General features: G+C 41.0%; 5 protein-coding genes across 6 annotated transcripts; 4 read left to right on the top strand and 1 right to left on the bottom strand.

Moving 5' to 3' along the window:
- Window positions 1-11,309: 11,309 nt before the first annotated feature.
- pnp6 (purine nucleoside phosphorylase 6) lies at window positions 11,310-29,859 on the top strand. The gene is made up of 6 exons (XM_030731351.1): window positions 11,310-11,458; window positions 14,318-14,487; window positions 14,577-14,680; window positions 24,782-24,957; window positions 25,045-25,235; window positions 27,173-29,859. Exons 1-6 carry the CDS (start codon window positions 11,424-11,426, stop codon window positions 27,370-27,372), a joined length of 876 nt encoding a protein of 291 aa, XP_030587211.1. The 5' UTR covers window positions 11,310-11,423; the 3' UTR covers window positions 27,373-29,859.
- A 3,546-nt stretch (window positions 29,860-33,405) lies between these two features.
- Window positions 33,406-53,139, top strand: calb2a (calbindin 2a). The gene is made up of 11 exons (XM_030731116.1): window positions 33,406-33,600; window positions 37,638-37,714; window positions 37,801-37,890; window positions 39,870-39,950; window positions 42,207-42,263; window positions 45,038-45,115; window positions 46,827-46,882; window positions 47,020-47,059; window positions 47,667-47,720; window positions 50,791-50,862; window positions 52,355-53,139. The coding sequence occupies exons 1-11, from the start codon at window positions 33,507-33,509 to the stop codon at window positions 52,469-52,471; spliced, it is 816 nt and encodes a 271-aa protein (XP_030586976.1). The 5' UTR covers window positions 33,406-33,506; the 3' UTR covers window positions 52,472-53,139.
- Window positions 53,140-64,042: 10,903 nt separating this feature from the next.
- LOC115782368 (C-factor) lies at window positions 64,043-74,760 on the top strand. Its single transcript, XM_030732525.1, has 6 exons — window positions 64,043-64,282; window positions 70,331-70,382; window positions 70,631-70,818; window positions 72,026-72,199; window positions 72,551-72,661; window positions 73,339-74,760. Exons 1-6 carry the CDS (start codon window positions 64,130-64,132, stop codon window positions 73,450-73,452), a joined length of 792 nt encoding a protein of 263 aa, XP_030588385.1. The 5' UTR covers window positions 64,043-64,129; the 3' UTR covers window positions 73,453-74,760.
- Window positions 74,761-76,543: 1,783 nt separating this feature from the next.
- Window positions 76,544-83,371, top strand: syt19 (synaptotagmin XIX). 2 transcript variants are annotated; one of them, XM_030731874.1, is made up of 9 exons: window positions 76,544-76,800; window positions 77,843-78,077; window positions 78,158-78,240; window positions 79,556-79,675; window positions 81,021-81,206; window positions 81,445-81,591; window positions 81,828-81,947; window positions 82,035-82,146; window positions 82,238-83,371. In XM_030731874.1, exons 2-9 carry the CDS (start codon window positions 77,876-77,878, stop codon window positions 82,546-82,548), a joined length of 1,281 nt encoding a protein of 426 aa, XP_030587734.1. In that variant the 5' UTR covers window positions 76,544-76,800; window positions 77,843-77,875; the 3' UTR covers window positions 82,549-83,371. The 2 variants fall into 2 exon arrangements, with proteins under 2 accessions (XP_030587734.1, XP_030587735.1); XM_030731875.1 differs by lacking the exon at window positions 76,544-76,800 and having other exon boundaries at window positions 77,643-78,077.
- Window positions 83,372-84,984: 1,613 nt separating this feature from the next.
- Window positions 84,985-95,836, bottom strand: LOC115781306 (myosin heavy chain, fast skeletal muscle-like). The gene is made up of 41 exons (XM_030730915.1): window positions 95,808-95,836; window positions 95,631-95,671; window positions 95,172-95,393; window positions 94,945-95,088; window positions 94,687-94,843; window positions 94,570-94,597; window positions 94,378-94,489; window positions 94,191-94,283; window positions 94,036-94,099; window positions 93,851-93,949; window positions 93,644-93,747; window positions 93,406-93,544; window positions 93,181-93,299; window positions 92,464-92,613; window positions 92,202-92,372; window positions 91,800-92,100; window positions 91,605-91,672; window positions 91,429-91,516; window positions 91,216-91,333; window positions 91,021-91,144; window positions 90,566-90,702; window positions 90,220-90,475; window positions 89,892-90,134; window positions 89,631-89,807; window positions 89,395-89,540; window positions 89,208-89,298; window positions 88,715-89,104; window positions 88,506-88,632; window positions 88,290-88,408; window positions 87,900-88,096; window positions 87,632-87,815; window positions 87,380-87,545; window positions 87,168-87,292; window positions 86,768-87,076; window positions 86,469-86,672; window positions 86,241-86,366; window positions 85,787-85,957; window positions 85,600-85,704; window positions 85,395-85,490; window positions 85,139-85,270; window positions 84,985-85,005 (listed from the first exon to the last, which is right to left on the bottom strand). Exons 3-41 carry the CDS (start codon window positions 95,376-95,378, stop codon window positions 84,985-84,987), a joined length of 5,808 nt encoding a protein of 1,935 aa, XP_030586775.1. The 5' UTR covers window positions 95,379-95,393; window positions 95,631-95,671; window positions 95,808-95,836.
- Between the last annotated feature and the right edge of the window lie 7,422 nt (window positions 95,837-103,258).

Genomic DNA, 103,258 nt, shown 5'->3' with positions numbered 1-103,258 from the left:
GGCTATTCGATCAAAAGCACTTTCATTAAAAGACATTTAGCATGAATAAGTTGTCAAAATTCACAAATATTTAGGATCTCTATTTACGACCACAATTCCATTTGATGCTTTGATAATGTATCTGTGGGGCCTCGCTACAAAGCATTCAAACTAAAGAAGACAGATCCTTAATGAGAGGACTACTTTTTGGAGGGGAAAAATGCTCTAACAGGAAAGTGGCTACAAGCTGCCACAAGAGGAAAGAACACAGGGGGAGGAATATGTCTACAGCAACAGGGAAGTAGGAACAAGACCAAACACTAGAAATACACATGAAATATAAATAAAATAGATACATAAATCAAAAGGGAATTAAAAAAAAAAGGGACATATCTCTCGGCTGGCCTGGGAACACCTTGGGGTCCCCCCTGGATGAGCTGGTGGAGGTGGCTGGGAAGAGGGAGGTCTGGGCTTCTCTATTAGGCTGCTGCCCCCGCAACCCAGCCCGGGATAAGCGGAAGAGGATGGATGGATGGATGGATGGATGGATGGATGGATGGATGGATGGATGGATGGATGGATGGATGGATGGATGGATGGATATTTCTTTTCCTCATTCAACCTTCAGTTCTTAAGGATGGTCCAAGTGAACCTAGTATTTGTTAACTAGGAGAACTGGTCAATAAACAGACGATCAATCTGCAAATGTGTTTCACAAGATGAGCGATCCTATTAGATTTATGCTCACTGCAGACTGGATAGGAGAGTTTTTAATCCATCTGTGCCCTTGGGTTTAACAAGTGAGAAGAAGTGATTAATTGGGACCTCAAAAAGTTTTATTTCTAAGTACTATAAAAGTTTCACTTGTAGCAAAACTCTCCCAGTGTGACTTATTTAGTTTTTAAACCAAATGATCACAGCCCTGGTGGCAGAAACAAAAAACAAAAACAAACCAGTCTGTGACTAATGTACACTGGTAAATCTATACAGCGACTACCTGTTCCCCACAGTAAAAACACATATTAGAATTCAAGGAGTGCTCGCGTTTGCTTCCAGCGGGCCAATTATCACAGAGATCTCCATCATGTACCCAGAGGCAGAGAGAAGGAGCAGAAAAGTAGCCCGGCACCGGTCCTAAAACAGACCAGTTCTTTTCTTTTACTCTGCTTGAAAGTCTATGAAATGATGTGATATCATCAGACCGAGCATGAACGAGGAAAGAAAAGAGAACACACAAGACGGAGTATGAGTGATGGAAGGAAATGAGGGAGAGAGAAGGGAGAACTGGGAATCTAGAAAGAAAAAGCAATTATCTCCAAGCATCCGGATGCTATGACAACAGCTGACAAGCAGAGAGAGCTGCAGCTTATTGCAAAGCTTTCATCATTACTGTCCACCACCCCCCCGCCCTCCCTTTTCCCCCTTGTTTGCGTTCTCTTCACATAATTTCTCTGTGTACACAGCAGTGGAACTTTACAACCCCCTCAGCTATCTTTGATTACAACACAAACAGCAGATCTGCAGTGTGTGTGTGTGTGTGTGTGTGTGTGCGTGTGCAAGTGTGTGCGTACGCACATGTACTTGAATTTGAGCATATGTGTTTGTTCACGTGCAGGTGTTTGCTCTTTATGTGTGTGCTGCCTTTCTAAAAGGCTGCCGTTCTCAAGTCCCCTCGGTGCTAAAGCGCCGTCAAAGCAGACGCCTCAGCGCTCCCTAAGAGCCGTCCATCTTTTCATTTAAACAGCAAGCAGCGACAAAGGAGAGGGGGTGTGATGGGTAGATGGGGGTGCACTGGGAAAACGAGTCTCCAATGATTTTTAAGTCAGACCAAGTATCGTCTGACACACCATAATGAAACAGCTAAGCTATTTTTCAAATCTGCACTGGCTTTTAAATGACAATAGAAAACGTACCAGCATTAAGTGCTGTGGTGTGATCTACATGCAAATCAACACAAACCACACAGCAATGCACACACTATGTCAGCTAGCCTATGCTGAAACCTCCGTGGCTCCCTCAGCAGAATAAAGCCCTGTGCAGTATGCTGATCTGAAACATACATGAGAGTGATGGAGGCAGGGAAAGGTGCTAAATTAAAAATGATATTCTTTTGATGGGCTGTAAGTGGTGCTCTGGATCGGTTCTGGCCCTCCAACTATAAAAGCTTAATGCTGCTGTTACCCCTCCCGCAACAAACCTGCTGGTTTAGGCAGACACACAGCACCCTTGCAACTTTAAGGTCATGCAAAAACTGAACACACAAAGAGAAAAAAAAACATCCAGAGAGCCATGCTATCTGCCTAAATAAAGAGCTCCAGGGAATAGCAGCACACTAATTAAATGATAACCACAGTCAGAACAGCTTGGCTTTCATCTACCATTATCCAATAAAAAAAAAAGACAGTTTTTCATAACAGAAAAAATATGGACTTTCAGGACTATTACTGATAGCTGAATGATTGTTAGGCCAGCATGCAACTGACTTTTCCCTCAAATTCAACCACACTCACATGCACACGGGGTTAGCACACAAAAAATATCCACCCAGGTGATGCATAGCTAATAAGTATGCAGTCTTTTTTGCATGCCACAAAGCTCTTGTACTGCATTTGTTAAACACCATGGAATTCTTGTACTTAGACAGCCGGATACATGAAGTTGTCTTTAAAGGCGACTTTGATGATGTGGCCAGCTTGGGTCAGGAATAAGTCTGATTTAGTTGTGAGTGAAGCATCCCAGAGATTAATCAACCTAGCTAGTCATTTGTGCAATTGCTATTTTTAGTGTGCAATATTTAGCTGGCAGGCAAAGTGCTCTATTATCATCATAACAAATTACAGAGCAAGACTGTCTGTAGCGCATTGTAAGCTGAGGTTCTGATGAAACTGCACTGAAACCTTTTAAAGTTACCATTAAATCCTGAGACCCCACCAAAGTTATTAAAAACTGCACTACTACTCACTACACTAATATGCGGTGTTTTAAACCCACTAAACTCCAGTTAAATTATCTCTTACATTTTCTGCTGAACAGGATAAAAAGCCATGAACAGTTGTTTCCCAGCAACTTTCTGCATTCACGGTTAATTGATCCCCCCGCGCGTGTACCAGAAGAGTCGAAGGCTTCATCTTTTTGCTTTTGATGTTAAAGAGTCTGCCTAATTGTGTAGGAAACTAAGATTACCCTTAAATCATGTGACCACTGTGCACCGGGCCACAGTGTGGTGTAAGTGCAGCTAAAGCCCAGCAAATCAGTCACACATACTTTTAACAAGATTATCACAAATGAGCAGATTTATCATTACAGAAATCTGAAAAAACACATCAGTCTGGGTCCAAACAACCATTTGTCCAGCAATAGTGTTACATAAACTATACGCTAAATTAATAAACAAAGAGGATGAATGATTCAGTAGTTTACTGCACTGGGATGCCATTGGACTCATTCTTTAAAGGGGGCCTATTAAGCTCATTTTACATATTTTTATTCTGGGACTTTGATGTAGCTTAGCATGAGTAGAGTTCTTAATAAATGTAACTTTATTCTGGCCCTCGTGGCAGCCCGTTTAATTCCCTCCTCACTTAAAGCCAACTTTATTTTCAAAAAGAAAAGGTTTGAGCAGGAGGGTGGTACTGAGCTGCTGATGATACCGTATTAGTCATATCCTCACAATACTGAGCATTTAAAGCAGTCTGTGGATTTCTCTCACATACCCTGTTTTCCACAGACAGGTGTGGGGATAGAAAACACTGATAAGCCTGTAAATGTGACAGAAACACTAAAACACACACACACAAAGTACAGAATAAAAGAAACTATCTTCTCATCTGACTGCAGGGAATGCCTGTAAATGAAATGAAGATATTCATGTAACCAGTGTATTGTGTATTTGTGTGTACCAGCAGTGGTCTCTGCTTCAGCATCACCATCTCTAGAGAAACATAATCTTATTCCAGCATCCACCTTTGTTATCACAGTACACAAATTCAAAATTAACTCTATTTATAGCAAAACTGTCATTTGGCTATAAACTACAGCTATAATAATACTGGCGTGGCACAAAGCCTCTGGAAACATAAGCTCTAGAATACATAATTACCAGGTCAGGTAGATCTTAACAGGGTGCATATGAACCTTAGTGTTTTTATTTACCATATCATTTCAAAAGCAAATGGCTAAGAACCAGGAATAAGAAATGCTAAAATTATAAGAAACAGAAACCTCTGAGAACCCCGTCGCTTTTCTGTGATTGGCATTATTATGTTAAGAGCTAACTCAGCTGAGATCTTTAGTAGATGCACCTCTTCCACGTCGCCTCATTTTGAAGTTATCGTGTTCACAAAGTTGGGTGTCTACGCCACCTGCTACCTCATCAGTCTTTCAGACTGAGGTGTCATATTGGGCTGTGTGGCTGCAGAGGTTAGACCCGAAATGCAGGACTCAGGCAGAGGGTGAACTTAAAGTGATTTATTTGGGCACAGAAAAGAAAGGACAACAATGAACCTAAACTGGGACTGGGCGGGTGCCAGAACTAAACAGAGGAGGACAGCTGGAAACAGGGAGACACACAGCATTGGGAGCAAATGATGACGACACAACAACAGGCACAGAAAACACAGGACTTAAATACACAGGAGGGCTAATGAGGGAAGTGGAAACAGGAGGGAGCACAGGTGAACACAATAACGCTGACGAGACAAGGGGACGCAAAACCAAACCTAAAGCACAAGGACCAAGACACTACCAAAATAAGACAGGAACAAACCAGAACCATACAAAAGGAACATAAAACACTGGGCCACCGTCCCAGGACCATGACACTGAGGGGTAAAAAGTATAACCTTTAGAAGGTTCACAGAAAGCTGATACAATATTGTTATTATTGCACTCCATTTAAAGTAAATTTATTTGTGGCAAAGCATAGTCTAGCAAACAGGACAAAAAAACCCTCAAAATTTGCAACTTCTGTTGAAGAGATTTGGCTCACAGTTCAGTTTTCTCACCTGTGTGGTGGTGCAGCCATAGATCCTGCCTATGGTCCCCTGCATTCACTGCAGGGGACCATAGGCAGCACGGTGACAAGCACGGTCACCTGCATGCCCTCGCTTAAATCAAGAATCCCAGACTCAGGCACCACTGGAAAAGGCCTGGAATCGTAGGTGACTGCTTTAGGAGAGGAAACCAAAATGTTCAAGAGAACTTTTAATTGGATTCAACAATAATTAGACTGTAAAGTCTAATTAAATCCATTATGTAATTCTTGATAAGCTAGTAAGCAAAATGTTTTCTATTCACTTGTGATTCTGGATAACCCCATGGATACATAAAGTGGCTTTTCACTTCAGTTTTTACAAATTGAGCTCCACATCTGACTTTATTTATCAGGTACTGTTTTGACTCTCACCGCTCTGTTTGAAGCTTGAACTTGGCCTTGCCATTTCCTGTGTTGCAAACAAAGTGAGTTTTCTCAGTTGAAGCTTTCACAGGACAAATGGGCAAGTTTGGAATCTCAAACTTTTCCCTCTCTGTCATGCAAATGAGGCTATGGTGGTAGTCCTGTATAGACAGAGTGAAAAGGTTGTTGCAAACACACAAAATCCATACACTTTATTGATGCAGTTGTTGAATAATTTTGAGCTGCCGGCATGTGGAGGTTCGTCCTGGGCACACAAGCACCGACAGTCTCTCTGATGGTTTACTCAATTAGCTGCTCAGCTTCTGTTTTAAGTATTTTCCAATATGAACAACAAACAAAGAAAAAACGGATGCACTGCTGCAGCCTCAAGCGTGAGTCTTCACCCATAAGATTGTGACCCTGAGCCTTTACCAGACATTCATGGATAAAGTATAATTATGAGTATGTGCTACATATAAGTGTGTTTTTATTATTTTCTGCTGTCAAATTAATACCTACACCCCGATTCTTCATAGACAGCTTCAATTATTCATTTTATATCCATCTTATATGACATGATTGTGACACTGCATTTTGTTGACTAAGCCTTCTTAGTTTAACTATTGCATGGCCCAGTCAAATGTGAATGTCTCCTTGTTTTCACGTGGGGTGAAGAGGACCATTCCTGGTGCAGCCTGGACACGCCCACCGTTTGGACTGAGAACACAGAAGTACTCTGAGTCCTGCTGCTCCAGCTTCACTTGCTGTGAAACCTTAGCAAAAAAAACACCCCAAAAAACTAAACTTTAGAAAATTGCAAAAGGCCAGCATAGCAACAAACACAAAGCAAGTGATGATTTATTAATCATTACTTGATAGTGTTTTGTACAGACCTCCTCCAATCAGGCATGACCTTTTCCAATCATTTTCCAATCCACACAACCTGACACACACACACACACACACACACACACACACACACACACACACACACACACACACACACACACACACACACACACACACACACCCATTTAACAAGGTTATGCCAGTGTTGGCTGTTGTTTTGTTTTGATTAAAATATCAATTTGACAGCCATGTAGCTTTAAAAATAATTTCCTATTCATCACTATTATTGATTAACGTACCTTGTCGTGGTTGAGGATGCATAGCGGTAACTTGTAGGTCTGTCAAGGAGTGAAATCCTGGAAGATCAGCTCAGGTGGGTAGGGCTGAAAAAGTGGCTGATCCACATCTACAAAAGAAAACTAGCAGCACACATACACACACACATGCAATGCCTCAGATTTCCTGCTTACAATGCAGGTCAAGCCTTCATGTTACTTTAAAAGATATCACTATAATCATGAGGAGAAAATATGGCATTGTGACGGTCTTACGGAAGGTCAGCAGAATGGCCTGGGGTGCAGTTCCTGGCCTCTCCTATTATTTAAATCCAGGCCTGTCCATTGTTAGGCAGTGTGCAGATCCTTAAAGTTAGTCTTTTTCCTCTATCATTGCATCATTGCAGTTTGAAAGTGATACTTTTCAGGTTTGTTGCTGTCAGAATAACTTAAAAACAACCTGCTGGCTTGTGCTCCCACTTATCACCTGCAGTGGCCCAGACAGGAGGTTAGTCACATTTGCATTTGCATATTTGATGAGTCACCAAAAAATGCATAAAAGGTGAGATGCATAAATTGGTGCTCCTAAATATGATGAGGGGACATTTATTAATTTCAAAGGCAATTCGTGAACTTTTGATGCCATTTCTGCTCCAAGTCTCCTGTTAAATACTGTTTCTAAAAGTACACATTGGTTGTCCTCTGCTGTCAATTAGTGCCTGCTGACTAAGGAGAAGCAGCTTTGGTGTGGTATAAATGCCCTTAGCAGACAGCACATGCTCTGTATTCAGGGAATTAATGATGACATAATGAGAAATTTGGATGCACTATTGTTTTTACTGGTCTCATACCACTCCTCTGTGAATCGCCACCTTATCGTGGTGGAGGGGTTTGTGTCCCAGTAATCCCAAGAGTTATGTTGTCCCCTGGTACAGTCTCCCATGATAAATGTGTCCTGGGTGCGGGTCCAGACAAAGAGTGATTCCAATGACTCCAGTGAAAAACACATCAAGGGAACAGTTTACCCTGCCTGGGATACTGGGGCCCCACCCTGGAGCCAGGCCTGGGGAGAGAGCTTGAGTGTCGGGTGCCGGCCAAGGGTGGAGGCCCTAGTGGGCAGATTACCAGCTATCGAGGCTGGCCATCAGGACCTGTCACCTCTCTGGTGGGGAAGGAGCCTGAGCTAGTGCATGAGGTCAAGAGCTAACTGCTAGATATAGTTGGGCTTGAGAGCTTGGTCCATATTGCTGGCAATAAGTCGGACTTGTTCCCTGTGGGTGTTGGACTCTACCAAGGCTACCCTTTATCACGAATTCTGTTTCTAATTTTTATGGACAGAATTTCTAGGCATAGTCAAGTGGTGGAAGGATTCGGCCTTGGTGGCCTCAGAATCTCATCTCTGCTTTTTGCGAATGATGCACTCCTGTTGGTTTCACTGGGTGGTGGCCTCCAGCTCGCAGTGGAATGGTTCACAGCATAGTGTGATGCAGTGGGCATGAGAATTGTCTGAGGCCATGGTCCTTAGCTGGAAAAGGGTGGAGTGCCCACTCCAGCTCAGGGAGGGGTTGCTGCCCCAGGTGAAGAAGTCTGAGGGTTTTGTTCATGAGTGATGGGAAAAAAGGGAGCGGGAGATTGACAGACGGATTGGGGCTGCGTCTACAGTGATGCGGATGCTGCACTGATCTGTAATAGTGAAGAGGGAGCTGAGCGTGAAAGCGAAGCTGTCAATTTATCCCTACCCTCACCTATGGTCAGGAGAATGAGATCGTGCATACGAGCGGCAGAAATGAGCTTCCTCCGAAGGGTGGCTGGCCTATCCCTTAGAGAAAGGGTGAGGAGTGCAGACACTAGTAGTGCCACTGCTCCTCCACATCAAAAAGAGCCAGTCGAGGTGCTTCAGGCATCTGACGAGGATGCCTCCTGCCTCTTGGGTGAGGTGGGCCAGGCATGTCCTACCAGGAGGAGGCCCCGGGACATACCTAGGACACATTGGAGAGATTATATCTCTCGGCTGGCCTGGGAACACCTCGGTGTCCCCTCTCCAGATGAGCTGGAGGAGGTAGCTGGGGAGAGGGAAGTCTGGGCTTCTCTGCTGAGGCTGCTGTGCCCATGGCCCAGCACCGGATAAGCAGAAGAAAATGGATGGATGGATGGATGGATGGTCTCATACCACATCATTCTGTGTACTAGTTTTTTTTAACACAACCCTGTTAAAAAAACTAGCGTAATATCACAATATTAGCTGGCATTTACTTTGTGATGTGTAGTGGTGCTCATGTCAAGCCTTTCCAGGATTTGAGGCGGGTACACCCTGATTGTGTTATTCAGGAGTTCCTCTGTGGACTGCAACCTCTCCTGGGTGAAGACTGATGTAGTCATCTGCAACCACACAGCAACATAGGCCTATTCACTGTCTCCTAATCAGCAGTAATGAGGGCCTGACCACTAAAAGGTAATAAGCTCGATATCTGCAGGTTTTCAATTTAAAGCCCGACAGCTTATAGATGTAATGCATGAAAAAGACACCAGCATTAGGACCATATATGTGAACTCTGAGCCATCAGCAGCATTTTGTGGTTATATTCTCTACACAACCCTGTGGCACCTCTTTATTACTGCATTTGAAGCAAAGAAACCTCTAACTACACTTGGCCTAATACAAGATTAGGCCAGAAAATGAATTTTGCTTAAAATATAAATGAATAATGTAGCAGCAGGACTTATTGTATATGCAATATTAAACAGCTGGCAGTTAGGTGTGTATTCAAAACACACTCCAATCTTTTATTCTGAGACAACAAAGTTGCCTGAGTAAACATTATTCTTCAAAAAGGGAAGCTGTGAAATGATGCTGCCTATAAATGGTGACTTTTACAAGGTCTTCTTTGGGTCAAGCCCACAGAACTGTTAGCATTGTGCTAAATATAAAAGCTGGACTACTTTATTTTTAGATGTTATTTAATGATATTATATCACTGTATTGTTTTAATGTTTTTAGTTTATAATTACAGTATTGTATCACATTTTGATTTTTTAATGCAGATAAGCAAAAGTTTTGTTGTGTGATTAAATATGAGATATAACCAAACTCCAGCACTTAACTCTAGCTGTAGTACCTTCACTTCTGTGTCACTTGCAAGCTGTGATATCGTAATAACTTTCACAATATAACTGACAGGCAGTGTCAAAATTAGTTCAAAGAAAAAAGCAAATACAGCATGTTACCCTCACCCTTCTTGGTTTGCTCGCCTTCGGATATTTATGACAGTGAAGCAGGGATGCCTTTTTCTTAATGTGAATGGTGCTCATTTTGAATGTGTTTTGTAATAAAATCACCTGCAGGAAAGGAAACAGAAGAGAAGTCACACTTGTGTGCAAGGACTGTGCCGCACAGCTACAAAGGTCATACTAAATCAGATACAGAAGTTTGAACTTCAGAATTTAAACTTGATGAACTTAGTTTCTTTTCAGCCATTTCCAGACTTAAGCTGTATGTTGAATTTGACCTTCAGTTTAATTAAAGCAGCCTATTTTTGCCTGTTTCACGGAGAATGACACATGGTTTCACTGCACAGTCTGAAAATTCAAAAATTCCTGGAAAAAAGAAAGAAATTATGTATCTCTGTAACCCATCATATATACAATCAATATTGAATATGTATTAAACGCACTCTTACACACAGACACACAATCACCCACCACCACATCCATTCAAACCAAACATCAGCCAAGCTCTGTGTTCAGGAGGGTCATTCTACAGGCATGTGAGACAACAAAAGGAATTTGAAAGCCCAGTGAGCATGATTAGAGAGCAGGAAGTTCAAATTAAATCTACAGGTCCACTTTATCCCCCTTGACTGACTACTCATGACATACAGTACATATCTGAACTGATTTCATCCATGAGGCCCTTTTGATCATATATATATATATATATATATATATATATATATATATATATATATATATATGTGTGTGTGTTGTTTATTTTTTCAGTTGCCTCATGTTGGTAAATGAAAAAGCATTTAAACCTGAATTATTTGGGAAAGGTTCATATTTCAGGTCAAATGCTATTTCAAAGCATTCCTCACTTTGCCTGTAAAAAAAAAAAAAAGTTTAAAAATTGCTATAATGATGTTGGCATCATCCCATAAACTAGATGCTTGAATTGTAAATTTTTAAGGTAAAATAATAAAGAAACGAGTTCCTCCAGCCTTAAATTCATTTGATTTGTTGGGAAATATTTGAAGATTTTACCCCATAGGCCTAATTGTGTAATTACATACACTACAGTGGTTTCCTTTTCTTATCCCTTATATTACTGCTCTGTATTTGGGGTTTTGTGTGTGTGTTTTCACTTTCATTCTTTTCTACTGACCCCTGAGTCAGCACTTTGAATTGTTAGTGTGAGAGAGACAGGGAGAGAGATTATTTGTGCAGCATGCTTCGGGCATGTGTGACTTTATCACGTTGGGCTCCCTGTAACTGGAGTTTAATGAAACAGTGATTTGGTGTGTTTCGTTATATTTGAGCAGTGAAAAAACATAACTTTAGTGTGATTTTGTCTTATTATTATTATTATTTCCTCATGGTTCTCTTTACCTTCCCCTCTGTTGCCCTCTCACTGCTTCTCCCTCCGTTCCCGGTCTTGTCTCTTCCAGTGAACGGATCAGTGAGTTGCCCAGCCTGCTAGAAAATTGGATTTTGTATTCTTCAAAGGGACCGGCAGTCTGTGTAGGCCCCGCCCCTATCCCCGCGATGTGCCGTGACGTGAGCGCGTAGCACGACCTCCGACACTCAGTCCCCCCGCCCTCACAGCAGCAGAGTCTCCATCGGCGGCTTCAACCGGCGTATCGTATTCTCCTGACAGGAAGCACCTGTCAAAATAAACAGTGAGCAGCGCCTTATCGTCACCATCGTCAGATATGGACGCGGCATCCCTCTCGAGCAGCCAGTGCAGGTAGGAATGACAAGGCTGGATGTTGGCTTCTGAGGCTCCTCTGTTGCCTAATTGCTGTGTTTATGGGTTAAAGGGAGCCTAAAGAATAATCAGTGAAGTTTACGCGACGCATCTCCTGAGAACCGATTAGAGAAGGCAGAAGTGACAAGACGCTTATTTCTGAGGATTAGAGCAGCCAGTGAGGGTTGTCCTCCCTTTGACGTAGGCTTGTCGTGTCTGTTACAGGTGGAGGCCTTTACTTCCAATGTAAATAAAAGAAGAAGAAAAACCTGCTTTGTAAATATTTTTTTTTAAATGCAAATCTGAATCTGAATGAATGTCGCACCTTGTCAAACGGGTTGCATGTTTGCTCACTTAATAGTCCTGTCTTGTGTTTCTCATTCATAGCCTGGAGGCAGTTGGCAAGACTAGTCGAGCTGGCTTTTGTATTTTCGGGGACTTTGTGTTGCCAGTGCCAGAAATACGTGGCAGGCAGCCTGGAAACGGGGTACGCGTCAGAGCCTGAATACAAAGTCCCCGCAGCACCACGGACAGCTCCGCGCGCGGCGAGAGGGGGTGACTTCACAAGCTCACTTCCTGTTTGCTGTTATATAATTGACTGTAATCACAAAGTGTGCTCAAAGACAAACGTAACCTAAATACAAATTGAGCTTGATTTAAAGCAGAGTAAGTACATCCTTACTGCTTCCACAGGAGTGAAGAGGGGAAGTAGCAGCTAGGTGTTATCAAATGCGCTTCATTTCCTCTATAAAAGCAGAAGCTTTGGCACTATGCACGTGTGTTAACATAATGCCACGATCTTCTCAGGAGTGGACATCCCAGCAAATTCACCCCAAGGTCAGACCGTGCAATGCTCAGAGAAACCGAACCCCTACATCTCAGACTCTGCAGGCCTCAATTAGCATTTTAAATGTTAAAGTTCATGAGAGCACAATTAGACAAAGACTGAATAGGCTTGTTTGGAAGGGTTGTCAGGTGAAACCCTCTTCCCTTTAACAAGAACGTGGCAACACAGTTTTGCAAAGTTGCATCTGAACAAAACACAACTCTATATAGAGTATTCTAGAGGCAAATGTGTGACAATGATCCCAAACACACCAGAAAATCTACAACAGAATGGCTTTAAAAAACGAATCAAGGTGCTGCAATGGCCCAGTCAATGTCCAGACCTCAACCTGAATGAAATGTTGTGGCAGGACCTTAAGAGAGCTGTGCATAAATGAATGCCTGCAAACCTCAATGAACTGAAGCAGCATTGTAAAGAAAAGTGGGCAAAAATCCTCCATAACGACATGACAGTCACACAGAAAATAGTTCAGTCAAATTATTGCTGCTAAATTTGGTTCTGAATCCTGGGCTGTACTTAATTTTCCACAGGACTGCATCAAGTCCTATAAAAACTTTCATTTTTGCATGACTGTAATATGCTAACTCACAGAGAAGAAGCTTACTGAAAAGTTAGCATCCACACCTGGTGTCAGTTTTGTGTAAAGTGTTTTAAACATCAGAAGATTAAAAATACCATCCATAAAAGTTGCAATGGCATTAGAGCGCTTATAATTGTTAGCTTGGTCAGGCTAGTTAGCTGCTCATAATTTCAATAATAAATTCCTCTTGTTTATAGGGACAGTGAACTTCCCCTCAAATAAAAAATTACAGCAGAATTACAGGCATAAGAGATGTCATCATGTTATTGCTGAATAAAAGATGGTTTTATGACTGTGCTACAGATTAAACACCCCTGCTGACGTCTCCATGTTTCAGTTTCTTAGGTTTATAAATCACTAATTTAAAAAAAAAAAAAAAAAAAAAGCATGGTTAAATGACTCGAATTGCTGTCAATCATTCCCCACTTTCTAATCCAGCAGACGTTAGTGAAGTCACGTCTAAATCATCCTGACTGGTGTTCCTGTGCAAAGCTGCCATTACCACCTGAAGAATTAGTCAAAGGGCCATGTCTGCACCTGACAGGCTGGATAATGATTCGGTTACTTTCTGCTTTCTTTTCGTCTGAATAACATTTTGATACATATACCCCTGAGATTTTTGACAGTTGGCCCATTTTCTTACTTAAATGGAAACTTATCACTTTGACTGGACTCTCTAGCCCAGTTGCCAAAGCTCCTGTTGATAAAATACTTCCAGGCTAGATTTAAATGTGGAAAAAAGTGGAATAGGGGAATGATAAGATCAAACATCTAAGGGTAGTCAGTTGTAGTGGTCATTTCTAAAATGGGCTCAGAATCATCGGGCTTTCTCCTGTGTCAGATGGGTCTGGTGAAGCTTTTAGCAGACCCACCTGACACTTCAGGTGGCACCCTTTACTGTAAAGGCTGCAGCCTGAAGTGTCATTGTGTTTTAATAACAAAGCTCGAGGCATTGAGGGAACATTAACAAGGTTATAGCTTTACAACCAGATTTATAACCAGCATCACAGATCGTTTCAGACTTTGTATAATACGGTACCTTGGGGCATTCCCAATCAAATCAGTATCCCTGAATAATAATCTGGCTGTGCACTCAAAATGGGAAACCAAAAACCCTTTAGTGTGCTGCACAATGCATTATTTAATCATATTTGCACATGGTGTTCCTTTTACTGCTGCATTTCCCCTCCAGCAGATGTTTTTACTTGTAATTAGCATGACTGTCACGAAACAATGGATAACACTACCAATGAGACAATGAGCAATAGCTTTGCGTGAGTTTCGGAAACTTTGACATCATGAATGAACAGCCTTCGGTTGAATAGTCAACAGGTCGAGCCAGTTAGGACTGCTAATGTTAAATCTTGTATTGACCCACACAAAATACAAAAGCTTTAGCTGAACAAAACTCACTTATCGCTTCTCTTATCAGATACAGTTATGAAAACTATAAGGAGACAGCAGACTGGCTGCGCAACCACGTGGAGCAGCATCCTAAGGTGGCCATCATCTGTGGTTCAGGCCTGGGCGGCCTGGCTGATCTTCTAGATGACAAGAAAGAGTTCCAGTACAAGGATATTCCACGTTTTCCCACCAGCACTGGTAAGTTGTTTCCTAAAACTCCCTATTACTGTTTGGACAGTGTGCATACGCGTGCTAGGAGTGGCTCATATTGTGCTTGTGCTGTGCAGTGCCGGGCCATGCAGGGCAGCTGGTGTTTGGCAAGCTGAATGGCTGTGAGTGTGTCTGTATGCAGGGGCGATTCCATTTCTACGAGGGCTACAACATACAAACGGTAAGCTGCAGTATGTAGAGATAATGTACTGCTTATGGTCAGAGGTGGGAAGTAACAAAGGACAAATACTTCATTACTGTACTTAAGTAGAATTTTCAGGTATCTGTACTCTGAGTATTTATTTTTCTGACTACTTTTTACTTTTACATTTTCAAAACAGGCTTGTTACTTTAGGTTTAACACGTCTGAGAGAAGTTTTTATTTCCCATCACTGTGCCATCAAACCAACCTGAGACTGAATGGAGGAAAAATTACACGTGGGATAATCATACTGGCATATCCATCCCCGGGGTTTATCGCATACAAAAAACATGAAAGAGGCAAAACCATGTAATTTAATTAGCATCTATAGCACTGTACGACATATTTGGTCCGTAAGTTGTGGTCGTGTTAGTCCAACACCTAGGGAGTAAGGCGTGGCAGGTAATTTCAAATGCAACGTTTCTAAATGCGCAACAAAGATCAGCAAACACACAAACTGCAGTTTGTCACAGAGTGTGTCTGCTAGCTAAAGCCACAGCTGCTGTATTTCCAGGGAGAGAAAATAATGAGCAATTACTTCACGCAGAGATGGAAAAAGATGTAAGGGAGAGGAGAGGAAGAAGAGAGATTAGATTTAAAGGGATAGACTGCTCAGGGACATCTGATAAACTGGAAATTTAAAGCTTACATTTTTAAAATCAGACATTGAATGTGTGTATGATGTGAAGCTATGATTTGTCATGTTGTGAAATGTCCTACAAACAAACTGAAGTAGACTAACTTTGTGTTATTCAAAGGTTGCATGAAAATACTGCAGTTTATTGCAGGATAAACAGGTCAGTGTGCTGTACTGTGTTGAATTTACAGTAAAGCTCTGTGCTGGACTGGTGCACATGGTTGTGGTGTTCACGCTCATTGTTAGGTTAAATCAAATGTAGCAGATATGAGTTTGAATTTAAGCTGATGATGCTGAGATTAATTTACTGAATTTCACCTTTATACCAACTGTATACTGTCACTATAAAGACAGTATAAACAGTAACTGTCAGTGTAGGGGATGGAAATCAGCTCATGAAATACTGGGTTATATCTTGTTGAATTCAACTGTGTAAATCCACAAAGAGCAGCAGCAGCGCAGGTCAGCTGATCACAGCCTGCACACAAAGAAAATCATTGTGAGTTGTGAGTTCAGGAACTTCTTGGTTGCATGGCAATTGTTCCCAGCTGTTGGTGTTGGGTATCACTATGGTATTGTATCACTTCTTGTTCCTGTTTCGGAGCACAGTGGTGTTTTGCTTTCTGTTAGCTGTATACATAATTTGTGTAGTTTGCCGATACTGATATCGATACTGATACTATTATCAATACCATTACCTTTTAATAGTTATGAAGAATTTTCATGAAGTTTAAGTGTTTTGTGATTTTTTTTCCCCCTTTGGATCATTAATTAATTAAAAACCAGGATAGAATTGGGCAAAGTTTATAGGTAAATAGAAAATACTTTATCAAAATTAAAGTTTTTGTTCTCAAACATTAGAACAGTAACAAAACAATTTTCCACATACAATGTGATGTCTGTATTTTTTTCTTAAATAAAGTGTACAAAATGATCACTCAAGAACAAATTAAAACTTTTTTTCCAGGTAGAGTGTTCAGAAAGTATAATACAAAAATGTAATAAAAAGCATCCCTTAATTTACTAATTTGCTGGCTTTTTTCTTAAATAAACAAACTGTACAAAATTATCACTCCACAACATTTTGCTGACTCCTGATAATTGGAGGGGTAAGCAAAAAGTCAAAAAAGTAACATAAAGGGCCAAATTGTCTTATATTTTTGACATCAAATCACAGGCTGTAAGTAGGGGGCGGGGCCGGAAGTGGCCTGCAGGCTGGGCGTTTGAGACCACTGACAAATTCCTTATTTTCCCAAAGTAAAATATGTTACGTGTCACGTGACGGTATAACGTCAAAACATTGCGGGGAGGGGAGTAGCAAAGTGTGCCTACTCAGACAGTCAGCTCGCATCTTTGATGAAACCGCAGCACTGCATACAGGAGATAAACTGAAGCTAAAGTATCGATCTCATTACACTGGTATTGATCAATATCAATACCAACGTTGGTATCGATATTATCAATATTTGAATCAATCTGCCCACCACTAACTTGTATAAGGGTAGTCTCTTTGTAGCTCTGGAGGCCAGGCTTACTGAATTCAGGCCCAGGAACATGTTTAGCTGCATGTTTTCCTTGAATCGCTGGCTGTCTGAGTGATGTAAAACGACGTGGGCTTCATAGATAATTGGGAAATTTTCTGGGGAAAACCTGGTCTTGTTAGGAGAGACGACATCCATCCCACTTTGGATGGAGCAGCTCTCATTTCTAGAAATCTGGCCAAATTTATTAACCCTCCTAAAACCTGACTACCCAGGGTTGAGACCAATTATTTAATAATTGATCAACATATTGATTTATTCTGTCTTACATTTACCTGGTTACAGCAGGATGAATATGTTAGTTTAAATGAATCAACACCCCCGAGTCACACTAACTGTCAGAATGCTCGAAGCACAGGTCGAGGAGGAGGATTAGCAGCAATCTTCAATTCCAGCTTATTAATTAATCAACGACCCAGACAAAGTTTGAATTCTTTTGAAAGCCTGACTAATTGGGAAATTCAAAAACACCCATAGGGATGGGAATCGAGAACCAGTTCTTGTAGAGAACTGGTTCCCGGTAATTCAGTTCCTTGGAATCGTTAGTCTGCTTGCTTAACGTGTCTGCTTATCGATTCCACTGACGTGAGGACGCATTTGCATGATTACATTACATTACACGTTATTTGGTTCGGAATATATCCAACAGCGTCAAGACAGAAGCGTCGAGATAAAAAGCATTACAAAATTACGTTCACAGTGTTTCACCAACAGCAGCAGCTGTTTTACGTGCAGTCTGTGCACATGCAGCAAGCGCAAAAAGGCGGAGCCGTTATCGACAAAGGAAAGGAAACGTTTTTCTAGCGTGAAAAAAAGCAGCACTTTTTCCTGTAACCACCATTTAAACCTTTACTTTGAAACAGGACGAGGACTGCCAGAGTCTGGCTGGCTCAGAGGCTGGTTCTTGCAGTTGTATTTTATGTTAAAATGTTAATAGTATCAATTTTGAAAGAGGAATTCTTATTTTTTTTTTTATATCAGTTTTAATTTTGTTCTACTTTACATTAAAAAGAGTTAATGCAAACCAACCCATTTGTGGTACATTTTATTCACTCACCCAATGAGAATTGAGAAGAGAATCGAGACGGAATCAAATCGATAAGTGATATCGACAAAGGAATTGGAATTGCTAAATTCTTATCAATTCCCATCCCTACCCACCCACCACTTTAATCATATTCTGGATCTTGTCCTGACATATGGCATAGAAACTGAAGACTTAACAGTATTCCCTGAAAGCCCCCTCCTGTCTGATCATTTCTTAGTAACCTTTTCATTTACTTTAATGGATTGCACAGCAGTGGGGACTAAGTTTTATTACAGTAGAAGTCTTTCTGAAAGTGCTGTAACTAAGTTTAAGGATATAATACCATTATTATGCTCTTCAGTGCCAACACAGTGCAGAGCAGCTACCTAAACTCTGCTCCCAGTGAGGTCGATTATCTCGTCAATAGTTTTACATCCTCACTCACGACTTGGGAGACTGTGGCTCCTCTGAAAAGGAAAGCTTCAAATCAGAAGTGCCTGACTCCGTGGTATAATCCACAAATGCACAGCTTAAAGCAGATAACCCGAAAGCTGGAGAGGGAATGGCGTCTCACTAAATTAGAAGATGCTCATTTAGCCTGGAAAAAGAGTTTGTTGCTCTATAAAAAAGCCCTCCGTAAAGCTAGGACATCTTACTATTCATCATTAATTGAAGAAAATAAGAACAACCCCAGGTTTGTTTTCAGCACTGTAGCCAGGCTGACAAAGAGTCAGAGCTCTGTAGAGCCGAGTATTCCTTTCACGTTAACTAGTAGTGACTTCATGGATTTCTTTACAAATAACATTTTAGACATTAGAGTGAAAAATTACTCATAACCATCTCAAAGATTTATCTTCATGTTCGGCTGCTTTCAGCACTGCTGGTATTTGTTTAGACTCTTTTGCTCCAGTTGATCTTTCAGAGTTAACTTCAATAGTTACTTCCTCCAAACCAGCAACATGTTTATTAGATCCCATTCCTACTAGACTGTTCAAAGAAGTCTTTCCAATTATTGATGCTTCAATCTTAAAAATGATCAATCTGTCTTTATTAGTTGGCTATGTACCACAGACCTTCAAGGTGGCTGTAATTAAACCTCTACTTAAAAAGCCATCACTGACCCAGCTGTCTTAGCTAATTATAGGCCAATCTCCAACCTTCCTTTTCTCTCAAAGACTCTTGAAAGAGTAGTTGTAAAACAGCTAACTGATCATCTGCAGAGGAACGGTTTATTTGAAGAGTTTCAATCAGGTTTCAGAATTCATCACAGTACAGAAACAGCATTAGTAAGGGTTACCAATGACCTTCTTACAGCCTCTGACAGTGGACTCATCTCTGTTCTTGTCCTGTTGGACCTCAGTGCAGCTTTTGATACTGTTGACCATAACATTTTATTACAGAGATTAGAGCTTGCTATAGGTATTAAAGGTACTGCACTGCAGTGGTTTGAGTCATATTTATCTAATAGACTCCAATTTGTTCATGTAAATGGGGAGTCTTCTTCACACACTAAGGTTAATTATGGAGTTCCACAGGGTTCTGTGCTAGGACCAATTTTATTTACATTATACATGCTTCCCTTGGACAGTATTATTAGAAAGCATTGCATAAATTGTCATTGTTATGCAGATGATACTCAGCTTTACCTATCGATGAAGCCAGATGACACACATGAATTAGTTAAACTGCAGGAATGTCTTAAAGACATTAAGGCCTGGATGCCCTCTAATTTCCTGCTTCTAAATTCAGATCAAACTGAAGTTCTTGTACTCGGCCCCACAAATCTTAGAAACATGGTGTTGAACCAGATACTCTGGACGGCATTACTTTGGCATCCAGTAACACTGTGAGATATCTTGGAGTCATTTTTGACCAGGATATGTCCTTCAATGCACATATTAAACAAATATGTAGGACTTTCTAGGGACTAGAAAGAGAGCAGATTTCTCCCATATTAGCTTCTCTTCATTGGGTCAGGTTCAAGACCAATGCAGGCTAATGTAGACATCTTCTCCTCAGCAGAAGACATCATGATGCTTATTATATTATTTTCTTCCCCTTATCCAATTCAGGGTCACATGGGGTGCTGGAGCCTATCCCAGCAGTCATAGGGCGAGAGACAGGGTACACCCTATACAGGTCGCCAGCCTGTCACAGGACTAACACAGACAGACAGACAACCATTCACACTCACTTTCACACCTGTGGGCAAGTTAGAATCACTAATTTACCTAACCCCAGTAACTGCATGTCTTTGGACTGTGGGAGGAAACCAGAGTACCCAGAGAAAACCCCCTCAAGGAGAACATGCAAACTCCACACACTTTAAGGCCCGGGCCAAGGTGGATTCGAACTTAGGACCTTCTTGCTCTGAGGCAACAGTGCTGCCCCTCTATAATTATTCCTGAAGAAAAAAATAGATGAAATCAATATTTTAAATTGCCTGGGTTTTAGTTGGTGTGGTGAGACTGCAGTTATAAATAGATGCAATTTTGATAAAATGCCGGTTATACACAAAGGACAGTGGAGTAACAATCTATCCAACAGATGTTAAAGTATTTTGATCTGGAGTAAATACTGACTTGCACTGCCATCAACAATGATGCTAGTATGCACATAACAATGATGCTAGTATGGCTAAAACCACTCATGCCTCTGATCTTGGTATTACATTGTTTGCCCACAGCACTTGCCTCCTCTGCTGTGCAGGGATTACTTTTGATCTAATTATATTTTGAGTGGCCTCCATGTAAATACTGGATGGTGCAGAGATGAAGGCATATTTATTTGTTACTGCTTTGCCTGGTGAGCAGCTTTCTGTCACAATTTCTACCTCAGGTTGCTGCAAAAAAAAAATTGATAATAAAATAAACAAGCTAAATAAAGAGCAGTCATCATTCAGAGGTTTTCATTATAAGGTTATCATATGCATATGGCACCCAACGCCTGGCCCGGCATGCAGACAAAGAGTAGTGTAGTCATTTCACATTTATATGCTGTAGTCATTCCCTCCGCAGAACATTCAGGGGCCTCAAGACTGTATCAATCATGTTTCATAGAATAGTTTCATAACTCATGAGTCAGCATTATTATGCTGAGAATAAACAAGCAACTCTGGAACAAATACAACATTTCCATTACACAACCCAACTCATTTCTGTGTCTTGAGACTTTGCAGATGCAAATGATGTACTGTACTGTATAATTCAACTAAAGCTGGCAGTTTAAACTCTGACTTCGTCAGTCAAACTGAGAAAAACATTCTGTTGGAACTGCCTTTAAAATGTGTTATTGTTCTTTAAATCGATGAGTCAAAATCAGACTTTTTTTCATATAGCATATATCCTGTGAGAGAAAACTGCTCTCTGAGACAATTAAGACTTTCTCCCACCCTTAAATATTATGCTATAATTTTATCATATAAAGAACAGGGTTAGACTGTTGTATAGCTGGAGCTTGAGGTAACAATTTACAAAGTTTATGGAATGATCAGCTGAAGAGCTGAGATGACACTAAGAAAAACCACAGAGCGTGTCACAGGGGATTGCCCTTTGCCCCATGGAGCCTTCATATCCTGGTTTGACTTTTATTACCAGCTTTCGCATGCCATATCCACATAAAATGCTTCACATAGCCCCTCTGAATCATAAAATCCAGTTTTGTACAGTAATAGAAGGCCAGATGCATTATAGCCCTTATATATCCAATCAAAGCTTTAAACAAACAATAGTTTAAATGCCTCTAGATGAATCCTCTGCATAAGTTTTGACTGTTTTATTACTCAGGTTAAGTTTTGACTTATGCAGATGCCAACGTGGGTAAATTTTCTACTACAAACGTGCTTTTCTGGGAGGATGTTCTCGACTTTGCCCTGTGTTACAGTCCTTAATCCCTACTTGGAAAACTAAACACAATCCTAAACTGACAAGCTCGTGGGTGGGAATAAGTTTTTATTAATCACCTAACTGCATGGCAGTGTCACTCTGCTGGTTGTCCACAGCACACATTTAATAATTTAAATCTAAAACTAATCTAATCTAAAACAATTAGCATAGTACACATTGGGGTGGCTGTGGCTCAGGAAGTAGAGCAGGTCATCTACCAATCAGAAGGTTGGTGGTATGATTCCCAGCTTCTCCAGTCTGCGTGTCAAAGTATCCTTGAGCAAGATACTGAACCCCAAGTTGCTGTCCGATGCGACATGGGGAAACAAAAAAAAAAGGACTTTGAAAAAGAAAACAGTCCCATGGTTAGAGCAAATTGGCTAATGTTAACAGCTTAATTTGTAAACTGAGCTTGAATATTTAGTAAGTTGTCAATTAGTAATGCATATCGATGATTGCTATCAGCTAATGGGGTGTGTCACAATTCAGGGTCTGCGTCCTTTGAAGGCTGCATTTTAAGGCTGATTTCAACACAGCCAGGTGATGAAGGCTGTCTCAATTTGAAGGTGCCTCCAAATGCAGCCTTGTTTTCCCCAGATTCGAAGGAGAAATCAGGTTTATATCTGACATGTTCACCATGATTCATTGTGGGCTGAAGGCATTGCAGGAAATTTTCAAATGAAAGAGATAATGGTGGAGGACAGTGGCCAAAAAGTTTGAAATATTTATTTTTCTGTGACACAAAATAAACTTTTCTGATGTTTTTAGGTGTAAACCTCGAATATCTGCTCGATTCATCAAGATATTGCTTAATTGCAAAGGTTCTCTGATGTTTTTAGAGATGTCCATTCCCACTGGTCTAACAGCCAGCTCACTTCACCAGCTGTCAGCTGACTGGCCGGTCAAGGTTCACTATACCCAGAGTGAACCCCAATTGAATTGAATTGAATCATAAACACATTGCCAATGCAATCAAAGTGTACCTAGATAGAAAAATACACTATCAGTCATGGATTGGCCTCCCCAGAGCTTGGACCTCATCATTATTGAAGCAGTGTGGGATCATCTTGACAGAGAATGGAACAAAAGGCAGCAACATCCAAAGAAGAGCTTTGAATGTCCTTCAAGAAGTCTGGAGAACTGTTCCTGAAGAGGCTGTGTTGAAGAATAAAGGTGGTTGTATCGAATATTGACAATTGTTCAAACTGCACTGCATTTATGCTTGCAAGTTTCAATAAATCAATCCACCTATTTCCTATTTTCTAGCAAAATATAAAGAAATTAGGGGTGGCTCAAGAGTTTTGTACTGTTTCAGTATTGTATCTCAACATTTTTTCTAAGTTTCTTAGAAAATTTACTGCATCCTTCCAAGACAACTTGAATCTACACACTGGAAAAATGGGTGGTCACATTTATAGTCCATATCCATTTTGAGTACCAGTTTAATTGGGTAGAGTGTGTCCTATATCTTACAGACACTTCCTCAAACTTGTCATTATTCTTTTAATTTTAGAGGCCCTGCAGTCTTACATATGGGGCTTGTTGTGCTTAAAATTTTGTCCTTGGAACACAGTTCAGTGTGAGCTTATAATATGCAAACCTTCTATCAAACACACCAATGTTCCAAAGTGACAGCACTGACCTTATCAAGAAAGCAGACTACTCGATAACATTTCTGCACTAACTAGCAGAACATTTTCATTGGCAATTCAATCTCTAGAGCAATATGAAATAGAAAAAAAAAAAACAATTTCCAAATGTGACTGCAGTGAAAAGTAGCAACTGTCATTTATGGGTCATCAGTTGCCCTATAAAGGTTAGCACAGAACCACAACTGTTCCACACATGCGCAAGAACCTACAGGAATAAAAATCCTACTGACATCAGTGCAGTGGCGGATCTAGGATTTTTCTGAGTAAGGGGCCATCAAGGGACCACAGTATTCATAGAGGGGCCAAGTATTTGTGGTAGATGTGGTGATATACGGACCAATAAAAATTAAAGCCATTACATTAAAGTTATGGTAAATCTTATCACCATGAGGTGTAAGAATTCAGTTTACTTATGTGCCATTACACTAAATAACAATATCAGACATTTCATACATTACAGCATTAACTGTTGTTGCTCTCCCTAAATGATTTCTGACCTGATGAAAGGGACTGGAGGTGTCCTGCTCCTGACCAGCCTCTGGTCTGCTGTGCTCTCTCCCTCCTCTCACCCTGCTCATTTTCAGCTGGCAGACTCACACTTTCGCTCAAAAACTGCTGAATTCCCACCTGAGACCGACCCTTTCTTTTCATATTCTTCTCTATCACTGCCAGACATTATAGTTAATGTTAACACACAAATGCAAATTACAAAGAAGTACATGAATTCGGGTTACATGAATTAGTGAAATGCTAACGTCCATGTCCAAACACAAGAATGGCCTCAGTTAACATTACTCTTAACTAACTTTGCCTCTTAAATTAATGTTTGTCAGACTTACGCTATGTGACAGCTGTGAGTAAAAAGGGATTTATGACTTATCATTACCAGCAAACTCCTCAATGACTCTGGCATCGATTGTCGGTTAAAAAACTTTCTCCGCGAGATCGTTCAAATCTTCTTTTTCTTCTGTAAGCTTTATTCACATTCCTATTTGGCTCATTAGCACTACTGGTGTTTCAGCATGGAATTGCATCCACCTATAATTTGATCCTTGCTCTCGGACAAAGGACAGATGAGTGACAGGACAGGGGCACATCAGGGTACCAGTCAGATTTCAGATGGGGCCAATGCCCCTGTGGCCCCACCCTTAGAACCGCCCCTGCATCAGTGCATAAAGAAGCTGGCATTTTTAAAATGATGGCTTTATATGATGATTTGTTTCCTTTGCTATTATTCCCAGGTTACCTGTAACTCTCTTTTATAGTATTCTGACAAACACTGAAACCATAAAAGAGTGACAGCTGCTGCCTCTGAAGCATACGATATTTATCTTTCCAGGTGACGTACCCGGTGCGAGTCTTCTATCTGCTGGGGGTGAAAACTTTGATTGTGACAAACGCAGCAGGAGGACTCAATGAGACCTACAGTGTGGGAGACATCATGCTCATTAAAGATCACATCAACATGCCGGGCTTCGCAGGACAGAACCCTCTGTGTGGGCATAATGAGGAGAGGTACAGAAGCACCCGCACAGGGCTATGAAAGGGAAGCCTGTATCACATGCATTGCTCCTGTGTCTCATTCATGTATCGCCCCTTCAGGTTTGGAGTGCGGTTCCCATGCATGTCAGACGCCTATGACCGTGAGCTGAGGGCCCTGGCCAAGAGAACAGCAAAGGAACAGGGCTGCGACAGTTTCCTGAGGGAAGGGGTTTACTGCATGTTGGCTGGACCAACATTTGAGACCATTGCCGAGTGCAGACTCCTGCAGAAGCTGGGGGCTGATGCTGTGGGTTAGTACAGCTCCTTCATGCTCAGTTAAAGGGATACTGCCCTTTAAAGGGACACGTTACGGGGGGGCATCTACCAGAGCCAGTGCACAGATATTTAAACAAATATGGAGAAATGGATATTCTTTGATCCTTAATGCTGTGATATCAAAGCCCAGATTCAAATGTACATAAGATATGCTGGTTTAACTAATTTAGGGACTTTGGTAGGATTTAAAAATCTGTGCATGCAAAATGTTGCTTTGTTTAAAGGATACTTTAATTTTTTTTCATCTGGACCTCCTCCTACTGAGCTGTTATGAGTTTGTATTTATTACTTATTTGTTCAAATTATAGATAGACCAACTTGACACCCAGGCCTCGTGTTATTATTACATAACCTCCAGTTTTTACAAAGTCATACAATATGAATGACTTTGCATTTCTTCACTGCTTCACAGTATTCCCCCCCCCCCCCCCCCCCCCCCACTCACACTATATGTTTGTGTACAGTTACACAGAAGTGTGCCACACGGTGCTTTTCTCTTTTTGAAGGTGAAGTTGGTCCAAATACAAACTGGGCTTTTTTATTTGCATAGTTCAGGTGCATAGTTAAAATATTAATTTATACATGCAGAGGCTGGAAGGCAATAGTAAACAGTTTGGGTGTAGGCCACGTCTTTATGCACTTACTGAATGTTTGCATTAATTACAGTTGCTGTTTACATGCATCCATGATTAAATCCAAAGACAAGAAAATTTAGTGGAGATCAAACTGGGATCCCAGTGCCTCCCAGTTTGGTCCCTCACTCCAAGAGAAATTACTGAGCCAAGACTATAGAAGAGAGCTCATAAGATTCATGGCCACCTCCCCGAATGAATCAAGCACCCCCAACTTTTCAGAATTACACAGATAATCATGCCATTAAATTTTTCTTTCAAATTCAAACTAATGACTCCTCTCCAGCCTTTACTGCTCTGCTTAAGGGGGACAACACAAGACAGGACCGCATCACTAAATCACATGCACCGTTTCCAGGTTCACATCATATACCCGCTTATTCTTTTTTCACTGTAGCAGTTGATGTTTTGTTTTTGTGTTATTATTGTATTATAATGTGATTCAGACTTTTTGTCCTACAGAACAGGAACCTGATATTAACTGCATCACCCCACTTAGCTGTAACATTGTTAATGATACTTTTTCCTGTGTAATAAAAATGGGTGAAACCAGATGATAAATACATTTTGAAATTTGATATAGGGCTTTATTATCTGAATTTGAAATAATACAGTCGATTACTTTTATATATGTCAGCCCACAGCAAAAGTAAAGTGTCAAACTGTGGGAAAATATGCAGTTTTTGACAGAATAATCATTATAGTATAGCCTAATGAAAACAAATGCTCACTTTCACTCCCATAATCCTTTTTTTATTTCAGCAATGCTTCAAATGACTATATGTAAAATTGAAAAGATAATAATTATCACTTGACTCTGCAGTTAATTTTAGTCCAGCAGAGCCTTAGAGGTTTTACAGAACTTTTTTTTCTTCTTCTTCTTCTCGCTTCTCCCAAGAAGCCAAAAATAATTTATTACAGATTTTAACTGGCTCTTTACCCTTATGTTTAAGCCTACTTGTTACTGCGAGTTCTTCATATCCTGTGAAGTGTTGTCCTTGTTTGGGTTGGGAGTTACAAATGTATAAGAGAAAGCCTGCATTACAAAGTGGGGGATTAAAAAACATGGAGGTTAATTAAGCAGGGACAGTCTATAAAAGTTTCTGTCAAGTTGCATTATGGGAAATGATCAACCTGCACCGTAGTGGTGAAGTCAAACCATCTCCTCTTTTTAATGTGCCTCTTACAAGGTTCCTACCTTTGTACAGGTTCAGTACTAAATGAGATTTAAAGGGATGTTTTCATGTACTGTACTCAGTTAAACTCTGCCCTCTGCCTAGGTATGAGCACAGTCCCTGAGGTGGTGGTGGCTCGTCACTGTGGCTTGCGTGTCTTGGGCCTGTCCCTCATCACCAATAAGGTTGTGACGGATTATGAGAGCGATGAAAAAGCGAATCACGAAGAAGTGCTGAGAACCACTCAGCACCGGACCAAGGACTTCCAGAAGCTTGTGAGGCACATCATATCCAAGATCGAGTAACGCTCTCTAAAATCTGTTTGCAGCCTAGCAGTGAAATCACTGGTCAATAATCAGAGCTTTGAACAAATTAAAAGTGGTGTTTCGGGGTGGAGCTGGGTGATACGGGCAAAATGTTATCACAATATTTTTTTTCTGTATGATTTCTGTAATAATATAGATTTATATTAGTATTCTAAGCTAGCATCTATTTTGATACAAATTAGAAGAACAAGTCAACACAAACTAAATACCCATTCTAAACTAAATTCAGTGGATTTAGAGCCTTGTGGCCAGACTCAATTGATGTCAACATCTCACCATGTGGGCACAAGGTTTTGTTTTCAGCTCCCTTTGCGATGGCCTTTTCCTACTGCAGCACTCTCCCCACTATTTTTTGATGGGACCCACAACTTGCAGGTGATTCTGTGATCAGTGAGCTGCTGCAAGATCTCTTTTCTTTTTCCAAGAAAAATAAAAAGGGCTGACCCTTATTTTACCTACACAGCGGTCTCTGTGTAGATAAAACAGTAATATATGAATTTATTAATAATTGACAATTAACCTAGTAGTACTGACAGAAACAACCCAACGTAATAAATTAGAATCACAATTACAAATTAGTGAACACCCATTTCCAATTCTGAAAGTCTTTCAGGCCCCACTAAAACTTTTGTCGCGTGTAATCTTAAATAGATCAGTAAAACAGGGTAATCTGGTCAAAAACCGCTCAGACAAATTAATAAAAACATAACTAAATGAGCTAAATTAAATTAGCTTGGCCTGACTGGAGAAAACTGAACCACATGACCTTTCTTTTGATTCATGGAGTTTTCTACACGGCTTCCGCTCCTCTCCTAACCTCAATTAGGAGCGTTTATAAAGTTTAAGATTTTAAGGTAAATATTGCACTTAAGGGTGCTTGTACTGTAGTAGTTGGAAATATCCATAACTTTTGATGATTGATGAAAACTTATGTGGCTTGTTTGAGATTTAGCACTACCTCAGCAAGACTTTCACAAACCAGGAAACGTAAGCCTGAATCCAGTCCCTGCCTTACTTACTATTTGTTTGGTGTAAATTTCACCACAATTAGCTGTTTAGTCGCAGTGATGACCCTGCAGTACACTTCGCCTTCACCGTGGTAAGATGAAGAGTGAAAAAGGGGGAGAGCAAATCACATGATCTGTAAGGAAACATGGAAAATGCAAAAACTCTTTCAAAACGGCTCATAGCAAGAAATCATGATGCATTGACGTTTGATGTGTGCTTGTTTAAATCTAAATCAAGTGTTATGGAAGCTACAATCATGACACCCAGCACGCATTCCATCGTTTAAAGTTTCCATACTCTCAAATATTCCATATCACAGATCAATAACTGTAATAGGAATACAGTGGCTTCTACTTGTGCAACCACCAGTGTGCATTTCTGTCTGGGCATAAGTGCTGCAGGGCAGTTGGGGTTTTTCCTCTACCGATACTGTAATGATCCATCTTTTGTTACACTTACTTTTGTTACGTGCATGCGTGCTGTATGCTGTATGTCTTATTTGCCTTTAACAAGAGCAATGTATACAGCTACCCCTTATGAATGCATCATCTGCCTGTGTCACACACATCCGGAAAACACTGTTAGCTTATGGACTGGTCTTCTCATCTTAGTTCAGGCCCACAGTCATATGACTGAATTCACAATAGCTGCTACTTAGAAAGAATATAAAGTGGGTTTAGGGACAAACTGACACCTACTGGCTTTTATTTTCACATATTACTTGTTATTCAGAATGCACTATTAATTATTTTACCTGTAAATCAAAGTGGGCATATAATCAAGAGTTTTATATATATATTCTTTAAGTAGGCAGATTACTATCCATTGTATTTATCTTATACTAATGCATAGGTCAAAACTCTAATATCATTACTACTTGTTGCTGGATTTTACTAAGAAAAGGAAATTAATCCATTTGTTAAAAGTCTATCCAATAATGAAGAGCACTTTGTTTTTAGTGATCTCACAGATCAGCAGATTTATATATAGAGAAATGTAATTAATGGCTATAAAAGTAAAATATAATCTGAAAGACGTGCCAGAAGTCAAAAGCTAATCTGGTCGAGCAGTTGCGATTTATGAAGGTTCTGCTTTTATTTGCACACTAAGAGTCCACATCACTGTAACGTCAGAGAGAACTAGAAGTTTTCAGTCTTCTCTGTGCTGATCTGGAACCAGCTCGCCTGCCAGCTCGCCTTGACCATCTCATTCATTAGAGCTGGAAAGGCCGGAGAAATCCAAGATCAGCAGTCCAAATTTGGCACTTTGTTTCAGTCTTCTGTTTTCTGGTCTTCCTTCTGTTTGTCCTACATTGGGTGAATTAAACTTTATATATTGTTTGTTAATCACATTTAATGTATCCAGGTCTCAAGTTAGAATTGAATTCACTTATATAAAAATAAATTATAGCAAAGTAGTTGCCAAGTTTTGCTGCTGTTAAATAAAAATTTGCTGTGACATCTGGGTAACTGTATTTTTTCTCCGTCATGGATGACTCCACGCATAGGTCTTTGGGTGTGTGCTTCATTGCATGCGCACATGTGTGTGTGTGTGTGTGTGTGTGTGTGTGTGTGTGTGTGTGTGTGTGTGTGTGTGTGTGTGTGTGTGTGTGCACTACTACAGGGGTTACAGCTCAAAATCAATCAATATGGAAGTCAGTTTCAAGGAGAAAAGGAGTTTCTTCCAGTTTCAGTGATAATGAGGTTCAGTGAACGGGGAGATAAAGGCAAACACAGACCCGAACAAAGCGCACACCTCACACACATCAACAGCATCTACACACTCTGTCTGCAGCACCACGCTCTTTCAATCTTTTACTTTAAACACACCTCAAACAGATGAGGTCAGAGTCAGATTGAGATAAAGTGGAAATGGTTGTTCCGTCCCCCTCCTGCTCTCTTATATAATTCATCTACATACAGCGTGCAGCCGTCTGTGGAGCTGAAATATTAATACAAATGAGCCAGACAGCCCAACAACATAACACTGAGCTTAATTGTATTTACACACACTCGTGAAAATTAGTCACAACCTAACTGCACGGCAAAACACAAGACATCTTCAAAGATATGTAGGATTCAAATAGCGTTCTCTCTGCTTTGGGATGAGGGGAAGTGGAAACAGGACACAGATAAGGACAGATGATGGGAGTGACTAAAGAGAATAAGAGAGGAGAGGAGAGTGTGTTTGATTCTACAGTCCCCACTGCTGCCGACAGGCTTCATTTGTAATGCATTGTCACTGTGCCAACTGAGCCTAAATCCCACTATTGATAATTATTGAGTGAAAAGAGAAGCTGAGGAAATAGAGTGGGACAGCTCTGCTGAGTTTTCACTCTTAAACACTCTCACACATTTCGCTCACACACACAAATTGCCCTTATATGCTGTCATGTACCTGTGCTCATACTGAGGCAGCAGTGCCCCTCCTGTCCTGTTTCTGAATGTGACTCCTACAAGCCCAAGAAACAGCATTAGCGAGGGAACGTCTGTGCTGACTTTCACACGCTGCCTCCAAATCATGTCAGCTGCCAGCAGTGTGTCAGCACTGTACCAGCGTGCAGGGTGGTGCTGGAAAAATTACTGCCCCACCCACCTCTGTGGAGATGTGATGGGTCAAACTCAACACCGCAGCTTGTGGCGTTATGGTCCATCTTGGTTTATCTGGATTATCTTAATTATTCGCCTGCAGCTTCAGCTTGGATACCAGTCTTGATTTATTGCAACAAAATGTGAACAAACAGCACAGACTGCACAGTCATGTCTTACTAGTCCCACTGTGACAAAACCTTACAGAACTCCACTAATAAAGCTGTCACTCAGAGAGGGAGTATGTGTCTGGAATAAGGTTTGTAGCATCTGGATAAAAATAAACATCGATTCTGGTTCACTGAATGGGATTTTCATATAAAATATACTGTAGCTACAGTATAAGCAATATATCAGCTTTGGTTTGCTCATTTACGCCACAATTTTAGTAGTCATAAATATGATTACAAATGTTATTTAGTGAACTTTATAGGTATGGATTACCACGTTTTGTTTGTTTGTTTTCATCTTAGAGAAAGAATAGCCAGGCTAGCCAATTCCACCTACACTACATGGACTGGGTCACACCTCTTAATCTTTGAATTCAGGTGTTTTTAGTCCCATTGCCACAGGTGTGTAAAATCAAGCACCTAGCCATAAAATCTGCCTTTACGAGCATTTGTGAAAGAGTGGGTCTTTCTGAAGAGCTCACTGAATTTGAGTGTTGTACTGTGATGGGATGCCAGCATTGCAACAAGTCAGTTTGTGAAATTTCTTCCCTCCAAGATATTCCACCATCAACTGTAAGTGGTATTATTGCAAAATTTAGCAACTCAGCTGCATGAAAGTTACACATCTGGGTCTCAGCTCGTAAAAGTCTTCATTGATCTGCTGACTTAATATCTGCAGAGGTCCAGTCCTCCTTTGAGATTAACATCAGACCAAAAACTGTGTGCTGGGAGCTTCATGGCATGACCACTTCCAGGTTTGTACTATGATGGGCCAATGGCTCGCTCCAGCAGCTCCATATCTAAAGCTCATAGCTACATGACAGCTTCTAGCTTCTCAGCTGACTCTTAGAATAGGGGATAAATATAATGCTACTAGCCAGCAAACCTAATGTAGCATTCATGTGCTATGGAGACAAATATTTCCTACAGGAATCAGACCAATGACTCTAGAAAACAATCTTTCATCTAGTCATTGGCAGAGACCAGAGGAGAGCTGAAAGAAGAGTGAATACGGAACAAACCTTCAACATGTGGCCCCAAAATGTGATGCTAGATGAAAACTGTTTTTGTAATGTGTCTATGTCTAAATACTAGATTTAAAACATGATAATATAAACACCTGCCATGTTTGGAGCTATAGCACAACCCTTAAGTGACCAAAAAATGTATGGTGATTGTATTTTTTTTAAGTGATTTGAGAAAGATCCTCATTGCCTCGGCATTTAAAGAAGTTATGGCAGAAAAAGGTGAAGTGCAATTAATTACTTAGCTTGACTGCAGTCTATATAAATTATTCCTGCTCCATAAGTTTTACTGGGATGACTTACTGGGCAACAAAATGAAAGAGACATCATTGATGCTATATTACACTATAGCCTGCATTAAAGTAAAAACAAACAAACTGTAAATTCACTGAAATCACCAAGTAAGGCTTGTAGAGCCACAAGATTTCAAACACAAATCTAACAAAGGGAAAATATTATTTTCTTCATATGTGAAAGCTGTCTTCTCGCAGATGTCATTCAGCAGCATGAACATGCTTCTGGGGATGCTTACCCTCCTGTCCATTATGGTCTAATGAGTTCACTTTGAATATTATCACCTTTTGCAGCAAATAGTTAAAGAAATATATATGAGTATCTCCCCCCCCCCGCCCGCCCCCCGGCCTCATTCTGCTAATAGGATCTGTGGCTCTGCTGCTTTGCACACTAGACTGGTCATTAATGAAAATCCCCCCGTTTTTTTTTCAGAATTTACATTTGTTATGGGGGCTAATCACCGCTGGCTGGAGGCAGTGTGGGAAATGTGATTAGTGTGTGAGTTCTAATTAAGTCTGTGAAGCCTCACGCACTGACAGACAGGAGCTGCACGCTGAGACGCACACTGATGCAGGGACTGGGAAGGAGAACACACGCACATACGCATGCCAGAAATACGGGAACGCAGTGCAACAGATCAAACACGTGCACATATACATGGGATCTGCTGTAAAGAATGATGATGCAACATCAAAACAGTCGATCTGCTGACTATCTGCATCTCTCGCGCGCGCGCGCACACACACACACACGCACTAATCAGTCCACTGCAGTGCCCAAGACATCCTATCACACAGCTACTCCAAGCTTGGAAGCGCATACGCCGGGACGCTGAGTCAGATGTATGCTGTCGGTAGCAGTGCGCCCCCAGTGGCGGTGCAGCGGCGGTGCCGCTCCTGCGCGCAGGTTAAAAAGCGGCGGGCGGCGCGCCGGAGCCACAGTGTGGGGTGTGTTTGAACAAGAGGCAGAAAAGTTAATAGCGGATTGTTTCTCGCGTCTGACCTGCAGCAGCATCCGTCGAGAGCATCATGGCAAACAAAGCTCAGCAGCCTCCTCACCTGCACCTGGCCGAGGTCACCGCGTCCCAGTTTCTCGACATTTGGAAGCATTTCGACGCTGATGGTAGGAGTTTTTTTCCCCCGTCCTTAAAAGTTTACTTTAACTCAGAATTCACGGGATATTAAATAGCAGGCTATTTAGATACAACTGGTTTGTAAAGCTGACGATTTAATCAGTGAGGAAAATGCAAGGGAAAGGTTGAATATGCATCCTATCTTAAGACTTAAGTTTAGAATAACAGACTGATATCAGGTGAAAAAGTTGGATTGTGCAGGTTGAACGACACTTTCAGAGATTAAAAATGTAGGAAATAAATAAATAATATTCTATGAAAATTCCATGAAGTCGTCTTTGCAGTTCATAAAGTGAGATTTTAATAGTATGGGACCGTTTTTTCGTTAAACCCCGAAGCTGTGGTTTGTCTTCATTGTTCAGCTGTTTGATGGATAAAACAGCTCAAAAGAGAAATATTCTGGTTAGATCGTGTTTAAAAGCACAATTTTTATCATCAAGAATGCCCAACGGTTTTTGAATGAATTTTGGATGCAGTTCCTATTAAAGTATTCTATTTATAGTCACATTGCGCACGATTATGTTTCCTTCTATACACCCTAATAATCTAAAACATGTGAAGGTCATTAAAGCGCAATTCGGGTGGATGCTTTAAGTTTTATGAGCGCACAGTGCGCCACCAGAGAAGTCCTGCACACGCCGCGTTGCAGAAATGAAAGCATGCCATTTAAGTGAAATTTTGCACAGTCCATGAGTGCAGTGTGTCGCCTGATGCACTGATGAGATGTGTGATTTTTGAAAACCTCAAAGTGATCCTTGTACTAACAGTCCTCACTGCTGTCTTCTTGTCTCAGTACTCTTTGTGGATGTCTGTATGACAAGTTTCGATTTTCTTCTCCTCTTACAAATTCATCAGCAGTCACCACAGGAGTGAAAGTTTTATAAGCCTGATTAGAGATGCTTTAATTCCATTTGAAGGTCTGCAGACTCCTCTGTGGATTGAAGGCTTTCTGCAAACTGATGGATTATAAAGCGTACTATCATCACTCTGATGAGAAAATTCTCTTACTTATTTGCGGAGTCTTAGATTCACTGTCTGTTTTTGTGTGTCACATAATTGGAATTAACATCACACTGACAATATTATCAACCCTCTTATATTTAGCAGTCAAGCACGCTGTCATCTTATTCACTTTTTGATGAATCTCAGGCTGTGATGTATATGCAATGAGCCTGATTGCAGGCTGCATCTGGTAATTATCAAAAAGCAAGTTATCGCTCCCTTTTGCACTGTCCCCTTCCCCGAGATGTCCAAATCACAGCAGACGAGACGAGTGTGCCGCGCCTATTTGCTTTATATATGTACTCCTGGGAGTTCATTGTCAGCGTGATGTGTTTTGATGCTGGCACACATGCTCACATGCTGAACTGCTTTCCATAGGGAAATTAAGGTGGAGGGACATTTCGGGTGGGGCAGAGAGGTTCCAACAGCTGAGCTCCTCTATCTGAGCCACTGTGAGGAGAAAGTTGTTGTCTCTTATTGTTCATCATGGTTAGAGTGTATGGATATTAGTCCAACCGCCCAGGTACTTAAGTCCTTAATGCTGTGGCATTTTACATATTGTGCGTTGCAGGGAGCCACTTTGCAAATCAAATCCAACCAGTGCGCTTCCACAGATTTGGCTACCGAGTTTGAGTTCTGCTCTCATTACTGGGAGTGTCTTCTGGCTCAGCAGAAAGAAAGAAGAGCTAATTTGTTTGCTCAGATTGAATAAACATCTCTGAGTTGTGGATAAAAATACACAGGAGGCGATGGACCCAAAGATGATGAAACCACATATTCCCCTGGTTGGCCTGGGATCAAATCTCATCTGGATTGCGTCTCTTGCAGCTCCTCGGCTCTGCATCCCTCTCATCTTTTTTTTCTCCTGTCTCTGTCGAGCCTTTTCAATTCAGTCACTTCAAAGCTGAAAAAGGAAACAACTGCAGTTTCTTTCGCTAATTATAGAGCATTTGCTGTCAATTATTTCGTATTGACCTGGATATGAAAAATCTGGAATACTAAGCAGAATCCACCTCCTGAATTGACCTAGCTGTGAGCTCAACACAAAATATTTGAATAGACAGGACTCCACTCTGCTTTGAAAGGCAAATGCACTTTATATAAGCTTTAAATATGCACTTACTTGGCACAACTGCCCCCTCTGAGAGTTTTCCTCGGTTGGGGTTGAATTTTAGAATGAAAACCCCAGAAGCAAAAAGTCTTTACCAGCTTCTCCCAAGGGACTGGCAACGCATAAAGTGTTTGCTAGTGGTGCAAAAAAGTATTTATTTGGGCCTAAAGTGGTTTTTGAAAACCTTTTATCTGGGTGCTTGGTGTGAACTTTAAGTGCTTGTGCAGAAAGACAAAAGCATAAGTTGGTAGGAATGCACTCATTGTGCTGTGTGACGTACGTATTTGACATTTAAACAAAATGATATGGGTGTGAGTTGAAATCAGCCATAAAATGTAGCTGCTGGCAATGATGCACACTCACATGCTGCTTTTGATAGTCAGCGTAAATGTCTATACTGAAATTGGACACTTTAGTGCAACACGGACATGCTGATATTAGGCTGCAGCACACATTTCATAGAAGCGTGCAGTACCTTAAACATACTGTCGTGATTTAACAAAAATTGTTCATCCTGCTTTTGAATAGACAGAGTGCAAAACCACCAGCAGATGGTGGTTTGCACAAATATAATGGCCCTACTGCTGCATTTATTGAGCGTACGAAAGCTTCCCAGAACAATCTTTTCATATATCTGCTTTTATTGCCATTTTATGCCATTCCTGTTGTAGTTTATCACATCACACTTACTCTGGTTAATTACAAAGCAGGCCATTTCTCCCTACAGTGCTAAATGTCAAATAAGAGGCACAGGAGGGAGGGCTCAACAGCAGCAAAGCATTTCACTGTCTCACATTTTCATTGAAACAGCAGAGTTTGTATTCATGAGTCTTGATAGCATCACCGAGGAACACATTTGCACACAGACACACACACCAAATTTCCTCGGATATAACAAAGATGGTGTGTTTGGTTGGATAAAGAGAAGGAGTTAGATCAAAGATGACAGAAGGAGAGAGAGGAAAAGAAGTGGATGGCATAATAATCTTTGTTAGTGTTTAATGAGGCAGCACTGCCTTCCAGGTTTTTATTGAAGCAGCTAGTCACATCGTTTGGAGCCATCTGTCCGGCCATTCAGCAGGAGTGTTGATAGAATTTTGGCACAGGTTCACTTACTACCTGGGTGAGGCGGGCACACTCATTTGTCCTCTGAATAGGTACTGTCAGGGCAACAGAACAACAGCCATAAGAATAAAATAAGATGAGAGGGGAAAAAAAGAGAATAAACTCTGTGGCCCCACAAGATAAATTTGTCATGAAAGAATTAAAAAAAAAAAAAAGTATGATTGACATAATCACAGATTAAGCACCGCCTGACAAAAATGACACTCGTGCCATCAGTCATTTTGGCAGCCTGTCAAAATGACTGGTGCCACACAGTAAACTGAGGTTAAGACATTTTCTAAAGGATTGCAGAAAGCCTCACTGTTCTTGGTCAAATATCATCCCCTTTTGGAGTCCAGCTAATCTTGAAAAGCAAATTTAGGCTACAATTATCTCAAAATTAACCATTTATCATTGGCCAGACTCTCCACTGAATACACCACTGATCACTGTCGAATAACAGAGGCAGCTCGTGCATCATCACCTTGAATATCCAAGAAAAGTTATTTGCCATATATAGCCTCTCCTGGCACGCAATCTTGTGAACACAAAGTCTTTGAAGAGTGATCACTGTGTCAGTCAATAGTGAAATCTTTTAGACGGGGAGGAAGAGAGCTGCTGTTGAAAGGACCTTGTTTGAATCAATAAACCCGGGCCATGATGAGATCTGTTTGACACTGCGACCATCTTGGTGAGGTTTTTGCAGGTCAGCACAACCAGTAAAAAAAAAAAAAAAAAAAAAGGGGGGGGAGGGGGGGGGGGGCATTTGGTGTGTTGCAGTGCCATGCAGTTATGATCTCTGTCCCAAAGGTAATGGCTACATCGAGGGGAAGGAGCTGGAGAACTTCTTCAGGGAGTTGGAGATGGCTCGGAGAGGAGCAGGCGTGGTGAGTTCAGGGACTAGAGTGTAGTCACAGATCTGCACAGTCACCACACAGGTTTCACTTATTCACTCAATGCACATGTTTTCTAGGACCCCTCAAATCCCACATTCAGAGAAAAGATGAAGGAGTTCATGCAGAAGTTTGACAAGAACAAAGATGGACGAATTGAGATGTCAGAGGTAAGGCCTTGGAGGACCTCTTTATGTTTGGAAAGCTGGTATTTTGATTAACAGAACAGTTTGACTCCCTGGGAAATGTGCATTTTGTTTTCTTGTCAAGAGTTAAATGAGAAAATTGATACAAAACCTTTGTATGCAGGTACCTTAGCTTGGCATAAAGATTGAAAACAGCTGGGCTCCACCAAACATGGGTTTGACTTTTTGAAAAATATGCTCCCGTGATCTGGATAAGCAGCAGAAAATGGATGGATGGATGGATGGATGGATGGATGGATGGATGGAGGGATGGATGGATGGATGGATGGATGGATGGATGGATGGATGGATGGATGGATGGATGGATGGATGGATGGATGGATGGGCTTTTCCACATTCTTTACAATAATTCAGATAGAAGATTATTGCTTACATGTCTGTTCTGTTAACGTATAACAGAAAGATTAAGCTTAGTCTAGCTTAAAGACTTAAAACATGAGAACGGTGAAATGTAATATAACTACCAGTAATGCAAAGTGAGCAGGTACCCAGTTAACCTTACAAGAAGGTAACCTACCCAACAAGAATGTTAAATGTCCACTAGTGACCAGCTGTCAGCTATGAAGAGAGGGTGATTCAACATTATGGAAAAATTCTTGATAAAACTCCTTAAATAACAAACTGATCAACCACAATAGTTAAACCGCCTACGTAATATTGTCCAGGTCTTCATTCTGCTGCCAAAACTGTTTTACCCAAAAAACTGCGGCCACAGGATCTCCATGAATGTCCGGTGGTTTCTGGCACTGGATCATATTGATCCTGTGGCTCAGCTAGGTGGGGCTTCTGTGGATCAGCTAGGTGGGGCTTCTGTGGATCAGGGTTGTACCGGGTCATATTGTGGATTTTCGATCAGATTGGGCTCCGGGAATTTTGGAACCGAGTTCCTGAATCATTTCTGTGGTGTGTGGGGCACACTGTTCTGCTGGCAGTGGCTGCTGCTGTCTGGGAGTGTCATATGGGGGCTTGCTTGATCTACAACAATGTTTTGTTGAGTGATGCCTGGTAAAGGAACATCCACGGCATTTCTTAGACCCAGACCCCAAACTTGCCCTGCAGAACTTTGCATTGTAATGCTTCACCTGTCAGTGGTTATTAAGCTTTGACTGATTGCTGTGAATTTCATTAGTTCTGTATGTAAAAAAAAAAAAATCATGAAAAAAACAGTTTGTGGTTTTATGTTTTTTGTGACCATGTGTTGGTCATTTCATATGATTTCTTGAATTCTTAACTGACCCAGGAAACCCATAGTTCAGTCAGGACCTCTATAGACAAAGGAGGATTGTTATTTCCATCTGCAGTAATTTAGATTTGTGGGAATTAGTCTGTTCTGGGACTTCCCTGCCCTTACATGTGCATGCATGGAAAGCTGGAGGCCAGCAGCATGTGGCATGCTCTATATGAGCTTTGTGCATTGGATATCAGACCTAAAACACACTGTTAAAAAAGGGGAAGGTTTTTTGCTCATTGTGAGTGGTGAGAAAAGGTTTTAAAGAAAGCTCAGATAAGCCAAAAATTCAGGCCCCAGAAGTCAGGTCAATACTCAGCTGCCTGCATAAATGCGGCCTTCATCATCTTCTCTATAGAGCATCAGTTTGGGATATTGGTTTCTCTCAATATGACCACTCTCAGAGTGTGATTTGAAAAAGCTGCGAGAAACAGGGCTTCAGTATCAATAATCCAAATAGGTTTGCATTGTGCTCGTTTGTGTGCAAATGCAGTTTAAAGTCTTTGTCTGAACAGCCAAAAAAACCCCATGAATTTTAATAAATATTTCTATCTTAGGCATAGTTGGGCTTCTGAGGTTGTGGCTCTCTATTATTTATGCCAAGTTGCCCATTCGAGGCCTTGCAGACAAAAAGCTCCCCCAGTCTCTCCCAGAATATCAACTGTACCATTTTGTGTTCTCACCACTCCCATTTCCCTGTCATTTCTTTCCCTAGCTGGCCCAGATTCTTCCAACTGAAGAGAACTTCTTGCTCTGCTTCAGACAGTTTGTCAGCTCCAGCGCTGAATTTATGGCGGTAAGAGCGTGTTCTTGAGTACGTTTTTTTCTTCATGTAAAGCTGCTGCTCCTCTTGACCAACTCAACTCAATTTGATGTGTTCCTTAAAGCATTTGGACCTTTTTGCACAGGAGGACTTCATCCAACCATACACTTATAGGCTGGAGTGAGTCAACCTCACAGGCTTGCCTTTTCTCTACCTACCAGCTAATTACATGAATCAATTACTTGTGGATGGTTGAAGGTGTACAAATTAGTTAAGAGGAATCTGGAACACAAACTGCTGCCTTAAAGTACAAATGGCTGCGTGTGTGTGCTAAAGGTTTATAGATGATGGAGAAAAAAAAGAGGAGATGGAGAAAAGGAGGAGTGAATAGTGTGAAATGAGATAACCTGATTATGCTTAATATATTCAAAATTCATGTGAGGCTTGAAACCACTCAGCAGATTTTATGTGAACCATTAGCTTTGTTATTTGATTCTCAGTAACTGCTTGGTGTAAATAACTAAGATGCATTTAAGGGTCCTCGTGCAGAACAGCTGTGGGTTGGCATAAAACATAGCATTAAAAAAAAAAAACCATGGTGGTGACATTCAAAACCGAGCGGGACAAAATATGTTATAACCAAAATATTCATATATATACTAGTTAAAAAAAACCCACTCTGATTAACTCACATGCTGCTTGGAGAATTAAGCTTTCCTCTGAATCATCATTGGTGGAGTGAGAACATTTTCTAAGGCTGCCAGTTCCCCAGCAGCACTGCTGGAAAATATGAAAAGTTTTAGTAACTTTATTGTGAAAACCGCACCCAGCAGAGCGGGAAATAGTCGCCTGAGCTCTGAAGGATAACATTAGCTGTGGATGGTCCACTGCAGACATTTGCAAACAAACATACAGCTTTTGCTTATCTTGCAGAAATACACTAAGACAATATTATATTTGATATTTGACTTATCAGTACATCTCTTTGTGTCGCTGTCCACGTGTTTCTCCTGAAAAACTAGTTTTTTCGTTCACAAGTTCCTAAAAACTCAGTTCTGGGTTCTTTAATCTGTCAGTAACAGAAACCTTTAATACTATTGCAGTTTTTTGCTAAGAGGTAGAATTATTTTCGATACTAAGTATCCAAGTTTGTGGGAAACTATTCCAGCAGAATATTTAAGTGGTAAAGTTGACGGTGGAGTTGCTTAAACTTTACCATGTGACTAGTTACTACCATAATCTCTCAGAAAGGTAGAATATCTGCTCTTTTCCCTTTTATAATTAACATTTTTCTGGAGTTTAAGTGGTGCTTTGAATTTTGGATAATATTAACTGATTGAAGAAGTAACAGAAATCTCTCTGGATATCTGGCGATAGGTAGTAGAGACAGACAAGAATTTATTCCACCAAATATCTCCAGAAGATGAGACAAAATGGCAGATTTCATGTTAGATCTGCTAAAAGGAAAAAATGAAGCCAATTAGAAACCAATTACATGTGAGGAAGAGGCTGTCCTTGTCTCCGGTGTCATATTGAGAAGGAGTAATGAAATGAGAGGAGGGAAACGAATGAAAGAGAAGGTGTGCGAGGAGAGAAGGATACAAAGGGCAAACGAGCAAAAGCAGGAACAGAGGGGACATAAATGAAATGTCGATGGGAAGTTGAGAGCCAGAGTTTGAGAGCATAAAACAAGAGAGGGGAGATTAATCAGTCTTTGCTGAAGGGTGCAGGGAGGAAGAAGGGGGGCCGAGAGGTTTTTAAAGGGTTAGAATGAGGAAGCGGAGCCTTCTATTTTCAGAGTCATATATAATGGATAACATCACTGTAGCTCCTCTCTGCACAACCTAGAGGAGGAGAGGAGGAGCAGAGAGGGAGGAGGCGAAGGAGGAGAACAAGAAGGGGGAAGGCCATCCATCTTTGATAAGGAGCCCTTCTTTGGACAGGGACAGCTGCTAGATTAAAACATTCATTAAAATGACTTTCTCGCCCCTCTTTCCTCCTTTTGTCTGCCATTGCCCTCTGCTCTGTATGTGGGCAAACAGGATTGTATTGAAAACTGTATGATTATAATGATGGTCAAAGCTTTTATGGTCGGCCCCTTTGGAACGATTTCTGCTCTGCACCAGAGAAAAGTTAAACCCTTGGCACAGTCAAAGAGTGAACTGGGAGTCGATCAGAGAGGATTTATTCAGGGTCAAAAAAATGTAAATCACTCCGGAGAAGAGCTTCTCTGTGCTGAGAAAATGCTCTCAATCAATTACTTCAGTGTGTTTTGTTGATTTCTTTCAGGCGTGGAGGCGATATGATACAGACCGCAGTGGCTACATTGAAGCAAATGAACTGAAGGTAAATATTTAAATCAAACATTAAGAAGTACTGAACTATATTCATTAAGATAGCTTCATGGGATCAGTGACATGCAGTGTCTCATTTACTGCAAATACCTTTCACTGTTTCATCATTTATTTTATGCTGCTGTTGTACTTATTTTATTTTTGTTTTTGTCTCTTCTCTCCCACACACACATTCATACACACAACACACACAGTAACAGAGCAGATCTGCTAAAATTTTCAGATAGAATGGATGGACACTTTCCAAAAATTTATTATCTTTAATCTATGTATTTTCTTATGCCTTTCATTCCAACATTATTGACATTTTAATTATATACAATATGTCTTAATTTGTATTCATATTTGTATGTATATTTATATTCTGGCCCACACCTAGATGCTTTGTTGATTGTATCAATAAAATCAAAGGAAAAAAAAAGTTTTGTGTCATGGTCATAGACTGTATATAAAAGATGGAAATAGCTGGTTTTAAGGTTGACTATATGCTTTTTAGAATATTACTCATCAGAATTGGATCACAGTCTTCTTGAAGTGGAGCTATATGATTAGACACATAATGAAGGATATAAATGCATTTTTAAAAGTTCCATAAGGTAGCAGTAACACCACTAACACAGCAGAGATCCAGTTCAGTAACTTGAATTAGCCTGAGTTAACCCCTTAACTGGCAGCAAAAAAAATCACCTGAAACAACTACATAACACCCTCTGGTTATTATTGGCTCTGAACAACCCATTTCATAGCCTATTAACCGGCTGCGTCTGGTCCGCGGGCCGAATGAAGTGCATTTATATGGCAGGCTAGACCCGCCCATTTTGACTGACACCTCATTCGGCCAATCATGTTAAGAAATGGGTTTCCCAGAGCCAATAATACTCAGAGGGCATCACGTAGCTTTGTCAGGTGATTTGGTGCAGCCAGTTACATGATTGGCCGAATAACGTGTCAATAAAAATGGGAGGGTCTAGCCTGCCATATAAAAGGGACTACAAACGGCCCGTCACCGGGCCCTTGCCAGTTAAGGGGCTACTAGCTAACAGCTACAGCCTCTCAGTTAAAGCATCTATTCCTCTAATAAGATGAACTTTGATTTAAACATGTAAGTTATAACAAAATTCATCTTTATATAGTTTTTATGAAGGGGAAAATAAACTATGGAAACCAAACCCAGTTTTGGTTTGGTCTAATTGACTCACTTTTAGAGCCAGCCTCTACTGGACATTAGAGGAACTGCAGTTTTGGGCTTCATTTTATAAGAATTAGATAAAAAGATGCATACAGCTCTCACGCCTGCACACTAAATTTGAAGCTCGAGCCATCAAATAATTATCTTAGTTTAGCATTCTGGAAGAACATAGAGACTCTTTACCAACAAACAGCCAAAGCACATAATTCTACTCTATTTTCTTTGTTTATTTTTTATTTTCTTAAACCTGAATGTCACCCAGAGTTATTTTTTTTTTTTTTTTTACTTTTAGACCAAACAAGTGGCATTCTTTTTAAATATTTCCAGTGTATTATCTTTTTTTATAAATTCATGTGAGCATATGGATGAGCTGAGCCGAGAAGTACTTTTGACTCAGGAGAGTTAAATGTCTGCTCCACAGGAAATTCCCCACTGACCCCGAGTGTTTTCTTTTTTCTTTTTTATGAGGTGAGGATCCAGACACAAAAAAGCGTTACCGATTACACAAAGGTTATTCATTCAAACACTTCAGGAAATGTTTTGTCAGATTACATAAAGGAAAGTGCACCACAGTGGCAAGCTGGGGATTAATTGGGGTCAGTGATTGCAGATCGGGCTGCTCGGGTAGTTGTGGGAATTACATCTCTTCCAGCTGACCAGGTGCAGATGAGTTACTCAGGTGTGGCTTTGTGAAAGCTTTGGAAAAAATGCAGATGAGATCTCAGGAAGCAGACATGTGTCTCACCACATAATTGTGAGCAGACGGGGAAAATATTGACTCAAGTAGCGCACAAGTGATACCTTTGGCCTAATGATACAAGGATACTTTATTTATAGACGACTTTATACTGTGCTAACTTCAGAAGGAAATCTAATTTTTGTTAGTGCTCTGTGTTTACTCTTTACTTTTAATTTTAAATGCAAAACACCTGATAAACCAATAAATCAAAAGATAATTTAATAATTCAGTGTCTCGGTTATTTTTTTCTTAAGCACCGTCTTTGTCTTCTTTCCTTTGTTTCTTTTACCCAACATTTCATTTTTCTCCAGTCTTCCTTTGTTAACTACAGACAATATGTGCAATAGGACAATATTTTAATAATAATAGGTTACAGAAATGTGAGTGCATCTTCATCTAAGATCTTGCATCTTAATGGAAGATCAGGCAGAGCCATTGACCCTTTTTTGCTAATCCATGGGTGCTTTTCATTATGCCAGTGCGTCTCCTCTTCGCTTCATTCTCTCATGTATCTTTCTCGCTTCTTAGCTCCTCCGAGGATCTGAGAGAGATGAAAGGAAGAGACACAAAGGCAGACGAGCCGGAGCTGCAGAATTCTTAGTTTTAGTATTTTAATTGCACGTTATGCCATTTGATTAAAATACTTCCACGTAAGATGCACATATGTTTAACTGCAATAATCTTCTCTTCCCGGTTGCTCCTCATGTCCCAGAGTTGCATTTAGGGCACTGCGAGATCCTTCATGATGGGCAATGATTTTTGGGTCATGGGAGGAGAGAGAGGATGCAAGGAAGCACAAGTTAGCATAATGAAAAGCACCCTGTGTCTCTGTCCTCAGGGCTTTCTGTCAGACCTGCTGGAGAAAGCTAACAGACACTACGATGAGCAGAAGCTGCAGGAGTACACACAGACCATAGTAAGACTCACTCTCTTACGTATTCAAGCACACAATCACACAAGCTCGGTGTGATTGGACAAACTTTATACTTAGTATTGAGAACAGAAAGCTAATAATTGAGACAGCTTGAAGTTTTGTGTATCCACCCATCCATTGTGCTCTGTGATGCAAGAGGATGCTCTTAACTTGTAAACAACGTCCTGTTTCAGCTTAGGAAATGCTTTCAGTCATACAAAATAAGGAGAAAAATAGTGAGAAATAAAATTCTGATTGCGATCTTTAGAAGTGGCTTAACGAGAAGAAAACGAAACCGCATGTATTGTGATAAAAGGCACGGGTCTAGCATTTTGTGGAGGAATTCAGTGGCCTGTTATGGTGGTGGCTGCAGCCCCGTGCGGCTCACTGGTTGTGACCCATCATGTCCTGCAGGTTGTGAGACTGCTGCCCAGATGTGCTAACATCTGTTTCTTCCTGGAAGCCCCAAAGCTGAGCTGACCTTTTTTTCTGAAGTGGTTTCTTCATAGGAAAATGTATTATTTCTTCATTTGGACTTCAGGGGAAGAGGGAAATGTTAGTGTCAACGTTTGCTAAAGCAAAAAAAAGAGGCTAAAGTTAATGTAAAGGATGAGTAATTTTAATAATGTGCAGCTATGATGCAGGTATTGTTGGTAACGGATAAATTAACTGTAGATTGATGGTCAAGATAAGTCCACATGTAGCTTACACTCACCAAATACCACAGTCCAAATGAAAAGGAAGCAATGTAGCACGGTGTCTGTGTAGATTCTCAGTTATCCAGGTCATAGTAGTCTCTGGAGCTTGAAAAAGGCGACTGGACTTCTTTTTGTTTCTTGAAGACGTTTCACCTCTCATCCGAAAGGCTTCTTCAGTTCTCAACCAAATGGTGGAGAGACCCAGGTATTTAAACCCCTGTGGGCGTAGTCCCCTGGAGGTGGTTATGACCCTCTATTGATCATGTGCTTGAACACATGTGCCCAGGTGTGAAGGGGGCGTGGGTCATATTTAATCAGTGGTTTCAGTTGAAACCAATTTAGGACTCCGCTCCATTGTTTCCTGTGGCCTATTGAGGTCACTGGAACAAAGGTGTGAATGGGGGTTGAGACGTCTGGGAAGGGAGCTCAGGACAGCACTGTAAGCGGGGGAAAGTTGGTGACGTAGCACGGTGTAGCACGGTGTGTGTATATATATATATATATATATATATATATATATATATATATATATATATATATATATATATGAAAATGCCCAGCACACGGACCACAGTGATACCAAGATGGCTTCTTTCTGACCAAGAATCCAAAAGTCCAGATATTTCGGACATTTGTGTGGATGTTTTTCAAAAAAAAAAAATTTTTTTAATTCTTTGAGGCAAAAGTTTGGGTCATTCTGCATTTAAAAACAGTGTTTTATTCCAGTGTAGCTCTCTCCTTAACTTTTTGACTTATTATTCTGTAAAAATAAAAATCTGCCACATTGGCTGAAATACTGAAGCAAGGTTTATAGATGGCTCCTTTTAGCGGTCCTCTGTTAGACGTGTAGAACGAAGGGGGAAAAAGAAGCAGTGGATATATCATAAATTTATGGCTACCACTTCTGTGTCTCAGTTGATGAAATACCTTCACTCTGACAGAGTATACCTATAAAAAACTTTCCTTTCACTTTCCCCTCCGTCTCTTCCTATCTCTGTTCTACTCCTGCTTTGTAGCTCAAGATGTTTGATCTGAACGGAGATGGGAAGCTGGGCCTGTCAGAGATGGCAAGGTAATATGCAATTTTACTCGCTTCTGTTCACTGTATAAATGTTGAAGCACATTGCCTGCTGATGCTCATTCACTGTCAAAGAATCTGAATAATTTAACAACTATTGTGTCCGCTAATGAAGTCCCTCTCTGCTGCAGGCTTCTTCCTGTTCAGGAGAATTTCCTGCTCAAATTCCAGGTAGGAGAGAAACATGGGGCTGAAATAACACCAAAACAGAATGAATACATGATGCTCAATAATACATTGTAACCATTTTTTAATTTATGATACACCTGCCTTTTTTTTGATGATGGTTAAAAGGAGTCCAGGTTATTCTTGGACTCTGCTAGAGTGGCTTTGCATAATTCACAATTTAAAATAATCCTTATTTATCTTATAGTGGGCCTTGCTGCTTCCTATCAGTTCATCCACTGTCTGAAACAAGCTGTTGTAGCTCCTTTCCCTTTAAGCCAACATTCACCTGATTGGCTGCCCCTCATAAACAAAAGGTTGGAACAGCAGGTGGGTGGGGCTCCTGTGCTTAGAGCCAGAGCTGTGTGCCAGAGATGACCTTATTAGGGATATCCGTGCTCAACTGACATCATACAGAGTCAGGCGTATGAAACCAAGCCTGAGCTTTTGGCTCACAGTGATTACTTGTGCCTATGCTGACCTCCGTATTTAAAAATCCACTGTAGCAGCAGAAAACAAGGAAAAGTGTACCGGGTCTCATTGAATGGTACTGATGCATGCCTTTTTTGATACTTTATAACCTTGTAATTAAAGTCAGACCTTGTGTTTGCAGGGTGTCAAGTTGACCTCTGAGCAGTTCAATGCCATCTTCACATACTATGACAAGGTAAGTTACATGTTATCAACGTGTAATAAATTGAAACAAAAATTTTACGATTAAAAAAAAAAAGAAGAAAAAATAAAGAACCGAGACTTTAATGAAGCTATCAGACTGTTCTTTATTTCACCAAAACTCACTTTGGATTCTTTCTTTCTTTTTGTTAATGATTGATAAAAAAAAATTGTGGTGTGTGGGGCATAAATGTTTTCCAGCCTCAGAAGTGGGATATGTCTGAAAAAGTTTGAGAACCACTGCTTTAGTGTATTTTGGCAAGGATGCGTTCTTTGATGCGTCTCACTGCAAAGTTAGGAGCTCTCCTGGGGATTTCCTCCATGTGTTCTGAACTAGATTGGCATCTGCAACAACACCAGACATCATATTTTGTTAGCGACAACTGTTATTGACAACTATCTCCCATGAGTCTTACCCATGGTGAAGAACTGAGTGAAAAGACACCAGGCTGTTGTTAAATGCTGATGAAATCGTTATTAAAATAATTAATGGGACTCTTATGTCAGTGCACACAAAGCTTAGGAGAATGGAAGTTTGTGGGACTCTTTACAGTCTGGATGACTCAGTGCTGTTTATTTAGGAGCTCTCTTTTTGTTAAAATCATGAATATGTAAATTCTGTCTTTTACCTTAGGCATGCTTCATTTACCTAGGGAAATGAGTCAGGCTTGGCACACCTGTCTCTTTGTAAACAGCCGAGGGTGGCTGAGCAGTGGTTTAGTTAATGGGAATATTTTCCACATTAGCAGTAGATTGGTGGGGAGGGACTATGATACAAGACAGAGTGGAAAAGAGGCAACTAAGGAGGAGAGTGCAGCGCTCTGTGCGTCTGCTAAATCATTTTTCTTGTCTATGATATCTTGTGAGTTTTTGTGCGGGGGTGGGGGGTGGGGGGTGGCACAGCCATAATCTAAGTAGCTATAAGAAGGCTGACTCAGTTTTCTAAGGAAATAAACAATTCAGCTTAATGTGACATGGCACTGGTGCTTGTTATGGGTGTTACCATTGCTTTGGTGCTTAACATGCTTTTCATATTTCCCTGTTTTATATTAGTGATAAACAATGTAAGTAAAATATATCCCAACGCTTTTTCAGCAACAGTAATTCAGCCACTTCCTGAATTTCTTTTGTAGCTCGTTTCCCAAACGCCCCCCTCAGACACCCGCTGTGTAACCTGTGCAATATCTTGAGTGCATTCACAGCAGAAAAACTATAAAAAGCAATGTACTTACTTAATGTAATTAATATGATGGTAGGAGAATCATTCACCTATCCTATGAAAATTCGGTCACGTTTTTAATCTTGAGCATATATAGTTTTCTGTCACTGGTCATCAAAAAAAATCCTACTGAAGGTGTGAGTGTCTCGATAGCGGGGGGTTCAGTCCACCAGGGCCTCCGCCCTTTGCCACCGCCCAACACACATGGTCTGCCCTGGGAGGAGGCCTTGGGAGGAGGCCCCGAGGCAGACCCAGCTCACCCTGGAGAGATTATATCTCTCGGCTGGCCTGGGAACACCTTGTGGTCCCTCCTGGATGAGCTGGAGGAGGTGGCTGGGGAGAGGGAGGTCTGGGCTTCTGGGTGGATGGAAGGCGTGAGTCTGGTCGCAGGTCTTCTTATTTACATTAAATAAACCTGTTGCTGATTGTGCAACAGAACAGCCATTAGGTTATGTGCAGCTCTGCACACAGGAGAAAACAGGATGGAGACTGAGGGGCGTGTTATGTGCAAAAACAATCCATCAGCTAGTTGATGCCTGGCTGTAACAACAAGTCTGCAAAATGCCAGTGCAATACTTTTTTTTAATGAGTTCACACTTATGTCATAGCACAAAACCAGTCCGTGTAAAGTCCATGACCTTAAGACTTGAAGCTCCAGTCAGTGCACCGACCTTGTGATTAGAAATAGAATAAAAACAACTATTTCCAAATTCACTAATATAATTTCAAACTCATCTTTTTGCCCCACACTAATGTATCTTAAGTAGTATAGTTGGGGAATCTGAATAGAGCAGATTGACAGTGATGGATTTGGAGGTTGCATGCGTATTCATGTCTTGGGTTAGACTGAAGCCTTGCACTCTCCTCACTCTCTCTAGCACTACTAGAGGACAGGGTTGAACGTTTAATTATAAATTAGCTACTGCGATCCGTTTGTGTAGATGCTCTCTGTGAACGGAGCACCAGCATTTACAGTATGTGTGTAATTAGTTTCATCATTTTGTTATGAGCTCAGCCCCTGCAGCAGAAACACAGGCAGCTGCTCTGACTGGTGCTGAGAGATCATGGGCAGGGTGAAGTGTGGGGGGGTCAGATGAACACGAACATGGCTCACAGTGCCACAGCCTCAAAATGTGCAAGGACTCGAAAACGTCTGAAATACAAGATGACGTGCATTGGAACTTAGACTGGCTGATACCTGATGTTGCTCCGCTTTCCCAGAACGCTGCTGAGTGCAGAGTCTTTTATCCTTAAAGGAAAAATAAATAGAATTCACACTTTATTCCCAAGATCTAGGACACTTCAATCTGGCTTTGTAAGCATCAAAGAGCATCTCCCAGAGTTTAAAAAAAAATATATATAAGACTGGCAAGACACTCAGCTCTGAAGTCATCTTGAGACCAAGCCTAGATGAACAGAACATGTTTTGTGCCACTTGCCAAGGGAAAATTTCCAATAATTTGGGCTTATTTTCTGGCCCTAAACTCTAAACATGGCTGTGAGAGATGACTCATTAATTAGCAAAGGGGCTCCATATTAACTGTGGAGCTAACCCCCTGCGCAGAGTTTTGAATGGGAAGTCTTTTTTAAGTCATTTGCTGATTGTTGCCACAAAATACTGAATGAATGAAGTTGAGCAGCAGAGAAAGGAAAACTCAAGTAGCTCTGAATCCAAAGATGGCTCAGAAAGGACCGCTTTTACTTGAAAGAATAAATTGAAAAGAAGGGAATGAAGAAATGCTTGTGGCAACTACATGTTCGTAAGCTATGGTAAAAATGGTTACAGTATCATTGTTGTTAATGATGAAGAATTGTTTCCATTCATATTTCTGTTGATTTCGTCCAGGATGGGAATGGCTACATTGACGAGCAGGAGTTGGATGCTCTGCTACGAGACCTTTACCAAACAAACAAGAAGGTAAGATGGGTGTTTACTCAAGTCTCACATCCTCTGTGTACTGTATACTACTCCATACTGGCAGGAGTGGAAGGGGAGGTTGAAAAGATGATAGTGAGACCTGCTATGATGGATGGTTTGGAGATGGTGGCAGTAATATAAAGACAGGAGGACAAAGTTAGCGAGGCAAGGCTGGTTTGGACATGTGCTGAGGAGGGATAGTGGATGTATTGGACAAGGGATGCTGAAGATAGAGCTGCAAAGCAGGAGGAAAACTTCAGAGGGGGTTCAGGGATGTAGTGTGACACAGGAGGATGCTAGGGATAGGGTGAGATGGAGGCAGATGATCTGCTGTGGCGACCCCTAAAGGGAGCAACCGAAAGAAGAATGAGACCACGTACTGTACAATATGTATATGTGGCACATGCTGCTTGCCTTTGGACTCCTTAGTTCTTGCTTTTGGTGCTTAATTCCAATATATTGGCAGTCTAAAAATGTATTTTAAACGCAGCACTTTGTTAGTGCATGGTATGCTGGGTGCTGAGGGTAATAACAGTTTATCATCTGTCCCCCATGGTGCATTTATTAGGCTAATCAGAAGTCAGTCTATATTATTTTTTGGCTGACATTACAGTAAGGCATACCGTAAATCAAACTAAATGTGGGTGGTGCAGTGGTTAATATTGATGACTTAGAGTAAGAAAAGTCCTGCCTAAGCTGAACCTCTCGTTTGGCTTAGGCCTTTTTGTGGGGAGTTTGAGTGTCTTCCCTGCGCCTGTGTGGATTTCTTCTTTCAAAATTGACCATAGGCAACGGGGGTGAATGCGGTAGCCCTGTGTGGTTCACCGAGGACTAGCAACCCATCCAGGGTGAGGTGGGATCCAAAGAACAAAATCCCTACATTCTGTTTTTATTTATAGTCGCAGCTCTTTTTTGGCAAAAGGGCTGCACAACAGTACAAAGCCTAGTAGGTCCTTCCTTCAACGTTAGCCACCAAAGCTGTTTAAAGTGCTGTTGGGAAACATAAACACTTGAATTTCAGCCCAACACAGCCCATTTAAATTATCCTCAGATTGGTAGATCGATTTTTTTCCCCCTTGCTATTAGCACTACAGAGGGATGTTTTGATGAGTGAGTCACCATATGCAGAGTCGCAGCAAGCAAACGTGCATATTCTAAAAGATTGTCTCTGTAATATGTTTTTATGAGGAAGGAAATGCTCCATACACAAAGCATTTTGGTGAGAAAAAAAAGATGATTGCAAAAAGTGCCTTTCAGTGTTTCCCCCAAACCATGAAAATGAGAGAACTGGCCTTAGATTTGCTTTTCTGTCATTCAGTTTTCTAGCCAGAAACCTACTAATGTTTTTCATTTTCCTCAGTATCTTTAACACCACGAGGCTACTGTAAAAAAATAACTTAATGTTCTAAAATCTTACAATACTGGTCAAAATGAGCTAGACGAGCACTATTTGGCCTCCTCGGTGTATCATACTACCTTGTCTCTCATCCAGGAGGTGGATCTGAAGAATCTTTCAGGCTACAAGCAGAGCATCATGAGTCTATCTGACGGAGGGAAGCTCTACCGTGGCGAGCTGGAAATCGTTCTCTGCAGGGAGCCCATTGTGTGACTCTTCTTTCTTGTTGCATATCATCATTTGCTCTGCCTACCCCACCCTCTTCCCCTAGACCACACACCCACTTCCAGCTGAGTGGCAACATTATGTATATCAGGTGCATGTGCCGGACACCTGCTCCCCCCCCCGCCCAGTCATTACCTAAGCTCCTCCCCTCTGAAGGTGAAGAATGAATAATTGCACTGTCAGCACCAACAGCTCTTCTTCCCTAAACCTTTTTCTTTTTGCTACCTTACCTCTCAGCCACTAACCATGACCTCTCTACAGCAACCCTCCCATTTCTCCCCTCATCCCTTCCCATGCTGTGCCTGACTTCCAACTCCTGACCAAAAGTCCAAATCCCTAATGCCACCAAAATGACCTGATGATAACCGCTGTACCTTGACCCCAGCTTTACTGACCCCTTCATTCCCTTGCTCTTTCAACTTTGCATTAAATACAATATATAGTCAAAGAAAACTGCAGACAAATGTGTTTGAATTGATTGCATTTATAATCTGTGATGGAGCTGATATTGATTTTCCATCTCTGTTTCTCCTGAAACTCTCTCGTTCCATTAAAACTCTGGTGTATCATTGCCATGAAAGGATTTTCATTTTATTGTTTGTTTTTTTGGCTGATACTGTCAATTGAAAATATTAATAAAATATCTTAAGATAAGATTTGACGTGATTTTGTTTGAGCGACCGACAGTGGTACATTACCATGCAGACCTCCACTTTCCTACTTCAGTTATGCAGTGTTGTGCAATTCTGTCAGTTGCCTGATACTTTCTGTTGTACTGACCTTTTGCGTACCAACTTGGCCATTTTTATCACGGATTCCCAGCTTCACTGCTCCCTCACCTTCACTCAGCAAGCAGAAATATAAGAAGGATTAGCGATGGGTGCAAATCCCAACAAGAGCGAGACGGTGTGCAATTTAAGGCTTTAGTGAAGTTACTTTGCAGACATGCTAAAACTGGACTCAGCGGATGTAAGTTGTCAGTGTTGGGCAACTTAAAGCAAGCAAGGGCTCTGATGCCTTTTTAAATTTAAATGTACCTTCAGTGGAATTAAGAAGATGACAGACACAGTGCAGGTGTTGCTGTAGCACTGACTCAGGCGCTGTTATTTGCAGCATAACATCTTTCTGTCAGTTGCATAATGAAAATGACTGAAGAAATAGGTGGCAAAAGTCCTCCGCCCCCTAGAGTTGCAGAGGCAATTCTGAACTGCTGCACGAAACACAGTCTGACCTAAAGTTCTCGCTGACATAAATTTAAAGTGAAAATGTATCCGGCTTTCAGCATTATTCCGTTCTGTGGGGATTAAATGTCAACACCAAATATTGGACTTACAAAGTTTACTCAGGCCTAAATATACTGATTAAATATGTTGAGGATGAAGCAGCAAACATGGCTTGATTGAGTTTTATAAATTGCCAGCTAAATTATGTCATCAAAGGGGAGCTAATGGGAGTTGACTTAAACAAAAAGCAGCATCCCAGAAGCTTTAAATGTCAGCGGAAACACGGATGCAGAGCCTGTTACGTAAGACCTGTGATAAAACAGAACTACAAAACCAAACCTTAACAATTATTTAAACTGACAACCCCAAAATTCTGGCTGAATTCCAGCACCGCACAGGAAGCCTTCAACTTCTCCAGCTGAATCCAGGATAGGAGGTTTTCCCTGCAGCTGAGCTGACATGTTACTCCTGAGGTAGTGGGACAGAACAAGATATTTCTAGTAAAACTCCTGTAATCGGGTTGACATGCTTTTAAAGCGACGTGAATAATACAGCAGGCGCACAAGCGACCCATCATACCGAGGAACTGGTGCAAATCCACATCAAATCTTTATACACGCATCTCTACAAGAAACATGTGTAGATCAGTGAAAAAGAATTTAGCTGATGAAAAGTCCTATTTAGTGAGACTGTAACTACCTTAACTCTTGGCAATTTGTGGCACAGAGTCAACAAGGTGATGGAAACACTCCTCCTGAGGTTTTGGTCCATATTGACTTGATAGCATCACACAGTTGCTGCAAATTTGTCAGCTGCACATCCATGATGCCAATCTCCTGTTCCACCACATCCCAAAGGTGCTCTATTGGACTGAGATCTGGTGACTGCAGAGGCCATTTGAGTACAGCAAACTCATCGTCATGTTCATGAAAGCAGTTTGAGGTGATCTGAATTTTGTAACATGGCATGTCTTCCTGCTGGATGCAGCCATCGGAAGATGGGTTCACTGCGGTCATAAAGGGATGGACGTGAGCAACAATACTCAGGTAGGCTGTGGCATTTAAACAATACCTAAGTGGTTTTAAGGGGCCTAAAGTGTGCCAAGAAAATATTCCCATAGCACTGCACCACCTAAACCATTGATATAAGGCAGGAAGGATCCATGCTTTTATTTTATTTATGCCAAATTCTGACCCTAGCATCCAAACGTGGCAGCACAAATCAAGTCTCATCAGACAGTTTTCCAATATTCTGTTGTCCAGTTTTGGTGAGCCTGTGAGAATTTTCTGAAGTTTGCTAGCATCACCGACCAAAACTGTAGCAATGTGAAATTTGATCATGTGAGCTACAATAAGCTAATAGCCACAACAGCTACCAAGCAGGGTTATAACAACAAATCTGAGTATATTTAAATCAGCAGGGGTGCAGTCGTGTTTGCAGGGTAATTTGATGGAATGTCACTTTATTCAGGCATGCTACAGTCCTACCTGTGCTAATACTATAACTGAGTAGTTCAAGTTTATGTGCAGTCAATTTACCAAAATCCAAGACACACTCAAGTATTTGAGAATTTAGGACTCTTGATGGTCAACAAAACCGTCCTTTGCTACTCAGCTGGTATCCATTCTTTATTGGGTTTTATTTGGCCACTTAAAACTTTATTAAACAAAATGTGTTTTATTCTTCCATTTATCTCAATCAAAAACTTTAAGAGTTGCAATAAAAACATTCAACAGAGTCACTCACTACTCCCTATATAAACTGACAGCAGCTAAGTCATAGTCAGTTATAAGACACAGCATCCAGCAGAGTTCTTGCATTCCTCAGAAAAGCTGAAACCGGCACATTTCTCCCTCTGACTGCACTACAGTCTTTAACTTGGAAGAACATGTAATTAAACTCACATCTTCACTGTGAGGATGCAGCAGTTGCGAGGCTGGAAAACATAAACAGAACATAGACACCATCTTCATGTTTTCTGTACCTTTTGCCTAAACAGTGGAATTTAGTTCAAATCTGCAGGAAGAGACAGAACTGAAGGCAACACAGAAGGCAGGATGCATCTACAATCCCTGGGTATCGTCTCTAAGTACTTCCTTCTGCTACCATCTGGGAGTAGATTTTACATCTAAAATCAGACTGTTCTCAGGCAGATGCATAATGAACTTTACTCTTTAGCTATAAATTTGCTGCAGAGGAAATTATAAATGAAAATGATGTAACATACCTGCCTGACAAAAAAAAAAAAAAGGTATATGCAAAATATATTTTTATGCAGAGAATATGATTACTGGTAATTTCTAATCATTAGTAGACTTATTTCATATGCTGCACTGTTCTGTGAATGTTTTACTGGACAGTGAGTTGCGTTATATTTCCTACTATGACAATTCATCTTCTTACTTTCCCGCCTGTTTTTAAGCACACTGCTACAGTCATTTATAGTTCCCAGAGAAGGAATCCAGGTGCTAGTTAAACCTGAGCTTAAATAGTAGATCTAAAAGGCTGGCAGCATGACAGCACCATAGACTGTGTAGAAAAGATGGGGTTTGTATGCCATGAGGAAGTTTACATTACACATTTTCTCTGTTGATGAGGAACATGACATAATGCTGAAACCTTTGGGAGACCTATCTGCTAAATGGTCCATCTGCATCATATTTCAGAGTAAAGAGAGAAAAATGAAATGATTTCTGTGCACACATACTGTAACAGCGATAAATACAGGTTTCAATGTCCACTCCACAGACTTGAAAAAGTACAGTATCATGAAAACGTATTTGCCCACTTCCAGATTTCTTCATTTTTTATAATTTGATGTTTCAGATCATTAAATAAATTTTAAGATTAGACAAAGATAGCCTGTGTAAAATAAAATTGGAGTTTTTAAATGATTATTTTATTTATTAAGGTAAGAAATTCTGCAAACCTATCTGGCCCTGTGTGAAAAAGTAATTGCCTAAAAACCTAATAACCTTGTTGTGCCACCTTAGGTGACAAGAACTGCAATCAAGCATTTGTTATAATGAGTCTTTCACATCACTGTGGAGGATTTTTGTCCTGCTCTTCTTTGCAGAATTGTTTTAATTCAGCCACACTGGAGGGTTTTCCAGCATGAACGGCCTGTTTAAGGTCACCCTTAAAGCATCTAGACTTTGACTGGACCACTCCAAAACCTTCATTCTGTTTTCTTTTTTTTTCTTTTTTTTAGCCATTCAGAGGTGGACTTGCTGGTTTGTTTCGGATCCTTGTCCTGCTGTATAACCCAAGTGAGCCTGAGCTTCAGGGCACAAACTTAACATTCTCTTTCAGGATTTCCTGGTTGAGAGCAGAATTCATGGTTCCTTCAATTACAGCAAGTCCTCCAGGTCCTGAGGCAGCAAAGCAGCCCAGACCATCACACTGCCACCACCATGTTTGACTGTTGTAATGTTCTTTTTTATGACATGATGTGTTAGCTTTATGCTAAATCTTGAATCATGAACTTAACTGAGGTAAGTGAGGCCTTAAGTTCTTTACATGTTGTTCTGGGTTCTTCTGTGACCTCCTGTATGAGTTGTCGATGCACTCTTGGAGTAATTTTGGTAGGCCGGGCGCTCCTGGGAAGGTTCACCGCTGTTCCAAGATTTCTCCATTTGTGGATATTGGTTCTCACCAGTTAGCTGGAGTCCTTAAGCCTTAGAAATGTAACCCTTTCCAGACTCATAGATGTCAGATAAGATAAGATAAGATAGTGTTTATTTGTCCATGACTTTGTCATCTGTTTCTTTAGATCATGACGTTCTGCTTTTTTGAGATCTTTTAGCTGGAGTCAGTTTGTCAGACAGGTTCTATTTTCAACAATGTAGTAACAGTAGTAGTAATAAAGTTGCGTGAAAGAGCCAATCACTGGAAAACAACTTCAGTGCTTTGCCTTAACCCGTGATACGCTTAATTTCAGTCAGAGAGCACACTGGTGCTGTCAGTGTGAGATAAAACATTGTTCTCCATCTTAGATGGGAGACTTCATTGAGCCATGCATTTTTAAATCAAATGGATAATTCCAAATTATAAATTCAACAGTTCATTTGCTCGTGTTCTAATTTGGGGAGCTAGAACATGATTTCCTAAAACGCTGGGATTTCTTTTGTTTGAGAATGACGACGTGTTGTTGCACTATTTTCCGCCGTGTTCTGGCAAAGCGAATTTCCCTCAGGATACTAAACACTACTGAATCTTGTGTCATGTTCAGGCCTCTGAATGGGAGTGAGAATGGCATTTTTTCAGGCTACTGAACAAACTCAATAAGTGAACAGCTGAGTAGACTGAATAACAAAAGGATACCGCGGTGCATGTAAACACACTTTTTCATAAGTCTAGTTGACTGTGATAAACCATTGTAATGAACACAAAAGCAGCCAACCACATTGTACAGAAGAGTAAGAAAGAAGAAAATATGAATATAAGAGGATAAAGGTCATGATTTATTCATCGATGAAAGAAACCCTGGTATTTTATTTATGATGTCTTTAAATATAGCTCATGTGAATTAAATAAGTGATTGAGAATGGATGTTCCAGCCTAGATTCCTGTGTTCCACCCAGGCACCGGCACACACTGAATAAAGTAATCCACCGTGTGCACGTAAACACATCCATCACACATGCACACGTTCAAAGAACAGGTTATTGGAGGCAGACACACTCTGCTGGTTCAGCTCCTTATTGACTTACTTTCAGCTGCAGCTGGACTGAGTGCTAAAAATGTTATAATCGTCTATAATAATTTGTTACTGCTCTTTATGATTAAACAATAGATTTCTCATTGGAAATTAAAATGTGCAGGATTTGGTCTGGAGGATTCAAATTATTATTAATAGCAGGCTGAGTAAATGACATCCAGCTGCATGTCACTGGGAGAATTGTCCTTTCGCGTTCATTTCTCAGTTCATTAAACCTCATTTTTTGCTGAGCAGAAATGTTAATCTATGTGTAGATGAGTGTTTTCAAATGAACGGTTCACATAGGCCAGAGGTCTGTAGCTCCCAGAGCCACTCCCTGCGGCTCTGGTTAAAACTAGACGAATATGAAGATGGAAACAAATATTTTAAGTTTGCTTGTTTTTGTTTATGTTGCATTTTTATTTATCATTGTTGTGGTTCTTTACATTCAGAGGCCTATCCTAGCTGTCAAAAGGTGGGGTACACGCTGAACAGATCGCCAGTCTATGCGGAGTTAAATGATCGGTTCATGGAAGAAATCTCAGCATCATCGGCTTCAATTCAAATTCACCTCTGCTACCCTTGATGTAACTTAAGTGTGACCATGAACACCACAGCTGGAAATACAGCAGCTGGACCTTTAGCTTTTAGCTTTAGCAGACATGCTGTGTGACAAACTGCACACAGTTTGCTGATAACTGTTTTTGTTCGTCTGGACATGTTACATATGTGTACCAAATTTCATACATGTACGTGAAACGCAACAGTGGGAAATGAACTAAAGATGGCGCTGTAGAGCCATTTTGAAAGGGCATTGCCTGAAACCATTAAAATACCTAAATTTTCACCAGACCTGATATGTGTGCAAAATTGCATTTTTGAGCATGTTTAGGCCCTCAAAAAAGCAATTCATTTGCCTAAATGTCCAAAGCAATTACAATAGGGCCTTTGCACAGGTTGTGCTTGGGCCCTAATTACCTGCCACTTAAAAAATGTTCCTGACTTTGTCCTCACTCCTCTTCTGTAGCGCTAGCTAGATGCTGAAGTACCATGACCACAACTTACAGATATCTGCCCCAAAAATGCTGCTCTGGATCATTCCAGCCCCTTTAACCCCTGAGTATGCTGCTATAAATGATGCATAAATTGTCTGGTTTTGCCTCTTTCATCTCTTTCATCTCAAGTAACCAGCCTGGTTTGAAAATGCAAGGAGTAGAAAGTCCAGATATTTGTGTAAAAATGTAGGGAGCGAAAGTAAAAGTTGTCAGAAAAATAAATACTACTAGGACAATAATGAAGTACTTCGTTACTTCCCACCTCTGACAAGTGGTATGAGGTGTTTGCTGTGCTGTGGTGTTGTGCATTATAATCATAGCTTTCCACTTTGTCCTTGTCTTTCCAAAAGACACTGTTTTAGAAGTCTTGCAGTTTGTTCAGATGCAACTTTGCACAACTAAGCCGTGACTTCCAAACAAGTCACACTTGTTCACCCTTTTTCTAATTGTGCTGTCATGAACTTTAACATTTAAGATGCTATCTAAGGCCTGTAGAGTCTGAGATGTAGCTCTTGTTTTTTTGTGTTTTTCACAATTTCTCTGAGCATTGCATGGCCCTGACCTTGGGGTGAATTTGCTGAGTTGTCCAGTCCCGAGAAGACTGCAGCATTGTATTAATAAACGCATGATTGCTCCGGACCAGACTAGTTTTTACAGGACTGCACAGAGGTCTGTAAAAACTCTCTACTTTTATCAAACTATCATTTCTCCTGTCTTACATATTGCATGTTTTTGCTATTCTTGATTACGGGCCTCTCTTTTGAATGTAAACTGATCAAAAGAATTAGGTTATATGCCTTTTAGTGACAGACATAATCTTCTTCATAAAGTCATTGTGGCCCAGAGTTACATTAGCATGCCCAGTTCTGTCAGGGCACTTAAAGTTTCTGTTGAATGTTAGAAATCCAAACTATGAAACACTTATTAAGTTTTCACAAAGATTCTCAGTGATTTCCATCTTGCTTATCCTGTCATGGGGATTTTAACAGAGTTATGAATTCCCTGATGATCCTAATGTTTATTTATTTCTACTCAGCCAGTATAGTTTAATTTTAGGAAGAACACAAGATCTGAACAAAATACCTGATCTGTCTTTTGTTGGAAATTTTACAATCAATTAGGGCTGCAACTATCGATTATTTTAGTGATCGAGTATTCTATCAATTATTCCATTGATTAATCAGGTAATCGGATAAGAAATACTTTTGTCTCATTAACAGTTCATCTTCATATATTTACTGCAGTTTTTCGCTGTGTGAAACAAACAGAGGTGGATGGAGCAGCTACAAAGTTCTCTTTTCTTCACTTGCTGATCAGGTGGTTGATGAAGGACCGCCAGCTGTTTCCCAGTAAAGGTTTTAATGGTGGTTACAGGAATAGGTGCTGCCGTTTTGGACGCTAGAAAACCGTTTCCTTTCGCTCCACCGTCTTGATAACGGCTCCGCATCTTTGCACTTGCCATGCATGTGCAGGCAGACTGCACGTAAAACAGCTCCTGCGGTTGTGTTATCAGTGTTTTTGTTGGGGCTGCATGCGCTGCACGCACTTAATGTCGTAATGCTTTGTATTCGCAAGCATCCTCCTAAATACGTTTCTATTGCAGGTCTATTTTTAGCCACTAATCAGAGATTAAAGCATAAAAAATATTTTGACAGAGCCCCTCGGTTGCAAACGGGTGACCAGGGGTCGTTACCGAACAGTCACTAAAATTCTCAGCACAAGTGTAGAGAGCAGTGGAGGCATGGAAAAACGTGTCAGCGATGATCCACTCGGTGTTAAAGGGTCGGTTTTTCCAAATGACAGAAATCCGCCACAGTGACGGAGAACTTTAATGCTGCTAATGTGGGTGAAACGCTCCACTGACACGGTGACACCGGAGCGCTGCAGAGTTTAAATGAAGCATCGAAACAACAAATTTGTGACGAGGATTTTTTTATAATTGAATTATTGAAGTTACTTGATGAATCGTTGCAGCCCTACAACCAATTAAATTGAGGATTGAGTTCTAACTTTTGACTACATGTATGAACATATTAAAGACTAAAACTTTAAACAGAGCCTGTCACTGAGCGAAGTACTGATGGCCCTAAAGCCACACAGGCACGTTATCACATTCACATCCAGTGCCTTTGTGTCGCTTTGCCATCTTTTTTCTGTAATGAGGTTAAAACACTTTGATACATTTCTGATGAGGATTTTGAGGGTGGTCCTAAATTTTTTATTTTTCAATATTTGAAGTCCCCAAACTATAATTAGAATACTGTCTGGTTATTCATATAGTCATTATAGCTCAGAGGTAGCTGTTTAAAGTAATACAACTCTGGTGGCCATGGACTGTCATTCATTACATGATGATTTTTTTTTTTTTTAAGTCTGTAAATGTGTAAAGTTGCAGCAGAATCAGCAAAATGGAAACATCATGTTGTGCATGTCCCTCTGCACTGCACTGATTACCAAACAGACCAACTGCAATATAAGCCATTAACTTGCTGTTGTCTTTTCTGTAGAGACAATGCTGCACTATTGTGTGTGCTTAGGCAAGCCACTTAACACTCTCCAGCTCCACGAGCAAATCTCTGCACCACACATTGTACCACTACCTCATCACTTGCACTGTGCACTCGGTGCCAAAGTAATGTGTCTGTAAATGGAGGCATAGCAGCCAAATTCCAAATTAACTGACCCTGGAGCAGACCCAGAGTATCTGCAGCTCCCAAGCACCAGAAGCTTTAAGAAAATCTGGACTTAGGAAGCTGCCAGAGAAACCATCTGTGTGCTGTGACTGCATAAGCTCCATCAGCTGTGCTGTCACCCTTTTCGCTGTGCCTCCATCTTAGCTTCAATATTTGAAAACTAAATGAATGAAAACCCAAATACTGGGTCCCCATTTACAAATTTAGTATTCATGAAGGCCAGACTATGTAATCATAAATATCGACCGCATCAATAGAATCAAATTCCTTTATCTGACGTCAGTATTAGTTTCTTAGGTAGTGCCCGTTTCACTTTGTGACATAATCCAGTGAATCAGAGCAAGTGAAAGTAAACACATTAACAACTACTGGCTCTAATAAACATACATTTTGACTTGTATGCTTATCACAGCAAATTAATACATGTGGTAGGTAATTCTATGCATACACTTTATGCTTTGCCACTGTTTCGTATATTCATATAGGCAAAAGTTATTGCACTGTAGATAGTTTCCCATTAAACTAATGAAAAAAATATTGAACTGAAGGCAAACCAGCTGCACTGGGAGAGTATTAGCAGGGAAGATCCAAAGCATTTTAGATATGTGTGCATCAAAGACTTCAGACAGTCTTGATTACAATAAACTTCCCTTAAAAATGTACACAGCGTTAAGTATTGTTTTGTTTGACTACATGTCTGTCTGCTATAATAATCAAAATAAAGCTGAGACTGGGCGCTGATTCATATTTCCTCCCCACTCCCTGCACCTCGATTTCTATTATCATTTTCTTATCCTCTTTAGAACTTAAAACTACTAAAGAAAACTTTTCTCAACAATCCCTGAACTGGCAAATTATCAGTTTTAATTGAGATTTGCACCTTCCTGCTTAAGTAAAGATGAGTCAGCCCCAAACACAGCTGTTTGGGGGATTTGGGTACAATGAATTGTGGGAATTTTGGAACCAAGAGATGCAGTGCAATAAAAGTTAGAGACCTCCTTTTTATTAACATTCTTATCCATGGTGTTGATTTCAGGTTTTTCCATAACTTCCAGGCTCTGTTGGTGAAGCTAGTCTTGGTTTAACCCTTTCTATGGTGTTAAGTCTCAGGTAGGGTATCACAGTGGCCACACTGGGGTTTGTAGGAGAATATCAGCTCATTTGAGAGTTTATGTTTTCAAGCAATGTGCAGTCCTGCCATTATATTGAGCAGAAAAAGCTGGGGAACATAAAATACTCTGTGGAATGAGTCACTTTCAGCACTTTTAGAATTAAGTCCAGGGAAAGACATCACCTACAGTTGTTTACATGCACTCATAATGAGCATAAATAGCATTAACTTGGTTAGTTTCCTGGCATGGACCCAGCTTTTAGGCTTAGTCCACAAATTTTCAATAGGGTTGAGGTCAGGGCTTTGGGAAGGCCATTCCAGAAGCTTAATGCTAGCCTGCTTTATCCATCCCAAAACCAGTTTTAACGTGACTTTGGGATCATTGCCCTGTTGGGACACCCAGATGTGTCCAAATTTCAACCATCTGGCTGTTGATTTGAAGTGAGTTTGTGATGAAGAATTAGGGTGCAGTAGGAAATAGTCAGTGATTATAAGTTAAAAATTGGCCACAGCAACTTACAGGTTTAGAGAAACATCCATCTAACAATTACAAGTGTCCAAAAAAGTGTCAGAGTGGACAGTGGAGCTACGCCTGACTTCATGCACATATAAGTTTTTTTTAAAGCAATTAAAGCAACAGCACTAATTGAAAGACAGCTCATACTCTGGATGACGCTGCAATGAACGACTAAAACCAGAGGGAGGCAGTAATGCAACTTAAAAGGGTGACAATTGTCACAACTCTCCCGAGAGGAAGAAGAAAAGCGAGCCCCAGCGGAGAAAGTCTTCCCTCTGCTGGAGAAGCCGCGTGACGCCCGCAGACTATCAAACAACAAACTGGGGGTAGAGGGCCAGAGAGGACACGATGAGTGGTGCTATGAATTTTAAGAAGTGCGGCTCTGTGCTGATTACGGGAGCCAGCCGGGGGCTCGGGCTGCAGATAGTGGACAGTCTGGCGAGTGGCGGGTTTTCACCTGGAAAGATTATAGCGACGTGCAGAAACCCTGGTGGCGCGCAGGTAAACGCCAACACGGAGCTCGGTGTGCGCCATAACGGTGCAGCTGACGGATTATAACGGATAATACTGACGGATAGCACCAGAAACTGCTGTTTGGAAAATATTAGTTATGTGAAGAGAGAAGTCAAGAGACGCTTCTTCCTATTTCGCCAACGCATGCGTATTTGAGTCATCTGTGTTTTGAACGTGGCACGTACAAGATATACACGCTCAGCTGCACGTTGTTACGTAATTGTTTTCAAAATATTTACATAATACTAAAATAGAAACATAACCAAAAAGAAACAAAGTTGTATGACTCAGTTTAAAAAAAAAAAAAAAAGTCGAAGGTTTCTACGGTGGCCCTGAGAGATCAAATGCACAGCGCCAACAAATAACCTCAGCGTTGCTCCTGTCGCCTAGCAACCGTGACCGCGCGAGCATAGCTGTGGAAAAGAAGGCGTTAAAGTGGAGCTCAAACTTTTATTGGCTTTTTTTTTTTTTAAATTTAATGTCAGCTTTATTTGAAAATAAGCTGTTAAAACAAGTATAACATTTCTACATCAAGGAAAAGATGAGCGAATGATTCATTTCCAAATATACTCACAGCTCTCTAGTAAGACATTAACCCTATTACACCTAAGCCTGAATATGTCCGCCTGAATATGTCTGTCTGCTTATTTGAACTATAAAAGGGCATGAAAAGGTCCTGTGAGTAAGTGCTTTTGCCCCTTTTCTCAGAACACTTTGAATTTTCAATATGACAGTTTTTCATAATTTATTACATGTTAAACTTAAAACTACTCAGTTATTAAGCTTAACTTTAATCTCAGCCAAACCAATTTGCTCAGAAACAAATGAAACACTGAAATAAACCAAACATCAACAGCTAGAGATCATATGAGTGAATTATTTCTGTGTTCAACTTGGATGCCGGGAATCAGGCGTTTCAGGGGTGCACAAATTCGGCCCGCGGGCCGCTTCCGGCCCCACCCCTACTTCCGGTCTGCGAATTGATGTAAAAAATAACACACAATTTGGCCCTTTAAGTTACTTTTTTTGACATTTCGCCATACCCGCCAATTAAGAGGGTTAAGCTATATCTACCTATATCTATCATGGGGAGAGTTGCCACAGTAAAAATGATGATTTTGCCTAAAATCAATTATTTGTTTTCACTGATCCCTAATAAACCTTCTGTTGCCTGGTTTAAATCTCTAGACTCAAACATTTCAAAATTTTTGTGGAAAAATAAAACCTCAAGAATAAGTTTAAAAACTTTACAAAAGCTAAAATGCAGTGGTGGTCTAGAACTCCCAAACTTTTATCACTATTTCTTAGCCAATAGATTACAGTATATTTCAAGATGGATCAAATCAAGCCCTTTAGACAGCCCATGGCTGGATTTAGAACAAACACTCTGTGGAAAAGTGAAAATCTCTGACTTACCTTTCATTAGCGTCAGTATTAAACATCATAGCGGTTTTAAAAGTCTTAACATAAATACCTCTCTGACAGCCTGGTGGGAATTCTTAAAGATAACAAAGTCTTCACTTATCCCATGTGAACTGACACCCATTTGGAACAATCCAGATATATGTCAGAAAAAAACAGTACTGAACTTCTCAACATGGCAAGAGAAAGGAATAAAGAACTTAGAACATGTTATTCACGATGGGACCTTTATTTCATTTGAAGAACTTATTTCCAAATATGAAATTAGCAATAGCAAATTTCTCGAATACCAGCAGTTGAGGTCTATCATACAGGCAAGGTTTAATTTAAATAATTTAAAATTAGAAACCCCTGTACTGGTAACAGAATTTCTAAATCTTTATACCCCTAAATTACTATCAAAAATATATAAGTTATTATTAAAAATGAATGATTCAATATCCCTCCCAACTACAAAATGGGAGCGAGATCTTTCCATTAACCCAGAGGAAAACTTCTGGACACAGATATGTTTAAACACTTTCAAAATGACTAAAAGTCCGAATTTACAACTTATACAATACAAAACTCTCCATAGAATACATTATACAGGACACAGGATGTTCCAAATGGGCCTCAGAGACACAAATATATGCACCCACTGTTCAGGCAACCATACTGAAAACTATATGCATGCAGTTTGGTCTTGTACACCTGTTCAGAGGTTCTGGCAGAGGATATGTGAGGAATTATCCACATGTTTTAATTGTGATATCCCAACATCACCAAAACTGTGCATTCTAGGTGATTTAAGTGAATTAAACATGGAAACAAATATATCACACATAGTTCTTACTACCTTATGCATCGCTAAGAAAACTATCCTCATGAATTGGAAATCAAAAAATGATTTATGCGTTACTCACTATAAGAATCTACTTTTAGACCACATTAGTCTGGAAAGAATGTCTGCCACCTCTAAAAATCAACTGGCAAAATTTGAATCTCTCTGGTCCCCACTGATCAGCTCCATCGCATGATGGGGGTGACGAGCTGTGGTCTGGTTTCGTGGCGCACCCGGTAGGTGGCTGGGGGTGGGCCGGGGGGGCCTGGGTGTCTGATGGCTCTGGCCTGGAGGCGGTGGCTACCGTTTTGTGGTTTCTGTGTCCGGGCCCTGGTTGTTGGTGGTGGGGACTTGGATGGTGCTCTTATGGTCGTGGGGTGTGGGGCTCGGGGTCCCGTGGTGGCGGTGCTGGCCCCGTCCGGGTGGCCGGCTTCCTCTGTGGGGGCCGGGGTGCGGGGGTCGGGGCCCTGGTGCCCGGGGTTGCCCGTTTCCTGGCTGGGCCCCTCCCTGCGCTGGAGGGGTCTGTGCCCCCTTGGGCGCGCCGCCGTGTGGGGTGGGTTGGCTGTGTCGGGGTGTCTGGCTGGCATTCCGGGATTCTGGGTGCCCTCCCCCATGGGGTGGTGGGGCGCTCAGGTGAGGGAGCAGCAGTTGCCCCACACGGGGCCGGTTGGTTCTGACTCAGGACCACTGTGTGCGTGTGTGTGTATGTGTGAGTATGTATGTGGGGGTGTGTGTCTGTGTGTGTGTGCGTGTGTGTACGTGCGTGTGTATGTGTGCGTACGTGCGTGTGTGTGTGTGTGCGATATTTGTTGTCCTTTGTATGCATGTGGGGTGTGTGTTGTGTCCTGTTTGCAGTGGGGGCAGTGGGTGCCGGCCTGGAGTACGGTGGCGTCCTGGGGGTGCGGTCACTTCAGGCCCTGGACCTGCCTTCCCTGGGCTGCGGGGGGGTGTAGGGAACTGGGGTGCCTAGTGAGCCAGTAGCTAGCTGGCTCTCTTCCTCCGGGGGTAGTCCTCTGCCTCCCGGTCATATTTATCCTGGCCCCTCCCCTCCTCCCACTCAGTTTAACATCACATTATGCACACATAGGTTCTCGGGGGTGGGGGGCTCGTGCTGCAGTGAGTAGGGCCATCACCTCGGCTCTGCTCGCTGTGCTGCGTGATGTCCCACTCCTCCTTTTTTAATTGCATTATACAGCTCACAACACATCATAGTACATATAGGGCCTTGGGGGGCAGGTGTGTCACACAGTGGTTAGTGGGTGGCACTGCTGAGGTGGCCCCACTTGTCTGTTCACTGCTGCCTGCACCTCAATTTTATTTACATTTTAGACATTGAGGGCCTTGGGGGGACGGTGTGGATGGGCGCTGTTATTCAGTGCTCATATTACATCTGTCCCTCCAATTTTAAAAGCACTGTAGTTTTCACACAGCCATACACATTCTTCTCAGTACATACATTCACATCACCCCCCCAACACGCTGAGTGGGAGGAGGGGGCGGGCGGGCCTTCTCACACCCCGGTTCCATGCACCCCGCCTGGGATGGGGACTGGCTCATTGTTCGGGGCTGGGTTGGCTGCTTCCCTGGGTTGCCGCTGGCTTGGTGCTGGTACCCGCTCTCCCACATTAGGTGTCCATGTATGTTACATGTGCGTATGCATGAGTGTGTGACTGGTGCATGCGAATGTGCGTGCGTGTGTATGTGCGTGTGTGTACATGAGGGAATGACTGGTACGTGTGTGTGTGTGTGTACATGCGTGCTTGTGAGAGTGTGTGTGTGTGGACAGCTGGGCCTGGGTTGGTGGCTTGCCAAGCCTTGGCACCGGTGGGACACGGAGGGTGGGAGTTACCCCTCCCTACCGCTCCACGCTGCTCCCCACTGGTCGTCACTGCCGCCCCTGGGGTGTGGGTGCCCGTGGGTCCCGGGATGTGTGGCCGGATGTCTCGGCATGGTTTTTGGCCTGCTCCCTTGGCGGCCGTGACCTGGGGGTGGCTTGGGCCTCTTTGGCGCGTGGGGGGGCTCTGCCGGGTGTCGGGCTGCTCTCGGGCGCTTGGGGCCTCGGGGGCCGCATGCCTGGCTCGTGCTGGGGGTGCCGGCCTGCCGGGGGGGGTGGGCTGCCCGTCGTCTCTGGCTCTCTGGACTCTAGCCCCTGGATTGTGGGGGTTCCGTCTGTAGCCTCCCTCCTTCCTCTTCTGGGGAGTGTACGCGGTTGCCATCGGGATGTGTGGCCCCAAGTCTTCTGGGCTCCTGTGCTGTGGATGGCCTGGGTCCCCTGGGTCCTTCCCTATCTACCTCTGGATCGCGGGGGGCATGGTTGCAGTTTCTCGCCCTCATTATCGAATACATTGCATGACAAAGGCGCATACACACACATTACTACAAACAATAAACTTGTGTGTGTGTGTTTGTGTGTGTGTGTATATGTAGGTGCATATGGGTGTGTGTATGGATGTGTGTGTGTGTGTGTGTGTGTGTGTGTGAGTATATCAACCCCTTTTATTTTTTTTTATTTTTTTATTTTTTTATTTTTTCTATCTCCTTTCTTCCTTTTCTCCCCCCCCCCCCCCCCCCCTTTTCTCCCCCCCACCTCTTGTTCTTGCCCCTTCCTTGTTGCCTGTCAGACTTGGCATGAATAACTAAATAAAAAGATAAATAAATAAAAATAAAATTGCAAACATTAACAAGAAGAGCCTATAGGAAACATATAGAGCTGTTCTTGTCAAAGCAAATATGTTTGGTACATCAGTGCATTCGGATCATCATTCCGATTGTGAAAGATGCCAGACATGACAGGCTAAAAAAAAAAAAAAACATCCGTTGTGTTTTGTGTGCTTTTGTACTGTTTTGTTAGTGTTTTCTTAAATTGCAGTGAGTTTGACCTCTCAGGGCCACCGTAGCGTAGGGTTTTGCTTAAGTTTTCCAACTTGTATATAAAGTAAAAGAAGATAGCAGGTATTTATTCAAACAGATGTCAAATTTGAAACTACAAGCCAAGTAGTGATATATTATCATTGTTCATTTATGGTAAATTAGAATTGTGGGATATTAGTTTGAAAAAAAATGTTTGTTGTTTTAAAATTTATTAACCAAAATGTGTTTAATCATTCTAAAAAAAAAATGCAGCTCATTTCTTTCAGGCGACACATTCAAACAAGACTCCACAGACGAAGCGAACGTGTTGACACTACACATTAATTATTCCTCCTTCTCTTTTCAGCAGCAGGCTTAACTATGAGCAAACGCTGATGATCAACAGAGGGGTGTGCTACAAAGCGAGATTTATGGTCTGGCAAATTGTGTTGAGCCTGAAGCCTGAATTTTAAATGTCACAAAGGTGGTGGTAGTTTGAAAGCACCACATTTTCCTGACAGCATGCTCTGAGTCTGATATAGATTATCTTAGGAAGGAGTAAGTTTTACACATGCAATCTGTTAAGCTGTACTTTAGTTTGCTCCCAAGTTCATTGAACACTGCTGGACGTGCAGCTAATAAAAGAAAATTAGACTATGTTTAGGCTGCTTATAAGAGAGATGATGATCTTTTGTATCAGAGGCTGTCTTTGTTGCGAGTGTGCACAGTGTCTGAAGCAGAAAGCCTTTTGTTACCAGAGAAGGCTGAAAAACTCCATCATTGGAGCCATTCCCTCTGACTGGGGTTTAAGGTTTTCTTGAGCCAGTTAATACAAAAATACGCCTGAGCTTGTTTCGTATTACTCCCCTCAGTTAACATAGAGTTAAGTAGGATCAAGACATCATCCGTCACTGCTGTCCAACTGTGCTTTTAACCTACAGAAACTGCAGGAACTGGCACAGAAGCATCCCAGCATCCACATAATCACTTTGGGTAAGACTGAGAAGATTCGTGTTTGTTGTGTAAAACCAAATGAATGCATGAAAAACTAGAAAACACAAAGTCACCCTGTACACTCATCAGCCACTTTGTTAGGTACACCTGTTCAGCTGCTTCTCTCAGCACCTAAGATCGAAATCACCTTTCCTGGTCACCTTGCCTTTTTGTCATTCTTCTTGCTGAGGGCATTGCATGATTTAATTTCCTCATGTTCAATTTTGATTATTTTGTCTCTTTATTAGATGTAGTGAGCCAAGCGAGCATAGAGAAGTCTGTAGAAGAGGTGAGCAAGCTGGTGCAAGAAGAGGGTCTGAACTGCCTGATCAACAATGCGGGCATCAGCGTGGTGGCCGACTTTCATTCTGTTACTGCAGAGATGATGATAGAAAACTTCCACACCAACACTGTGGCTCCTCTAATGATCACAAAGGTAATATTTTTATTTATATATTTTGTGCTTCCTGCCAACTTTGTGTTATGAATCAGCTTCTTAGTAGCAAAAAAAAAAGTTTGTTTGGAAGCTCTTACATCACCAGAAAGTGAAATGAAAAAAAAGAAAAGAACCCCCTTTTCTGTGTTCCTCAGTCGCCGGGAGCAGGACCCATGAGTGTTTCATTACCTCAGTGCTGGAAGCTAACATAAAAATATGGCTTTGATGGACAGAAGTAACAGAACCCTGTAGCCTGGGGCAGACCGCATGCCATACATATTAATTAAAACTCAATTACTTTGTTGGCCTTAGAATTCAGAGCGGACTATAGAGCAGCCCTCCTGTGCTGGTACAAATTCAGGCACTGATCAAAGGCGTGTCAGCAGGGCGGATTGTTCCCGACGCACAGTTTGCTCCCATTAAAGGACCCTTTCTGCTACTGCAAGGCCACACTGCTGCCCCGAGCTCTTCTATAATAGCCGCCTATAAAACTGTAAATGTGATTTTTTTAAATCAGCAGTAAATCACATGCAGTAGAGCCGAAGCCTGATACTCACCCCTCTCTCTCTCTGTAAGCTTTGGGACGCTTCACATCATAACAGAACTGAAAATGTCGTCTTAGATTTTTTTGGAAAAAATTCTGCTTGTCAGTTTTAAAGACTGAATGACTACATGATTAATGTTGAGGAAAAACCTGTTTTAAAATATAAACAAACTGATTGCAGTTGCAATTGCAGCCCTCATTCATACTAAATGTGCTTGTTTTTAATAATGTTGCTTTGTGGGGAATTGAGCACTATGGTTATTGGTTTTTTTGGAGATCCACTGTTGATCTCTGAATTTTATTTTTGTTCTTGTGTCTTCAAAACACAGCAAAAAGGTTCAAAATGAATATTTTCAGTGGTATGAATATTTGAGAAAACGGATCAAAAAAGTGTCTTTTCCAAACATCTGCATGGAGAATTACGCCGGCACCAGAGAGCAGCACTAACATCATCTCTAAACAGATACAACGTGAAATGTGTCAGTCGAACTGACAAAATCTTATTTGTGATGTTAAAAATATAATAATCAACATCCTGATACAACTGTGTCCCTTTGTCACTTTTATATGAAACTGCTTAATTAAATTGACAGTAATTTTAAACTTTGTTACTAGTGTGTGTCTCTGTGACTGTGTCTGTGTGTGCGCGTGTGTCCCTGGCAGGCCTATCTGCCTTTGTTAAAGAAAGCTGCATCCAGAGGAGGAGCAGGCGGCTCAGCCACAATGGGAATCCAGAGGGCAGCGGTTATTAACGTGACCTCTCTGCTGGGCTCTGTGGAGCTCAACTGGGGTGAGAGGGCCAATAACTTCAAATGGTACCCCTACAGGACATCCAAGGTATTGCTACAGTCATTTAAAGGATAAAGAGAGGTTATTTAGGCTGGGAGTATTTCCCATTAATGTAGCTGTTGTAGGTGTGTGGGCACATTTTGCTCTCTCCACCACTGTTACAGATGTTTGCGGCAAACGCAGAGCTGCACAAAAAGATGTAAACGGTGTTTATCAGCTAGCAGCAGCTTTCGGAATTAAAATAAACGGGAATTATCGGATAATGCTAAATAATAAAAAGTAAGAGACTGCTAAAGGATGTCAGAATAACTCTTCTGTGGTATCGATATGAAAAGAGGGATCAGGGGAAATTAATTTTCTTTGTGTTGCACGGTAACCTGTTTGTGCTTGTCATCTCAGAGTGCCCTAAACATGGTTAGTCGCTGCATGGCCGTAGACCTGGAGCCAGACGGGATTCTCTGTATGGCTATTCACCCCGGCTGGGTACGCACTGACATGGGTGGGTCAGAGGTAAGGGTCTGCTCTGGATGACCTTAAGACACAGAATTGGTGATGCTTTGTGTTCTGAATATATAGTATTAGTATAAGTATTTTTCCTCATTAAGCATGACATGTACAAATTAAATCCTGTAATGTAGTGAAAGGAACCAAATCCAGACACTGAGGCAGAGATCCCAAAAACAAAGAACAAGCTTAAAGTCCTTATAATGAAAGTCCAGATCCAAAGTAAAAGAAGCACAAGCAAACTGAGGCTACGAATGCACACGAGGTAACAAAGGAAGCAGAAACAGGAGGGAAGCTAAACACAGCTGAATACAATCAAGGTAAATGAAGGGAAGTAAAACTAGAGACAATACGAGGAGACTGTGATTAGCAACATAAAACAGGAAATTAAATAGAAACACTGAACATGAGTGAAGTTAACACAGGACAATAACACAAAGGGGGACGCAAACGGATCAAATCAACTCTACAAATAGAAACTGGAACTAAGAACTAAAGACTCAAATTACAGAGGGAATATATGTATATAATTACCGAACTGAGAACCAAACACAGAAAGCCTGATAAGAAACAAGAATTAATTAGACTAGAACTCTGTGACACTCAGACCCTGAGAACAGACCAGGGGTCGTAACAAAAATGTGTCTGATTTGCTTTATTTTTCCTTCTCCATCTCTTTACAGGCTCCTCTGAGTGCCGAGGAGAGTATTTCTTCCATCTTGTCTGTGATTGGAGGGCTGACCGAAAAGGATCATGGGTCATTTCTGAACTTCACGGGAGAGCAGATACCTTGGTGAACCTGTTCATCATCACAGCAATGAGTGGGATGATCATGAGAAGTATTAATAGATCCTAATGGCTGTTGCTTTTACTGTAACTAAAGATGAATGTATTTATGAGTGCAGTGTTAAATTTAAATGGAAGATAACTGCATATTTTAAGCTGAAATACAACAACAAACGTATTTAATTGATCTCAAAGAAATGACTTTAACGATTCAACTGTAGATACAGTATACTGTATTTACTGTATGCTGTATCTATTATTTACACAGTATGCTGCAGCCACGCTGTGGTAAAATGTAAACATGAAATGTTTCCTTGATGTAACACATCACAGTGCAAATATTCATGGAGAATACTTTGCTAACACAGGACTGTAGCTGTGCTCCACCTGTTTGACTCTGTCCTCCTCAGAAAGCGCACTGAGCCCAGTGATCAGCGGAGAACTCGTAGTGTTGTTAAGAGAAAATCATAGACTGTATTTTATAACATCAGCACACACTCCATTAATATCCCATAGCCCAGCTGCTGCAGTCTTGGGCTGCCATGGACACTCTCTGTACTCCTTGAGTTAAAACACATTTTTTTTTGGGCAATACAAATAATTAGTAACTGCTAGTTGGCTTGCTAGCTTGTAGCCTACTTTCCCCCCCATAGATTAGTTGCTTTTTTAGCTCTCTAACTGTAACATTAACCTACTAATAAAGGTATCCTCCAAAAAATGAATTTAACTTTTGGATCCCTCAGATCTGTTACCACAGTTTAACGCAGAGTTCATTTTGTTGTTTGAATCCAACAATGATACAGTCTCCTTACTGACCTGAGCAGAGGTCTGCAGGTGCCTCTGGATTACTTCATTGGGGGCAGCCGTCCATTACACCTGTCACATGGACTGTTTGGCTGTAGTATAACACCAGGCACAGTGCAGATGAGTTCTCACTCCGCCAGTATCTTCAAAACTATTATATGCACAGCAGATAGCTAATAAAATATCCAACAGAGGGAATATGGTTGGAGCAGTTTATTGATCTCACCTATGGTATGAAAATCGATGGTTATATGATAATATTTGCCCGTGGTGGTCTTCATTACCCCTCAACTGCCTGTCAGATTTGGAAAATAGTTACACAAAGGTACTGCACTTTTCCTCTTTGTATTCTTGCAATAGAAGTACAGTTTATTTATTTCTGGAGAGATTATTTAAAGATTCTGTTGTTTTCTCTCTAATTGATTTTGTTCAAATGTGAGATGGTAAAAAGATGTAAAAAGTCTTTTTACACATATTTGCTTTAAAAATAGTTTCAAGTTGCAGTTATAATAAATAATTTATTCAAATATCTTCTGTTTTCATTTCTTAAAGCGTTACTGTAAATAATATTTATAGATGTATAAACTGTGAAACTAATAAGATTTTCATTTTTTCCCCTCTATTTGATCCTTTTCAAAACACATAACGCAAATGAAAACATGAAAACAAAAGCTACACTTAAACAGGTAGGCAGATGCACAAGCCCACAATGGGTTCCTAAAACTAGGAAAGAAGCGATAACATTAATATTTTTCTTATTTAATCCATTTTAGATAACAGTTTATAGGGGTATACTTAAATAGTGGGAAATTTTAAAGCTTGGTTTTAATATTAGTCCAGAGGATTTCCAGGAATTCACCAGTACCTCCCTCAGACAGTAGGTCCAACTCAGTGGGATCAGGAGAATCGTCTCTGCGCTAACAAAGAGACGCATTTTGTTATTTTGAGTTTAGTTCCTGAGAGATTCGTGTTCTCTCCCACAACAACAAACATGGCTGCAAGCCGGTGTGGTTGAATAGTCATTTAAAGAATGCATGACGGTGTTTTAAAGATTTATCTTCAATGCATTCGTAAACAAGAAGCACCTCCACAGAGGCAGCTCGCTCCCTCGGCAGTATTTTAGGGAAATAATATTGTATTTTGTATAATTCATTTAGTTTTCTTTGTTCTTTCTAAATGTACTTTAAGAAGTTTGTAATGCAGTAAAAATAAGAGGTCAGAGGTCAAATATGATATTTTATGTGATATTAATAATCCCAATATACCAGTAAAATTTTCTAAATGTTTTTAATACAACCAATAGCAGTAAGAAGCATAGTTTTATATAGCTCTCTATAGCATTATTATCACTTTGATAAGATAAGATAGTGTTTATTTGTCACATGCGCAGTTATACACAGTACAATGCACAGTGAAATGTATTTTGTACCTGCAACCATATATACACACACATATATAAATAATAAAAATAAGTAATTCACACTATATACTATACACTATACACACTTTTACATGGAATTATAGAATATTATAATATTTACATAGTGCAATAATGGTCCAGTTAGGGCTCAGAGTTGAGCAGACGGATGGCTTGTGGGTAAAAACTCTTCTTCAACCTTTCAGTCTTAGCCCTCAGGCAGCGGTAACGCCGGCCTGATGGGAGCAGGGAGAAGAGAGAGTGTCCGGGGTGGCTGGGCTGTTTTAGGATCTTCATGGCCCTCAGCCTGCACTGCTTGGTGTAAATGTCCTGCAGGTTGGGGAGGGTGGTTCTGATGGCCCGTTCAGCTGAATGAACCACCCTTTTTAGGGCCATGAAGTCCTGCTTGGTGCAGTTTCCCACTTTGACCTTCAGATCAATTTATTAAACTTAAGATCAAATGTGAAATGGCATTTTAAATATTTATACAGTACTTTCTAGATCTTGACAGTACATGCTGCACTTGTGAGACTCATAGCTTCTTTTTGCCAATTTTCGACCAATAAATCATTAAGTTGGCCTTGAAGACTTTTGGTGGCTGGAAGGCAAATTTTAATGGACTGTTAACAGAGTTATCGTACCTTGAAACTCTCATACTTACAAACCTAATAAGGGAGTTAAAAAAAAACAGTTAAAAAGAAGGTGGCATGAGGATGGTAAGTGAAAGTTAACCTGAATATTCACCTGCAGAAGAATCTTTGAGAGGAAGAGAGCTCGGGATCAGGTCATGCTAAGCTCCCTGAAATATCTAATCAAACCAGTTTGCCTAGGTGTGTCAGTAGTCATGTGTTGCGAGAGAGAGAGGTGTGTGTGTGTGTGTGTGTGTGTGTGTGTGTGTGTGTGTGTGTGTGTGTGTGTGTGTGTGTGTGTGTGTGTGTGTGTGTGTGTGTGTGTGTGTGTGTATACAGTGACCAAAGCAGGAGGAACAGTTACATGATAAGGTCCTAGTTTGAATTTCTCTCGGAGACAAGTTCTTTTGTTTCTGTGGATGTGTGAGCGCTCACACAGTGGACCTACAGCGCAGGAAAAGAAGGAAGAAAAAGAAGACCTGAGGTTGTTTTTTTAAAACTTATTGGAGGTAAATATTTATTTGTCCTTAAATAACTTTTTTTTCTTAAATTAAATCATGTAGGAAGCAGTATAAGATGTTCTGTGCAGCAGTGAACTGTACGTCTGTTTTTGCTTCTTACTGGTCCTTTGAAAGGCTCTGAGCTCACACTAAAATTACCTTAGATTTGCCTTTGTCTTAGTAGAAACACCAGGTACTACTCTGTTCATCATGTTTTACATAGAGCAGGACAAGTGCTATTTGACTAAACCATTACTGATAGGAGTTAAACACATCAGAAAAGAGACACAGCTGTACTATTTTTCTTCACCTGAAGGAATCCTCAGGTAAGACATTTGGACATTTAGACGTTCGACAGGTATTTAGTGAGCACAGCTTTAGGATTTTCTATGATTCTATGATTTTTTTATTTTGACATTTCAGAAATTGTTCAGTGTCAAAGAACAAGAGACTACCAGAGAGTAGACTTTGTCTCCACTTTGTCTACTGTTGTCCTTCACTGTATTTTAGCAATGTGTTGATTTGTATCATTACCCTTGATTAGCCTGAAAATATCAGAATATAATTTCTTTTAAAAAGCCAATTCACAAGTATTCAAGTAACATCTTAACAGGGCTGAATATTTTTGTAAATTTTATGGAAATCTCAAAGTGCTTGCACCAATATCAGAAACCATCTAAACTGTAATTTGTTATCTTTATCAAAAAGAATAAATGCTTTACTATTTTTAGGCTTTTTTTTTTTCTAAAACAGGAAAATAAAAATTAATGGATAACAATTGTTATATTTTAGCACTGAAAATATTTCAATTAAGCAGCTTGTGCACACATTGGTGGATTAACCATTACAGAAATATAAAAAAAGTATTTTGGTAATTACCAGTGCAGTTAATTTAGGGCAGCTGTGGCATAAACCCCACATTGGATGGTGGACTAATACATTTCTTAAGCACTGTATATATTATTTATAAATCTCTAATGGCTACTAGCAGGTCCCTTAATCCACCCAGAAAAGCTGTGGTCCTCACACGCTCTGTCTTCCTGTGTTGCAGAGGTATGTGCAGACCACATGGCAGCAGAAAGCCATGGTGACTCTTGTAGACTACCCAGCTCCTGCAGAGCTGATCTCAAAAGCTGGAGACCTGAGAATACCGTTTTCTGATGTGGTCAAGTACTGCATTCTGGGCGTCTCTGTCGCTTTCCTACTGCTGGCTCTGAGCATCTTAGCCTGGCAGTTCTACAGATGCTGCGCAGAGAAACACACTACATACACCCAGCAAGATACATGTGAGTAGGAATTACAGCACACTAACAGACAATCTTTGGTAGAAATGTTTTTAATGCATGGTTGTGTCTCTTTTCTACAGTCATGCATAATCACTTGCTGTACTCAGAAGAATTGACAACAACAACAACACCAGGAAACTACTCAGGAACTCCAGATACTAAAGTAAGATGAAATTTTGTCAAAATTGAGCACCAATAATATATTTATGGCCTTAACCACAATATATAAATGAGGTTAAGTGAGGGACAGTTGCTGCTGCCTGTGTGTGCATGCATGTGTCTAAAGGAGGTGAATTTGAATTATGACATGTAACTTTGAAAAGCTGATTTGCAGAAAATCTGCAGTAAAGCATAACCATTCAGTAGCTCCAGAAAATTTAAATGTAAGTCTCTGAAATGTAATATGTTGCTACTAATTTCTTTATACCCATGACACCGTTATTGAGTTATGTGTTAAGATTATGGACCAGCGCAAGGGGGAAAAGCAGGACATTTCTAGGTATGATGGCTTGGGGAAAAAAAAAATCAAGGGAATATTCCTGGAATTTGTAGATACATTCATGGTGTCATCAGGGAATGCAAGATTACCCCCAACTTGGGAATTTTCAGTGTGAAATCACTATAACAGCATGACACAAGTACCACACACTAGGATTTTTAATATAGAGCATTTAGCATATGTTTCTACCAAGGACAGCAGTGTCAGAGAGACTTCAGGTAAGTAAACCACAGGTTGGGCGGGGTGTTTGTGTTGATGTGTTTGAGAGCTCGGGCACAGTTTATTTGGATAGTCTGCTGTTTGCTTCATACCACATGACCTCCTCGTGTCAGGAAAAGTCTGCTGCGTGTAAAAACTATTAGATTTCATTTAGAGTGTTAGAACTAGAGCCAATGCTTAAAAGCTTAAGCTGCTTCTTATACATCACCTTGACCACGCCTGTGATGCAGCAGGGAACACTGACAGTGACTAAAAGCCAAGTAAAAGCAAAGGTGTCCACTGAGATTCAAATCAATAAGACAGATCTGAAAACAGTAAACTTAAAAAATCATTTAAAAATCAGCTAAGAAAGAAAGGTCTCGAACCTCCAAGAGGAGTGAAGGGCTCTAGTTTGACTACAGCTGGGAGCTCATTCCCATTGTATGGTATGTACCTGAAACCAGATCCCTCAAGGTATGTGCTTACATGTGTAATATCTAAGTATTTCCTCAAATATGTAATTCAAGATATAAACTGGAGAACAGATGTGAGCTGGTTTGGAGGCTTTAAAAGTAGAGGCTTAAGTGCTGGAGTTTTATTTGGCCACTATGACAGTAGAGAATATTTCCATACTCGAGGACTGATGTATTATTTTACAGTTGTAGTTGTTTTTACAGCTGGAAGAACTTGCCCTTTAATACTATACTGCTTGCCTGGTTTGTTTCTTAATTCCTGGTGAAATGGTGTGCGTTTGTGCGTGTGTGCATGTGTGTGCCTGCAGGTAGAGGATGTCAGCACAGAGGCCCGCAGACTGAGCCGCTGCCTGTCTCAGGCCTCGTTTCCCTCCTCAGAATCCATCCTGGCAGCTGGAGACAAAGAAGAGCAGGCAGCTATTCAAACGGTGACACTTATCTATCAGCTGATCTTCAAAAACAACCTGGTCTTCTCACAAAAATAGATTTCAAGATTATATTTTAAAACCATATTTTTGTCGGGCCAACAAAGAAATAGCGCCAAAATATCCCAATGCAGTCATTTTAACAATACAGAGATGCTGTATGGTTTGCAGGTAATTATGAGGTTAACGTTTGCTGCTTTAGCATTTGAAAACTGGATTCAGATGAAAGTCTTTTTTTGGGTGTGGCACACTGATAGGGTGGTTACTGTCACCTCACAGCAGCTGGTTTGAAATCTGCCTTTCTCCGTGGACTTTGCACGTCTCTCTGTGCCTGCTTTCCAGTCCAAAGACATGCACACTGTCTCTGTTAGCCCTGCGACAGGCTGGAGCCTATCCCAGCTGACATAGGGCGAGAGGCAGGGTCGCCAGCCTGTCACAGGGGTAACAAAAAGAGACAGACAACCTCACATTCACACCTATGGGCAATTTAAAGTGACCAGTTAACCTAACCACAGTAACTGCATGTCTCTGGACTGTGGGAGGAAACCAGAGTACCTCACAGACCCACACAGACATGGGGAGAACATGCAAACTCTATGCAGCCAAGGTGGAATCAAACCCAGGCCTTCTAGATGTTATTCCAGCTGTGAGGCAGCAGTGCTAACCACTATGCCACCGTGCTGCCCTCCTTCAAAGTGTCACAGAATAAATCTGAGTTTTAGTGAAATTATTATTATCAAATAAAAGTATACTCATTCTTTTAGTGAGGTGTTTCTCTGAACGTTTTTATTATGTAATTTATCAGAAGTATTATTTAAAGATCTAGAATTTAAAGTAATGAAATATCTAAAACTTAACTACTAATTAAAGCTGCCAGATAAATTAAGTGGTGTCATAAAATATTTACCAAAGTAAACTGTAGGTTAATATTACAAGCTGTACCATGTTACAACCTCATGGTGGCGCCAGAAGTCAGTGAATAGTCAGTAGATACACAATAAAATGCAGTGTAAATATGCTGCACAGACACATATCCTTACAGCTATGCTCATACATTCACCCCCCTGCCTGCATCTCTCTAATACACACCTCACCACTTCATCTGCTGTAAACGGAGCAAAACTTCCTCTAAATCCTTCTGGCAGCTCTTCAGATATTCCAGCCTGACTGAAAGATCAGCTGCCTGAGTTTAGTTTTTCACTCTCTGCCTAGTGGCAAGTGTTTGAGTATGTAACACAAATTTTAACAGATATATTTTAAAAAAAAAAATGTCCCCTTAATCCAAATAAATCACTGATTAAACAGTTTCGAGCTGTTGTGTCTTTCTTAACATATCCTCCTGTGCCAGGTGGATGGATCACTGCGGTTCTCCGTCTACTGTGATCAGATGCAGTCACGTCTGGTGGTCACCGTGTTGCAGGTGGAGGGGCTTTTGGAGCACCACCAGGGCCGAAGCCTCCAGCCATTTGTTAAAATACTGCTCATGTGGGCTGGCTCGGAGGCAGTCGAAGTAGAGGGCTGTAAAAATGAAGAGGTAAGCTTGTCTTTTTATTCTCTTCTGACCCCAGCTTTACTGAGAAGTGGTTACATAAACATTTTGCTTAGGACAGACCTTTTGGCCCAAGTACTTTTGTGAGTTAAAGACGGTTACATGTTACGTCCTTGTTTCTTATGAAAACATTTGTCCACGCTGTCCTTGAGTTTTCATTCAGAGCGGTGTTTCTGTACTAAAGGTATGAGTGTGTTATCGATTACTGCTGTGATTCTCGCAGGGTGAAGCCATGCCTCCTGTTATGTGGACAGTGCTGCAGGAGTGGCATACTCGCATTGTGAAAGGCAGCTGTAACCCTTTATTTGGAGACCAGTTCAGCTGTGTTCTGCAAGAGGATAAGCTTCATCACATCAACCTCAGGATGGAGGTTCTGCAGTACACAAACACATCTTTCACTCTTACAGCTTATTCGATCAGTAAGACTAAAGTGGCAGGTGGCTACAATGAAGCCCCCTGCATACAGTTTACATAGTAGCTGCCATATTTTAAGGTCCAAAGAATTTTAAACCATAATTACTGTATGTGGTGTCTACGTCCAAGTTAGAAAAAATGTTTAATCTGTTGTGGTGTAAGTAATTTATCATGTGTCTGTGTGCATCTCAGGTGAGAGACTTCGATAAATTCTCCAGACACACAGTGTTAGGAGAAGTGAGGGTTCCTCTAGGACAGCTCAACATCTCGTACCCTCTGGAACTGCAAGAGGATCTGCAGACACCCCAGAAGGTACTGCAGGGGGCGCCCCCTGAATGCTGTTATGTTTTTGCCTGCAACATTTGATGCTGATGTGTTTGCTTCTTGCTGTCTCCACAGGATCTTGTTGGCGAGGTGCTTTTGTCATTGAAGTTTCTTCCTACCGCTCAGAGGCTGGAGGTTGGGCTGCTAAAGGTCAGAACGGTCTTTGCTGAAATATCCTCAGACGCAGGTAAATAACAAACACCTTCACACAGAAAAACAGACACCAGCTTTGATGCACATGTGGTTTCAAATTCTTCTCATCTGTGTATGTTTTGCAGCCCTGTATGCCAGGATCAGCGTCCAGTGCAATCAGTGCAAGCTGAAGTACCAGAAAACCTCTGCAGTGGCTCGGAGCCTGCTGACTGTTTTCAACGAGGTCTTCTTGTTCTCCCTTCCGGAGGTTCATCTGGAGCGGTGTAAGATTTTGGTCTGTGTGTATGAAACTCACACAGCAAGAAAATCAGCGAAACGACTGATTGGACAGCTGAGTGTGGGGACGGACAAGAGTTCAGAAACGAATGAGCACTGGACTTTGATGATGCGCTCAGTCCGCCAGCCAGTAGCAAAGTGGCATGGTCTCCTGATCTGAACCAGCATGTAAATGCCCTCCTTATGTTCAGGTTTGCCTTTGTCTGAAAGCATGTGTATCGAACTGTTCGAGTACCTGCACGTGTTCGGCTAAAGACCAGACAAGGATGGCGTCCTGACGCCACGGTGATAGAAAAGTCTCTTCATTCCGCTCACCTGGATAATGGAGTGACTACTAACCAGTACTCACCTGCAAACACGTGATGCTTGGTCTCCTTATTCACCCACATCTGTTTCTGTTTTTAGCTTCAGCTCTTTTTATATCGGCTTTAATGTGTTAACCTTAGTTTTCCCCTTTTCTGTGTATTTGTTACATTTATCTTCTGCTCTCTTCATTCTTTGTTATTAAGTCTCTGTGTTGCGGATTGAGCATTCACTGAGTTCAGCAGCTCACTGAATAAATGTAATCAATAAGTTAATGGACTATGAAGAACTAAGTCATTCATTTGAAGTGATGCACAGTTACAGCATAAAAATATATACATAAAGGTAACATATTTAATAATATCTGTGACCTAAGAGACTGGTTAAATGCACTCCTGCTTATTATCATTATTGATTTTATGAGCGGCATTAGCTTCCATCCGTTGGTTTAAATGTTTGTTTTGGTTGCCATAGCAGAAATTGTACCTTTTACTGTCTACATATAATATGAATATATGCCTAAATCGGTAGGTGAGGACTGGAAAAAATAAGGATAGATAATTAGTAGTTGCATTTTTAAAAATGTGGATTTTTTAATCATTAATCACTTGTTTTCTTGTTTTGTTTTGTTTGTTTGTTTTTTGGCCTGTCATGTCTGGCAGTTTTTGCAATCAGAATGATGGTCCGAATGCATTGTTGTACCAAACATATTTGCTTTTACAAGAAGAGCTCTATAAGTTTTCTATAGGCTATTCTTGTTAATGTTTGTATTTTATTTTATTTACTCTTCCCAGATCTGACAGGCAGGAAGAAAAAGAGGAAGAAAGAAGCCAAAAAAAAAGGAGAACAGAAAAAAAATAATAGAAGATAGATAGATGCACATACATACACATTCACCTATATATATACATGCATATACACATACATACAGTCTTGCTGTAGTTTGTAGTCTTGCTGTAGTTTGTAGTAATGTGTGTGTGTGTGTGTGTGTGTGTGTGTGTGTGTGTGTGTGTGTGTGTGTGTGTGTGTGTGTGTGTGTGTGTGTGTGTGTGTGTGTGTTCCACTGTCATGGAACATACTCAATAATGAGGGCAAAAAACCGCAACCACCCCCATCCGGATCCAGAGGCAAGCAGGGAAAGACCCAGGGGACCTAGGCCATCAACGGCCCACCAGGAGCTCAGAAGAGCCAAGGCCACACATCCCAATGCCCCCCCCCCCCCCCCCCCCCCCCCCCCCCCCCCCCCCCCATAGAGGCCCGAGCCACCCCCAGGCCAAAAGCCACGCCAAGACATCCAACCAATCACTTGTTTTTTTAAACACTGTGTATGAAACAGTAATTTCACTCGACAAAATACAGATGGGGCGTGTTTGACATTCAAACTCAAAGGAAGGGTTCCCTTTTTTTTTTTTTCTTTTCTTAGGTAAGACTAAATTCATGAAAGACTGTAAAAATTAAGTCACGTGTATATGTTTATCTATTTAATAAATATCATCATGATGTTTACTTCTACTGTTTAAAATCAGTCACATTAAATATGATTTAAGAGTTGCATAATTTTGTTTATTTTGTTTTTGATTTTAGCCAGCTAGCTTGGATAAACTAGTAGTATAGCTTTGGTAACGATCTAAGCTTTGGAACCAACAAACACAAGTCAGACGGTTCCTCCAGTTTAACAGAGAAATGCAGATATGTTTTCTTATTCTGTCTGAAAAAGGACAGAGGTGTTACAGAAATGCCACATTTTAACTGTGGCATAAAAACAGACATCAATGAAATAGACAAGTTTACAAATTACCAAAAAAAAAAAAAGATGATTGGACAGGCCAAGGGTCAAAGTAAATACTGTAAATTTTAATATAGAACAAAACAGGCACTATAAGCTTGTATAAAAGTGTTAAAAGTAGAAGAAAAATGTTCCTAAAATGGAGACTAGTGTTGGGTTTGGCAGCAGATTACTGTGATTGTACTAAACCAGTTTCTCTAACTTATTATTTACATTAAATGAATCTCGCTGGAATAGACCTCAGGATATTTGCATTCTCTCACCAAAATCCTCATGTTACAAGTCGTTCATTAAAATATGCTTGCATATTAACTCATACCTACATTAATAACTGGATGCACCTCAGTACAGATTCTCTAGCTCTCAGTTTAACTGTGTCTCATGTTTAATGTCTTGCTTATTAATAAGAAAATATCACAGACGGGAAATTGTGATGAAAAAATATTTTATTGGAGTGTATTTCACATCATATTATATGATTAGAAACACACCATTCATTGGTGTGCTTTACTCAGCTGCATCTTTTCCCTGTAAAACACAGAAAACAAAAGAAAAAAATCAAATCACATTCTCACTGTTGACAATTTTATGAAACCTGAATCAAAATTGGGACATTTCTTCTTGTAACTTTGCACAAAGTCTAAAGTTTGTATATATTTACCTTGCCAGAGTCACGGCTCTTAGCCCTCAGCTTGTTGACCTGGGACTCTGCAATGTCAGCACGCTCCTCAGCCTCCTCTAGCTCATGCTGGAGCTTCCTGTACTTGGACAGATGAATATTGGCCTGCTCCTCCTGTAATGTTGCAGTAAGTCACAATTTTTAGTGTCCAAAAGATGACACATTTCCTTGTGCAAAATTAAACTCTGGCACAGTGTTAATTTTTGTTTTTTGTGTTGAGATTGTGTGTTTTCCTTACCGCTTCCTCAGCCTGCCTCTTGTAGGCCTTCACTTTGAGCTGCAGCTTGTCAACAAGATCCTGCAGCCTGGTAATGTTTTTCTTATCTTCCTCGGTCTATAATAGAAAACACATATTTGTATATGTAAAAAAAAACTTTTATGATTGGAGTAGCTTACAGTACACTGATTTTGTAAAGTACGTGTAAAATGTTAATACGGTTTACCTGATAGGTGAGCTCCTTCACTCTCCTCTCATATTTGCGGACGCCCTTAACAGCATCGACACCACGCCTCTGCTCAGCTTCAATCTCAGCCTCCAGCTCGCGCACCTTCAGAAAATTCACCGAACAGTTATAATCCATGTTTTTTTCTATGTCCTCATACATTTGTTCAGCTGCATAATATTCTTACCCTGGACTCAAGTTTCTGGAGCTGCTTCTTGCCACCTTTCATGGCCAGATTCTCAGCCTCATCCAGGCGGTGCTGCAGGTCCTTAACAGCGACCTCCAGGTTCTTCTTCATCCTCTCCAGGTGAGCGCTAGTGTCCTGCTCCTTCTTCAGCTCCTCAGCCATGACAGCAGCCTAGAAAACATCACATTACAATAAACGTTCACCCATCCATCCATTTTTTTCCTGCTTATCAGGGGCCGGGTCCTGGGGGCAGCAGCCTAAGCACAGAATCCCAGACCTTCAACTTATTTGGGGGAACACTGAGGTGGTCCCAGGCCAGCCAAGAGATATAAAATCTCCAGCATGTCCTGGGTCTACCTCGGGACCTCCTCCATCCTAGGGATCTCAATTAACAGTGTGATGAAAAAAAAGCTGAGTTTTACCATAGTAAAAAACATGTGAAGTGTGAACATACATCAGTGATGGCCTTCTTGGCCTTCTCCTCTGCATTTCTTGCTTCCTGAACAGTGTCATCCACTTCACTCTGGATCTGAACCAGGTCAGCCTCGAGCTTCTTCTTGGTGTTCAGAAGGCTTGTGTTCTAAGATGTGGAAAGTTATTATTTTAGGATGTGCATTTTTAGCTTGTGATATTGAGCATTACAAATTGAGAATAATTACATTGCCACTTTGAAAATGTTCACCTGAGAGTGCAGCAGTCCAACACGCTCACTGGCATCCACCAGCTCCTGCTCAGCGACTTTGCGGCTTCTCTCTGTCTGCTCCAGAGCAGAACGAAGCTCCTCGATTTCAGCCACCATGAGACCGTTCCTACGCTCCACCATAGCAGCTTGTTCCTTGATGTCATCCTGAGATCTGAGAGCATCGTCGAGGTGCAATTGTGCATCCTAGGAAAAAAAAAAATATATATCAAAAAGATATTCACCTGAATAACAACATCTACTTGCCACAGTGTGTGTAAATGCTTTGTGCCCTATCATACCTTCAGCTGTGCCTGCACATTCCTCAGCTGTTTCTGGGACTCAGCAGCCTGGCGATTAGCGTGGCTCAACTGAATCTCCATCTCATTCAGGTCTCCCTCCATCTTCTTCTTGATTCTCAGGGCATCGTTCCTGCTCCTGACCTCAGAATCCAGAGTGCTCTGCATGGAGTCAATCACTCTCTGGCTGTTCCTCTTGATCTGCTCAATCTCTTCATCTTTCTCTGCCAGCTTCCTGTCCACCTCACCTTTGACCTGGTTGAGCTCCAGCTGAACACGCAGAATCTTTGACTCCTCATGCTCCAGAGTTCCCTAATGATATGAAAGATTAAAATATTTACTTCTGCCTTTATAAATTTTACAGTATATTTGTTTCAGAGGAGCTCTCCAGATGTAGATTTACCTCAGCCTCTTCAAGAGCTGTCTGGATCTCAGCCTTCTCTGTCTCCACCTGCTTCTTGGCCTTCTCCAGCTCGTGAATGCTCTTACCAGTCTCGCCGATCTGTTCAGTCAGGTCAGAAATCTCCTCTGCAGAGGCATGTTTAATATTGTTTAGTCGTGAAACAAAAAGCATGAATAACACAAGTTACTTGCACAGTAGTGATAGGGACTCACGCTGCAGGTTCTTGTTTTCACGCTTCATGGTCTCCAGCTGATCCAAGGCTTCCTCATAGGAGTTCTTCATCTTAAACAGTTCAGTGCTGAGAGAACGAGCCTCCTTCTGAGCTCCTTCCACCTCTGCCTGACCCTCTTCATACTTCTGTTTCCACTCTGCCAACACCTGGAAATACATTTCATGCAGTTATTTACCCGCACAGAGAGAAGTCACGAGTTTATGTTGTGCTCAAGCAAAGTGAAAGACAGCACCTTATCAAAGTTCCTCTGCTTCTTGTCCAGGTTGGCGGCCAGGCCATTAGCTCTCTCCACATCAATCATGAGGTCCTCCACTTCACTCTGGAGCCTCTGCTTGGTCTTCTCCAGAGATGCACACTTGGAGTTCACAGCCTCAATCTGCTCCTCAGCCTCCTGAAGGCGCTGAGCCAACTTTTTCCTTAGAAAAGTGAAATTTGTTTCTCAGTAAAAACGTAGCTTTTACTTAGTACTTATTTTTTCCACATGCTAGCTAATTACTCACTTGGATTCCTCAAGCTCCTCAGTGCGCTGGATGGCATCGGTTTCATATTTAGTTCTCCACTGAGCCACCTCACTGTTGGCCTTGGACATTGCGCGCTGCAGCTCAGCCTTGGCTTCCTGCTCCTCCTCAAACTGCTCCCTGAGAAGGTCACAGTCATGACGAGCTGACTGCAGTCCATGGGCAAGGGCGTTCTTGGCCTGTTGTGAGGCACATCAATGAAAAACACATTTCACTCTTTGATTTAGGACAGTAGAGAGAGCAGGGGGAAGACATGCAGTAAATGAGCTCAGGGTGGATTTGAACCCAGGCCTCTGCAATAGCCTTACCGCATACGGCACACCTGTCCCATCAGTGAAGAGACACACCACTCTTCACTGAAGCATTTCTTACCTTAACCTCCTCTTCAATGTGCCTCTTCATCTCCTCAATCTGCTGTGTGTAGGCCTGTTTGCCTCTGGTCAGCTGAGAGACAAGAGCTTCTTTCTCTTCAATTTGACGGCTGAACTCACCTTGTGTAAGAGAAGTCATCACATTTTAGTTTATCTGTCATAAAGTGATCACGGTATACTATTAAGATCAGACCACTGCATGCTGGCTTGTACAAACCATTTTCAGTGAGGAGACGTGCTTTCTGTGCACCCAAGTCATTGATCTGACGGACGTTTTCATCATTCTTGGCCTTCAGTTCACTAAGTTGGTCCTCAAGAGTACGGCACATCTTTTCAAGATTTCCCTAGCAAGGAAAAACATGTACATCAGTGATAAGATTCTATTCATATTTTTGTAATTTAGGGATTAAAAATTTTATTGTTTACCTTTACTTTAGCAACAGCTTCCATGTTGCTGGAGAGGTCATCAATTTCCATCTTATATTCACTCTTTTCCTTTTCAAGCTTCTGCTTGACGCGCTGGAGGTTGTCAATCTGCTCTCCCAGCTCAGCAACGCTGTCGGCCTGCTTCTTGCGAAGAGCAGCGGCGGTGGCTTCATGCTGCAGAGTAGCCTCCTCGAGGTCACGGCGGAGCTTCTGGAACTCAGCTTCACGCTTCTTGTTCATCTCAATCTGAGCAGCAGTTGCGCCACCAGCTTCCTCCAGCCTCTCGCTGATCTCTTCAAGTTCCCTAGAGAGGTCAGCTCTCTGCTTCTCAACCTTGGCACGAGCAGCACGCTCAGCCTCGATCTCCTCCTCCAGCTCTTCAATACGAGCCTGTTTGATTTAGATATGCAGCCTTTCAGGAAACTTTCAAATTTAAAGGACTGAGCAGGAAAACTATAGAGTATCAGCTGATGTAACACAATGTATCATTCACCTGAAGTTCCTTAATCTTCTTCTGAAGCTGGGCGCTCATTGACTGCTCATCCTCAATCTTGCTGAGGAGCTGACTGATTTCAAAGTCCTTCCTGTGAAAATAATAAATTGCATAGTTAACAAATGTCCATGTTATAGCCAGTCTTTAGAAGGATGCTTGTCATAAACGGATAAAAAAATTAAAGTACTTTTTCAGTTTCTCCTCAGATTGCTGCTTGTCATTCTCAAGATCCATGATGGACTCCTGAGCCAGTTTCAGATCACCCTCCAGCTTCCTCTTGGCTCTCTCAAGGTCCATGCGAAGCTTCTTCTCTTGTTCCAGAGAACCCTCGAGCTGCACAACAATATGGCTTTGTTATTCTCTTGTTCAGGAAGAGTTTTGGGTTGGTTTTTTTTGTAAATATCAGTGACAATGTCAACTTACATCATCAACTTGCTGCTCAAGCTTTGTCTTGGCCTTGGTCAGAGTATTGACTTTGTCTTCCTCAGACTGCAGGTCATCAAGAGTTTGCTGGTGAGCCTCCTGAAGAGCCTTCTTCTCCTTGGTCAGCTTAGCGATGCTCTCATCTTGAGAAGCCATCTCTTCAGTCAGGTTCTTCACCTAGAATCATAGTAAATGTGTTATTATTACATGAACACGCAGTTATTGTTGTTTAATCCGCTAGATCTATTCCAGCTGTCAAACCTTGTTCTCAGTGGCATGTTTCTCCTTCTCTACTTTAGCCAAGGTAAGCTCCAGGTCATCAATATCCTTCTTGAGCTCAGAGCATTCATCCTCCAGTTTTCTCTTCTTGCCTGTAAGCTCAGCATTGATTTCTTCTTCATCCTCCAGTCTCTCAGTCACCTCTTTGAGTTTGGCCTCCAGCTGAATCTTGCTCTTGATAAGACCCTCACATCTCTCCTCAGCATCTGCCAGACTCTCTGATTCCTAGTTTACATTTGAAGGATGTTAACACATTAACATTTTATGGCGACAAAATAAAAGGGCACATCTCCTCTTGATATCTACTTACAGATGCTACTTGCAGCTGCAGATCGTTCTTCTCCTGCAGAAGGGAGACCATCTTCTCCTCCACTTCCTTCTTCTTGGCCAAGGCAGTAGCCAGATCAGTTTTCATCTTTTCATAATTCTCCTTCATCTGCTGCAGCTCCTTCTCAGTTTCAGCACTCTTGAGCAGAGGCTTGATCTTGTAGTACACTTTCATCCATGGCCAGTGTTTCACATTCATGAATGAGCGGATGTTGTACTGGATGGTGAAGATGGACTCCCTATGTACAAGAAGTTTGCATCATTGACAAAGTTATATTTCAGTATTTTTTATGTTGGCTCATTGTTCGTAAGTGTTGTGCTGAACATGCCTCCTCTCCATCATTTTGACAAACTCCTTCCTCATGAGGAAACCACGGCAGACGGCCTGAGTCATGGTGACCAGAGCTGCCAACTTTTCATCTCTCATCTCCTCAAGGGTACCCAGCAGACCAGCTTTGAAGAATACCTAAATAATCACAAAAATGAGAATTATAGTATACCAAACATTACATTAGAAAGGACCCAGAGGGCAGATATATGTGTGGGAATTTTAAATCTGCATTAGGATTATAAAAAGTATACAGTGAAAGGCTCGCTAAATGGATGACAGAGCAGAGAGAAACCTTGTGCATCCTGTCTGAGCACATCTGCATTACATGTGGGAGCTGTAGTCATGAAATCCACTACACTTGTGTGCACAAAGTATCGTATGACTGTCCTCTCCTGCCTCAACTTACCTCTATATTTATGTATGTATCTATATTAATGCAATCACGTTGTTTACCTTTGTGTGTCCAAATCTGTACTGGTCATGATCGATATCAATGGATCCGAGCAGTTTCTCTGCAGCCTTCTTGTTGTCAATGAACTGGCCCTCGGGGATGACACTGGCATTCAGCACCTTGTATCTATTGCATGAGAGTGATTTGTCAATGTCGGCATTTTCTTATGAGATTTTCTATGAGGATATTGATCATACCTCTGTTTGAAGTCACCGTAGAGGATCCTGCTGGGGAAACCTTTCCTGCAGATTCTGATACCCTCCAGCACACCGTTACACCTGAGCTGGTGGATGACCAAGAAGTTCTCCATCAGGCCTGTAGAGCAAAAATGTTTGAGATGATACTGTGAGCAAACACTAATTAATCCAAAGCAGCACACACACACAGGCACACAGATTATGTTCACTTACCTGGAGTCTTTGACTCATTGGGAATCAGGCAACGCACAAAGTGAGGATGGGTGCTTCTCAAGTTTGTCATCAGCTTGCCCAAGTTCTCCTGTAGGTTCAAAATGGCAAGACTATGTCATGAAAAGCAGCAAACACGATTGTATCGTTTCACATTTGACGCACTTCTCGAATCTTACCCTGAACTGTGAAGACACAGTCTGCATAGAGCCACCCTTCTTCTTGCCTCCCTTCTTGCCACCAGTCTCTGTTTAGTTGTAAATTATAATTTGACACTTTTTGAGACTTCATATTTAAAGCACCCAGTACCAAACAAAAATCCATAATATGCAGAAGCATATGTATGTTTTAAGTGAGATTATTGAACATCATACCTTCAACTACGGGAGGATACAGAAGAACCAGCAGTTTCACTGAGGACTTCTGGTAAAGCTGCACCACAGATTCATTCAGTGGGTCCTTGTTCTTGTCCAGCCAGCCAGCGATGTTGTAGTCCACAGTGCCGGCGTAGTGCACCAGGGAGAAGTGGGCCTCAGCCTTGCCCTTGGCAGGCTTTGGCTTCTCAAATGCTTTGCACTTGCCAAGATGCTGGTCATACAGCTTGTTCTTGAAGGAAGTGTCAGTGGCCTTGGGGAACATGCACTCCTCTTCAAGGATGGAGAAGATGCCCATGGGCTTGATGAAGGTAAGGGAAGGAGATATATCACTGAGTGGCACTTTTCCTTTATCATAACACTAACACTAATATGCAATAGAAACACAAACTAAAAGCATACCTTTTCAATAAGCTCAATGCAGGCAGCCAAGTCCATTCCAAAGTCAATGAACTCCCAGACAATGCCCTCCTTCTTGTACTCCTCTTGCTCCAGGACGAACATGTGGTGGTTGAAGAACTGTTGCAGTTTCTCATTGGTGAAGTTGATGCACAGCTGTTCCAGGGTGTTGAACTGTGAATGGAGAAGAAGTTGGGGCAAAAATCAGTAAGAGGCATGTTATATTTAAACTAGAGATTGCACATTTGTTAGCAATAAAGCCTACATCAAAGATCTCAAAGCCAGCAATGTCCAGGACACCAATGAAGAAATTCCTTTGCTGCTTAGTGTCCAACATCTGGTTGATACGGATGACCATCCACAAGAACATCCTTTCATAGATGGACTTGGCCAGGGCGGTCACGGAGTTCTGCACCTGAAAACATAAACAGGGAAAAATTAGCAAACAAATAAGAACAAACCCGTAACAAACATAGAAACACAGGCATGCTATCGCTGCACACAGGTGACGTTAAGGTTCAGGTTACTTTATTTGTACCCCTGAGTAGATTTGTTTTTGCAGCAGCTGAGTTATTCAGACAACAGATGAACATATTTAAAAATTATGAAGAAATTATACAGAGAAAACTATGATTAATTTTACACCACTTTGAGACTATAAGCCTTCATCAAGACGGAAGAAAGTGAAGCTCACTCTGCAGCAGTGCAAGTCGTCAAGTAAAAATGAACCAGCCAGCAGCTGGAACAGTCTGTGACACCTGGTGTCTGGTTTTCTTTTTTTTGCACAGCTTTCCATAGATGTGGCAAAAATGTTTGCAAAATGTTCATAAAGCTAGCAGATAATGATTTTATTTTATAAATTTGGTATCCTTTTTGATTTTGCATATTAATTGTTATTATTTGAGCTGTTTTTTCTACTCTGTCAACTGTTTTAAAGAAAGAATGCACACCTGATTTCTCTGTACCAGTTTGCCTTATTTACCTGAGGTACAGTTTGCCCCTTGGTGACAAACTCATTTCCGACCTTCACTCTGGGATAGCACAGAGCCTTCAGCATGTCAGCGGAGTTCAAACCCAGCAGGTAAGCAACCTTGTCAGCATCTAAAAGCAATCATTTATAATTGACTCTTACAGTATGTGACAATGATTGTTCAGTCTGATTAACTATGCTGCTGTTTTTATTATTTATTTTGACACAAGCGCTCACCCTCTGTGCCGTCAGGCTCAGCCTGCTCCTCACGCTGCTTCTGCTTGAACTTCATGTTACCATGGTGAAGCACAGCACCAGTCATTTTGTAGATGCTCATCTTCTCCTCACCAGTGAAGCCCAGGATGTCAATGGCATTCTGTTCAAAGGAGGTTTATGCATGAAGTACCATATAAATACTTAAAAAAAAAAAGGTGATTTCAATACAGACACGATTTGAAGTACGAAGCTCACTCACATCAGTGGCTTCCAGCTCAACTTTGTCATCAATGCTGGCCACAGTGATCTGACCCATGCTGCACATGGGGAAGTCATAGGGGTTGGTTGTGATGAGTGACATTTCTGAGAAGAAAAAAAAAAAACAGAACAGGTTGAAGTTTTTAATAAATTGTTTAAAATAAGAGCTGTGAGTGAGTCTTAACAACTGCTTGGTCTGTCTGCTTACCAATCAGCTCAGGTTTGTGGTTTGTCATCATCTGGTAGAAGATGTGGTAACCTCTCTCATCGGGAAGCTGGAACGTCACTCTGGACTTCTCCAGCAGATCTGCGAATTTTGATCAAATTTTGAAGTCACAGTTCGCCCCAAGCTCAGATTAATATGACTATTCACACGGTGAATTTGTCACTTACATGTCTCAATATCAGCACTGGCCAGTTTACCAGTTGTGCCAAAATGAATCCTGATGAATTTACCCTGTTTGGAACAAAGGAGTTGTTCCGTGACCGCCACTCGGGACAATAACCGTAACAAAATTTCTCCCGACTAAAGATCACTCCATACTTACAAAACGAGAAGAGTTGTCATTCCTCACAGTTTTGGCGTTACCGTAAGCCTCCAGCAAGGGATTGGCTGCAATAATCTGATCCTCCAGTGACCCCTGTAATCCAAGTTTAGGAATTGTTTGAGAAAAGGAGTTTTCTCCTGGAAGTATATTCTGTAACAATTTCAGAAATCTTATCATAATTACATACCTGCATTTTGCCGGGTGTCTGCTCCTTCTTCTTGTCTCCACCAACTGAGATGGTGGCAAAGTACTGGATGACACGCTTGGTGTTAACAGTCTTTCCGGCACCAGACTCTCCGCTGGGTATACACAAAGACTTGTAAGAGTTTGTTTGAGATATTGAGCTATATTAAACAAAGTAGAAAAATGTGATATTTACGTGATCAAGACAGACTGGTTCTCCCTATCTGTTAAAATGAAAAAGGAATCCACTTTGTATTATTGCAGCATCACCATATATATGATTAAATGTTTAACTGTTAAGTTGAAGGCATACCAGTAAGCATGAACTGATAAGCGTTGTCAGAGACAGAGAAGATGTGGGGTGGAGCCTCCATACGCTTCTTGCCTCTGTAGGCAGCTACGACCTCTGAATCGTACACTGGGAGCCACTTGTAGGGATTTACTGTGGCGCAGAACAATCCAGAGTAGGTCTGAAAGGGGTTAAAGAGACATAAATGTTAAGGCCAATTAGCAATAGCTGCTAGAAGAGTCATTTTCACAGTTTTCTTGCTTGTCTGGGAGAAAATCTTACGTAGATCATCCATGCTGCATAACGCTCTTTGAGGTTATACAGCACAGAGGCTTCATTGAGATGGGTCATCATGGCCATGTCCTCAATTTTGTCGAACTTGGGAGGGTTCATTGGAGAGACGTCGTCTTCTTTGACTGTCCTCTCCTGCAGCGGGAGACCGGTCGCAGTGAGAGCTTGTCAAATCCAACACATCAACAACATCAACATATCAACTTGATGACACCAACCTCCGTAGAGTCCAGGAGTTTGACAGTGACTTTGCCGCCATCTTTCTTGACGATGGTACCCTTCAAGTACAGCTCTTTGGCATCCGCCACGTAACAGGCAGTCTTGGCATCAAAAGGCTTGTTCTGAGCCTCAATTCTCTCCTTCTCCGGCTTACGGAGGTAAATGGCAGCTTTGCCATAAACGGCCATCTCTGCGTCGGTACTCATGGTGGCGGTTTACTTCTATGGTGGGACAACAAATAGGTGTAATCTTAAACAAATACAGGACCAATCAAAGGTCTGGACACACATATTCATTTATATGAATGAATATGTGTGTCCAAGCTTTTGACTGGTGCTTCATGTTGAAACTTTCATCAGTTTTTGTGACTGAGCAGCAAACATCTTAACCTTAACCTTCTCATCAAAGACAAACAAAAACAGTAGTGAAAATCTGAAATGGTTGAAAGTTGTCCATACCTGACCCCCTCTCTGTCAAAAGTATGTTATATTGCACAATCCTGTTGAAAACACACCAGGTGTTATCAGTCACTGGGAAAATATTTGTTGAAGCAAATAAATTGATTCACTGGAATGAATAATATTTCAAATAGAGAAGATACTAATAGTACCAAAGCAGACAGAAGGTGAACCTACCACAAGCAAGAGTCTTCTTCTTCTACCACAGAGTGATGTGCTCGCTCGGACTACTTATATTGAATGCAGCATGCTTACCCGACAAAGTTAAATATGGGGCAAATGCCAAATGTGGTGTGGATAACAGCGAGAGCGCACATCCCCTGAAACATATGCAGGAACATACTGTACATCAGCTTGAATTTCCAAACATCCTTTAAAGCTGTTTTTGAATAAAAGAAACCATTTTTCACGTGAAAAGATTCACAATATCGTAACAACATCAAAGAAGGGGTTCCCAAAAACAACTTGTATTTTTTTCATGTTGCAGTTGTGAAACTTGATTTATTTAATGAAGCATCACCAAAATAATGATGTCCTAAGGTTGTCCTTGCTGTGATTTACACTATATCAACACGGATTCTATTTCAGCTGCATTTTTTTCACTTATCACACAGATGAAGATCTGCGTGCGGTTCACTGTTAATGAAAACAGCTGTCCGCACAGGCTGCATAGCAGCTCATTTTACACTGACGCTGTACGAGTGGAACCACAACTCCAGCCGTCTTTAAAGGCTTCAAGTCTATTTTCAAATAATATTTGTAAATAAATATAATTCATTTTTGAATACTCCACTATTTGAAAGGGAACCCTCTTGTGCCATACTTTATTATTGTTTAATTCTGCCCTGTGTAAACTTTTAGATTTTTTTTTTAACCAATTTATTTCTGACCTATTATGTTTGAGTATTTGTCTATAACATGATCGCAGATTAAAATGAGAAAAGTAACCCTAACAATGTATAACTCTCATATTTGTGCATAGCATGTGTGAGCCCTGGGATAATGCTGCAGCGGTCCCACTCGTATACCAGCTGCCCGGTTCTCTCTTCACTGATATACTTACATCAGGGTATATCGTGAATTGTAAATAAGTAAGGCCAGCAGGTGTCAGATATACTTTCCAAATAAATAAACTGCAGGAGACACTGAGAATGTCTTAAAAACACTTTTATACAATTCAACCATTTCTTTCCCCGTGTCTCGGGGTCACCGCTGGAATGCCATAAATCCAAGCTGACTACAGCTGTTGCCATGCTGCACAAATTAATTAGAGTTAAATGTTTGAATGGCAACATTCGAGGCTACAGATGGGAATGGTGCGCTGCAGTTCATTAAGACAAGATCAGGACACCCCAACTTGTTTGCCTGCTTGTTAGTTGTGCAAGGTCAAGTTTTTACTGTAGGTTAATGATGGTCACTAAATTTTGAGAGCAATAAATGTCGTGTTTGCCACTTGATAGGTGTTTTAAAACAGCTATTAATACACATTCCTTGCAAAACATGTTGAGGCTTCTTACAATTCAGGAAGTTAGTATGGTTTTTCTTCACATCCTTAGATAAGATACTTATCATGACTCCAGGGGTCCAAATCTGTCAAGCCTTGTAATGTAATTTATGATATATGTATTAGTTTTAATGGTTTCAATAAATATGTTTGATCTTGGCATGTGTCATTAATACCTAAGGGATTACTTGGTAATAAAGTAATTTTAGATTCATACTTTATTTATAGGGAACTTTATCTGCATCTGGTACCCCACATGTCCTTTATGCAAATCTCAACTTTGCAAGCAAACATGTTTATTAATATTTACCTGTAATCACCGTCTCTTACAGTTAGCGCTACAGGTCCTTAGCAGGAACTTCCAGGTTTTTTCTTTTTTTGTCTTCAAGTGGATTTTATGTCAAACACATCAAACACACTATAATCACGTTAATCCCTGATGAACTTACTGACCCTCCCTGCAGTCTTCCTCCTCTGCACGCTGTCACGTACGTCACTCAGGATCCTTCTTTCTATCCAAAAGACTTTTTCTAACTTTTTCTTAGTTACTTCAAACATCACGTGCATGGTAGGAACATATTGTTACAGCTTGCATCCTCAATGCACTGTGTGTCTATTTTGGAAGCATTGTTTACTTTCTGCCACCTGCTGACAAGCTGCAGTCAGTGAAGAATTTCTTCTGTGGATCAATAGTAATATTAACATTAGAGCAGTAAAAAGAAATAGAATTCAAGACAGTTTCATATAAATGTTTAATTGTTTTATATACATCATGCTGTATAATGGCACAGGCTAATGCAGCCTAAAACATCATATAGATCATTTCACCACAAACACAACCTTCAGGTCTTCTGTTACATGCACAATATTGAATGCACTCAACGTGTTTGCTTACAAAGCATAAGTCAAATATATGACATGTACCATGTATGCGTGTACCACATATGGTCAGGAAGGAAGCCGATGGTTGCATGAGTTTAGCATTCATCGCTGGTACATCACATGGTTCATATTTCCATCAGCAAATGCACATCTTGAATTGGTAATATTCCTTACTTAAAATAGCAACATTTTCAATGTAGGTTTGTCAAACTGTCAAACTAATTACAGTAAAAACACACATTTTAAACCTTCAGAAAGACTGCTTTTTTTTTTTTATTTAAAATAAAAAATAATAATACAAAAATAATTTGCTCCTAAATTATTGTTAATAATTTACAATACTGTTGAGCAGGGCAGCTAGTGTGTAATAGTTTCACAATAAATGAATAATGAGAATAATTACAGTGCAGGTCCTCAGCTGGAATTTTCAGGTTTTTTCAGTCTGATTTTTTAAGACATCCAGCACAGAAACCTGCATTCTCAGCTGCAGCCTGAGTTTATACTGGAAGCACTGCTGCTTCCTGTGACCTGCCTGCACCAGATTTTCTCATCCAGGTTATTATCAATATTATTGCTGGTCACCGTAAATAAGATATAGACACACTAAATGTATATATGTAAAATAATGGTCAGATTTCAAGACTGTCTTTAGTTTTTTTTGAATGTGGTACCAATGACTCCTAAACTGCATATACTACATATATAATTAATATTAACATAAACTGTGTATTTACTGAAGATAAAACAATTTCACAGTAGTGAATAGTTAATGTGTTTCCTTTGTAACTTTGGGGGGGAAAGGTTTTATATACCTATATATATGTTTTATACACATTTTTTTATACACATCATACTTTATATTATCACAATATACATTTGGCCTAATGTGGTATAACAAATCAATATACTGTAGATAATTAAACCACAGACAGCCTTCACGTGTCTTCTGCTACATGCACAGATTTGAATGCACTGAAGGTGTTTCCTTACAAAGCATAAGTTAAATATATAACATATGCCAAATATGGTCAGGAAGACAGCTGATGGTTGCATGAGTTTAACATTTGTCACTGGTACATACGTCTTATGTTTCAATCAACAAATGCACATTCTGAATTGCTCATAATCCCTAATAAAAATAGCAAAATTTGAGTCCCTTGTCAAACAGTCAGACCAATTAAAGTAAAAACACTCGTGTATTTTAAACTTTTGCAAAGTTTAATATTTTTAATTAAAAAACATATCAACAGACAAAAAAATTAATTGTAAATTTATTTTTAATCTGCAATGCCATTGAGAGTCACCATGTGATAGTTTCACAATAACAAAATTAAAAGAATAATTACATATGTTTAAGCGTAAGAGACATCTCTCAGGTATTAACACTCATATGTCAAGCTATTAACACTTCAACCGGCTCTGCAGCCTCAGCTGCAGTCCACTTTTGGCTCAAGCTCATCACCATACTTTGAATGTCAACCTCATGCCACTTGTTGTGCAATACGACGTCTGAAATGTCTCAGTCCATAATATGGCAAACACTTTAAACATTTTGACATGAAATTGTCACTCAGTAAAGAACGATCTCGTATCTGGAGTTTGGAATCTTGTAATTTGGAGTCTGAAATGTTTATTTTGACACTCTGAACTTGTCAACAATCCTTTTTAATGGAATCCTTTGGCGTGCTTAAATTTATGTGCTTGTTACAAGCTTTCCCTGTGGATGTGAGGACACCTAAAACATTTGATGCTTTGTTATCTTTGAGTAATGGACTACAAGGAGCTACTGTCATGATCCAGTCAAAAGTCAAGGTCAACAAAATTTGCAAAATTTTAAAATTCACATCTCAGTGAATTTTTTCATCTATTATGATGTAATTTGGTACTCAGTTATAAACAGTTACTGTTGATAAATGGGAGAGGTATGCGCTTTACTGAGTGCCCTTCTAGTTTAACTGTTAGTTCAGCCGTTTTGGAGTTTCAGTTTGGGTGTATCAACAGATTGACATACTTTTTATGAGACGTATTTGACAGTTTTAGCAATTTTTTCACATATACCATGTCACTTCATACCATATTTTCTCCCTGTACAAAACTGAAACATTCCTCGAGACAAAAAAGACAAAAAATATTTCTTGCCAAGAACATGTGAAAGTGTGGGACATTGTCTCAAGATGTGGGACAGGTGGACAGGATTAAAAATGCTCTGCAGTCTCACATAAAAAGGGACACCTGGTCACCACAGGTGTGCAACTATCCGATCTTTTCAAGTGCGACCTGTGTCTGTATGGCCGGGTCGCATTCATCCGACCTGCACTTCATTGATACTCGACAAACATCACTATTCTGCGTCCTGCTACGCAGAATTAAAGCGAACTTCCTTCCACAAACGAGGAGCACGCTCGCTACGCGTGACGTTGTTGTGTCCACTACTGCGCATGCGGAACACTTTTAGGTTCTTTTGCAGTTCACACACAGATCTCATCCAAGTCACATATATTTGGAAATGTGAACGACCACACACAAAAAAATCGGATTTCACAAAAAATCAGAATTGGGTCACTTCAGGCTGCAGTGTGAACGTAGCCTTGGTGACCTGTGTCATGACTGTGTTATAAACTGCCATTATTTTAAATTTCTCAAGATCCTTAGTGCTTCTCAAATCAAAATATTTCACATTAATTATGACAGCAAACTTTATTTAGTTATGCTTGTGTGATGAAAACAAAACTGAGTTGTACCATAGTAATAAACGTGAAATATGAACATACATTCTTGGCCTTCTCCTCTGCATTTCTTGCTTCCTGAACTGTGTCATCCACTTCACTCTGGATCTGAACCAGGTCAGCCTCGAGCTTCTTCTTGGTGTTCAGAAGGCTTGTGTTCTAAGATGTGGAAAGTTATTATTTTAGGATGTGCATTTTTAGCTTGTGATTATGAGCATTACAACTGGAGAATAATTACATTGTCACTTTGAAAATGTTCACCTGAGAGTGCAGCAGTCCAACACGCTCACTGGCATCCACCAGCTCCTGCTCAGCGATTTTGCGGCTTCTCTCTGTCTGCTCCAGAGCAGAATGAAGCTCCTCGATTTCAGCCACCATGAGAGCGTTCCTACGCTTGTTCTTTGAGGACATCCTGAGATCTGACAGCATCGCTGAGGTGCAATTATGTACCTTAGCAAAGCAATTATGGAAAAGATATTCACATGAATGATAAAATGTACTTACCACAGTGTGTGCAACAGCTCTGTGCACAGTAAGTAATTTCCCTTTGGGATCAATAAAGTATTCTGACTGACTGATCTGACTGATTCCTCAGCGATTAGCGTGGCTCAACTGACTCTCCATCTCATTCAGGTCTCCCTCCATCTTCTTCTTGACGCTCAGGGTATCATTCCTGCTCCTGACCTCAGACTCCAGAGCGCTCTGCATGGAGTCAGTTTTCAGCTGCTTGATCTCTTCATCTTTCTCTGCCAGCTTCCTGTTCACCAATGAACAAATGTCTGAATGACACAGATTTACCTCAGCCTCCTCAAGCACTTTCTGGATCTCAGTCTTCTGTCTCCACCTGTTTCAAAGCCTTCTCCACCTCATGGATGCTCTTACTGGGCTTACCAAGCTGTTAGAAATCTCCTCTGTAGAGATATGTTTAATATTTTCCACTCTTAAAACATAAAATATGAACACCGCAAACTACTTGCCCAGTATAGCAGATACGCATGTTGCAGGTTATTGTTTTCACACTTCATGGTCTGCAGCTGATCCAAGGCTTCCTCATAGGAGTTCTGCATCCTAAACAGTTCAGTGCTGAGAGAACGAGCTCCTTCCACCTCTGCCTGACTCTCCTCATACTTCTGTTTCCACTCTGCCAACACCTGGAAATACATTCAGCCTACGCAGTGAAAACAAACACACATCTGTATGTGCAGTATTTGTTACAGTAGGAACCCATTAGTTGTAAAGGCTAGTGTGTGTGTGTGTGTGTGTGTGTGTGTGTGTGTGTGTGTGTGTGTGTGTGTGTGTGTGTGTGTGTGTGTTTAAAGGGTGGGGAACAAGCACGTCCCTGGACTGGAGGATTGGTTAGAAAAAATGAATGTTCTGAGATGAACTGAAGTCTGCTGATATGGTTAGGCGACATACTGTGCATCCTGCACATGTCTTTGATTTTAACAGTACTAAAGATTTATGTGCTACAAATTACCAAAAAATTCTGCATGAAACTTTTAACAAGGAACTGCCCTGCACAGAAGATCTGAAACCATCTAAATTCTGTTACCGTGCTGGAGTGTATGCATGAAAATGTTGCAGGCTGCTCACTTAAACAACGCTCTGAGTTTGTTCAAAACTCCTGGTCAGATATCAGGAAGCTGTGAGTTAGCGCTTCACAGAATGAAGAACTAAACACACCCGTTCCGTCTGATATGCAACAAGAATGCTTCTGATTGGTGATTCAAAACAAACACAGAGTCCATAGCAATAAAACATGTGTTAGCCTTTTGATGTTTTTTTTATTAATTTGTTCCCATAACAATCACGTTGTCTTCATTTAAACAAGATAGCTTTTAAAAATCAGCAGTGACTGAGGTAATCAGCTCCTTTGTGAATGTGCCTCCCACTAGGAGGACAAAGGAAGAAAAACAAAAGGGATGCAAACACTATGCAAATTTTCCATCTGGGGTGACTGTCACTGAATTTCCATACATCAAAATAAGGCCAAATAATTACAATTAAAGTTCAAACCAAACTGCAGTACTGTACAATCAAGCTGCTGAGAGGATTAAATGATGTAGGAAAACAGCAGCTTCCATCAGATATGCAGGCACCATTATAGTATTTCCATTGTCTTTAAAGGTAACAATGCAAAGGATCTAGTGCAGCACAATAAATATATATTTAGCCATCTATTCCCACACATACACAGGGAGAACATGCAAACTCCACACAGAAAAAGCCCATCCAGATGGTGGATTTGAACCCAGGACCTTCTTGCTGTGAGGCAACAGTGCTAACCACCATGACACACCTAAATGTATAATCAAATAATGAAATATCCCTTTACATTGAATGGTAATCACTTAATTAAAAGGTTAGACAGAGTCTTCTTAACATACAGGGTTCTTCCTGTTCTCAGTCTGATGGTGAGGAGGTAAAAGGCCTACCGGGACCAAAGGGTGGAGTTATGTGGACTCCAGATTGACAGGTGATGATGTACGCTGGTGTGGTGAAGTCAGAAAAGAGTG

This window comes from Archocentrus centrarchus, chromosome 6 (assembly GCF_007364275.1).
Source record: "Archocentrus centrarchus isolate MPI-CPG fArcCen1 chromosome 6, fArcCen1, whole genome shotgun sequence".
NCBI classification, from domain to species: domain Eukaryota; kingdom Metazoa; phylum Chordata; class Actinopteri; order Cichliformes; family Cichlidae; genus Archocentrus; species Archocentrus centrarchus.
Note: the sequence above shows the minus strand (reverse complement) of the source record. Positions and strands in the feature narration are given on the sequence as shown.

Bases quoted from the DNA above. Each gene is read 5' to 3' on its own strand.
- calb2a (XM_030731116.1), top strand. From the start codon at position 33,507: ATGGCAAACAAAGCTCAGCAGCCTCCTCACCTGCACCTGGCCGAGGTC. The intron at 33,601-37,637 runs GTAGGAGTTTTT...TCTGTCCCAAAG, and splicing joins GAAGCATTTCGACGCTGATG to GTAATGGCTACATCGAGGGG. The intron at 47,060-47,666 runs GTAGGAGAGAAA...TTGTGTTTGCAG, and splicing joins ATTTCCTGCTCAAATTCCAG to GGTGTCAAGTTGACCTCTGA.
- LOC115782368 (XM_030732525.1), top strand. From the start codon at position 64,130: ATGAGTGGTGCTATGAATTTTAAGAAGTGCGGCTCTGTGCTGATTACG. The intron at 64,283-70,330 runs GTAAACGCCAAC...TTTAACCTACAG, and splicing joins GAAACCCTGGTGGCGCGCAG to AAACTGCAGGAACTGGCACA. The intron at 72,662-73,338 runs GTAAGGGTCTGC...ATCTCTTTACAG, and splicing joins CTGACATGGGTGGGTCAGAG to GCTCCTCTGAGTGCCGAGGA.
- LOC115781306 (XM_030730915.1), bottom strand. From the start codon at position 95,378: ATGAGTACCGACGCAGAGATGGCCGTTTATGGCAAAGCTGCCATTTAC. The intron at 90,703-91,020 runs GTAAACAACGTG...GTGATTATTTAG, and splicing joins ACAGATTTGGACACACAAAG to GTATTCTTCAAAGCTGGTCT. The intron at 85,705-85,786 runs GTAAGAATATTA...AATTTTCTGAAG, and splicing joins TCCAGAAACTTGAGTCCAGG to GTGCGCGAGCTGGAGGCTGA.
- syt19 (XM_030731874.1), top strand. From the start codon at position 77,876: ATGGTGACTCTTGTAGACTACCCAGCTCCTGCAGAGCTGATCTCAAAA. The intron at 79,676-81,020 runs GTGACACTTATC...CTCCTGTGCCAG, and splicing joins AGCAGGCAGCTATTCAAACG to GTGGATGGATCACTGCGGTT. The intron at 82,147-82,237 runs GTAAATAACAAA...TATGTTTTGCAG, and splicing joins TGAAATATCCTCAGACGCAG to CCCTGTATGCCAGGATCAGC.
- pnp6 (XM_030731351.1), top strand. From the start codon at position 11,424: ATGGACGCGGCATCCCTCTCGAGCAGCCAGTGCAG. The intron at 14,681-24,781 runs GTAAGCTGCAGT...TTATCTTTCCAG, and splicing joins AGGGCTACAACATACAAACG to GTGACGTACCCGGTGCGAGT. The intron at 25,236-27,172 runs GTTAGTACAGCT...CCCTCTGCCTAG, and splicing joins GCTGGGGGCTGATGCTGTGG to GTATGAGCACAGTCCCTGAG.